The sequence below is a fragment of the Colossoma macropomum genome, unplaced genomic scaffold (assembly GCF_904425465.1).
Source record: "Colossoma macropomum unplaced genomic scaffold, Colossoma_macropomum, whole genome shotgun sequence".
NCBI lineage: Eukaryota > Metazoa > Chordata > Actinopteri > Characiformes > Serrasalmidae > Colossoma > Colossoma macropomum.
Genome location: NW_023494807.1, coordinates 7651340 through 7778073, shown reverse-complemented (window position 1 = coordinate 7778073; position 126734 = coordinate 7651340). Strand labels below are relative to the sequence as shown.

Below are 126734 nucleotides of genomic sequence, written 5' to 3'. Positions count from 1 at the left end.
TTTATTGCACAACAGTTTATTTCAATGATGCAATCTGATTGGTTGAGAAGCATTTTCCACAATATTGGTATTATTCTCCTAAGCACCAGTTGCTATGTAAGGACTTTATGCTGCAGTTAACCAGTACTACTTTTCTACTTTAACACAGATAAAAACAGAAAATGTACCCATTAGATAATTCTGTAAGATGATATTTGACCTGGTCAGATTCTGAAGACGAGCGGGGCAGCAGGACTACATCAAATTCCAAACCTGTCATTGCCCCAAAGTAAGCTTTTCGGTTAGCAGCTGTGTCAGCTACAAAAAGTGGAGTTAGCCAAGTGAATAGAATGCAGTTCAGCAAACAAGATGGGCCATGAAATGCTTTACAGACCGACTGGAACAAAACCACATTGTGCTTTATCTGGCAAACACTGAAAAAGCTGAGCTGAACCTGATATTGCCACTGTTCTATGGCTCTATTTGTGCAGCAAAAAGGTACTACTTTTAGCAGCGGAGCATTCGCCAATATTAACACAAATGTTCAAGACTTCTTTGCTTTCGCAGAACGGTTGTGTAAAAGCAAAAGAACACTCCAGGTTGTATGTTATGTGAATAACTTTACAGCTGTGATGATCTACGAAACCCATCTTCGGCTCCTGCTTGTGACCAAATCACAGCCGGGATGTTATGCACGATATCACACTCTTGTGTTTTGTTGCTTAAATATTAGCTGTGTTCCAAAGCTGAGGCTGCAGCTGAGGTAGTGCAGGTCCTCGGCAGGACTGTCCTATGAAGACCCCTCCTTAGTACCCTATTGGTCACCCAAACGGAACAGTTCTAACGAGGCTCTGTGGTGATGTTGCCAGAGCCGCACGAAATTCGTGAGGGAGCTGGTGAGAGAAAATGGAGCCTGTTTCATTGTGTTTGTTGCTTTTTCTTCAGAGAAATGGAGGAGATGTTCTTATGTAGTATGATAAAGTAAATATAAACAAATACTATATAATTTAATGAAGACAAATTCAAGGATGTGAACAACTTACATTTTAAAACAAGCTCTGCTCCAATGGCTTTGTTTCCCGCCACTGAACGCAGCTATAGAGTAGCAGCGCTCAGGAAACATGAGCTCATTAACTTTATTAATGCTAGCAGAATTTCACAAAAACGTTAAATATCGCACTTTTGTACAGGATGGCACAACACACCCCAAAACTTTCCACACTCAAGATGCAGCCAAAAACCCCAAAAAACACATTGTGTGAATGTCTGGGAAAGGATAGGGAATTGTCCTCCACGGCGGCGGTGAAAGAAAGCGCACCCTGTGAGAACAGCAACCGAGGAATAAAAGAAGCAGATCTATCTTGTCCGACTGGGTCGTTGACATTTACTGCAGTCTGCTGGTGATGAGCAGGCCGCCTCGCTCTCCAGTCAGACAAACACCACCCCCACCACCGCCTCATCCATTCCAGAAATCTGTGGCCTTTTGATCCTTCCTCCAGGACTCATTCCACACTGAGTATATACGCTGACTTGACTGCATATAGAAAGTGGAACATGGAATGTACAGTGGAATCACAAAAACATGACAAATGGAGTTAAATGCTCGGCTGTGAGGACATACAGGCCGAACAAAAGCTACTGAAAACTTTCACGATTCTCAGATTTGCAAATGATAAGCAGGATAAATGAGCATCAGCACCTACCTGGTTTTATTGGCCTAGTAAGATACATACAATTACAGTAACAAGTGGATAAATTACAGTTCATTAGAGGAGGGGAGTAAAAAACATTTACATCAACAAAACCCATATGGAAAAAAAATGTATATATATATATTTTATATTATATATATATATATATATATATATATATGTAATATATGTGATAACAACAACATTCCAAATATATGCACATATATATCAAAATATATATATACAATATATGTAAATATATTTTAGTGTATGTGTATCAGCTTAGCACCAAAATCCCAAACAATTAAAAATACACATATATGTACATATGATTCCTCAGCAGAGACATGAGAGATATATCTTTACATTGATTATATATAATATATATATATATATTATATATATATATATATATATATATATATATATACTTATGTTGCTTCATACATATAGATTAACTGTTGTGGCAAATTTGACAAATTTTAATATGTACATAAATATGCATAGGGCGAATAACAACAATATAATATAATAAATATTACATTCTATATCTTACTACTATACGAGTATTATAATTTATTTCATTGCTATTATTATATAAAGTTTAAATGCAAGTAGTGAAGCTTCAAAATGTAATGACTTCTCATGTTCCTATTATGTTGTTATGTGCATAAAGATTTACTGACATAATTGCTTTCTGACCTTTAAGCGCTTTTATTGTGAATTTAGCTGCGGGTGATTTGAAACCAAAGCCAAAACGCTGCATTCTGTAAAATAGCTGGGGGCCGCGTGTTGCACTAATATAACCCCAGATAAAGTTCAGCACGCTGCCTGACGGAGCAGAGAACAGGTCTGATCCCGTCACTTAGGCCGTGTGCTCTGGCCAACGCAATACACTCCTCACCCAGCCGCAGTGAACTGACCCTCTGACATGTTCACACAGCCTCTGACCTTCAGGGTCACTCCAGGGGTCAAGGTCAAGGTCAGGGGTGAGCAGGGACCAGAGCCCTCACTAATCACGACTTTCTCACCATCTCCAGCTCTTCTCTCCCCCCTCACCAGCTCGCCTTTTTTTCCTCCCATTCTTTAGACCTTGACCAGAATTGAGACGTTTCATGCCCTCCAGAGAGGAGGAGGAGGGAAAAAAGAAAAGCGAAAGGAAAAAATCAATAGGAGAGATGAGTAAAGTGCGGGAGAAGGGGGGAGCATGGGAAGGCCCTGGTGAAAGCTCTGCCTGGGCCTGCTGCTGGACAAATCGTCCCACTTAAGTGGGTTTTAATCCTTGTCTGTAGGACAGACAGTGGTCAGATTGTAAAAAATGCCAGTGGGCCCTTTATAGAGGAGTATATACAGTGTAGTCCATGATGCCTTATGTGATTAAGGCTGCTGTTGCGCGGCACTGTTGTCCTCACACTGTGTGTGGCTGTTTTTGGTGAAAAAAAAGTCCTCTCAACCGTAGTGCTTAACACTATTCCAGCTGGTTTATTTTTTACTGTGTTGAGCGTGACACTCAATAACAATAATAACACAATGTTATTGATTAGCATACAGTACCATGAGGTTGATTTGAACTGGATTACTATTACAGAAGGAGCTCCAGTTTCCCCGAAATACAAAAGAAAAGTGTTACTATTACTACATATTGTAAAATTGTCTGCTCACCTCAACTAGTGGTATCACAATAGTCTTTTAAAAGCTACGAGCTCTTTCGAGTGAATACGAGGGTGGGCTATTTAAAATGTATCTGTTCACCAGCTGGCGAAAGCAGCAGGAATCCAGATAACTAACTTTACTACTGGGAAACGAAATATGGAGTCTGCATTTATTAGACTCTTGAATAAATGCATTTCTTTATCGCCATAGGTGGGGATTCCCAAAGGTTGTACGACATATTCGTGTAGTCCAGGGGTCGGCAACATGTGGATCTTTTACTGCCCAGATTTTAGGTAAAAATAAAATAATCCTCCTTTGCAGTAAAATAAAGCTCTGCTGGTCGTTCAACACAGTTTTAACAATAAATGCTCTTAAAGGCTGGAGTTAATGTAGAACTGCTAATTCACACTTTAAACCTGAAGATCAGTGTGCAGACTGCTGGTCACCGTAGCAACGACAATCTCACCTAGCTAGTAGCTAACGACAAGGCAAAGAGAAAGATTTAACACAAACATCAATAATTTGGAGACGAATGGACTTATTTGCGTTTATAATCACTCCAGCTGGTTTCCTGATACGTTTAGTCTGCAACGAGAAACTGTCAAACACTAAAAAAGTCACGAGGCTGAAGTCAGTTCCTCATTTGCAAAGCTTCTTGTTTTAATTTTCCCGTTCGACCTTCAATAGTGCAATGGTTACATTCTTGCACCTCGGTTAAAATGTAACGTGGAACGGGAAAATTTCAACAAGAAGCTGGAGAATAAGAAGCAACTTCAGCCTCATAAAAAATCAAACGTTGAGAGACATTTTACAAAACACTGTTCAACTTTTGAGGAAAGGTTTCCTGCTGGAGATGCGAGAAAAGCTTAAAGCAGAGCAAAGTAAGTCTGGGTTTTTGTTTATATTATATTTTTTATCCTTTATTAGCACATTAGCACATACAGGCATATTTACAGCCAAAATGGTAAAATAGACATAAAATGTGGCTCTCAAGGTGGTTTGATTTTTGATTTTCTTAACATTTGGGTTGCTGACCCCTGGCGTAGTGCATGCTGGGAAGTGTAGTGAGAAAAAACAGATGGATGAAAGCATAAAAAGAATTCAAACTCATAAATCTAGTCAATCTGATGTGGCTGAGTCGTGCAGAGCACTACAGAACATTACGTAACATAACAAATAACACATTAGATGCTACTTTTAGGCTGGCATGTCCCTTTAAAGCACTTCCCCACTCAAACTAACCCAGCCCGACTGGGGCTGCTGTCGATGCAGATGCCCTCTCACGCTGTGATACTGTGTCATTTAAATGTTGTTTGTGCTTCACCACACCTTAAACCTCTCGATCCGGTTGCCGTTGAAAAAAGGGAACAGGTTCTTAAATGTCATGCCTGGTTGTAGATCAGATGAAGGTGATTTCACAACCAGCTCGAATTATGAAGTAGCACCTCAGTTTGGCCCATGATCTCTCCTCGGGCCACTTAAAGGAGAAAGTTAATGCAACAAAAGTACATATACAATATGACATATTAAAGTGATGACCAGTCAGCAGCAGTTGTGAGCAGACTTGAATGGCCTTTCGTTCAGTAGTAGCAATGTTAGCACTTTTTTGGTGAACTGTCACTTTAAAAGATTACACTTTGAAAGATGCAAGCTGCAAGCTCTTCTATTGTTATGTCTAACAGACAGCTCATCTCTCCCTCCCTCTCTCTCTTTGCTCTCTGCCATGTTTATGGCTGGATGTATTCAGCAGACATAACAACAGTCATAGAGCTAAAGGGGAAGTCCACCAATATTTTAAAATGTCTACAAAGTTCAGCTGTTGCAAGGGAAAGAGTCATTCAGAGTGGTTTGGTGTGAAATGATTGATTGTAGAGACATTGAAAGAGGTTTCTTTACAGTGGTACAGGGGTCGCCATGACAACGACACAAATATAGCTATTTTCCACAGCATCCTGCATGTATCCCTCTGCAATAAATGGATTCTAACAAAGTTTTAGGCCAAAATCTTATCAAAACTTTCATAAACCAATGTCCCAAACATCAGGCAGCATATTGATAACCATTTAATGTATTAACTTTCTGTGAGGGAGCTTTTATAGGTGGACGTCTGGTTCCTATCACCACCACTGTGAACAATTCTGCCTTGGTAAGTTTCTCTAGAACAGAGCATTTCACACCAAACCACTCTGAATCTGACTGAATCTGACTCATCTTAACAACTGAATTATACAGAAATTTAGAAGACTTGATGGAATTCCCCCTTAATTACAATATTAACAAAGTTATTTTTGTTATTAACTTGCACTTTGAAAGATGCAAGCTCTCCTGTCAAATCCTCTCTCTCTCTTTCTCTCTCTCTCTCTCTCTCTCTCTCTCTCTCTCTCTCCGTCATGCCTTTCTGCTCTACATGGATCGTGATGGCAGACTGGGGGCTCAGTGGCGTGAGCTGAGGAGGAAAACAGCTCCATTTGAAGAAGAGGAGGAGTGTAATATTGATCAGTGGAGTCTGCCCAGTACCGGCCGCGCCGCTTCATGGATGAGTGCGCCACTGCACTGAATGAGGAAGTGTCCATTTCCGTGTGTGTGTCTGTGTGTATTGGGGGAGGAGCAGGACAGACATACGGCCCTTTCCAAAGCACTGTACTTGTTAGGTGTTGATTTTTGCAGAACTTGCATGATGTCTAGAGTTACTACATATAGTTGAGTTGCGCTTGACCTCCAAAAGGTGGATCTTCCTTATCAGCCCAGTTCACTTTAGTCAAAGGGACACTCTGGCCAGACGAGGAGATCTCCCTTCTGATGATGTTCAGTGCTGTGTAAAAGTCAAAGACCACCCAGTTATTCATTTTGAGAAAGTATTTCTGAGAAGATTAGATATAAGATTGCATAAAGAAAGAGAAAGTCAAAAGAAAATGAGTGAAGCAAGAGTTTCCAAAACTAGAGTTCAAAAAATGTTTAAAAGCTGCAGAGAAAGGCTCCTAACAACCACCTGGAAGAGCTGGTAGACACCACAACTGGCCCCATCAGATAAACAGCACTTAAAGCTTTCATCTTTGAGAGAGAGGAGAAAATCAAGCTGCTTCAGATCTGAAAACATCCACAGGTGTTTCTGTCCATCCTTCCACTGTGAGAAGACAACATGACACAATATATTAAAATATGTATTTTATGTATTTGATGACGCACAGTCATGCGCAAAAATGTGAATAAATTACATGCTTTGTTGCTTTTCTAACAGCAAATAAATAAATGAGAAAATCCTCTACAGGGGGCTAAATTTAATGTCATAGAAGACACTTCTATTTTTTTTGCTGAGGTTAACACAAAAATATAAATATAACACAAATATATAAAATGTGCTCCCAATATGTTAAATTCAGCAAAAAAAGGTTGGCCTCATTCATCAATCGTCCATAAGAAGAAATTTCTTCTTAAAACCCACTTACGCAGTTTTCACGACAATTCTGACATTCACCACTGTTTTCTTATTTGGGATTTGTTCTTAGGTAAGAACAGAATCTACACACACTCAAGAGCACAAACGTGAGAACAGTTCTGCACTTCAAGAACACGTCATGAATCTGACGTAGGCTTTTTCTTAGGACCTTTCTCAAGAACACACTTAAGAACAAACCGGTGTGCGTTAAAATGTGCAGAAGTGTGCTCTCTGTAGAGGATGTGTTAACTTATTTTCAGTCAGAAAATCAACAAAACATGTCACCTGGGGCGCCCAAACTTTTGCATATGCCTGTATATGCTCATTCATGGGTGACACGGTCACTAACGTTCTACAGCAAAACTTTCCTTCATGCTCATCCTGGTTCTCAGTATCCTGACCCCCTTGTTTAGAGCACTGTGCACCGCAGCTTTCGCTGAAAGACTTTCCAGAAAAGCAAGATGTTATTGATTTTCACAGAATCGGCTGCGTGAGGCCTTGATGCCGAGCTGTGCCCACTCACACTGACACAGCTCCATCAGCGCCTCCATTCACTAGAACACTGACTGAGAAACACAGGGAGATGATTAATTAATGCGGCTTAAGGCTGAAAACCCGTGAGTGACTCTGTAAAACAGTGTGTTATTGTTTTAATCAAAGCCGAATGAAGGAGATCTGACAGAGACAAGCAGCAACACAGCTGCTCACTTTCACTAGCGTCAGGCTTTTAGCTGTCTGGGTGATACTCTCTCTCTCTCTTTCTCTCTCTCTCCCTAACTCTGTCTCTCTCTCTCTCTCTCTCTCTCTCTCTCTCTCTGTCTCTCTCTCTCTCTCTATTTCAGATCAGTTCTGTACGCTTTGTTGACCATATTTAGTTATTATATTGTCAAAGCCCCGTTGAAGGAATAACTGTCTCTCTCCCACTATCTCTCTTTCTTCCCTCCATGTGTCTTCCTTCCTTCTCTCTCTCTCTCTCTCTCTTACTCTTTATATACTTCATTACCAGTGACCTGTCACTCTTGCTTTCTTTCTTTCTCTCCTCCCTCTCTCAATGTCTACCTCTTCTTTCTGTCCCTCTTTCTCTTACTTTCTCTCTTTTCCATCCCTGTCTGCCTCTCTTTTTCTCTATGTTCCCTCTCTCTTTCTTCTACCACTCCATTTTTCCTCCCACTCTCTATTTCTGTCTTCCTCTCTCTCTCTCTCTCTGTCTCTATCTCTCCTTCTCGCTCCTGCTTTCTCCCCCTTCTCTCGCTCTCCTCTCTTTCCCACACTGTCTCTCTTTTTCTCTTTCTCCTACTCTCTTTTCTTTTTTCTCTCACTCTCACTTTCTCTCCTAGTTTCTCCCGCTCTCACTCTTTCTCTCGCTCTCTCTTTTTATCTTACTCTATACCTGTCTCTTCCAATTTCTTTCTCTCTTTTGCTCTCTTTATCCCTCTTTTCTTCCTCTCCAATGTCTACCTCTTCTTTCTGTCCCTCTTCTTGTCTCTCACTTTCTCTCTTTCCTCCCTATCTTCCTTTCTCTCTCTGCTCTCTCTCTCTTTTCTACTGCTCCCTTCTTCCTTTCTCTCTCTTTCTCTCTCTCGCTCTTTCTCTTTCTCTCTCTCTCTCTCGCGTGTGGGCTCTCTGGAGGGCAGGCCTGATTTAAAGAGGTGGATGAAATTTTAATTATGCGGGATTCTGACCCTCTCTTAGCCAATCAGGAGCTGAAGCAGCTCGGGCCACACAGAGTGCACTGAGATCAACATGTCAGCCTGCTTGTGTGTGTGTGTGTGTGTGTGTGGGTGTGTGTGTGTGTGTGTGTGGGTGTGTGTGTGGGTGTGTGTGTGTGTGTGCTGCCACTCAGTGGTGACTGTGTGTTATTACAGCAGATTTATTCTGTGAGTTCAGGACAAAGAAATAACTGCCTGCTTTAATAATAATAAAATTTATGCTGATAATTAAATGCCATATTAATAATTGCAATTGTCTTTTGTTGTTCACTGTATCACCTATATTTATATATACATAAATACATACAGTTACACAGCTTAAGACTTGTGTAACTGAAAAATGGCCAAAAAAGATCTCATAACTGGATCAGTTGGCGTCTTCAGTGCCCAAACATTTATTAAATGCTGTTAAAAGGAGCTGAGAGTGTTTGACAGTGGTAAACATGCTCCTGTCCCAACTTTTTTGGAATGTGTTGCAGGCATCAAATTTAAAATCAGCTTATTTACAAAAAAAAAAGTTCATAAAATAAAGGATCACTCACCGTCGCCCTCTAAAGGCATTATTAACAAACATCAAATAAACAAACGTCACTCACCGCCGCCCTCTAAAGGCGTCATTAACAAACATCAAATAAACTAAAGTCACTCACCGTCGCCCTCTAAAGGCGTCATTAACAAACATCAAATAAACAAACGTCACTCACCGTCGCCCTCTAAAGGCGTCATTAACAAACATCAAATAAACAAACGTCACTCACCGTCACCCTCTAAAGGCGTCATTAACAAACATCAAATAAACAAACGTCACTCACCGCCGCCCTCTAAAGGTGTTATTTACAAACATCAAATAAACAAATGTCACTCACCGTCGCCCTCTAAAGGCGTCATTAACAAACATCAAATAAACAAACGTCACTCACCGCCGACCTCTAAAGGCGTCATTAACAAACATCAAATAAACAAACGTCACTCACCGCCGACCTCTAAAGGCGTCATTAACAAACATCAAATAAACAAACATCACTCACCGTCGCCCTCTAAAGGTAGCGCTGTCACCTCACAGCAAGAAGGGCCTGGGTTCAATTCCCTGGCCGGGCGACCAGGGTCATTTTTGTTCAGGCATGTTCTCCCCGTGTCTGTATGGGTTTCCTCCGGGTTCTCCGGTTTCCTCCCACAGTCCAAAGACATGCAGTCAGGCCAATTGGACATGCTAAATTGCCCCTAGGTGTGTGTGAATGTATATGTCTGTCTGTCTGCCCTGCGATGAATTGGCGACCTGTCCAGGGTGTATCCTGCCTTCCACCCAATGACTGCTGGGATAGGCTCCAGAACCCCACCGCGACCCAGAAGGATAAGTGGCTTAGAAGATGTGTGTGTGTACTCACCGTTGCCCTCTAAAGGCGTTATTAACAAACATCAAATAAACAAACTTTACTCACCGCCGCCCTCTAAAGGTGCTAGAGCACCAGCCAGAAGTTAGAATTTTGTTGTTTTTTTAAATCCCTAACATTCCTTAATATGTTTTCTGCTTTCTTATATTTACATTTATTTGCCTAAAACCTGCAGATGAAAATGCACCCAGTGCACTTCCTGACTGTTGTATGTATATGATTGTGACTAACAACTGTGGAAAGTAATTGTGGTCAGGTTTGAAGTTGAAAACAGTAACTACTTTGTAATAGAAAATAATTCTTATAGGTTTTATTTCTGCCCTTTTTGCACATTTTATATATTTGAGTATTTATTTTTTAGCTGTACTCAAATGCACATTATCACCCTTACATTCAAAAAAGAAGAGCCTGTTAAAAACAGAAGGTATAGAAATGCTGGTGATTTTGTATTCATTTTTTGCAGCACTTGATTGACTCAGTGAACAATGTATTTCTGGAGCCACAAGGGGGCGACTCTGATTCTTCTCGACATTACAGAGCTTTCAGTGGGGTCAGGCCTTTTCATGGTGGTGGACAGAAATGCTTATGCCAGTGATTTAGTCTTGGCATGGACACTGTTAGTGGCAAAACATGTATGTATGTATCAATGTATCTATGTATCTATATATCTATATCTATATCTATATATCTATATCTATATATCTATCTATATATCTATCTATCTATCTATCTATCTATCTATATATATATCTATATATATATATCTATCTATATATCTATCTATATATATATATATATATATATATATATATATATATATGTATATACATACAGGAGCACTCCATAAGCCTTGCCCTGAGATGTGTGAGAAGACAACTCAGCGTTGTGGGTCTGAAGGATGTGTAGCTGTCAAGAAGCCTCACTGAGAAAAGGAGATGGACACATCAAACAAAGAAGCTGAACAATGGACTGACCACCCCGAGTTCATCACTGAATGTGTTTGGAATTACTTGGACTGTGAGATGCAGAAAGTGCATGGACGTGTGGAAAAATCTCCCCGCAGATTTCTTTGAAAAACTGAAAGCAAGGCTCCTGAAAAGAATGGAAGCTGTGATAAAGGCAATAATTTAAATTCTGAAAAAAATGTATTTAACTGCTTTTAGCTTTTTTTTCCTGACTCCATACTGAATGGCTCTCTTGATGGGGAATTAAATCTGTCCTTAAACAGTCGGTTTACAAGGTCAGGGTCATTTTGCTGGACCTGGTATGGTACGCAAGCCCTGTTTTTCTCATGATTTTACTACAAAGTCGGGACTTTTTTGTCCTGAAACTGTACAAAAACACAGCATTAACCTAACTGGGCAGCGGCCACATCCTCTGGGGGAAAGTAAATATGCTATCTAGTGCACACATACATACAGAGTTGCACACAAATACACACCCATATGCACACACATATATGCCCATACGCATAAACTCAAACCTGCCCAACTGCTGCCAACCCTTGCCAACCCTTTCCCAGTAAATAATGCCAACAATGGCCGAGTCTATATTTGCCCCATGACACCAGTGTGTCCAGGTTGTGCTGTTGTCTGAATATATGCTATTGTTTCCTCTGCCAGGTGGCGAGTGGGGCCTGTCTGTCAGTCCCTGCGTGGGAGACAGATTGGCGTCTGAGAATAAATGCAGCAGAGTTCATATTAATCAATCATTTCTCTCCTGGTTTGGATGCAGACTTGGTGATGACATTATAATGATGCTGGTCTGGGCGCTCAAGAATGAAATGACTCACATTAAGTTGGTCTGGAATCAGTTCCTTTGTCTATTTAACCCCATTAACTAGCATCTGACTGCTCCTAGATCAGCTCTGTCAATTCTCAGAAGTTTTATCAGCATCAGCCCTGATCTATTTCAGTCCTCAATACGTGGAAAGAGCTTGACTGGAAGGTCATGAAATATCAATACAAGTGCTGAAATAGAAGAAGAAAGAACAATGACTGGTTAACTATGCGCAACTCTGTACTTTACAGTGTACTTTACTTTTAAGTACATGTAAAATATATAAAATCAATGCGCAAAAACCACTGGACAGACTGTGTCCATGTAAGAAAAACAATCCCATGATAGGGATGGAAGCAACGCTTGGCTTGCAAACTTGGCATGTGTCAGCTAATATGACCTGTCATGACCAGGAAAACATGGTGACCCATGCTACCCCATTTATTATAGTCAGATTATTCATCCAAACTAAGTTAACATGGCTGACAACGTACAAATATTACAACCTCATTTCCAAAATGAGTTGGGACGCTGTGCAGAATGTAAATAAAAACAGAATGCAATGATATGCAAATCATGTAAACCATATTTTTGAAGGAAAATACCACAAAGACAACAGATCAAATGTTGAAAATGAGGACTTTTATTGTTTTTGAAAAATATATGCCCATTTTGAATTTGATGCAAACAACACGTTCCGAAAAAGTTGGGACAGGGGCGTGTTTACCACCGTGTTTCATCACCTCTTCTTTTACCAACACTCTGTAAGTGTTTGGGAACTGAGGAGACACTGCTGTAGTTTTGAAAGTGAAATGTTTCCCATTCTTTTTTGTTATAGGATTTCAGCTGATCATCAGTTCTCCTCTGTCGTATTTTTCATTTCATAATGCGCCAAATGTTATCAGTGGTGACAGGTCTGGACTACATGTAGGTCAGTTTAGTGCTCAGACTCTTTTAATATGGAGCAATGCTGTCATAACATGCAGAATATGGTTTGACACTGTCTTGCTGAAATAAACAAGGCCTTCCCTGAAAAAGACGTTGTCTGGATGGCAGCATATGTTGCCAAAACATGTATATATTGTTCAGCATTAATGTGGCCTTCACAGATGTGCACGTCATCCATAACATGTGCATAACATGTCTCTAATGGACCCTATACCATCATGAATACTGGCTTTTGAACTGTGCACTGATAACAAGCTGAGTGGTCTTTAGCCCAGAGGACACAGTGTCCATGATTTATAAAAAAAAATTCAGATGTTGATTTGTCGAACAACAGGACACTTTTCCACTTCACCTCAGTCCATTTTAAATGAGCTTGGGCCCAGAGAAGGTGGCAGCATTTCTGGATCCTGTTTATGTATGTTTTCTTTTTTGCGTTTAAGAGTTTTAATCAGCATTTGTGGATTCAGCGACGAACTGTTTTTAGAGACAGTGGTTTTCAGAAGTGTTCCTGAACCCCTGCAGTGATTTCCACTAGAGAATCATGTCTGTTTTTAATGCAGTGCCGCCTGAGGGCCCAAAGATCACGGCCAGCAAATACTGTTTTTGGACTTGTCCCTGAACCCTCCATGGTAGCATGGCCTTGCTAGAAAAAACAGCACAGACTGGCATGGCTGGTAACCAGCAAAACCAGCATATGTTGAGTTTTGGATGCTGGTATGCAGGTCAACCAGCAAGACCATGATGGGTGACCAGCTACACCAACACCAAACCAGCCTAAACCAGTATAAACCAATTTAGACAGGCATGGAGTGCATGTTGTCCTGTCCTGTTTTTTCCCAGCAGGGATAGGTGCTCATCAGCAAAACCTTCTTTTGTTTTGGATTCAGGTATACTGGTCAACCAGCATGGTCTTGTTGGTTGGCCAGCCAAACCAGCACCAAACCACCATAAACCAGCACGGAAATGGAACTCATGCTGGTCTCTGCTGTTTTTTTTAATCAAGGGAGGCCATACTAACGACTAGCTTAAGCTTTCATTCACTGTTAGTCACTTTAGCGCTGTTTGGATAAACTATCCCTTTGAAACCACGGACTTGGAAGTGGGTAAAGTGTAAAGCTAAGAGCTTTTCAGAGCTTTGTGTTATGTATTTATAACAGCAGCAACCGTCTCCCATGCTAGCTGGCACTTAACAATAGAAAGCTAATGCTAGCCATGATTTGGCTGGTGTGGAAGGTCATGACAGCAAGCTTTTAAGGTCAGACAACTCCTGACCTGAGCCTAGCAAATCCCCCTGTTATGTCTTTGTCTTTGAGAATTACAGTGTTTGCTGGCTGTCCAACCTAAAGCCAGCACAAATGCCAAAAGCATAGCATCTACAAATCCCAGCAACAATTACCCACGAGTGGACAGTGGCTAGAGGCAAAACTGGGTGCTTTACATCGAGCCTAATGGCTTTTCTAGTCAAGTCTCTGCTGTTCACACTTTTTAGCGAGGAATGCACACGTTATACTAATGTGTTGGCAAGTGAAAAGATTTTAAAGAAGATTTAATGTGATTTTTCAAAATTTCTCTATAATTTAATCATTCAGAAGTAAACTAAGTTATTAGGAGTGGTTTGATGTGAAAGGCTCCATTCTAGAGAAACTTGCCAAGTTGGAATTGTTTCACAGTGGTGCTGATAGGAACCAGATATCCTCTAAAAGTTCTCTAACAAGCCTTATATAATTTCTTATTTTACAGAACAATGCCTGAAGAATTAAAATGATCTGCTAGTACAGTGAGATCATTTCAGATCACTTTTCATATTATTTGTCTGAAAATAGATATTAATCTCACAGCGTTTGCATCTCGTGATGCTTCCACTTGAAAAGATGTAATTTTTTTGTTATGTAGAGACATTTTGGGACATGCCATCCATCCGAAGCCCTGTCCCAACCTCACCCCCAGGGAATAGTGGCCTTTACAGTAGCACCTGTGAAAGGGGCGCGGCGGGCCTGGCATTACGGACATAACTGTGTCCTTTATGAGGGCGATGCGCTCAGCGTGGTCCACATACTTCGCAAGGGCGGTTAGTTACTGCATTTTTCCAAGCCAGGCTCTATTATCTAAACTTAGAGCAGGTATGCTTGGTGGGATTCATATATATAACAGGGGGCAGTGACTCTGTTGTCTGCCCAGGCACTGACTGACCTCCTGCAAGACCTCAGCCACTCTCACAATGGTAGGTTATCAACCAAGTCCGACTGCTTTTGCTGACCTTTTCTGACACAAAGTTTAGCATACTGTTAGCTGCATGCAGGGTTGTCGTGCACTTGGCCAAAAAGGCTGTTGAGGTCAATTACGTGTCCGACAGTAAATCGCAAAATCTCAGGACAATGCTAGTGTGATGCCGACAGGACCTGCTGACAGAAATACTAACACAGAGGAGCTTAACGCTGAAAATAATCACTCATGAACGTAAATGTTTCAGAGAAGGACTTAAATTTTAGGTGAGAATGAAACGCATGACAACATACTGAAATACATGAATGCAGACGTGACTAAGAAAATCTGGGAAGAGTATAAAATTGAACTGGACAATAATGAGTGGAGAATGCATTCCTTAATCTGCATAATTTACTGTAAGGTGCTCTACAGCAAGCATTGCTGACAGCATGCGTTGCTACCTTTTTAAAGGCTGCTGCGTTGACCAGTTCATGATTTAGTTCAATTACAGTTCTTCAGGAAATCATTTAATGCATCAAGATTCGATTTGGTGTGATGCTAGCCAACGCAGGCTGACTTAGCAGAGCTAGCAGTTGCATAGAATTCACACCAGCACATCAACAAGAACTCTTTTTTTCTCCTTTTATTTTGTAATAATCTTTTTTTTCAATTTTAAAACTTGACAGCTCACAAAGCAGAACTGTTGAGTTCCTATCACTGTTAATGACAGATTAAAGTCTCATCATAACAGTGAGTGCATTTTACATGCAGTCAATAGTCCGATCATAATCAGATTTCTGCAGTTATCTGATTATTCAATTGGTCATGTAAACAGTATACTCTGATTTCATAGATCAGAGTAAGATCTAGAAAACCGATTAAGAAATCTGATAAAGAAAGCTGGATTTTATCTCAGTAATCAGATTCCTCAGTGCATGTAAACTCTTACTCTGATTTCTTTCCGATTTCTCAGTCTGAGCATGTGCGAAAACAGACAGCGGTACCGGAAATAAGTCAGCAGCGTTGCTACGAGACGCAGCAAAAAACGCTTTTGAAGTGATCCTGAAACCAAACACAAAATAAAAATGTTATAAATTTTCTTGATGATGTATGTTCATAATTTCAGGTAAAGTGATGCAATGTTTAAAAATGTCTGTCTCATGTAGACCCAGCATTTCCCCATTATCTGATTACTCAAGTGCTTGTAAAAGCGTTGATTAGATTACTGACAAAATCTGATTTTCTGCAGTTATCGATTATTAAGTGTATGTAAACACACTCAGTAGCCTCCACATCATTAGTACAGCACAGGGGCTGCTCGCTAACTACTAGGCCACCATGACCATCACATTTTAGTGAATTATTATCTTGAACGCTATAGAAAGTGAAAGTGTGTGGTTTGACTGGATCACCTCAATCTCAAATTTCATCACAACACGATTTGATTAAATTGTTTTAGATTCAGAATTATTCTTATATATATTATAGTGTGGAGCAACCATCCAAGTGCTGGACCTATTGGTGAGTTTGATCCCCACCAGTGCCACAGTCATCTGTGGCTGGGAATCCAAGAAAGCATAATATATGGACATATATTTTTGGATATTTGAAATACATGTCAAATACATTGCAGTTGATGCTGAAATTCATTCCAAACACTAAAACATATTTAAGAATATATTGCCATATTAACCAAATATATTTTAAAATACGCACACACACATTGTCTAAGCTACTTATCCTTCTGAATCTCGCCTGGGGGTGGGGGTGGGGGGTGCTGGAGAGAAACCCAGCAGTTTTAAAATACATTTATTTTAAAATGTGTGGAGAAATATTACACATAGGAATTTACCATCCAAAAGTATTTATCACATACATTTGAAAATGTATGAAAATGGCCAAAATACTTGTCCAATATACTTTACTGTTTGGACACTTTTTGAAATTAATTTATATTCCAGTATCTTTATTTTATATATTAGCAAATAAACCTTTAATATGGCAAAAGACAGTGTTGTAGGTATTTATATGGTATGTATTATTTGAAATACATCTGGTGTGAGTGTCTTACTGCATACGTACAATGATTAATGCAAGGTACAATGCAAAACACATAAGTCAGTATCACTTAGTTCTATCTGTAACCTTTATTAAAGCTACATACAATTAAAACATCTAATAAATACAAATAAATGCATTTTAAAAATATATTTAACCATTTTCATACATTGTCAAACTATATTTGATAAATACATTTGCAATATATTTTTTCCATATGGGACAATGTGATGCTAGCCAACATAGCCACTGGTTAGCTGAAGTAGCAGATTTAGCAATTAGTGTTCTCCTCCAAGCGTGTTGAGCTGTTCAATATTGGCAGTTGGAAAAGATAAGGTGGTGCTTCATGTGTCTCAAAGGAACCTTGTGCTAGCCTTCATTCTCCCAACTGGGAAGCATCATGTGATAGAGGGAGACTTAGGTAACGGGTGGAATTGGATACAGGTGAATACAGAGTAAATGAGGTAAAAACAAATTATACACCAAGCTTATTCTAAGTCTCAGTGCATGAGTGCAAACCTTATTGAGTATTATTAGAATTGATCATAATCGATTATAACTTATCAAAAGTGGAAATTGCCACCTTCAGATTGATGCACCACAATCACCAGACACTATACACCGATCAGGCATAACATTATGACCACCTCCTTGTTTCTATGCTCATTGTCCATTTTATCAGCTCCACTTACTATATAGGTGCACTTTGTAGTTCTACAGTTACAGACTGTAGTCCATCTGTTCTTCAGTGGTCAGGACCCCCATGGACCCTCACAGAGCAGGTACTATTTGGGCAGTGGATCATTCTCAGCACTGCAGTAACACTGACGTGGTGGTGGTGTGTTAGTGTGTGTTGTGCTGGTACGAGTGGATCAGACACAGCAGTGCTGCTGCAGTTTTAAAACACTGTGTCCACTCACTGTCCACTCTATTAGACACTCCTACCTTGTCAGTCCACCTTGTAGATGTAAAGTCAGAGACGATAGCTCATCTGCTGCTGCACAGTTTGTGTTGGTCATCCTCTAGTCGTTCATCAGTGGTCACAGGACGCTGCCCACAGGACGCTGTTGGCTGGATATTTTTGGTTGGTGGACTATTCTCAGTCCAGCAGTGACACTGAGGTGTTTAAACACTCCAGTAGCACTGCTGTGTCTGATCCACCCAGGCCAGCGCAACACACACTAACACACCACCACCACGTCAGTGTTACTGCAGTGCTGAGAATGATCCACTGCCCAAATAGTACCTGCTCTGTGAGGGTCCATGGGGGTCCTGACCACTGAAGAACAGGGTAAAAGGGGGCTAACAAAGTATGCAGAGAAGTCTGTAACTGTAGAACTACAAAGTGCACCTATATAGTAAGTGGAGCTGATAAAATGGACAATGAGCGTAGAAACAAGGAGGTGGTCATAATGTTATGCCTGATCTGTATATATTTCCCAGTAGCCTCATTGATGACATAATGACCTGATTCTTTCAATAAACCTTCTACCTCAATTTGTACAGCCACCCAAAAAGGCCAAGAAGAAGGAATCGGCCAGCTCCAACGTCTTCACCATGTTCGAGCAGTCCCAGATTCAGGAGTTCAAGGAGGCAAGAACCATTTCCTCTGTTTATCCTCACATATCAGCCACGGCTATTTTGAACCGATACAAACCGTAACTCACAGGAGCTATAACTTTAACAGCCAGCTCCTTGGCTAGACCAGGCGCAGGCCATAATCACTGTGATTTACAGTATACGTGATGGATGAGCTCTTAAGACATTAGTGCACAGCGTTTCTTTGATATATAGAGAGCAGCTGATGTTTCTCGAGTTAACAGGTTATAATCGCCTGCAGGCGTTCACCATCATGGACCAAAACAGAGACGGCTTCATCGACAAGAATGACCTCAGAGACACGTTCGCTGCTGTGGGTAATTGCTCTTCAGTTTTTCTCATAGCACAATGTTCCACTCTCTATACACACTTTCCAGCCCACCTCTCAGTGCTGATGTAAGGGCAGTTTCAGACTTTTACACTGTAATGAATACACAGCAGCTGGCCACTTTATTAGAAACCTCTTGTAGCCCATCTGTTGCTACGGTTTCAGTTAGCCACCCTCTAGCCTTCAACAGTGGTCAATTTCTTATGATGTAGCAGCTCCTGTCTGGAAATGTTTGGGTGGTTCACTCACAACCTAGCAGTGACACTGATGTGTGTTAAAACTAAAAATAAAGTGGCCAGTAAGTTTAAGTAGATGGTAGATGTTCCAAATAAAGTGGACAGTGAGTGGAAGCACACAGTAAGTGTTTCCAATAAAGTGGCCAGTTACTGAAAGTACAAGGAACTTGTTTCTAATAAAGTGACCAGTGAGTGGAAGTACAAGGTAGGTGTTTATGATAAAGTTGCCAGTGAGTGGAAGCATAAGTGAGGTGTTTCTAATAAAGTGGCCAGTGAGTGGACGTAGAAGGTAGGTGTTTCTAATAAAACGGCCAGTGAGTGGAAGCATAAGTTAGGTGTTTCTAATAAAGTGGCCAGTGAGTGGACGTAGAAGGTAGGTGTTTCTAATAAAATGGCCAGTGAGTAGAACCACAAGGTAGGTGTTTCTAATAAAGTGGCCAGTTAGTGGAGGCTGTTTGATGCAGAAGCTCTCTGATGTATCCCTCTGCATTCCCTGTTTCCAGGCCGTCTGAATGTAGGAAGTGACGAGCTGGATGACATGCTGAAAGAGGCCCCCGGCCCCATCAACTTCACAGTGTTCCTTAGTATGTTTGGTGAGAAACTCAAAGGTATGTTTCAGCTATAGTCATTTTATATATACATATATATATATTTGGGGACCATTTTGCTGCACAGCACCCTGCATGTGCCCCTCCACCATGAAGGACATCAGGCAGTGCATTCATAACTCTTATGTGATAACTTTCCATAAGGGAGCTTTTAGAGGTGTTACGTCTGGTTCCTATCACCTCCACTATGAACAGTTCTAAGTTTCTCTACACTCTTAGAAATAAAGGTTCTCTGCAGGTACATTTTTTGTTCATCAAGGTACAAACAATGTAAATGTTCCCTCAAAAGTACAACAGTGGTTTTAAGGTCCAACTGTGAACCTTAAATACGTTTTTCCAGGTGAAAATTATATATTTGTACCTTTTCATAACCGAATGTTTTAAAACAGAACAATAAAATAAAAGCCTGGAGACGAGACGGGGTGTGTGGAGTCAGTACAGCTTAGAAAATATCATTTCAGTGGATTATGGTACAGTTATGTTCCCTGACTAAAGGTACTGAGATGTACCCTTGAGGGTACCACGCCAGTGACGAGAGGGGTACTTCCCAGACAGTTTACTACCTTTTTGCTCTAGAACAGAGCATTTCACACCAAGCCCCTCTGAATGACCTGGCTTACAACTTAACAACTTTTTAAAAATCAGTGGAATTCATCATTAAATGTCTTTATTTTGCATGGCCTTAACCTAGTAATGTAATAAAACTGTACCTAATACTCTGAATGTACCTAGTAATATAACAAGTACTAATATTATTAACCCAAATTCTGGTCATTTGATCCAGAATTCATTACAATTTGCTGACTTTCTGCTCAAACATCTACTAAACATGATAACTGGTGGCTTAATTCAGGGGTGCATAAACAGGGAAATCATCATACAACTGTACTCTTGAACTCAATTGGTCATTCTTGCATAGACTGACCAGAAAGACTTCTCCCTTCTCAGGTACTGACCCTGAGGAGACTATTCTAAACGCCTTCAAGATGTTTGACCCGGAGGGAACAGGCGTTCTGAAAGGAGATGAGTAAGTAGCTCCTTGATTCCATCAAAGGGAGTTGGTATCAGTGTGAGGTAATGAAGAGAATACATTTTCAGTCTAATCTCTAACCCACACATCTGTGCTTAATGGATCAGTTTGGAAGATAATTTCTCTGTACATAGAGAAGAACAGAAAACCTGTTGACTCCTGACACCATTTACAATAGAAGCCAATTGGCAGCTGCTGAATCTGCCAGTAAGTGTTTATGTGAAACACATTTCTGTAGAATACTTTCATGAATTCCTCCAATAATGTGTAAATGAAGCTATAAATCTGTAGAACTCAGACGTCCAGAGATGAATTATTCAGAGGGAAGAATTTAGGCTATAAGCGTAGAAGTGTAGGTGAAATGATTTACAGGCTCTTACCGGGCGCAGGGTTCAATCCCCCAGCCAGGCAAGAATTTTACATCAATAAAATAACAGCATTTTAAAAAATATTGTAAGGAAAAGGGTCTGTTCTGAATGTTGTTTGTCTGCCGCACAAAAATAGCATTTGCTAAATATGTATAGACATAAGCACAAGTCTAAACACTACTACACATATTAAACGTTTTGTTGATTTTCTAAGTGAACACATCCTCAACAGGGAAAAAAACCTGAAAAAATATGACATCTTATTGGAAATTTTAGTGCATCACACCTATTAACTTGCTCAGTTTAACATATATGTAACATAAAATAAAATACAAAATGTGCCATAATTTTGCAAAAGCCAAGTTTTATTTTTTCCAATATGTTAATCAAATAAACAGTAATTGTGCATTAACATGTGCAGAAGTGTGTTCTCTGTAGAGGATGCGTTACTTATTTTCTCTTAGAAAATAAAGAAAACATGCCTCCAACTTTTGCATACGGCTGTAAATGTAAGGACAAAGTATTTTGTGAAATTTGAATTTGTCTACTTCACTGTTCTGTTTTGCTTCAATGAAAAAAGAGATGAACAAAGTATAAACTTCATTAGTTTAGTTGTCTTTTGGAGGGAAAATCTGCAGACACAATTTCAATATGTCAAATCATAATATTTAGCATATCACAAGTGTAAATAGTACTGTAGATTCGTACTGTGGCTCAAGTGTCTAATAATGTTGTATAACAGGGCCTTTAGTGATTCCCACCACTGATAGTAATAGACTGTACACTGGTGATGGGGCAGATAGAGAGGAGGTTAAAAACACTACAATAATCCTTTAGGTAGAACTTGATATAAGACGTATGATTCACAGATACAGTCATGGTGACTTACAGCTTCCTGTTTTTCTGCTTTTAAACAGGATCAGATATTACCTGATGTCTCAAGCAGACAAATTTTCTGAAGCTGAGGTGAGAAACATTTACAGTAAACAGGAAAAGCCTGTGAGCTTCATTAACGCATGAGTCAATATTTCAAAGTATTTAAAGCAAAGTTTGATGATTCATAGGCTGTGGAATTAGACTTTTTCAATTTATGTGTGAAGAAACACCCACGTTCTACTTCCACTCACAGGCCACTTTATTAGAAACACCCACGTTCTACTTCCACTCACTGGCCACTTTATTAGAAACACCCACGTTCTACTTCCACTCACTGGCCACTTTATTAGAAACACCTACGTTCTACTTCCACTCATTGGCCACTTTATTAGAAACACCCACGTTCTACTTCCACTCACTGGCCACTTTATTAGAAACACCCACGTTCTACTTCCACTCATTGGCCACTTTATTAGAAACACCTACGTTCAACTTCCACTCACTGCCCACTTTATTAGAAACGCCTACCTTCTACTTCCACTCACTGGCCACTTTATTAGGAACACCTACCTTAAACTTCCATTCACTGGTCATTTTATTAGGAACACCTACCTTAAACTTCCATTCACTGGTCACTTTATTAGAAACACCTACCTTAAATTTCCATTCACTGGCCATTTTATTAGAAACACCTACCTTCTACTTCTACTCACTGGCCACTTTATTGGAAACACCTATCCTTAGTAATGACATACATCACAGCCTTGAAAATGAATGCCTATGATACACACACACACACATACACACACACACACAGACAGAGTCAGGAAAACAAACAAGCCCTCTGTTCCCATGGCAGCAGTGTGTAGTAATCTGCTGGCTGGCTTCTCATGGCACCATCCTGCCTCACTGATGGCTCCTGTGATTACAATAATCCATCTTGCTGTCAAATACCAAAAACCCCACATAGAATAGTGTGGAGGAGGGGGAAGGAGGAGGAGGAAAAAAACGAGAGAAGAAAAATTGCGTAGGCTCACTCTGGCTCCCATGTGTCCAGCAGATGAGCGGTCACACCGCGTTGGCACGGCAACGCGCTCTCGGGGGGGGGGTCCACAGGGGCCGCTGGGCAGCGCTCTTGATCAGCCATGGGGGTACTCACAGGAGACATGTGCACATGCTGCTGATCAAACAGTGTGGCACACTCGTCGCCCGCAGGGTTTATACCAACATCAGTTTCAGCTGACGGGAGCAAGAAACACAAAGACACATACACTGAGGAAGAAGAGAGAGAGAGAGGGAGAGAAAAAAGAGAGAGAGAGAGACTACATGTCTACTTTATAATTCCACTCACGGGCCACTTTATTAGAAACAACTACCTTCTACTTCCACTCACTGGCCACATTATTAGAAACACCTACCTTGTGCTTCCACTCACTGGCCACTTTATTAGAAACACCTACCTTCTACTTCCACTCACTGACCACTTTATTAGAAACACCTACCTTATACTTACACTCACTGGCCACTTTATTAGAAACACCTGCCTTGTGCTTCCATTCACTGGCCACTTTATTTGAAACACCTACGTTCTACTTCCACTCACTGGCCACTTTATTAGAAACACATGCCTTGTGCTTCCATTCACTGGCCACTTTATTAGAAACACCTGCCTTGTGCTTCCACTCACTGGCCACTTTATTAGAAATACCTAGCTGGAGCTTCTACTCACTGGCCATTTTATTAGAAACACTTTACTTTACAAAACACTACTTTAAAGGTATGTCAAATAGAAACAGCAGATGGGCTACAGCTCCTTGTTCACCTTCTTGTTTACCTACAAATGAAGAGTTTCTAATAAAGTGGCCTGTAAGTGCAATCAGCCTTTGATTAAGTCCAGCTGTGGTGGGAGTTGTGTACTAACCGGCGGGCCTCAAGGACTGTTTTTTTAGCAGTCTTGACCTGAGAAGTAAGAATGCTAATCATAGAATACTGGAAAAAAGTTGTCCAACATCTTTCATGCTCCTCAAACATTCTGACCACCAGGATTTCACGAGCTTTGCTTTGCTCCTCTCACAGATCAACCAGATGTTCACCATGTTCCCTCTGGACGTCTCTGGAAACCTTGACTACAAGAACCTTTGCTATGTTATCACACATGGTGAGGACAAGGAGCAGGATTAAGGAGCCAGGGATAAAGCCTTAACTTGTAAATAGTCACCTTCATCAGTGTCAACACCATCATCAACACATGACAATGTTTGTGTCACTGAACATGAGCTCTTAGCTTGTGAAGCTCAATACTGTGTAACGATAAAATAATAAAATTGTTTTTGGAAAGTAAAGCAGCCTCTGTTACGTTTGTGATCTTCCTAACTGTTCTTATAATGAAAAACAGCATAGCGTCTTTCCGAAGGCCCCCAGATATCTTTGGTAAATATAATCAAATACATTTTTTTCTCTGGAAGAGCATGGAGGGTGACCGTTCCAGTGGCGTTTCCACACGGACATGGTTCATCACGGAACGCTTAAAAACCGAGCTCAGCCTTGTTGCTATAAAACAGTTGCTCTTAACTTAGAGTGTTAGAGTGACGCTAATGCTAATGTAGCTAGTTATCAGGCTACAGGTAAAACCCATAGATATACATACCTTGATGGCGTGTTGGGTCCAGCCAGGCACGTCAACGGCACCGTCATTTTGAAGCGGTCAACATCACTGCTGGACTGCATTCAGTACCATTACAGAGCAGCAGTTTTAGAAAGATACTGTCCAGAATTACACTATTTCAAGAATATCACACTCAGAAAGCGGGAAAGGATTATATAACGGAGGGAACACAGTGATCCACACTCATGTCTGTGTGATGCGTATTGTTTGTGTTACGGTTATGTGTAGATATGGCCGTGTGGTTAATGAGGCACTTGATGTGATTGTTTTGCCTCTGGTTTTATATTAAGCCTATTTCATTTAATAGTCTATTCAGGGGATCTTAACTTTATGTAGTAGTTATTTATTCACGGTGATGTTCAGTGCTTTGTAGCTCGGTAAGTTACATCATTCCTTAATCTGTGTAGATCTTCATAATAGATTAACTGTAGCACCGTCTTAAACGAAGCTGAAGTTAGCTTCTTATTTGCCAACTTCTTGTGTGAATTTTCCCGTTCCACCTTAAATGGTGCAGCTTCAGACAGCAGAAAGTGACTGAATGGAAAAACTTGAACAAGAAGCTGGCGAATAGGAATCCAACTTCAGCTTCATCCCTCTTGATGGGGGGGGGTTATTTTAGTGTTATGTGTTTAAGATTAGAAGTGTTTCACACATTGATGGATTTCCTGATGATATTGTGTTTCTTGCGCTAAACTCGGTTTTTAATGTCAGGTGCAGACTGAATACTCTCCTGCTGGTCAGGATGGCTAATTAGCACGATCAGTTATTAAAGAAATAAAAGCTACCGAGAGCAGTCAGTGCAGGCTAGATTTATCTGTGTCTGAGAATTATAACAAAACAGATTTGGTGAAAATCAGTTGAGTAGTAAGGAAGTTGTGGCTGATTTAATCCTGAGACTTTTGTTGAATTTGTTCACAAGCGAATCTTGACCACTCCAACATGGTGGCTGAGCAGACGTATCACCTCAGATAGAGAACAACAGACAACGTGGCATCTAGGTATGTATATCTATGGTAAAACCCACCGCAGTACAGGCTGTTTGTGTAACAGATGCTCAAATAACACAAGTTTAGAGGATAAAGATGATGAAAGCACGCAGAGAGAGCGGAGTTGGGAGTGACAGACGTAATCAAATGTGTTTTGTGGTGGGTGGTGTGTATATGGCAATTAGCCTGTTAGCAGTTAGCCACTCATTTGTGTAGTTTACTTGGGTATTTTCCAGGTTCTGATTTAATCTGATTTAATTTAATAACTGGTCTCACGAGTCCCGTCCAGCACGAAACAGCCCGTTACGGCCCTGAGAACCATAGTGAAAAAGCGGCCTATGACATTGTGTTGGGCTGCTAGCGAGCAATGAGGGGTGAAAGAGGAGGGGGGATAAACCCCTGCTGTTCACACCTCTCCACAAGGATGGCCGTTCAGAGGTAAAACTAAGAACTGATGCTTTTAAAAACACTTTGATAAATCCTGACTTCCTTGTTCACCTACAAAAAAAAATCAAGTTCACTTCCAGTTTTGCACATTATATATATTCCCATCAAAATATGTTCCATCAACATTATTAAAGGAACAAAATGCAGAGTCATGTTAGCATTTTTTAGATATATTTTTTCATGATGCCACACAAGTTGCCTTCACTGCTTCACCGGCAGGCACATTTTATATTTCTATCACTGTGGATCTTAAATCTGTAATTGAACTTAAAAAGGTAGCTCCAAAAACAAACAAATGCATACACATAGGAGACGTTAACGTTTTTATGGCAACATGTTAACAACCTGAAGTCAGAGTGCAAAAAGTAGTACATACAGTCAATAAATCAATATCAGGCTGAATACAAGGCACAGTACACTGAATACAAGGCACAGTCCAACAGCCATGACACCATACGGTTCCCAATACAGTAAAAAATCAAGACCAATCAGAGCAAATTATATCAACACTGCTACATTTACACCACCGACTCAATGAGCACAAACGGAGTAAATCGTTTACTTCACCATCATTTAGGCACTGTAAACTGTACCACTGCTAATCAACTATGGATGTAAGTAAAATGTCCAGCAAAAGACTTAAAAACCCTTTAATAGATACACAAGTAAAGCAGAAACCAATAACTCAAATACGAAGCACAGAAACACAGTTAAATATGTTAAAAACGGATCAACGTTTGTCTATAAATGATAGTAAAGCACCAAATCAATGTAAATGAAGGCCTGCTGCTAGTCATGGAAGCGACTGCAGGATGAGGAACATAAATGTTACCTGGGAAACCAAACAAGACTTAAACAAGTGATATTTAAAGCAGTGATTCATCATAAAATGGCTATTATTCACTTTCCCCACTGTCCTAAATGTCAATCAGCCAAGACATATCAAGTGTTGCAGTTTGCATCTTGTATTGCACTGGAGCAACAAGGCTAATGGCTAATGTAGCTAACAAGTGATGGAGATTATAGCCTACAAATCAGCACTGTGCTAACTTCAAGCCTAAATCATCACAAACTAACTTTAAAATGTGTAAATCTGTTCACTGTTTTTAGCCATCAGATCCATGTTTTAGCTAACAGGGTGTCATACAGTACCGGAAACCGCATGAAGAGGCCTGTTACCGAGCAACTCAATATGGTTTGAGGGAAGTTTGTGATGATTTAGGCATGCAGTTAACACAATGCTTATGCCTGGATCACCCAAGGGCTTTTATGTGTGTGTGCCCAGGGGCCCAAGCCACTAGGAGCCCCCCCGCGAGCAAAAATCTAAAGAGCTGTTTTGTTTTGCTGTGAGAACTTTATTAGCAGCACAGCAGAAAAAATGAACTCATTCGGCATTGTGTTACGGCTCATCATAATCCTGACGCTCTCCACGTCTTTCCTGAACGTTTTCTCCTCCAATCACTGCCCATTAACTGTCACACTATGTGCCACTTCTTCAGTCAAGCTTGAACTAGTCTGGCCATTCTCCACTGACCTCCCTCACCAACAAGGCATGGATGTTTTTTCATTACTGCACCATCCTGAGTGACTCCAGAGAGTGTTGTGTGTTAAAAACCCCAGGAGATCAGCAGCTATAGGAATAGTCAGACCAGCCCGTCTGGCATCATTTTTTCCCCATTTTGAAGGTTGATGTGAACATTATCTGAAGCTGCAGGCCTGTATCTGCACAACTGTATGCAGTGACTGCTGGCACATGATTGGCTGGTTAGATAATTGCATGATTGAGCAGATGTACTGGTGTTCCTAATAAAGTGCTCGGCAAGTGTACGTCAATATTGCTTTCTAATACTAGCCTGGCAAAAACAGTGCTAAATGTTGTTACAGCCCTACATTACAGTCATTCTCACTTCAGTATCACCTCGTCTCAGGCTTGTTTCACACACAAGGCCCCGAGACCGCAGCATCGTCTGATGCAGATGATCTGGTCAGGCAGCTCCTCAGGCGGTATGAGAGGAAAGAGAATCGTGACAGTCGCTTTGGGATCTGTGTTAGGTTAAGGCCAACCCCAAAAGACCAGCCATTCCTTTATGTCCGCTGCCTCTAAAACAAAATGGACTTCAGATGTGACAGACTAGACAGCGGGGGGTGATCGAGGGTCTGCTGCGTTTTCATTTTTACTTGAAATGTGACTGAAACATCTCTGTCTCAGCCATGCAGCCAAACAGGCTAATGCTAGCACTGTTTGTACGTCACATCATCTGTGCTTATTATACCGGTATAACAGTTATGTTAAGAAGAACTGCAACGAGCATGAGGAACAGCATAACGCGCAAAATCAGCACTTTTTAGGTTGTTAAAGAAGGTCAAGCAGTGTGAGCTTCTGGCCACATTACCACATTTCCTACCCACCTTCTCCCACCAAAATTCAGAGCGACTCGTCAGCGTTTTAAAGAGATCTGGGCCAAAGAGTGTTTTCAGGGCATGTAAGTCACTTTTTTCAACACAGGTTTTTTCGGTTACTGAGCTGTTTGCGTGAATCACAAAATACAACCTTATATTACTTTAATCACCATCTTGCTGCTGACAACATAGTGCCGTTTAGAAGCAGCTGACAAGCTCATAGTAATTGCTAGCTGAGCTTAAGTACAGCCTCTGTACTGGGGGGTTAGTTCTTACACAGCATCACAGCTCAGACACCTTTAGTAAACAAAGACAAATAAATATTAGTGTCTTTCAGATGTGAGTGTTTTGGTTTTAAATAGGTTTATTAATGAAACTGACAGTGACTGACAGTTGGTAAAGCTGTAGTGATTCAGAAACAATGTTCCATGTTTTACTGATGTGTGATGTGTTTTATTTGCTGTCTTTCACTGGACAAACAATAAACCTGTCATTGTTTGACACACAGACTCATGTCAGTGTTCATATATAATTTGATGTGTGTCTATCTATCAGTTGAGCTGTCTGTCTGTCTTATAGATGATAATATACAATGCAGTTCGGTTGTTAAATATATTTGTCTCTTACAGGATAGAATTATATTGAACTACTTTTGTTTGCACTAATTCATCAGACTTTTCTAGCAGGTGTTAAACTGACCCTCTGTCTGTTTCAGTGAACCCACCCATGGGCTAAACTGGAACACTGCACTTCCCGTCATTTTGGGTGGGATTGTACATGAACGGTAGGTCTTAGAAACTAAGTTCAAGTGTTCGTTCGTAGCAGAGATGTATATGTTGCTTGTATATAATCATGATTATTCCAACACTAGAATGTGTTAGATTAAGCCCTGCTCTCCCCTACTTGTTAGCGATATTAGCCTTGTAGCTTTCGAGCAAGACTTATAAAGCAAACTTCAACAAACGTCTTGGCTGACTAGATTTGGGAACGGGGGTGATGGGGGGGGGGTGGACTGCAGGGATCCAGTCTTGAGTGATAACAGTAGGCTATGAAACAGTACAAGCGCTAACAATACAACAGAGATTTGAAGTGTTTATTTGCTGTCAGAACGAGTACCTTATTAATTTCGCTTCTGCAGACAGACTCTCGGTAAAGACACTCAGGGGTAAACCGCTCTGAGTCGGAGTGATATGTCTTTTATTGTGACTCACAAAGTAGAAACGGCATGCAGGGGAACAAAAGGAGGCAACCAAAGGGAAATAAACGCCACAGTTGCAATTTAGCTGATAGAACACCTCCTACTAAAATCTGAACAAGGTGTTTCTGGGCTGGAGAGCAAAAACAATAGCAGGCTGGGCTGCTTTTGTTACGGACCATCCAGATGTTTCTGGTTTGACGGCGCTTTATTTGGAGCTGCCTGGTAGGCGGGGGGGCTCATTTGTTCCGTCCTGTCTCACCGCAGCTTTAACAAGCTGGGGAGCCGAAATCGGGCCGAGAGATGCTGAGCAGCGGGTGAAGCGTGTCTGTGCACAACACCTGCACTCGAAAAAGTCCTGCTGCCTCGTGGATACAGGTAAGGCAAACTGCAGAGCCTGCAAGCTGATCTGGCAGTCGACAAGCCAAAAATCTAGAAGACATAATTTACTGTGTGTTGGTGTGTTTTGTGCTTCGTCCACAACCCTGCACGTCAACTCAACAACAAGCTGGCAGGCCGGTTTGAAAGAACACAAAAAAAAAAAAACATCTTAAAAGGAATACACAACTTGTCAACATTGTACAGCAAAAAAACACATGACTTATAACTGAAAAGTCGGGATGTTTCGATAAGGCCCTTCTATCAGGCCTAATAGGATCATTCAGGACAGTAATGAGTGACAGCTTTCGTGTAAATGTCAAACACTCCTCCTCTTCTGTTGGCCTGAGCGGAGAGCGGCGGATTGGGCCCGTTTGATCTTCACAGCAGGCAGGGGAAGAGGATCCGACAGACCTTCCAGACCAGATCCGCCCTCAGCTGGGCTCTCTGTAAACATGCACACACATACATGCTTCTTAAACGCTTTATTTGGTCCCACACTGAGCCACTTTGTTTTGATGGTCCACTGTATGTGCTTTGTAGACTCTGTTTTTCACTGCTGTTCAGTTAAATGTCCAATAAGTCAATGTAACTTTTCTCTGAGCCTAAATTTGACCTTAACCTTAAAGGAAACATCAGCCAAAATGAAAAATGTAACCAAGACTGCAATACTGTTGTAAACATGCCTACTTGCCTCTTACACCTGTGCTGGAACAGTCTCTAGAACGAGATTTCCTGGTTTCAAGACCAGGCAAAACCCCTTCTGATGATGTATTTGAAGGTCAGTGTGTCACTAATGCTTGCTAGAACCACAGCCTGTAGATCAGTGGCTTGGAGTCAGGATTATATTGAGCACCTTGGTGATTCGTAATGAGTGTATGACACACACCGATCACGCATAACACTATGACCACCTCCTTGTTTCTATGCTCATTGTCCATCTTATCAGCTCCACTTACTATATAGGTGCACTTTGTAGTTCTACAATTACAGACTGTAGTCCATCTGTTTCTCTGCATACTTTGTTAGCCCCCTTTACCCTGTTCTCAGTGCTCAGGACCCCCATGGACCCTCACAGAGCAGGTACTATTTGGGTGGTGGATCATTCTCAGCACTGCAGTAACACTGACATGGTGGTGGTGTGTTAGTGTGTGTTGTGCTGATCTGAGTGGATCAGACACAGCAGTGCTGCTGGAGTTTTTACACACCTCAGTGTCACTGCTGGACTGAAAACAGTCCACCAACCAAAAATATCCAGCCAACAGCGTCCTGTGGGCAGCGTCCTGTGACCGCTGATGAAGGACTAGAGGATGACCAACACAAACTGTGCAGCAGCAGATGAGCTATCGTTTCTGACTTTACATCTACAAGATGGGCTGACAAGGTAGGAGTGTCTAATAGAGTGGACAGTGAGTGGACACAGCGTTTTAAAATTGCTGCAGCACTGTTGTGTCTGATCCACTCGTACCAGCACAACACACATTAACACACCACTACCACATCAGTGTTACTGCAGTGCTGAGAATGATCCACTGCTCTGTGAGGGTCCATGGGGGTCCTGACCACTGAAGAACAGAAACAAGGTCATAATATTATGCCTGATTGGTGTATATTTGTATTCAGAAAGGAATTATCATAGTTTTTCTTTGATTCTTGCACAGGACAGTAAAAAAGATGAAGCCAAATGATGGAGACATTCCATTCAAACACAGAAAACTAATGAACGTTCGTATTACCATGGATGCCAATCATGTGTTCCAGAATGAGCACTCTCTCAGCCAGGATCTTCAGAGCTTCTCTCAGCTGCTGAATCCCGTCACCCTGCAGTCAATTCAGTTCAGTTCGGTTCAGTTCAGGTCAGTTCAGTTCAGTTCAGTTCAGTTCAGTTCAATCATAGGTTGCAGTAAAAACACAGATATACTCCAGGCCTATTTGGCAGTATTTATGTTGGTTATACCACGAAAATCTTTTATTAAAGGGTAATTTGAGCATTTGGGGGTCTCCAACCCTGGTTCTGGAAAGCTGCCTTCCTGCCCCACCCCCTATTTAACTCTAACACATCTGATCCAGCCAATCAGAGACCTAGGAAGAGATTAAACATTGTGCTGTTTCTGGCTGCCAGGAGGCAAATAGGTCATTGCAGCATTCCAAAGGATCCACACACCCAAAAGGAATGGCTGGAGCTTATTTTTCCCCACATTCTTAAGGATTTCAGTACACATTTAACAGCTTCTTCCAGCCTGGACTGCATTTTGGAAAGGCCCAATATAGGGCAGCCAATCAAAACAGAGGTTGTCTACATTCTGTTGAAATGGATAATCTAACCAATAAAAAGAGGTCATAGAAGAGGTAATAAAAGCGAATTGTCCAATGACAATGGACTCTTTAAAGACTTTACTCAAGCAACCATCAGGAAACATGAAGCACTGCTATGGCTAACACTGAAGAAAAGCTAGTGTGGATCAAATGTATATAATACTAAGTGACCCACCAGCTTTGTTCATTGTTAGCAAAAGCAGTATTTCTGAATGAAGTATTCCTTTAGGCTAAAATCAATTTGATCAGCTTACGTCCGGCAGGCTTTCTCCTGGCTCTCCCTTCTGCCCCTTAGTGCCCACTAGACCCTGTGAGAGGACAATTAAAGAAGGACAGAAGGAAACATCAGATTCTCAGACAGCATAGAATTTGTGATACATGTGTATGTAGGAACAAGTTACTTACAGGTTGTCCTTGCTCTCCGATTAATCCCGGAAGTCCCTGTACAGAGAGAAATTCATAAAATTCAGACAGTGTCCATTGCTAGCAGACCAATACAGTTTCCACTTATGTAACTATCTCCTTATATACAAGCATACTTATCATTAAAAAAAGAATAATTGGCAAGTTTTTTCAGTTTAAAGCAGAGGTTATCCTGATATAGCGGCTTTCTACTAACTTCTGTTTGTGTCACTAGGTTCACATTCCACATTAATTACCTTATCGAACTGTTTGCACTGTTAAGACCATCATTAGATATTCAGTAAAGCCTGCTGCTGCTTTGTCCGTTGCATTTTGTTGTCCTAAATTCTTTGGTGAATCACAGTATGCGTAACTAATGAACAGTGGGAGGACATATGTAGTGAGTCAGTTTCTTAATGGCATCTTTCCACAAATCTAGGTCGCTCGCGTTGAGCAAATGCAGCTCCACGGCAGGTTTCATATAATAGGTCTATTCAGGGACGTCTCCCAAAAACAGGGGAAAATGAAAGATGTTTCAACAGTGGGCGCAAAAACAAAGAAATGAATGAACATAAAAACATAATTGAGCACTACTGATATAAATCCATACAAACATACAAGACACTGGTGCAAATAATGATGAATGGGCGGAGTCAAGGCTGATCTGAAATAGCACAGGGTGGAGACCTTAGAAATGGGTGTAGTCAAAGTCCTTACAGGAAAGTCTGTTCACTTGGGGGTCATCTTTGCAAAGGCATCGGGCAGTTGGTATTTCCACTCATAAAAGACCAGGCTCCTATCTCTCTGAATGGGGAGAGACTAAAATACAGGGAGATTTGCTCATTCAGCCCCAAATATTCCGTTGTAACTCCCGTTAGGATGAAGCAGTCTAAACCAAAAAATACGCTACATACCTTGACGTATGTGTAATCAATTGCATTACATGCGATGCTGGAAGTGATCTCCGTTTTCGGTCAGACACATGAAGGGGTACGGGGATATGCACCCGGAAGTTGCAAACAGAGGTTAAACGTTGCAAAGGTTATTCAGCACCTACCTCATCGCTCCGACGCAGGGGCATCCCGGCTTGTTCGAAGCTCCATATACGGAGGAGCACATTGCATGTTGTTTTGTTCAGATTGCTTCGTCCTAGTGAGAGTTATTACAGAATATTCGGGGCCTTTTTCGAGTGAATCTCCCTGGTACTTGAAACTGAAGGTCAAATTAGCATTAAAATACATTTGAAATCAACTGTAAAATCTGAAGAAAATCTTGTAAATAGTTTGTAGCATTTAGCTTGAAAATGCACAAAAAATGTGATTTTACTACTCAGATCTCCAGAATGAGGCGGGGCTTACACTGTTCATTTGCCGCTTGCAGTGCAATCAACAAGCTGATTGGCTCTTTTTCTCGAAGGACGGGACTTTCTCTGCAAACAGATGCCATATTGTGCGTTCCAAGCGTCCCCATTCATATTTTAACCAGTGACCGGTCTCCTCATTTGTGACATCTCTGGTGTAGCGTAACCACAGCAATGTGTAAAGTAACCATAGAAATGGCAGCTGCATGATCATGGCAATGATTGTGGCATAACTACTGAGGTGGCTGTAACATAACTACAGAAATGGGTGCAGTGTAACCATGGAAATAGGCATGATGCAACCACGAAATGTGTGTAGGCCGAAAATGGGAGTGGAAATCCGGATGAAGACGGCTGGGCAGTCCCTCATGACCTCTAGCAAACTTTGAAAGTGAGGAGGACAAAAACTGAATTTTGAAAAGACCCCAGTGGAACCTACAGCTCGGCACACTGACCCTCATTGGTCACCAAGCAATGAGAAAGTCCCCTGCACATAAATCACCTGTCCTCTCTCTCATCCCTCTACAGATCTCATGGGCGGACAGAGGCCGACTCTCATCTCGTCTTCTTTCCAGCTCTTTTAAAATGCAGGACGGCCCACCCCTTCACATTAATGCATGCCGCTGCAGCCCACTGCCACTGGCTGGGACACTACAGACACTGTCTTAGAATCAAAGTACTGTTTGATCCTCCCATTGAACGAGAGGAGAACAGAGAGAGGCTGATACTGATACCACAGTAGTGGACTGCATCATTATCAGAATAAAGACTGTCGGTCAATAGGGGGTCATAGGCAAAGAACAGAAATGATACTCAGCTTTTGAAAGTCACTGCCCCTCGGAAATGTGTTGTATTTCTGGTGGTGTGAGTGAGATGCTAAGTGAGTATTTATTTCTAGCATATGTAAAATATGCAAAATAAACAGTGGCAGTACTGAAATTGGTTCAGAATAAATGCTATGCTGGCTATGTATGGTGAAAATAGTTCCACCTCAGTTAGACAACAGCATAGGCCAGCACAACTGAAAACTAGCAACTGTTGTGTTTTGGATGCTGGTATGCTGGTCAACCAGCATGACCATACGGGGTGACGAGCTCAACCAGCAGCAGACCAGTATAAACCAGCACAGACCAACTTAGACCAGCATGGAACTCGTGCTGTTTTTTCAGCAGGGAAGTTGAGTGTATGAAAACAATTTCCATGTAACTTCTCAGTTAATTGGACCAATTCATAAATAATCAAAGCGTCATGCAAAACATCATATTTCACTACGGAACAAGATAGCTTATATCTTCTGTCTATAATTCTATGCAGATCATGATAACAGCAGGCCAACAAAACACAAAAAACACAGCACAAGCTGCTTTCTGTCATGTTAACACTTGTTAACACCAGTTTTGCTAACTGTTTTCTAATAGGTATTCCTTAAGCATACATTGCATTCCACCCAAGTTCCACCCAGCTTCAAACAACGAGCCTTTTATTATAGAAAATCTTACACACATTACAGAAAAGGCAGAATTAAAGGAAAGAGAGAACGAAATCTGATTAGTCTGCGGTTTATATAGCACATGTGCTAGCTAGCTAACACAGGAGCAAACCCAGTTGAATTGATGAGTAGATGACGAGTAGGATGTAGAGCAGTAGAGCTGTTTCAATGTCTCCAGCTAATATGGCTAATCTAGCGCTCGGGTTATAGTTATTTTCACCCACCCAGTGATTTATCACTCTAAAGAGGTTAGCTGACGTCGCTGTAATCTGATAGCTGTGAAGGATTTTTTCCACAAAGCATTTATGTCCTTTATATGTCCTTTAGTTTATTTATTTAGACTCCCACACTGTTGCGTGTTTGGTTCTCCGAAAGTTCTGGAAACATCTTCAAATTTCAATCTTGGCAACTATGACCAAGATAAAGTGCCACACCTTTCTGTGGCGGCTGAAGTGATGTGAACGGCTGTATTTCTGAGGTTAGTAATTGTCCGTAAGGCAATAAAGGAACTTGTTTTACCCACTTCTGCTTCTTGTGAAAAGGGCCTCTTTAACTTACTAACACTTCAGCCAGACTAGCTGGCAAAAGCTATAATAGCTAGCGCTAGCTAGCGTACCTGCTATTCAAACTCTGCTAGCCAACTGGTTCAAGTTGTTTTTCCTCTTTCTTTTTTTTCATTATACAAAAAAATGTTCATACACATTACAGAAAAGGCAGAATTAAAGGAACGAGACAAAAAACTTTCTGATTAGTCTGAGGTTTATATAGCACATATGCTAGCTAGCTAGCATAAGAGCAAACCCAGTTGAATTGATGAGTAGACGACGAGTAGAATGTAGAGCTCACTCAATGGTTTGAGGTCAAAACAGCCTTATCTCAGTTTCAGTGGTTTGTCAGCTGACGATGAGCCAAGGAAAATGGGTTTTGTGCTATTAATAAAGGAATAAACTTTCATAAGGAGGAAAATAACCCCTGTGAACCATTTCAGTGCTGCTGACTTGCGTTACACTAAATGCAGTCTGTGCTTTAAAGTTGGCGCTGCAGCCACTTTCAGAGGAACAGTTTATATTTGGAAAATGTCTACAGTGGCGTTACGGACCCTGACGACCCGGTACGCCCCCCTGCTGGTATGTGTGTGTGTTTAGCTTTTTGCCATCTAGTTCATTGTTAGCAAGCTGTTTCAACATCTCCAGCTAACATGAAAGACATAAATGCTTTGTGGAAAAAATCCTTTACAGCTATCAGAGTACAATAATAATAATATCAGCGTTTGGGTTATAGTTATCTTCACCCACCCAGTGATTTATCACTCTGAAGACGTTAGCTGACGTTGCTGTACTCTGATAGCAGTAAAGGAATTTTCCACAAAGCATTTAGGTCCTTTATTTAGCTTGGGCTCCCACATTGTTGCGTGTTTGGTTCCCCAAAAGTTCTGGACACATCTTCAAATTTTAATCTTGGCAACTATGACAAAGATAAAGTGCCACACCTTTCTGTGGTGGCTGAAGTGACATGAACAGCTGTATTTCTGTCCATAAGGCAATAGAGGAACTTGTTTTACCCACTTCTGCTTCTTGTGAAAAGGGCCTCTGTAACTTACTAACACTTCAGCCAGATTAGCTGGCAACAGGCTATAATACCTAGCGCTAGCTAGCGTACTTGCTTTCCAAACCCTGCTAGCCAACCAAAGTTGTTTTTGCTCTTTCCTTTTAACACCATATTTACTGCATGTAGGGCTGCCTTCTCTCCATCAGACAGCAGGTTTTTCTATAATAAAAGGCTCTTTATTTAAAGCTGTATCAAACCTGTGTCAAAGGCCAGAGCTACATTAGGTTGGAAACTAAAAGATTTTATTCATTTTCTGCATTAAGGCTGGTGGTCCTAATTTAATCTGTTTTGATGTGTTTTTCCTCAGGCTGAAATTTCACGAGTCCAAACGAGTCACGAGTCATTTCAGGGCTAATCTGACTCAAGACGCAAGACAGTCAATATGCGGAGCATGGAAAAAAGCAGCAACGCTGGCTGTGATGACCATATACAATAATGTGACCTCACCCTTTCTCCTGGGTCTCCTTTAGGTCCTGGAACTCCAGCCTTGCCCGGGAGGCCGCTCATGCCCTGAAAAACAAAAAACATACAAAACTACTATAAATATTTAAAATTTGTAAAAAATTTGCATGTACAGTGTGAACTCATACTTACATCTTGTCCCGATGTGCCAGGGATTCCAGGGGGCCCTTGGGGGCCTAAACAAAGACAGCACAGTCAAAATGGAAAGACATTACACTGGGATGTAATACAGTACTAAAGTCATCACTATCTGATGGTATTAGAAAAGACCAAAGTCTTTTGAATTACAGCCCATGATTTTCATGCCAAGCCAAGAAATTTATTACATTAAGTGGTTACAGATACACTGTCTGGTGTCTGAGACAATGGTTTATGATGTTTTTATGTTGTGAGGCAAAATAATCCCCGAAGAAAACATATTTTTTCTGATTTACCACAATTTTATCAGTATTAACGTTGCATATCGCTGCTATTGGAACAAAACTTTGTATTTCCAAACTGGTAACTTTACAGGAGAAGGAAACACCTTCTTTACTCCAATGTAAGTCAATGGAACCAGAGTTCATTCCAAGTAATTTTGGGACATTTCTTTTGGTCCATTCATCGTGAAACTTACACACCATGTAAAGGACAACAGGCGATTTCACATTATGTCAAAAACTGAAAAACAACAAAAATGGAGATATGAGGTTTTGTTCCGACAACAGTGATTTAAAAGCTTAGGTTTAGGTTCACTGGTGGTTTTGGATAGTTAATAAAATGGCTATATCTGTGTTGTAGACATTGCGACATCTGGTTCCTATCATCACCACTGTAAAGAAATCTGAGTCTGTAAGTTTCTCTAAAATGAACCATTTCATATCAAAACACTCTGAAAGACTGTTTACATCTCAACAAGTAAATTATGCAGAGATTTTTTTAAAATTAAGAGCTCCTCTTTATGTGATTCTCTCATTTTTATGTGACAAACTGTAACTTTCTTTTCAGGTAATCCTTTCCTTATTAACTTGTTTAAACATAATGGTGAAAATATTGCAGCATAAAAACGTGTGTGTGTGTTCTATCATACCTGAAGGACCAGGTGGTCCCGGAGGTCCGGCAGGGGCCGCATCTGTGCAACCACACAGAAATAGAAACGGTCAATAACAGTACTGTCTTCTTCTGTTTCACACAGAGGGTTTCTTTAAATAATAAATCCAATTCAAACATTCTTTTATATTCAAACATTCCACAGTCAACTTTCCACAGTCAACTTTCCACAGTCAACTTTCCACAGTCAACTTTCCACAGTCACCCCTGCTAAAAAGAAGTTTTGTTGGTTTTTTAAGGTGTAAATAGGTCAGTGTCACTGCTGGACTGAGAATAGTCCACCAACCAAAAATATCCAGCCAACAGCGTCCTGTTACCTCTTATGAAGGACTAGAGGACGACCAACATAAACTGCACAGCAAGAGAGAGCTATCGTCTCTGACAATACATCTACAAGGTGGACCAACAAGGTAGGAGTGTCTAATAGAGTGGACAGTGAGTGGACAGTGAGTGTTTAAAAACTCCAGCAGCACTGCTGTGCCTGATCCACTCGCACCAGCGCAACACACACTAACACACCACCACCATGTCAGTGTTACTGCAGTGCTGAGAATGATCCACCACCCAAATAGTACCTGCTCTGTGGGGGTCCTGTGGGTGTCCTGACTATTGAAGAACAGGGTAATAAAGTATGCAGAAAAACAGATGGACTACAGTCTGTAACTGTAGAACTACAAAGTGCTCCTATATGGTCAGTGGAGCTGATAAAATGGACAAAGAGTGTAGAAACAAGGAGGTGGTTTTGGATTCAGATTGGTAGCTTCACCAAACCATTCCATACTATCCACTGGAAACTTTAACACAGCACTTTAACACTCCTCCATGCTGGAAGGATCCGGTCAGTTCAGGGTTACTCTGTCCAGTATATGATGTCACCGCCCCTTTCTCTCCCAGTGCCCATTAACCCGGTCAATGTGAGGCATTAATACAGACAAAGCCATCGATTGAGACCCACTCCAATGACCTGCCAAGGAATCCGTCACACCATACACGAGGGATACAGTCGTACCCTTTCATCCAGAGTGCTGGAACTCCATTTGTCCATTTGGCCACTTGGCCGGTTGTGTTAGGGACTGGGACAGAAACAGCTGTCCTATGCGGGCCTGAGCCGCTCTCTCTCAGGCTTAGCTGGAACAGGGCCCACATGCTCCACATGGCTGTCAATCATTTCCAGTCACATGAATGCGTGAGCTGGAGAGAAGGTATGAGCTGGGATGCGAATGATCACCACACAACAAAGGAGAGGCTATTTTCCAACGAAATGTGTGTCATATTTAGACTGTTTATGTATGTGCTTGAAATTGTTCTTAATTTCGGTAACACTTTGTTTGGAGTGTCCTTATTAGTAGCACATCAACAACTCACCCTGGTCCTAATCCTAGCCCTAACCTTAACCTCAACCCAAAACCTAATCCTAATCCGAACCCTAACCCTAACCTCAATCCAAAACCAAATCCTAATCCTAATCCTAACCCTAACCTTAACCTCAACCCAAAAGCTAACCCTAACCCTCATATGTTTTGAGTACATACAAGTCCGTTCAGAGTTTGTTTGATCTAAAACGGACCACTCAAAACAAAGTGTCACCTCTATTTTATCAAATAACATATTAAATACTGCTTTTAGGCCAGAATGCCCCTTTCAACTATTAGACTTCTATTGGGTTCATAGGTCGCCACGGTCAAACAATAACAAAAGTTCAACCCTATTTTGTGGGCAAAGATGTAGGTCATTTCTAGCCTTTATAACTTCAGAACAGTTTAAGCTACAGACATTATCAGGACATTCAGCAGACCCGGCCCAAACTAGCTAGCAAGATGTCATCGAGCTGTGACCTCAGTGTCAGTAAGTAATTCAGCTTGGAAAATCACCCAAAATCCTGATATTAGTTGTCTGCTTTTTGGCCTTCATATTCCAACAAAGAGTTAAAACAACCCCATGATTCACCAATCAGATCACTCATCAGACTCTGCCCTCACCATCCAGAGTGACTTCATCCACCTGTGACCATCCATCAGCCAGCAATCCAGCTCCAAAATCACCCACAACCCACACGCTACTGTTATACTACATCTCTGCTTTTAGCCTTCATATTATTAACAGAGGGTTGAAAATAGCGACATGATTCACACATCAGGACACTCAGAGGAACCTGCTGTCACCAGCCAGAGTGAGAGAAACCAGCTCTAACATCCAGCAACCCAGACATACAGCACACAGCCAGATCCCTGTAAAACCTCCTATTAGCTCTCTGCTTTAGCCTTCATATGGCAACAAAAAGGTTAATATCACTGCAACAGAAGCAGCGTTCTAGTCTAACTAGCTAAGTATCCCAAAACTATGCTCAAACCGTTCCTCCACTATTCTGGGAAGGCTTTTGGGGTGTGTCTCCATTACTGCCCATTCAGTTTAAAGAGTATTTGTGAGGTCAGGCACTGACGATGGAGAAGAAGGCCTGGCTCACAATTGATGTTCAGATTCATCTTAAATGTATTAAGGTCAGGGCTCTGTGTAGGCCACTAGTGTCCCTCCACATTGAAAGTGCCAAGTTCAAAGCCACTGAGTTCTCCAGTGTGACTAGAGTTTGCGTGGCTATGTGCTTGATTTTATACACGTGTTATCAATGAGAGTGGCTGAAACAGCAAATCAGCACCAAAACAACTATTAAGAGGGAAATTCACACACCTTTGGCCATATAGTGCTTCATACATTTGCATCTGAGGTCAAGTACTTTCACCACCGATACTGGGAACACTGAGATTTGTTTGATGTTTCAAATCTAGCAGGACTGAACCCACTTTTCTCAATTATCAACGAGCAGTGAAACTGTCCATTTTTTTTCTAACTGCATTAAACTGACACGAAGAGAGGGACTATGACCTGAATAAAAATTAGGAAATGATTCATACTTTCTTATCAAAGGAAACCTGGGACAACCTACTGGTTGACCTCCCCTGTTGAAGGCCCAGCTTGGAGCCCAGCGTCTTACCGTCTAGTGTCTGGTATCACAAGCTGTAGAGTCATCATCTCTCTATATATACAACATAACGAGTCCCCAGACCTTCTAAAGCAATGTCTTTGAAAGGGTGCAAGAAAAATCACACGCAGCCACATTCAGGCACACCTCCTGCGCCTCTGGAGACCAGGCACAGCAGGAGGTCTCTGGTATTGTCTGGGGTCTACTCCAAACCTCAGTGCTGTGCATCAGCACTCCTTTCTGCCTGAGGGGAAACGAATCCACACACCTCCTCCTGCTCTGTAAAGCTGCCGGAGGAGCCCGGCAGGCCTGGCAGCGTCCCTCTGGAACCAATTTCTGGATCTGCAGCGCTCCGCCTCTCCAGCCCAGCCCCCCAGGGGGTCCTAGCGTCTCGCCCTCGCCTTTTACACACGGCTGCTCTTTGGCACGGAGGTTCCGAAAGCAGACTGCGGCGCTGACAGCTTACAAATTAGAGCTGATTTACAGCCAGCTGACTGGAGTCTGCGCCCGGGCCAGCGGCGAGCCAGGGGCCTAATCAAAAGCAGCTCTCTGTCAGGCCGGCCCAAGAGTGGGACTCTGCCGCCCCCTGCTGGTTGCTCTGAGAAGTGGAGCACCATGCAGAATAATGCTTCAGCTTTGATTAAGACATTTTTAAGCTTGGTTTCTGCACAGATTGGATTACAGAGGATTAAATGGCATTGAATCGGGATTCTTCAATATAATTTGTGATCTAGGAAAAAAGGTCCTTTGACACACCATAGCAGTCTGGATACCTGCCTTAAGTCCTTAAAGGGAAAATCCAATCATTTTTTTAGATTTCTGCCTAGTTCAGTCGCTGAGATGTACACAAAGTCATTCAGGGTGGTTTGATATGAAATGATTCATTCTTGTTAGAGAAACTTTCTGACTTTTTTTTTACAGTGGTAGTGATAGGAACCATGGAATGTTGATGATGGGAAAATAGTGGAACATTTGAAAAAGTATTATTTAGGGACTATTATGCCTGCATGTACCACAGCATCATGAATGGGCTAAAAAAGCCAAAACGTTCCTAAAACTATTGTAAAACAATGTGTGTGTTTACATGCTCTCAATAATCTGATCATAACTGGATTTCTGCAGTTATATGATTATTCAAATGGTCATGTAAACAGCACACTCCGATTTCTTAGATAGGAGTAAGGTCTAGAAATCTGATTAAGAATTACGATAAAGAGGCTGGATTTTAGCTCAGTAATCAGATTTCTCAGTGCATGTGAACTCTTACTCTGATTTCTTTCTGATTTCTCAGTCTGCACATGTGCAAAACAGACGGTGGTACTGGAAATGAGCAAGCAGTGTTGCCACGAGACGCAGCAAAACACTTTTGGAGTGACGCTGAAACCAATACATACTTGACTAAATAAATTCTTCATCTTCTAGATGATGTATGTTCATATTTTCAGGTAAAGTGGTGCGATGTTTTAAAAAAAAGCTGTGGCATGAAGTTTGAGTTTTACATTATGAGTTTTCCCATTATCTGATTGCAAATGTGCATATAAACACATTGATTGGATTGCTGACAAAATCTGATTTTCTGTAGTTGCACTCAATGTCTCAGGCATCAGGCAGTGTATTCATAACCATTTGATATAATAACTTTCTGGAGGGAGGTGGACGTCTGGTTCCTATCATCACCACTGTGAACAATTCTGACACGCCAAGTTTCTCTAGAATGGAGCATTTCACACCAAACCACTCCGAATGACTTTGTTTACATCTTAATTATTGAATTATGTAGAAATTTTGAAAGATTGATGGAATTGCCCTTTAAGTACTATTCAGATGGGATACATTTTCTGAACATATATGTCACAACAGGATGTCTGCAATGTTTATTTCAGGATGAGCTTACCTAAAGTCCTTTTAAACGTCTTCTGGGTTTTAATGTTTGGTGCACTTCGGGCCAATACAACTTGATTCGGGCCTCAGAGAATGTAAATGCTTTTTCTCGAGAGCCTCCAAACCACAAAAATTCTATTCCCACATGATACGATGGGATGTTTACACATTACTACTAATTGTGTAGTTATAATTATGTAGAATAATTATTTAACTTATTTTAAATTATAAAGAAAACAAATAACACTGTTCAGAGGTCGATATGTCCCATAATTGCTTTTCCTTTTTAAAAGAATAATGTTGTGAAACTTCTTCATAATAAGAGTGCAATGAGGTTGACGTGAGGAAATTACAGTCTAACACAGGAAATAAAGCAGGGGAAAAACAACCCCTGGTCTCATCGGCCTTAAAAAACAAACTACAGAGAACTTCCAAAAAGACGAGACACGCAAAAGGCAAAAACATAGTAACAGGAGTAAAATAAGTTCTCGAGAAATGAATATTTTTCTCCTGTCTTTCCATTTCTGTGCATCTGATTTCACACAATGCGCTATTACTCTCGACAACACTGCACTTTCACTGCTGATTGTGGGAAACGCTTGGCACTGAAGCGCTTTTTCCAAATGATAGGTAAGTCAACAGGCAACACTTAAACTGTTACTACATCTCATTAAATTAACATGAAAGGAGAATTCCACTAATTTTTCAAACTTTCTGCATAACTCAACCGTTAAGACGTAAACAGAGCTATTCAGAGTGGTTTGGTGTGAAATGCTGTTCTAGAGAAACTTACCGAGTCAGAATTGTTCACAGTGGTGGTGATAGGAACCAGACGTCCACCTCTAAAAGCTCCCTTACAGAGAGTTATTACATTAAATGGCTATGACTGTGTAGCCTGATGCCTCGGCTCATCTTACAAACCTCTCTTGGTCATGCAGGTTTGTCCTCTACAATATCTGGGGGATTCCACCCTTTCTTTCTAGGGAGGCCACCCAGGTGCTGTTTAAGTCTCTTGTCATCTCAAGGCCTGACCACTATAATTCGCTCTTGGCTTGTCTTCTAAGGTAGGCCATCAGCCCCTTCGACTGAGAAGCACAGCTTGTCTTCAGTCCTCTTAAGTTTACTCACGTCACCCCGCTGCTGTGTTCCCTTCACTGGTTTCCTGTACTTCCCTGCATCAGATTTAAAACTCTGATGCCTACAAAGCCAAAACTGGACCAGCCCTTCCGTACACAATGGCGATGGCCAAAACGCGATCCGTACCTCAAGCCCTTCAAGCTTAACTTAACCCGTGATCTTTCAAGACACATAGAAGACTCCACTCTGTCCTGGCTCCCAGGTGGTGGAACAGACATCCACTCTCTGTCCGAACAGCCGAGTCCCTAAACATCTCTTTGTGAAACACTTAAATGTATTGCATTATTTTATTGTCATTAAGCTGTATCTTAATTTAACATTGTGTACCTTTCTTTGTAGTTTCTTTCTAGATATCAGTACTGGCTCTTGTTTCTGGCAGCATCTGAGCTCAAGGGTAGTTTGTGCCAGCTTGGTCACATTGTCTGAGCGGACAACAAAGCATGTCAGTAAGTTGCTCTGGATAAGCATGTCTGCTAAATGCAGTGAATGTAAATGTAAATGTAAATTTGAATACATGACCAATTAACCATTTATACCATCATCAACATTCCATATAAACCCTGAAGACAGATGTAGGTTCACTGGTGGTTTTGGATAGTAAATAAAACGGCAATATTTGTGTTGTAGTCATGGTGACCCCTGGTTCCTATCACCACCACTGTAAAGAAATCTGAGCCTCTACAATCAACCATTTCACACCAAAACACTCAGAGTGACTCTGTTTCCATTGTATTTTGCTTATTTTTTGGAAAAATAGCTGGAACTCCCTTGAAGGCAGGGTATGAAGTCACATTGGCAGAAATCAAACCCACTAAATATCAAATGTAAACATGAGTATAATACACCATATGGCCAAAAGTTTGTAGACACCTCCTTATGAAGGATATTAATAGGGAGTTTGTCCCTCTTTGCTGCAGTAACAGCCTCTACTCTTCTGGGAAGGCTTTACACTAGATGTTGGAACATTGTTGTGAGGATTTGATTGAGCATTAGTGAGGTCAGGTACTGATGCTGGATAATCAGTTCTGGATCCTGAGTCATCCCAAAGGTATTAGATGGAGCTCCATCACTCCAGAGAACACAGTTCCACTGCTCCACAGCCCAATGCTACTTGGGCCACATGTGCTTCTGCTCCAGAGCATCCCATTTAATTGGCTTTTCCATGGAGCTTATACAAGCTGCGTACACGCAATTAGAAGAATTAGAAGGGCTGTCTGGATACTTGTGGACTTACAGTGTACATTCTTAAGAAAAGCATGCATTCATCTGTCAGATGGCGAACATTCCATAAAGCAGGCTGTATTGTGTGTGATGAAGAGAAGACTACTCTAAAGTTTTACAATGGCAGGAAAGTATGCTGCTGAATATGGAAATTATAATTGCCGTACCATAGGTCAAAGTCATGGAGCAAATCTAGCTAAAAACAACGCAGTTGTTCTTGGCAATCATATTCAACAGGGTAAATTGTGTGCAACGATCCCCGACAACATCTGTAAGAAATTGGGTTTGCATCTCTGAGAGTGTACATGAAATAAGGAACCTATTGCTGAGTTTCCTATTAAGTGAGTTCCACCAGCATACGTATTCACCCAAAACTGTACCACTATAATTCATATCTGAGGTTTTTTTGTCTGCATAGACTTTTTATGGTTTTACCACCAAGCTTGACTTTAATCGTGAAATGATTATTTTGACTCATTTGAGTTGCTCTTACTTGTAGCTACACAAAAATACATATAACAAATAAACAGTGCTATGAAAAAGTACATTCGATTTCTTCTACTTCTGCTAATTTGTCATATTTCAATGTTTCAGATCGTCCAATTAATTTCTATATAAGATAAAGACAACATTCCATTTATTGAAGATAAAGATTTATTCAAACCTAAATCACCCATGTGAAAAAGTACTTGCCCCCCTAAACCTAATAACTGGTTGTGCCACCCTCGGCAGTAACGACTGCAATCAAACATTTGCAATAACTTGCAATGAGTCTTTTGCATGGCTGTGGTGGAATTCTGAATTCTTTGCAGAATTATTTTAATTCAGCTACATTGGAGGGTTTTCGAGCATGAACTGCCTGGTTAAGGTCTTGCCACAGTATCTCAATGGGATTCAAGTCAGGACTTGAATTTTGGCCACTCCAAAGCCTTAATTTCATTTCTTTTCAGCCGCTGAGGGGTGGACTTGCTTGTGTGCTTCGGGTCATTGTCCTGCTGCATAACCCAACTGTGTTTGAGCTTTAGGTCATGAACTGACAGGTGGACATTCTCCTTCAGGATTTTCTGATAGAGGGCAGAGTTCATGGTTGTATCATTTATGAGAAGTTGTCCAGATCCTGCAAAAGCAAAGCAGCCCCAGACCACCACACTACCATCACCATGTTTCACTGTTGGTATGATGTTCTTATGGTGGAATGTGGTATTAGCTTTACGCTTTACCCGTGTCCTCCAAAAAGTTCTACCTTTGACTCAGTCCACAGAACATTTTCCCAAAACTCTTGGGGGTCATCTACATGTTTTTGGCAAATGTGAGAAGAGCCTTTGTGTTCTTTTTGGTCAGCAGTGGCTTGCGCCTTGCAACTCTCCCATTCCTCTACCTTAACTGAGCCAGTTGCTTTGAGAAGCTTATGGTTGCTGAGTGTTAGCAGTTGACAATTCATAATGATGGCTCTTGACCTGCCTAACCAGTCCTAACGGGTGAATTAAGGCCCGATAAAAATATACCACCATTACTATTTTATCTTCTCAATCAGGTAAGAAGCTGATGTGTATTGAACTGTTATTTTTTTATTAATTCCACATTTTAGTCAAGGTCCAATTCCACCTGCTAGTTTATCTCCCCCATCAAACGATGCCACCTAGAAAGCTTTCTATGACTCATGTGAAGCTCCACCAAATTTTCCTGAGCTCCACGTAATGTAATGTCTGTGAAAAGCTCAACACGCTTGGAGGAGAATGCTAACTGAGTGATGGGGGAGGGAGGGCCATCTTATCCACTCAGACGTCTTACGCTTTCTAGGATTCTCAGCCATGGAAGGCTTTTTAGCATGGTCTTTTTATTAAGCTGGTACCATGTGTGGACACATAGAGCAGACTTTTAGACAAATATTGATCCAAATTGTACGGGCGAGCAACCGAAAGGAGAGTAAAATATATCAGAGTTTTTTAATGTGTGCAACATGTTGCTGCTCTCTTTGTCATATTACAATAGCATTATGATGTGCAAACTCTGAGACATTTCTCCTGAATTCATCCTGAATTCCATCTGATTGTACCACAAAGTAACTTTTTTATCATAAGTGTTTAGATTTGTGAGTTTTTAAAGTCACAGAATTCACACCTGTATTATTTTAATCTCCCCCTTGGCAGCTATAATACAGCACTGTTTTGAGACATATAAACAACACACAGTAAGAGCTAACCAGGCTATAGCACATCCTCTGTAATCTCCACTGTCATTTCTTATCTACAGATGATTTATAACTTAAATTTTATCATGATGTAGACACATAAATCCTTGGTTTATTGTGCTATTTGCTGCAATGTCAGAGTCAATGTTTATATTGGTGAATCCACTCACTTGTTTCGTCCCGATTTATCGCCTGAAATACATCCCCCCTCAGAGGGATGGAGTTGGGCAGGCCAGGTTGCCCTGGAGGCCCTGGAGGTCCTGGAGGCCCTGGAAGACCGATTTCACCTGGGAAGCCTCTCTGCCCCTTTGGGCCTGCGAACAAAGGTGAGTGTTTCCTTATATGAGATCCAATTAACAGAATTAAAACTACAATGCACATGTAACAGTCACAGTTACTATTCCAGCTTCTACCAAGAGGACTGATGCAGAGGGCTGGCAGATTAATATGAAGTGGTAAACAGCTCACAGATGTCGGTACAGCGTATTTCACAAAACAGGATTTCTGAAATCGATATGTAGAATATTATTTGGATCAATGAGCGTTCTTTGCTCCGATCCGTCATCTGAAACTGCAGTATTTGCTTCTTTGACACATAGCAAAGAACTGCCACGAGGGAACGTCCTGTCACACAGAGAAAAAGGCATCAGAAGCACTTTATAGTCTAATGTTAAGATATTGTAACGTCTTTTTGATGTCTATGGATTAACAGATGCAGATTTAAAGCACTAAAACCTTCACATCAAGTCTGATGTGCTTTTCATTATTAAAATTGCAGAAAGAAGCAGAAGAAGAAGAAGGAATTTGTTTGAGGAGTAATGGTGAAAAAATGTTGCCAGGTGATTCAAAGACAAAGAAACTTGGCAACAGCCCATTCTGCTAAAAATGTCAAACAGCACTCCCACCGGTCTCGGTCTCGACGGGGAAAAGCTTTAAGGCTTTGTCGTCCCTCGTCTGGCACACATGAAAACTGGCCTAGACATAAAATTGCCCTAATAAAAATGGACCCTAATATGTCTTGGAGAAAGGGGAAAATTATGCAAATTAGAAGTACTGAGAACTGAGAAGTACAACCGCCCATCCCTCCCAACATATACATCTGCTGAATGTGGGTCAGGGAGCAGAAGAATAGTCTTTGAACACACATGTTATTGTGGTCATTAATATGACAGAAAAACCTGAATGTGATTCTTACCCGTGGGTCCTGGTCGCCCTGGAGCACCCGTCTGTCCTGCAGGTCCAGGAGGGCCTGAGGAGCCAGGAATACCAGGAGGTCCAATAGGCCCTGGAGGACCTCTTGTACCTGTACACAATAAGTGGAGGCACACAGTGTGGAATATACATGAGAAACTACAGTTTCTAATCTTTCTTGTGTGAAACCTAGAAAGCATAAAATATACAAGATAAAAGTTTTGTATATGACTGATCTTATTAAAATGCTTTATGAATATGAAATGTTTATTATATTACTTCGTCATCCATTAGCCACAAATTCAGCATAACTTGGGTCAATGACATCAGTTGTACTATGTATTTGCACTGTTAGAAATAAAGGTTCTGTGCAGGTACATTTTTAGTTCATCAAGGTACAAACAATGTAGATGTTCCCTCAAAGGTACTACAGTGGTTTTAAGGTCCAACTGTGAACCTTAAATAAGTTTTTCCAGGTGAAAAGTTTGTATTTGTATCTTTTCATAACCAAATATTTTAAAACAGAACGATAAAATAAAAGACTGGAGACGAGACGGGGTGTGTGGAGTCAGTACAGCTTAGAAAATATCATTTCAGTGGATTATGGTACAGTTATGTTCCCTGACTAAAGGTACTGAGATGTACCCTTGAGGGTCCCAGCCCCAGTGACAAGAGGGGCACTGCCCCAGTGACAGTTTAGTACCTTTATTTCCGAGAGGGTGTGTATCATGCCACCAAACTTGCTGAATCTAAATGATACACTCTGAGTACTTTTATTACTTATAATATCTTCAAACAATTAATTAAATAGTAATTTTAGGCACTTGCATCATTTATGGTCCGGTGTAAAATGCAATGCAACAATAAAGATTTTCATAAGAAAATTTTAAGAAAATAATTAAGATTATCTTAAGAGAATACTTGAGAAATTTTCCAAGCTTTTTTTCTAAGAACTGCATTTAAGACCATTTTCATGCACTTCTTAGTGTTCGTCTTAAGAACCTTCACAAGTTTTTTCTGGAACAATGGAACAATTCCACCTGTACTCCACATTTCAGTTTGCCTGCATCTGCAGTACCTTTTAAAATTATGCGAAAGAGCTAATATCCAGAACAACTGCGGAGGATGTGCTGCCAGACGCCGACATAAATTCACATGTTGGCCATGCTGGATCCTGTTATTATGGAATATCATAATATTCACATAGAGTGAAACGTAATCCAGCAATCTAATTCATCCTCATAGGCTATGGGCCCTTTGTATTATTGTATAGAACAGCTTTTGTATTGCCTCATTGTGGGAGTTCACCTCAAATCTATTAAGTGGATTCGACATAGTTAAGCCAGGTCCCTGCATGGGCTGCCAGATTAAACACTGGATGGGCTCATAAAGATGTAAATAGGCAATATGATGAAGAAGGGCTTCATAGAATAATCATAATAATAAAAATAATAATAACATTTCATTTGAAGCCTTTTCACATGAAATTCAATCTTTTATTGAAAAAGAAATAAAGTTCTACTGAAAACAACTGTACACTTATTAATTTTCTGTATTTAACCACTGGGCAGAACCGAATGCCTAAAAAATTTGATTTATGAGAATTGAAGGATACATTTATGACAATTTGCTGCCATCAATGCTTGGCATACACCATAATGTGATAATTTGGTGGCTACTATAAAGTAGTGAAAAGTGAAGTGTATTTGTTAACCTTACATTGCCCCCCTTTTTACAGTTATATACAGTAGTAAAAAGGTGAAAATGTGGAAAAAATGTCATGAACAAGCAGTTCTTTTGATTTCTAACACTGCACCTGGATGGCTGGGTCAGCACTCTTTTTAACACGATTAAACACCAGGTGAGAATTTTCAGACACAAGAAACTTTTGGCTGCTTCAGCTCCAAAGAAATATGAATATCCTTTCTTCATGTCTCCAAGCAACAGCCTTTCATAGACTCAACACATCATTCCTCCTCCGCTCCTATGGCAATTACTTTCTTCTCATATGTGGCCACAAATCTCGAGGAGCTCGCTTGCTGGGATGAAACACTACTCTGAGTTAAAATAATGGGGTGGATGCTTTATAAGAAAAGAGAGGAGAAGTTAAATGATGTTCATATTGCCTCACCTGGTTGCCAGAAGGGTAGGGGGTCCAATAGTGGTGGGGTTGGATGTCTCCACCTCGTTGTCTGTTGATCCCTCTGGCAACTTATGAACGGGCGGTGGCCGAGGTCTGGCCACCTCCAACAGCTTGATCTAACAAACACAACCAAACACACCAAAACTCACTAAACACTTGTTAACAATCATCAATAGAATTTTGACTGTAGTCAATAATGTCAGTGATGTTGACGGTATTTAAGGACTGTATTTAAGTGCCGCATTCGTACAATAAACCTAAATGAATCATAGATGCATACAATTAATTACACATTTAACTGAAATACTGAATACTTAGTTTAGTAGTCTATGTCTTAAAATACATGACATTCATTGTGGTGTACCTCAGGGCTCTGTACTGGGGCCCCCTCTATTTGTATATGTTTCCCTATTATATGTATATGTTTCCCTACTTGATTCGCATATTATTAAGTTAAATAAATATAGAAAACCTGACCACATATCTAAAAGACATGACATTCATAATAGGTCCCCTTCTATTTGTATATGATATAAAACATCAATGTCAACGTGAAAAAACTGACCCAATCCATATCCGTTTTGTTGCCTGCCATATATCTAAGTTTCTATGCTCCCAAAAAAGGCTTCAGCTCATTTTTTGTTGTTTAAATGGCATCTGCACTGCATGCACATCAAAAAGTGCCATCATAAAGACTTATACATCAAATCTCTAGGCCTTGCTCTTACCTTAGACTCAATGGTGTTCAGACGACTGCTTAGGTCAGTGTAACCGGTACAGTTCATACACTCTACATGAGAGAAAGAAACAGAGAAAAAAGAGAGATTTTTCCTTTTTCCATTTCTCAAAGCACTTAAATTATCCTCTTGAGGCTTTTCATAAAATAAACCCCACAAAAGCCCAGCTTGTTTGATCAGTGCATGGCTACATCGTGCCTCTACGGAATGGGTGTTTTCATGTCTTGGGTGTCTTGGGAACATTATCCACATGAAGAATGAATGCCAGTTAGCTATTCGGTTAGCCACATCTATTCAGCCACCATATAGTACCCACTGCCTCACATGAACAGGCATACACGGACAAACTCGATAGGCCAGAGTGTTGTTGAGGAATGTTCTCCAGCAGAAGGGAGTGAAAGCGTACCACAGTGCCAGCAGATGAATGACTTATATGAGTCCCCTGAGCTAACATTTCACTAAAACAACAAATTACAGCTCGTTATTGTATTATTCCAGTACTAAATCAGCCCATTCGTCAGGAGTCTTGACACACCTACATCTGTGGACAGGCTCTCTCCCCTCCTTCACTTCCTCCGCCATAGTTCCTTTTATTTACCGCTGCATTGCTCGTTCACTTTCCCTGCGCTTGTTTTCCGTCTGGCTGCCCCATGCCAGCCTTCCTACTGTGAGTCTAGACTCTTGCCATCATGCACTACATGTCCTCTAAATTCGCCATGCCAGTTTCTGTCAAGCTGGCATGTCTAAAAGCCAAAGTGCCAGCCAGAGCTGAGCGGCTAAGATACACAAGCTAGTGCAGTATGAACGAAAATATTATATGATTGATTATATAATTATGATGGTTTTAGACATTACTGTGTATGTTTAATTGTATCTTGAAAACATCACTAACTGAATAGGACAAAACACACTGCAACTGAATAAAGATAAAAAAATACAGAAATTATTTTAGCCACGAGAGGCTCAGACTAGCTGCCTGTCTGGACTCAAAAGCACTAAAATCTTAAGAACTAATGCATAAACTTGGTGTACTAATGGATTTTAGTTTTAGCAGTCGTGTCAAAGCAGTTACTAAATCAGCATTTTATCATCTTAAAAACATCAAGAGGATCAGAGATTTTCTGACTAAAGCAGACCTGGAGAAACTCATCCACGCCTTTATTTCTAGCAGGATTGATCACTGTAATGGTCTCCTAACTGGACTCCCAAAAAAGACAATCAAACACATTCAGCTGATTCAAAACGCAGCTGTCAGAGTCTCACTAGAAGTAAAAGAAGGGACCACATCACCCCCCCCATTCTTAAATCCTTACACTGACTAGCAGTCTGTTACAGAATAGACTTTAAGATACTATTACTGGTCTAAAAATGGCTTAATAGTGCAGGACCAGTCTATTTGTCCTATATGCTGCAGTGATATGAGCCGAGAAGAACTCTCAGATCATTAGGAAACTGGTCAGGTAGTCCTGCAGAAGGTAAAGCATGGAGAAGCAGCATTTAGCTACTAAGCTGCTCTTAAATTGAACCAGTTGACAGAGAGTGTTAGAAGAGCCCCGACATCCGGGCTGAAAACGTTTCTACTTGAGCAGCTTTCAGCTCAGTTTAAAAGCTATCAGCTCTTCTGCACTTCTCTTCTGTAACAGCACTTTATTATTCAAATTTCATTTTTATTTAGATTTTTAATGGTTCTGTTAAAATCTATTTTTATTCATGTTTCAATCATGTTTTTAATTTCTATTCTCCTTTACTTTGTTACTTTTTAAACTATAATACGAATTATCTTTGTATTTCATCATTGAATGAGTGCAGTGGATGAAAGGTGCTATTTAAATAAACTTGCCCTGCCTTGCCTTTAATAATGCATTTTCATTTCACCATAGGTATTATATTTATGCGAATACCACATCTCTACAAATCTATCCAAAAATTCCCACTCCTACGTTCCTTTTTCTTCCTGCCCCAAAGATGTGCTACCGCCCCCTCTCGCCCTTCTAACATTGGTTAAACAACCAGATTTTAGTTTTCTTTCACATTCCATTGATCCTATTAATTCTGTGATATTTTAAGCCTAATTATACCAACTGTCTGCTTCATATTTAGGCACAAAAATAGGGCTCCATGTCTTAAAAACATATGACATTCATTATGGTGTACTCCAGGGCTCTGTACAAAGTCCCTTCTAGTTGTGTATGTTACCCTTGGGTAGACTTATCATTGAGCATGAAAGCAACTCCACCATTATTTACTTCAATGGTGACTTTTTAAGATGATGATCTTAGAAGGTTACCAGACTATTCAAAATGAAAAAGCATCACAGAGTTTTACATCAAAGTATATCTTTAAAAATAAATAAAAACAAAACTGTCCAAGACAGCAAAACAACAGTCCCAAGTGAGCGACAAAATAGGAGGCCACATGACAGTTGAACATCACTTCAAATTATTTTTCAGCTATTCTCAGACAGGCCTGTTTTTGTGGCTAGGCCTGCAACAAAAACAGAAGATTTCAAACAGATCTCTCTACAATAATAATCAAATGAAGGAAGAGGCGAGGCTGAATGACATGTTCTGGGATCTCGCCTGGCCCCGTTTTCTTTTTTTCTAGGGAGCTTACCTTCGGTGTGGATTGGTTTGGTGCATGACTGCATGGCCTGTGAAAATGATTGGTCTGAGATTGGTGAAGAAACCGTAAACAGCCCACAAGAACCAAAACCCTCGGAGGAGACAGGATTTCCGTTTGGGAGGATTTAATTACATGGGCCGAGAGAACACGCTTCCTCAGGCTGTGTATAAAAAGAGGAAAAACTCAATGCAAGCTCCATGTTTACTGACCTAAACCTAAAGACAATGTATCATGTTTATGAGGCTTAGAATCCATAGAGAATATAAATCTGGAAAACATTTTAAGACTGCATGGCTGTTCAAATACTTTTCTGGGCCTCACAAAGAGTAGCAGGTTATAGCTACATTTGTACCACACAGTGTGGCATAAAGCCCTGCAAAATCATGATAAAATCCAGAATCCAGGCAGAACTGGATTCTTTTTAGTGTTGCCATTATGTGAGTGAGGAACTGAACCCTGTACCTTGAAGTTTAAGCCTAACTTTGTGTGATAAGATATTAACTTTAAATGATTTACATGATACCTGTTTGAAGGACTGTTGCAACTGTTTCGACTTTTTAGAAGAGAAATCAAAAAAGCTGATTTCAAACCATAGGACTGCATCATATGATATCACAAAAAAAACAATGACAAACTACAAAGCTTAACAGTTAATATTGTTTAAAGCTGTAAGCTATGGGGATCTGGAGACCTCTCTGGTGGAAATGTGTAATTGCATGCAATGTGAACATTTTGTAATGTGGGCTGTGGTTTAGACCCCTTCCCCGAGCGGATGAATCTGATGATTGTGAGTGCGTTGCAAAAGAATTAATCATATCTTTATCAGTATAATGTCAATTTTGTATTTGAAACCTAAACATCGAGCTGAACCCTCTTTTTGAGCCTGTGCACATGATGTTAATATGTAAAGATGTATGACGTGGCAAGAAAACCACCCGAGCTGATGCCTCTGATTTTTAAATCACTATTTCAGGCTTTACAGGTGACTCGCAGCAGCGCATGGACACCATATTTTACCCTATTTTTTTATTCCTGCTTCTTTCAGATTATCATAAAATCCTATATACTGGTGCTTTAATTGCTGGTAACTAGTTAGCTTAGCTAGCAAGTATGTAAATTTACAACAGTGCATTTGGCAGTAGTTTGGTTCGTTTAGTTCTTTCATTGTTTGAAGAATACCTTAATTTAATTTAAGCTTCAGTTTCATGTAAGTTTCAAGCAACTAAATTGCCATGTATAAACGCAATTTCAAAAAAGTTGGGACAGTATGTAAATAACCAGTAAAAACAAAAAGCAGTGATTAGTAAATTCTGTCTGACCTCTATTAAAAAGTTTAGAAATAAAGGTTCTGTGCAGGTATATTATTTGTTCATCAAGGTACAAACAATGTACATGTTTCCTCAAAGGTACTACAGTGGTTTTAAAGTCCAATTGTGAAACCTTAAATAATTTTATGCAGGTGAAAAGTATGTATTTGTACCTTTTCGTAACCGAATGTTTTAAAACAGAACAATTAAATAAAAAGCCTGGAGACGAGACGGGGTGTGTGGAGTCAATACAACTTAGAAAATATCATTTAAACTATGTTCCCTGACTAAAGGTACTGAGATGTACCCTTGAGGATACCACCCCAGTGACCTGAGAGGTACTGCCCCAGTGACTGTTTAGTACCTTTATTTCTGAGAGTGAATCTGAAAACAGAAACAGTGCCAAAATGCAGTATTTGATGTTTTAGCTTATGAAATTTAATGTCTTCTTGTAAATATATGTTAATTCCAAATATAACGCCTGCAGACAAAAAGTTGAGGCAGGAGTATATTTCCTACTGTATTACATCATTTTTCTTTTTAACAGCACTTTTGGAATATTTTAGGACTGAAGAAACAAACTGATCCAGTTCTGAAAGCAGATTTTGTTTGTCATTAGTTGTTGTTGTAATTTACACTTCATAATGGGCAACATGTTTTACACACAAGCCAGTCTAGCACCTGCGCACTGATTACACAGCCATGCTGTTGTGACACGTTCAGAATGTTCTTGCCATTGTCACGTTGAAATAACTGAGTGTCCCTGAAAAAGACGGCGTCTAGAAGGCAGTATATGTTGCTCCAATATGTGTATATATCTTTCAGCATTAATGAAGCTTTCACAGATGTCTGAGTTACAAACTAATACCTCCATCCATACCATGACAGACCTTGGCATTTGAATGTTACCCCAGCAACAATCTGAATGGCTCTTTTCTTCTTTGGCCTGGAGAAGACGACGTTCATTATTTCACCAGACCACAACACACGTTTCTACTGAGCATCAGTTCATTTCAGATGAGCTTGAGCCCTGAGAATTCGGTGGCGTTTCTGGATGTTGTTGACATTTAACTTAAGAGTCTTAACATGAATTTGTAGATACAGCAATGGACAATGTTTACAGACAAAGGTTTGTGAAAGTATTCCTGAGCCCATGTGGTGATGTCCATCACAGAAGCATGTTTTTATTGCAGTGCTGTCTGAGGCTTTAAAGGTTATGGGCATTTAGTTGTGGTACTTGGCCTTGCTGAGATTTTTCCAGATTCCCTGCATTTTTAAAATAATATTATGCACCACAGAGAGTACAGATGCATTTGTGGCAAAGTGGCTAGCTTTGAACCATCCTTGCTTATAAAGGTCTAGGCCTTTCCTTATCCGGGACGTTCTTTTAATACCCAACCATTTAGCGATGTTTCTAGTTTAAAATTGTTCCTGCCCCAGCTTTCTTGGAATGTATTGCAAGCATCAATTTCAGAATTAGCGTATATTTACCAACATTAAAGGTGAGAAGATAAAATTTAAATCTGCATTTCATTTACTTTCCCAACTTTTTTGGAATTGAGTTTGTACGTTCCATCATACAAAACCAACCAAAGGAGCTTACATTTTGGAAGAGGGCAAAAATTGACTCTTTCTGATGTGCCTATAGCCAAAAATGGCACTTGCCTTCTTAAACCATATGCTTGCTGTTATGTACACTTCAGCCTATTACTGCACTATTAGAACTCACACAGAAACACACACACCACCCATCAGTCTTTCTCTCACATAGTTGTGGACAGACTTCCACAAGCACTTTCTCCCTGTGGACTGCTGAAAACATTCCTGCTCAGCATCATCGCTGGAACCATTTTAAGTACATTGCTATTACATTGGATAATTGCACCTCCAAGAACCTCTCCAAGGAGAAACAGACTTAAAATACATTTTAATTTACTCCGCTTCCCTGGGGTTTGAAAGTTTATGCTTTCTACATGTTTTCACAAAGGCCGTGATTATACTTGGCATTAAAGTGTGTCCTGTTCCTGGACATTGTCAGTTTACACGTTTTAAAGACAAGTGTCAGCATTTGTGATCGATCGTGATCCCAAAGTAATCAAACATGCGCTGCGATCAGATAATGTAAATGCAAAGCGGACAGCTTGGTTACATTCCTGGCCTAGCATCATGCGGGCTCCACCCACAGCTTTCAATATTATTCCTGCCTCTTGCTGAACGAGTTATTTTTAGACGCATGCATGCATATTTAAATATATATATATATCACGAATCAGGCATAACATTATGACCATTGATCCTTGTTTCTACGCTCATTGTCCATTTTATCAGCTCCACTTACTATATAGGTGCACTTTGTAGTTCTACAATTACAGACTGTAGTCCATCTGTTTCTCTGCATACTTTGTTAGCCCCCTTTTACCCTGTTCTTCAGTGGTCAGGACCCCCATGGACCCTCACAGAGCAGGTACTATTTGGGTGGTGGATCATTCTCAGCACTGCAGTGACACTGATGTGGTGATGTTGTGTTAGTGTGTGTTGCGCTGGTGTGAGTGGATCAGACACAGCAGTGCTGCTGGAGTTTTTAAACATTGTGTCCACTCACTGTCCACTCTATTAGACACTCCTACCTTGTCAGTCCACCTTGTAGATGTAAAGTCAGAGACGATAGCTCATCTGCTGCTGCACAGTTTGTGTTGGTCATCCTCTAGTCCTTCATCAGTGGTCACAGGACGCTGCCCACAGGACGCTGCTGGCTGGATATTTTTGGTTGGTGGACTATTCTTAGTCCAGCAGTGACACTGAGGTGTTTAAAAACTCCAGCAGCACTGCTGTGTCTGATCCACTCAGACCGGCACAACACACACTCACACCTCACCACCACGTCAGTGTTACTGCAGTGCTAAGAATGATCCACCACCCAAATAGTACCTGCTCTGTGAGGGTCCATGGGGGTCCTGACCACTGAAGAACAGGGTAAAAGGGGGCTAACAAAGTATGCAGAGAAACAGATGGACTACAGTCTGTAACTGTAGAACTACAAAGTGCACCTATATAGTAAGTGGAGCTGATAAAATGGACAATGAGCGTAGAAACAAGGAGGTGGTCATAATGTTTTGCCTGATTGGTGTATGTAGGCTTACAAACGCAAACATTGCAAATGAATTTGCTGTCTGTGTACAAAATGCTCCTTCAATATGAATGGGCGGGGCTAAGCTGCTGTAGGCTGAATATGTGGATATATGTAAATGAGTTGCTTCAGGCTAGTTTTGCTGCTTGGTTTCCATATCTGGACTGGCAGAAGCTTTTTAAGAGTGCCAGTTCAGATGTGCAGTGTTTTGATTGGATGACGAGCTGATCACCACGATCGAATCACTGTCATCAGATGTTAAGTAAAGAAATCTAATTTATACAATATTTCATTTAGTCCAAATGTAGTCAGTTAGCTGAGGCATCTTTGCTCTCCAAATTTTGCTTCTATTGTTTTAACTGAAGCTACCACGCTAATGTTGCTAACACCAGAAGCAAATAGTCAGCCAAATCTTCTCCACAGATACATCCCAAAATGTCTCTTAACCTTCTTAAATGTATTTACGGAAAAGATGGCTGTTGATGTCTAAGTGTTTGCTAGCAAAGTTAGCGGTTAGCTAAAGAAGCCAAATTTGTCTCGGCTGATCGACTACATATGAATTAAAGTGGAAAACTCTGGAAATTTGATCTTCTGCTAAACTATTCATAATAATAATCGAGACCACACCGAAAAAAAGAAAAGCCCACTATGTTACCATATAGTGACATATACAAAACGGCTCAATGCACAACTGTCAGAGGGCTAATATATCCCCCCCATAAGTCAGACCCTGGCACCATTAGACACTGCAGCTGTCTTCTGGCATGCCAACGTTTTCAACGAACAGTTGTTCAAGACAACATAAGGCTCACGTCTGGAGGGTCAGAGGTCACTCAGGTTTAGCCTTCCCTTGAGTCACTGGGATTTAATTTACTATCAGCCTGGATATAGGGTGACACAAAGGAGGGACATGAACGTGGGAGCCGGGCCGCGTACGCTAATTCTTCACTAAACACATCTGCACAGAGCCGATACATTAGCGCTACATTTAATGCGAGATGGTTGCTTAAAGGCACGCACTTACAGCGGGTCGGCTTATTCATAAATATTACCGTAATAACAGTGCGCAATGATTCTACCCATTTATCCCCAGACGGCCAAGTTATTTATATCTCCCAGTCGAGAGGTCAACATATGTTTTGGAAATGAAAACAGAGAAGAAAAGGATGGAGGGTGGGAGGACAAGAGCGAGAAAGAGAGGAAAAGTGGGGGTAGACAGAGAGATCCTCTGGTTTGGGCGTGCGGCCCATTGGACACTTAAAAGAAGAGGAGTTCTGAATTTCCCCCAAGATACACACAGAGTGAAAGGGAGGGGGGGCGGTGACATGTGGCCAGCCGTGACCCTCGGAATGCCTCCTGCTGCCAGGCCACTCCCAGACGTCTGTTCTGTGCGTCTGGGGCAGTGTGCGGCCGGACATGACTGGTTGATAGGCAGACATGCCAGCATAACTCTGTCCAGTCCAGCATAACCAAGCAGCTGTTTCTCTGAGCTGAACAGGACATTCTTACTGTGCATTCACCGTGCATTAACTATTAGATGTGCACAGCTTTTTAAAAAAATAGTTGGGAGAAAAATCAATTACTCATTTTCCACCTTACCCCAAACAGTCAGTCAGTCATGTGCCTTTTTTATTTTTAACCAGTTGTCTCCTCAATGTAGTCATGGCTAATTCCCACATGCTAGCCAGGTCTCCTCTTATGACAAGCGATACTGCATCTTTTTAAAACTCTGCTAATGTAATGTTATTGGACAGCTCAACATGCTTGGAGGAGAATGCTAACTGCTAACCATTACATCAGTTAATAGACAGTGGCATTGGCTAGCATCGATCTGACTAATGAGGGAGAGGGTGGACCATCCTACCCACTCCGAGAGAGCGAGGACACGTGTCATATCTTTGACTCCTGCTGGTCAACTACCGGGTAAATGCTAGGCATGCGGGCCAGAATAGGGCCAGATCCTGGACAGCTTCATATGGTTTGTCTCGTGTCTACAATCATGGGACAATTCTGGCATGAATGTTGTGGACCAACAATGTAGTTGGGCCAGACTGGGGCCAAATTTGGGCCATATCCATAAGTTCTACTCACTTTACAGCGTAAAGGCCAGATTTGGTCCAAGGACCCAGCCGTATATTGGGCTAAAACAAACCAAGGATGTGGCCCACAAGTGGGCCAGACAAATTTTGCTAACTGTGTAGGGCATCACCTTGGATCAGACTCGCAATCTCCCAATGATAGGGCAAATGCTTAAACTGTTGTGCCACTTGGAAGCCCAGACACAACATGTTTCACGCCTGAAGTTTGTTTCTTTAGTTTTGCACTGGAGCCAATGTAGCCTTATAGCTCCAGTGGCCTCTGAGACCTCAAGTAATGTAAGCTTATGCACATCAATTAGCATCATGCTAACTGCCTGCCGAACACACTTGCCTCAAATTGTCTATTGTTGAACTTGGAACTGAGGGCACCTTCCCAACAGTAGGAACTCCCAGTTTAGAGGGCATTTTCTTTAGTTTTTCCTGGTCAGAAGTCGGACATTCAGAGTTACAAGCTTTAGTTGAATGCAACATAAGCTAACATTACTTGTTAGCTACATTAGCATTGCAGTACATTTGGGGTAAGAGGAAAACTGAAAAACTGGATCACCAAACTAGTATTTTAATACAAGACAGCTTCTCACAAACTCAATGTAGCTCTATGAAAAGGAAAAGTTGACCTACAGTGCAAACAATGAATGCGAAGTAGCTACAAATGAGATGCTAATTGGTCTCTTTTAGCTTTAATCCATCACTACCTTTATTAATCACCCTTTTTCAAATTTTTAGACTGCTCTTCTCATAGATGACATCTTTGTCCTCCCCCTTCCAGATGTCCAGGAATAAATTAGCTTCAGCTTTTGCTGGTTTCTTTGTCAAGCAGACAAAAGCTCACAGGAGCCACTTTGCTGAAGGAGGCCTGTTCTTAAATCAGTGACTCAGAGGTAAGTGCCCCCTGCATTTCCTCCACAGACCTGCCATCGTGACCAACGTCTCGCCATGTCTGAGCAGCGAGGGAGCAGTTTCTCTGCCAGCCAAAGAACCACAGCACAGTAAATCTGTGCAAATAATCATCTGCAGAAACATGATATGGTGCGACATACCTCCAACACCAAATACAGTACAGCATGTCAGACTAAAGTATGTCGCTTATGAGATGTGAGTCTGGTTAACCGGTGAAAAGAGTCGATGTAAGAACGTGAGAAACTCACACAAATGGAAAAAATAACATTATAAAAATGTTTCATAGCTTTTTTAGTGATTTTAATGCAACAAAATGACAGACATCATTTCAGACTATGAGAAAAGCACAGTTGCTGAATGATTAAAGATGAAGAAGCTATGCTTCCCTTCCAATCAGAAAATGACGCATCGTTGGTGACCCTCAAATCCTGGAGGACACAAAGGGCAATTCCACCAATTTTTTCAAATTTCTGCAGAATTCAGTCACTGAGACAGAAAAAAGCAATCCAGAGTGGTTTGACCTAAAATGAGCCATTCTAGAGAAACTTATGGATTTCTTTACAGTGGTGCTGATAGGAACCAGGGGTAGCAATGACTACAACACAAATATAGCCATTTTATTTACTATCCAAAACCACCAGTGAACCTACACATTTCTTCAGAGCTGCCACGTTATGTTGGTCATGATAAAATAGTGATAAATCTGAAAAAAATGTTTTCTTTGGAGGCAACTTTGCCTCAGAACACCCTGCATGTACCTCTCCGCCATGAATGAAGTATAAAAATACATTTTTAGGCCAAAGGTTTACCTCAAAACTATCATAAAGCAATTTCTCAAGCATCAGACACCATATTCAAAACCATTTTATGTAATGAGGGAGCTTTTAGAGGCAGATGTCTGGTTCCTATCACCATCACTGTGAGCAATTTTGAGCATTTCACATCAAATTACTCTGAATGGCTTTCTTAACTATCTAACTATGCAGAAATTTTGAGAAATAAGTGGAATTCCCCCTCAGTGAGAAGCATAACTGTACTGCTAAGCAGGTTTATAATGGACATATCTTTGACCTGTATCAACTAAATTTCGCAAAGGCAGTCATTACATACACTGAATTTGATCGTAGCTGTCAGAATGTTTCTGTTTTAGAACTCCTGTCATTGTCTCATTCCTTTGGAATGCAACAATTCATCACGTAGCACATAAGCAAAAGCCAAGATAACCTCTGAGCTTGGCTTTCCTAAGTGTTTGATGAGACGACTAGCATCACTGACACAGACATGAAGTCATAGCTAAGCTGTGGTCACAGAGCAGCACTTTTGACACATTAGCATGGTGTGCAGCGCTGGGCAGTGCCACTCAGGTCCTCAAGAATATTCACAAAAGACTGTAGAAACATTTTTTTCCCAAATGTGAGTGTAAAGAAATGCCATATCCTAAAGGCCTATTCACACCAATTATGATTTTTCTGAACGATATAATTTTTAACGCAGTGGATCCTTCACATCTAGTCCAATGTGTTTGTTTTTAAACACTCCGAGAAGATGGGAAGTGTACGGCAGAGGAAAGAAACTAAGTCTATGAGTAGAAGTGACTGAAATTATCATTTTGCTTTCAAGCACAGTAACTAAAGATTGAAGGAGAAAGATAAAAACATTACACTCTAAATGACATTAACAGTACAATCATAAACAGGAAAAAATTCTAGACAAATACGAGCCTAAATAAGCATGTTTGTAATCTAGTATTCAAACACATATCCAGCTTACATTCCTAACATTCTCTGGAATTCTGATCCAGAGTTTATAAGCTATATAAGAAAATGATCTTCCACCAACTGAGCTGTTAGAGATCCAAAGAGTTTGCAGTAAGCCTGACTCAGCTGAGTGAAGTGGTCTGGATGAGCTACAACACTTCAACAGGTCAGCAAGATCAGCTGGAGCTTATGTCTGCATTTTGTAGTCAATATTTTGCTTGATGTTTTGTGCTCTGGCAGATCTTGACACAAATTGATTAAGGTGTGGAAAAGCAGGGACATCTTTACTTGGTGGACAGGAACCTTGCGGTTCTGAGCTCCTTGGCTTCATGCTCCGACACTTTTAAAGCTACATATTCATTCTGAACATCTGCTTATGGTACCGAATAAAGTGACTATTGTAAATAATAAAAAAAACACATTTTTCTCATAAATGATTAATTAAACTTCAAACAGGGAACACATTTAAAAAAGACAGTTCCTCAATGGTTCCTTAGTAAAGAAAACAGTTCTATATAGAGCCATGAACACTCAAAGAACCCTTGCATGATTAAAACCTTCATAAACCACTGGGATCCCCAATATAAATAAACCATTGGGTGGGTTCCCCTTCTGGAACCCCAGACTCTATAAATGACTCTGTTCCTCATCTGGAAACCCAACCTATATAAACCACTGGGTTCCCCTTTTGGAATTCCAGAATATATAAACCACTGGGTTCCCCATTTGGAACCCCAGACTATATAAACCACTAGGTTCCCCTTCTGGATCCCCAGACTATATAAATCACTGGGCTCCCCTTCTGGAAACCCAGACTATATAAACCACTGGGTTCCCCTTTTGGAACCCCAGACTATATAAATCACTGGGTTCCCCTTTGGACCCCAGACTATATAAACCACTGGGTTCACCTTTCTGGAACCCCAGACTATATGAACCCATGGGTTCCCCCTATAGAACTCCAGACTATATAAACCACTGGGTTCCTCTTGTGAAACCCCAGACTATGTAAACCACTGGTTTCCCCTTCTGGAACCCCAATCTATATAAACCACTGAGTCCTTATCTGAAAGCCCTGACTACATAAACCCATGGGTTCCCCTTCTGGACCCCCAGACTATATAAACCCATGGGTTCCCCTTCTGGAATCCCAAACTACATAAACCACTGAGTTCCCCTTCTAAAACCCCAACCTATAAAAACCACTGGGTTCCTTATTTGGAACCCCAGACTATATAAACCACTGGGTTCCCCTTCTGGAACCCCAGACTATATAAATCACTGGCTTCCTCTTCTGGAACACCAGCCTATATAAACCACTGGGTTCCCCTTCTGGAACCCCAGATTATATAAACCACTGAGTTCCCCTTCTGGAATCCCAGATTATATAAACCACTGGGTTCCCCTTCTGGAACCCCAGACTATATAAACCACTGGGTTCCCCTTCTGGAAACTCAGACTATATAAACCACTGGGTTCCTTATTTGGAACCCCTGACTATATAAACCACTAGGTTCCCCTTCTGTAGCTCGTGACTATATAAACCACTAGGTTCCCCTTCTGTAGCTCATGACTATATAAACCACTGGGTTCCCCTTCTGGAACTTCTGACTATATAAACCATTGGGTTCCCCTTCTGGAATCCCAGACTATATAAACCACTGGGTTCCCCTTCTGGAACTTCTGACTATATAAACCATTGGGTTCCCCTTCTGGAACCCCAGATTATATAAACCACTGAGTTCCCCTTCTGGAGTCCCAGATTATATAAACCACTGGGTTCCCCTTCTGGAACCCCAGACTATATAAACCACTGGGTTCCCCTTCTGGAAACTCAGACTATATAAACCACTGGGTTCCTTATTTGGAACCCCTGACTATATAAACCACTAGGTTCCCCTTCTGTAGCTCGTGACTATATAAACCACTAGGTTCCCCTTCTGTAGCTCATGACTATATAAACCACTGGGTTCCCCTTCTGGAACTTCTGACTATATAAACCATTGGGTTCCCCTTCTGGAATCCCAGACTATATAAACCACTGGGTTCCCCTTCTGGAACTTCTGACTATATAAACCATTGGGTTCCCCTTCTGGAATCCCAGACTATGTAAACCACTGGGTTCCCCTCCTGGAACTCCTGGCTATATAAACCACTTGGTTCCCCTTCTGGAACCTCAGACTATATAAACCACTGGGTTCCCCTTCTGGAACCCCAGCCTTTGACATTTTTCCATGTTCAATGTCTGAGACTCCACAGCAAACTGGACACAGACGTTATTCTGGATGTTCCAGAGACCCTACGCCCAGGATCTATCAAAGCCATCCCGGCGTTCTTGTTTACATGTCCTGCTTCCATCAACACCGAGGCTGAGGAGAAAGTTTCTGCTGTTGTTAAACAGTGAGCTTCCTGCTCATCAACTCTAGGCATTGAACCGCACGCTAAGGGTGGTGCCTACAGAGCCAGAAGTTGACCCTTTTACAACTTCCTGCTGTGATTGCCTTACACACACAGCTTAGCAGCTCTTGGAGCCAAGGGCGGATTGGGCACACTGTTTCCTATCACACATCAAGTTGGCAAATGACCATGATAGATTTGGCAGATGTCTTCTGTGCAGTTCAGTGTTCAACTCAGAATCTAGACTGGGGCTCTCAATGCAATTACCCAGGATCCACTAGCCAGTGGGGCTTCTCCAAGGTGGGCCAGTTGAAAAAATTTAAGGACAACTAGTTTTCCATGTATGAATTTTGACTCATTCAAGTGCATCTTAGTCACTGCTTATTAATATTTCTTCTGTCACCACAAACTGCTACTACTTGTACTACTACTAATAGTCTAATAATAAACTACTATTACTACTTTTATTATTATTATTATACATTATTATTAATATTGTAGTGTAAACACAGAGTGTGTACTAAACATTTTGTTCTTCAATTAAATCAAGAAAACTTGTATTTAACAGTAGAATTATAAGGGACTCTTATTATGATAATACTGGCGTTTCTGCTGTATATGAGTTAAGTGTTTGCGAGTGAAGTGCTGGCAATGGAGAGCAGTTACTCCCTTCTCAGTGGGTTTGATTCACTTCTCTTGCCTGATTACATTCTAATCATCAGTGTAAGCTGATTTTATATAGCTTAACATTGCGAGAAGCAAATTTGCATGATAAACATTTTATTGCTCAATTAAATCAAGTAAACTTACACTTAACAGTAGACTTATAAGGGATTCTTATTATGATAGTATTGCCATTTCTGTAAGCTGATTTTATATAGCTAATATTGCGAGAAGCAATTTTAGCCATCAAATGCATATTTAGCTGCAGAACAATGAAAAATAAATAAATAAATAAAAGATTTGCGGGCCGCGTTTAGGGATAAATTGTCAATGTGTGATGGGCTGTGTGAAGCTGTCTGGCCTACTGAGCACTGAGACCCCTTTCCAACCTTGCATGTGGCTTTGCCTGCCAGTTCTGACGCGGTCATGCGCAGGTCACTTGCGGCTCACAGCGTCAGGTTCAGCACGGCTTCAAAAGCGCAATGCAGTAAATTAGTTTTTTAAAGAAAAGGGGAAAAATAACTTGGAACAGTGGGCTTGTAGTTTGGACAGCAAGTATGCTAACTAGCACAATGGCTAATTTAGCTGAAATTGCCTTCTAATCTAGCTGAGGTTCAGTTACAGATCACATTCATTAAAACTTACAAACGTTTCTGCTGTTTTAGCACCAGCACACAGACTACATGCTGGCCAGCTGTTTGTTCTGCCTTTTTCCTTTAAGGACCACATTTGATGTGCTTAGTGCTTCATTTCTGTCCTTCAGACTGAAGGTTTTCTGTAATGAAAGACTCATTATTTGAAGCCACTTTGAACCTGACAGGGTTTTAGTTTACTTTTGTGCAACTCCAGCTAATAATAAGACTAAATAAACATTTTCTACTAATCCCATATGAAAAAAAAATGTATCTCCAAAATACCAAAAACGTATCTCCAAAATATGCCCCAAACTTTACAGGAGAAGGAAAAAACATAATGTTCTTTTAATGTAAATCAATGGAACCAGACTTTTTTTTTAAGTCATTTTGGGCAGTTTCATCATGAAATTTACATATAATGTAAAGGGTAGCAGGTATTTTCAAATTATGTCATGAACTGAAAAACAACAAAAATGTAGTGGTGAGGTTTTGTTCCAACAGCAGCGATATATTTGCCATTTATAAAAATGAAGCAAAATGCATTCATATGTATTTTTCAATTGTATGTAGCTTTAATAAAGGTTACAGATATAACTAAATGGTACTCACTTCTGTGTTTTGCATTGTAACTTGCATTAACTATGTACACATGCAGTAAGACACTCACACGAAATGTATTTCAAATAATCAAGACATCAAATCGTAACTGCATTTTTGCAGTGTATCAATACCTAAAACACTTGCTGTGTGTATTTCTGCAATGATTGCAATGCATTTCAGATGTATTTTGAATATATAGAAATACAAGTCCATGTACTTTAAAGAATGAAGATTCAACTCACACTTTGGCCTAATCCTATTTCTTATTTTTAGCCCTACCCCTTGTTTTCGAGTGTCACCTTGCCTTTGAAACTGAGTTACAAGGGGCAGTGGTTGAAATCTCCCCCTACGAAATGGGACCCTCAAATAAAAAGAACATTACTTCATTAACAGCTACTAGTGCTGCTCTGTAGGCGACGTGACAGCAGAGGAGGGTAAAGTTCAGCTCCTCACTGCTGGGCTTTATTTACATTTAGACATCATATGCCTTCAAAGTGGGGGGGGGGGCAATTATCTATTATCGCCCACCCCTAATTCTTCAGTGATATGAAGCTATTCGCCAGGTTCTTGTTCGAATTTTCCTGCTCCACCTTAAATAGAGCAGCAGTTCTGATGCCTGAGGTGCCAGAATGTAACTGCAGCACCATTTAAGGTGGAATGGGAAATTTAGCTAGCTAGCTACTGAGACATCAGCATACTATTAGTGATTTTTTTATGCTTGTTATGAAGCAAAGGACCATAATACATTGAAACGACATGAACATGCAAAAAGGAGAGGTAAGGGCTAAGGGGATGAAATGGAATTGGGCCTTGGCCTCTAGGGACTCCAGACTCAACTCAGACCTGCATGAAGCCACTTATGAACATGTCTTGAAAGGCTAAGATAGTAGCAGATGGTATTACTCCAAGCCAGTGCTTCCCAAGCGAGTCCTAGAGGGTCTCAGGGTGGGCCACATTTTCGTTCTATCCCACACTTGAACCAAGCAATCCAGACCTAGAATACCTGTGACTGGTACGCTGGCAGCTGTGATAGAGAGAGAAAATGTGGACTGAGGACTCATCAACATCTTCCAATGGACCCGATCTTCTGTCCTGGAGCCCTGAACCTCAATAATTTCTCACTCTACTCTAATTCCAGTTCATTACAGCAGGCAGAGTAGAGGTTGCTGAACTCTTAGCCCTGTCAATATCCTGACACTGCTGAAGCAAAAGGTTGAGTTATTTGTCCATTACCTACCGGCCCTGGGACTACATGCTGAGATATCCATCAGCAGGCCAGTGTGAAGGGTGAGGGGGGAAGGAGCAATGGCAGGGAAATTGCTACCAGATTTTCTACTGACGTGTTCCATGCCGTCATAAGTACACAAACTCTTGATCCGCTTCAGCACAACTTGAGGTGAGATTCCATGAAATGTGAGCCGTCTCCCTGAGATCTATTCCACGGCTGAAATGTAGTTCGTGTTTAAACAACTAGTCACAGACTATGACATTGCAAAGAGCCCTGAATCATGTGAAAAGGACATCAAAAACCTCCTTAATATGGAAAAGCCACCCTCATTCTATCTCCACTCTGCATTCTATTGCATTCATTAAGTAACATAAGCTGCCGATTAATGTGCTCAGATGTTAGTTTAAGATGCTCTCACTAGATTCTTAGAGGCTTTAAAGGAGTCGTTTCATTGCTCGACTGTTGATCCTGCCCAAAGTTGGAGTGCTGAGGAAAAAGAGAGGTGAGTCACGTTGCTTTGTGGTGAAAACTTGAGTGGCCCCCTTTAGAGATGGGTGGGAGAAGAAGCGGTGGAGGATGGGGTGCGTCGACTCAGAGAGGAATCCTATGGCTTGTGTGCGCGTCCAGAACAGAGCACTGTATCTTTTAGTTTGCTTTGGCTTGGTTTCTTTTCAACATCCTTGCTGTCCAGAAATGGAAGTAAGTGGTCACGGTGACATGGGGAAGGGATGCATGAGCTAGGGTAGGGAGGACGGAAGGAGACGAAAGGAGTAGAATGAGACGTTTCTTTAGTGCTGAACTAAAGATGACCCACTTCTTAGAGAATGATGGTCCGAGACGTTACATGATCAGAAGAGCAGGGTGCTTTTTTTGATAACGTTGTTAATACGTAGTTAAGAAGCAGGACTCTGCTAATACTAACATTAGCTAGTTTACTGAATGTTAGTGCTCCAGACTAACAAAACTGGACAAGTAAAATGTGGATTTACTTGTCCCCAAAAAGCTGAATGTCAAGTCTGTTATGCAGGGAGATTCACTCGAAAGAGGCCCCAAATATTCTACTGTAACTCCCATTAGGATGAAGCACTCTGAACCAAAAAAAAAAATGCTACATACCTTGACGTATGTGTAATTGATTATATTACATGCAATGCTGGAAGTGATCTCCGTTTTCTGCCAGACACATTTCGACACGACACTCCTCATCGCTCAGACGCAGGGGCATACTAGCTTGTTCGAAGCTCCATACACTGACGAGCGCATTGCACATTGTTTTGTTCAGATTGCTTTGTTCTAGCGAGAGTTATTACAGAATATTCGGGGCCTCTTTCGAGTGAATCCCCTTGTATTATATTACACTTTACTATTCCAAAACACAAGAACCTTAACGTGAGGACGCACTGTTGAAGACTGAGAACTCTGCTAGGAAAACTAGCATAGACTAGCATAGCAGGTCACCAGCTACACCAGCATATGTTGTGGTTTGGATGCTGGTATGCTAAACTAACACCGGACCAGCACCAGACTAGTTTAAGACCAGCTTAGACCAACCTGGAATTTATGCTGCTGAGATGTGTATTTTAGCAGGGAAGGCAGTGATAGGAGCTGAGACTTTTTTGCTAACTAAGCTGACTACTTTAGCTGACATTCAATAAGTCTAGAAACAGTGAAAATACGTTTCTCTTACAAAGTAATACGATGAGTCCGCATTAGCAAACAGTATTGTACTAGTATGCGGTAATGTTAGCATTAGCTCTTTAGCTCAACTGAAGACGCAGCAGTAATTATCCAACACAGAAACTTGGCAAAACTAATTTTAGCCTCTAAACACTAATGCTGGTAACTAAAAAGTAAGCCTACATCCCTGCGCTAATCTTGGCCATTGTGTTGTTGCTTTTCCATTTACTGTGGTTATCTGGATATCCTGATATTAACTCTCACAGAAGCTTTACATGATCAGAAAAGCAGGGACGATGAACCGTGCCGGTTTATGATGTTTAACCAGAGAACTTGTAGAGAGGAGAATTTCCACTTTGCAATGTCTTCCGGGTTTCTCAAACGCTAGAGGGCGCTCCCGAGCGAGTCCAAAACGAATGGGTTGATATGGAGCATTTGAGCAAAATCATAGTTTATAAATGTTTAAACATTTTTATGTAAAAGAATACATACATCATTTCCTGAACACAGAACAGCATAAAACATTTTAACACTGCTGTTATATTTTTAAGAGCTTTTAAACTCGAGTTATAGGAGTTTAAAACGGCGCCTCACATATGTTCGTGATGTCAGTGAGCGCGAACAGCCAATGAGCTGCTCTGCTCGCCAATCAATCATCACGCTCTAGCACTAATGCCCGCCTTCTGCTGCCCAAAACCCGTTTTCTGTAGAAAAAAGGAAATATAAAGGTAAGATTTCTTTGTTTTTTAGTGAAAAACAACCTTTTACTTTCTAAAATTAAAGGAAAGTTCTGGGCGAGTGATTAGAAACTATTATAACTTTTCGTTTTTGGCCGTTGAGCGCCATTTACACCCATTCATTGAGGACTCACTCGCGGGCGCCCTCTGCTGTTTAGCAGTCCTGTTTTTGATATAACGCGGGGAATAGGAAGTGGCCAGGCTCCCCATAAACCAGATCTGGCTTAACTGAGGCCCACCATTTGAAATGCTAATGTTCTGACTTTAAATGTCCCTGATTGTTAACTCAGATTAACAGAAAGAAGTCTCAACTAGAGATTTTCAGACTTAAAATGAGGTGGTAAAAATGAAAGGAATCCATTATTCAAACAGGACACCAGATTATCACTGGTGAAAACAGGGCCACTCTCAGCATTCACCGAAACACAGCAAGAAAGAAGGGGTGTGTATTCGTACTCAAGTAGTCGGTTAACTGTTCTGGGCGCCATGAATACTGAAATCACTGTTCAGGTATTAGCTGCATTTCATTATAGGAATGTGACAAACAAAAAAGCCCAACAAAGTAGTGAAGAGTAGTAAATTTAAAGTAAAGCTATTTTCAGTGTGTACCTCAAAGGGGAATTCTACCAATGTTTAAAAATGTCTCTATGATTAAATGGTTAAGATGTAAACAAAGCAAAGCTAATCAGAGAAACTTACTGAGTTAGAATTGTTGTCAGAATTTCAAAACCATTCTAACTGATTAGCTTAACCATAGAATTTCTGCCTAATTAAATCTGTGAGATGTAAACAAAGTCATTCAGTGTGGTTTAATGATAAATGCTTCATAACAGAGAAACTTACAGAGTCAGAATTGCTCACAGTGGTGGTGATGGGAACCAGACGTCTGAAGAGTTTAATGTTCCCTCATAGAAAGTTAGTATAAGTACAATAAGCGGTTACCTGCACACTGCCTGATTTCTGAAACACTGCTTCATGATGGTTTTGAGTTAAAACACAATTTCTGTAAAATAGTTGTAAAATAGCTGTAAATCTGAAAAAAATATTATTTTACTTTACACCACCCTGCATGTACTTCTTCACACTGAATACCAAATATATATAAAATATATAAAAATATATAAAGGCCAATCTTATAACAAAACTATCATTAAAAATGTCTCAGGCACTAGGCAGCAAACTAATAACAATTTCATCTAATAACTTTCTGTGAGGGAGCTTTAAGAGGCATTAAACTCTTCAGACGTCTGGTTCCCATCACCACCACTGTGAACAATTCTGACTCGGTAAGTTTCTCTGTTATGGAGCATTTATCAGTAAACCACACTGAATGACTCTGTTTACATCTCAAAGATTTAATTAGGCAGAAACTCTCTGGCTACGCTAATCAGTTAGAAAGGTTTTGAAACCACTACAACCTGACCAAGTGCCAGATAAAGATCCAAAACAAGCCTAAGAAAGCTAATTTGACTGGCTGAGCCACGACAAAGAGTAAGGGATGTTTACTTGCTATGCGCAACTCAATTTAAATGGAAGCTGCCAAAGCAACCATCAAACCACACAATTTGCTCACAGGTCATTCTACAGAAACCTCCATTTTTGTGTCCCTAGTGTTTACAGATATATTACACTTGAAAAACATGTTAGGTTTACAATTCTTTTACATTTTCAACGAAAACAATAAGTTATGTTAACAATTACACCTTCTTGATCCATCAATTTCCCACAGAAGTGCTCGTCCTCACAGTCATGTGTAAAGGGTGAGGCCATATTTTAAAGAAAAAAACACATTTTTCTGCAATTTTAACTGCAATAATCTATACATGACTATGCAATATATAAATTAAATGACAAAAAGAAAACAAACGCCAAATAAATATTATAAAATATATTATGAAAGCTGTGGTCCCCAGGAGTCGTGTCACTGGTGTTACTGCGTAACAAAAAAATCTCTTATTTTGAAATAAAAGTCACACTGATGACATCACTTGACCTGTTTTCTGAGGATCTATGAAGAAAAGCACATGGTGAGTCCACTGTGTCTTTCAGTTATCAGAGATTTTCTCATTCAGCTCATGATTTCATATGAAGCTTTTAGCTGAAGTCACTGGTGTGACCGACTTTATTCTGAGGTAACTGTGAAAAAATAGAATACAAATGGATTAAATGACATATTTTAGTGGACATTCCATGACTGACGACATGTGGTTTGATGCTCTGTAGCAGCCATTTTGTAAAATGCATTGTTCATTAAAAATGTCTCTGGTGTTACCTTTCTTATGTGTAACACCAATGAGGATCAGTGACCAGTGACACCTATGGAGAGATAGAAAAGTGGACGTTTCTGTAGAATGACCCTCACATGACATGTTATAGTTGTGCTTTTTTTAGATAACATTTAGTTAATGTAGAGTTAAGAAGCAGGACTAACGCTAGCTAGTTCGCTGAATGTTAGCGCTCCAGATGGTAACTTAAACGGACAAGTTAAATGTGGATTTACGTGTCCAAAGGACAAGTTCCCAAAAAAGCTTAATGTCAAGTCTGAAGAGAACCTTAATGTGAGTGCATTCCCAAGGATGCACTGTTGAAGATGTGACTGAGAACTCTGCAAGTAAAACTAGCATAGACTAGCATAGCAGGTCACCTGCAAAACAACCATATGTTGTGTTTTGGAAGCTGGTATGCTAAACTAACACCACACCAGCACTGGACCAGTTTAGGACCAGCTTAGACCAGCATAGAGTTTATGCTGGTCTATGTTTTTAGCAGGGAAGGCAGAGGTAGCGCAGCTGGAACTTTTTTGCTAACTAAGCTAACTGCTCTAGCTGACCTTCGATAGCTCTAGAAACAGTAAAAATATGTTTCGCTTACAAAGTAACTCTTTTGCATATTGTCCACTGAGGAAAAGACCTCCTGTAGAGGACGAGGAGTCCTCATTAGCAAACAGCACTGTACCAGTATGCGGTAATGTTAGCGTTAGCTCTTTAGCTCATCTGAAGCCTCCAGTAATTATCCAACACAGAAACTTAGCAAAACTAATTTTAGCCCCCAAACACTAATGCTATTAGCTAAAAGGTTAGCCTACATGCCTATGGTCATTTTGTTGTTGCTTTTTCATTCACTGTGGCTAACTGGACGTCCCATTCTTAACTCTCACAGATACTCGAATATCAAAAACAGATCATCCCTAGAAGAAAGACATCCAATCATTCCTCAAAGCAGGGTTCAATCAGGTCACTCCAAAGCTCTCCTCTGCTCTGAGTTAAGGCTATCTCTCTTGGAGTGCTTCCAAATGTGGCTCCGTAAACTCGGTCACTTCTTTCGAGCTGTAGATTTACAGCTTAAAACAACGTCTCCTCTGCATGCCATCCACTAAGCTGGAACAAACGACGCTGGGTCTCATCAAGCTCAAGATTCTGCCCTCTGGAAATGCTGTACCCCGATGGAAAACTGCCTCTGTGGGGGGGTAAACGCAGCCGGCCTGGCCCTCATCAGCGTCAAACGCCCGAAAACCTCCTGAAACTGAGGCGCCTCTGGATCGATCCAGGGGGACCTTCAGCTCGCATGCTCCAGTTGCTGCACCAGCAGGGGTGTAAGATGTGGGGGCCAGGGACAATTGGATCGGTTCAAGCGCGACAGCGGCGGTTTTTGGTTTGATGGTGTGTAGCGGACCGGAGCAAGCCGACGCGTAAAGTTGTTCAAGCTGCTGCAATGACATCATTCCTCAGGCCCAGGGAAGTTCTCTCTTCGCAGAACTAGGGAGTCAGTTTCAGCCCTGCACATCTGCTTGAGGACCCAGTCATGAATAGGTGCTTAGAATCTCACTTTTGGCCTGAGATATGAGTAGAACATTGTGTTCCGCGTCTGTACTCCTGAACAACGGTGACTGTATCGACGTCTGAGGGTGCAGCAGCGCAAAGTAAAAACGTGGCATTGGACCCCATTAACCCACTTTCTCTGCCTCATTAAATTTTGCCCCGTGATCCTCCATCTTCTCTTATCTTTTGGCTCCTTTCTTTTTCCCGCTATTAGAGAGATGGTAAAAGAGCACTTTGAGAGGTGCTTGTTTGGTGGGTTTACTTCTCGCTCTGGAGCGCTCGGACTGTTCCTTCCATATGGATGTGATTTTCTCAGTACTTATGCCATTAGTGTGCACACATACGTTTTGCCAAAGGTAAAGCAAACAATGAAACCCTGCCTTTCCTTTCTCACAACTTCTTCCGTCTAACGTAAACAAGAACAACAAAACAGTGTGTCAGTCGTAAACTTGATGTGGGTTCAGTTTCGACTGTTAATGAATATGCTTATATATAACATAAGTCCTTTGAATGAATATTTACCCACTGTGCTCGTGGCACACATTTGCAAGCAGACTAACAGTAAATACCAATAAAAAAAAAGCTAATTTGGCATTGGAAGTGATTATGCTGGCCAAACATCTCAGCTTGAGGAATCTATGCCACCAGGGATGCTGGAAGGTGTTTTAAAGGGTATATTTTTTTCTCTACGATTCAAAGAATGAGATGTAAACAACTTCACAAAGTCATCTAGAGTGGTTTAATCTGAAGTAGTTCATTGTAGAGAAGCTTACAGACCCAGTTTTCTTTACAGCGGTGGTGATAGGAACCAGGGGGAACAATGTTCACAATGCAAATATAGTCAGTGAACCTAAATGCATGTTCTGAGTTTGCATATGTGATGTTGATGTTAGGAAATTAGTGGTAAATCTGAAAGAATACTTTTTCTTTGGGGGCTACATGTACGTTCCCACCAAACATAAGCTTTAGTCCAAAACCACGAAACATAAGACAATGTCTCAGACATCATGCAGAGTATTTGTTACATTTAATATAATAACTTTGTGTGAAGGAGCTTCTAGAGGCATTACACTGTCGAGACGTCTGGTTCCTATCACCACCACTCTGACTATGTAAGTTTCTCTAGAATGGGGAATTTCACATCAAACCATTCTAAATGACTTTGTTTACATCTTAATGATTTATTTATGCAGAAATGTTGAAATATTGGTTAAATTTAAGTTGTAGATGCTGAAATTTGAAGTCGTTTATATGCAGTATATGCAGTAATGTCATAGTCATGCAAACTGATATCCCAATTTTTTTTTTATTTGAAATTTTTGTATCATTTACATCATGCTAGTAGCAAGAGACAAGAACATACACATATAATTGACATCAAACCACTGATGCACAATCTGATATTACTCATTCTGGACAAACTTTATGCAAATTAACCAAGCAGCGTCCAATTGGATTGCTCATTTGTGATAAGGTAAGTGATTTTGTCGTGATAGTCAAGCTACACAATGAGATTCAATACCAAAACACACTCCGAGTGGGAAATATAATGGTTGGAAAAACAACTAAAGTATTCAAAACATGAGATTATCACACTAATTGGATTTTTGAGCTTAAACAACAATACAGGTCCACTTTGTTGCTCAGAAACAGCCAAAAACTTTGTATACACTTTCTTAACTTCAAGCTTGCTTGTGTTTTAGTGTCATGCCCCCAGAGCAGCGAACAGCTGGTGACGGAAGGTGTTAATGTAACAGTTCATGTTTTAAAAATGTAGAAATAAAACATAATACAAACCCCACCCTAAAGAAAGCCCACTAGGGTCTTTTATATGCTAAGACTGTTTGTAAGTTCAGTTCTTTTGTTTTTCTTTCTTTTTTTCACTTTAGCAGTCACAGTTAAACAACCCTGAAACCAGGGAGTGCCGTGGCCCCACAGCACCCCCCTCGTTCTGTGCCGACGGCTGCGCCAACTCCCTGGGAAACTCCTGCTTCCCCATGTGCTGCCCCTTGGGGGGAGGAAATGAAGTGATATGAGAGAAAACAGAGTGCGGTGGTGAATGTACACAGATACATCCAGCACCTCTGTGGTCTTTCCCAAAATAAAAGAGGACAGAAAGGAGAGACGAGAGAGGAGCAGGGAGGGAGTGCGTGGTTTTGGGGAGTACCACTTAGAAACAAGGCCATGGCGAATCCCAAAGGGGATCAGCCTGTATAAATACGAGAACAAACATGGGGCGACCTGCAAAACATCTCAGTGTTCCTCCTTCTCACCAAGAAAACTCTCTGCTGATTCCACACATGTTCCCACGCGGGAACACATGTACACACAATATGAAGATATGGTATGGCTGGCATATTAATAAGTAACCCATAATCCTCGTCTTATTGCCCAAGTCACACACAGTAATTCCATAAGGAACCCTTCAGGCTGTGGCTGCGAGCTTGTGGAAACAATCACTAATATGTTTGAGTGTTTGTGTGTTGTTCCCTTGAAAAGAGCTTCTCATGCTCCACCAGCAAGTAGAACAAAGGCTGAACAGCAATAAAAGGCCAATCTGTTAACCACAAGTGCATTCCGATAATGTAGACGCCTCAAGCCATTGTGTATTTCACTCTGAAGGCCTCCAAAAAGGAGAGGAGAACACTGCAGCCCCTCCATGCAAAGTTCATCTGGTGGCATTTGATTCCTACTGTGCAAGAGGTCAGAAATAAGCCGTGAGAAACATAAGTTCAGTAACATACAGTCAACTGTGCGAGCCAATCAGGTTACAGGAATAGTTTGGCAAAAAAAAAAAATCTGGTTTTATGCCAATTTGATGCCTGAAGTTTACTACTTTAGCAAACTGAAGCTACGACTCTAATGTAGGTAGCCTCTTATGCTCCAAACCGCATTTCGTCATATTCTTCATAACTTTCATATTTCATAAGATACATTCAAAAGGTGGGTGTGATATGAGAGCTGTAACTGTCTTCTTTCCAGTCAAATAGATGGGTGACGTAATTTCAAACCCTTATAATAAAAGAAGCTGAACTCACAATTGTTTTTTCTACTGAAAGTCGACCCATTTTTCCACAAATCTGGGCTATAAATTATAAACAGATGGCGTCTCTTCAGTGATCTGCTCTGTAAAAATTATTTTTATAAAATAATACAAAGAGCGTCTAAGATTTTTGGCTTTCAGCAGTAAATTGTAAGCATATAGCAATATGTGTGATCATAAAACACATGTTCTGTTAATATGAGGGGACCTTTAACCAAAAAATAAATAAATAAATAGAATAAAAATGTGCATTTATTTCATGCAGTTACTGAATAATTTGCCTTAAGATTTGGGCATGTAAATTCAGATGGAAAAACCAAAATATACCCTGGAGCATAAGAGGTTAACAAGTAATCAAAACTTATCCCAATTAGCATGGTGCTAACTACATGCCTAAATCATCACGCACACACATCTCAAACCTTGAGGAGTTGTTAAGCATCTCAGATAGTCTTCCTTATGTGGTTTCCGACACTGTTTGACATGCAAACTGTATGTCATCAATAAAAATGTACAAACTTGTCAAATTAGTGTAACAACACAACATTGTATTGTTCAATATGAGCCTCTCAATTCAGTCATACAGACTTTGAACAATACACTCAACAGTCTGGAGCAAATAAAGGCAGTTTTAATACTGCATGAAGCTTAATAAGAATTAAATAAACATTCCCAAAATAAAGGCAGGCCATCTATCCAGCTCAGGGTTAACATATTAGCTTGTGGCAAACACATTATTATGAATTACTGTACTTTTTAAAGTTGAATGCTGTAATAAACTCCCACTGGTGACATCTCTTCTTTAAACAAATAATGTGTGGCCACAACTTAGTTAAGTTGTGGGCACAACATAGGAAAGGTGATTGAAAAAGATACATAAGTTGTTCCCACATCTTACTAAGTCATGGCCACAACTTGACTAGCTAAACTGAATTATCTTGTTCTCATGTCTTAACTGTCTCATTCCAACACCTTACTGAGTCATTTTTACAACTCAACTTTCTTGTTCCCACACCTTACTGAGTTGTGGCTACAACTTACCTATCTGATTCGCCAAGCTTACTGACTCGTAACACGACTTAATTTTTTTGGTCCAACACATTGCTGAGTTGTGGCCATCTAGTTCCCACACCTTACTGACTCATGGCCACAGCTTAACTATCTTGTTCCCATGCCTTACTGACTCAAACACATGACTTATTATCTTGTTCCAACACAGTACTAAGTCATGGCCATGACTTCACTACCTTGTTCCCACACCTTACCAAAATATGGCCACTACTTAACTATCTCATTCTTATGCATTACTAAGCAGCACTGCTGTGTCTGATCCACTCACACCAGTGCAACACACACTAACACACCACCACCACATCAGTGTTACTGCAGTGCTGAGAATGATCCACCACCCAAATTGTACCTGCTCTGAGGGTCCATGGGGGTCCTGACCACTGAAGAACAGGGTAAAAGGGGGCTAACAAAGTATGCAGAGAAACAGATGGACTACAGTCTGTAATTGTAGAACTACAAAGTGCACCTATATAGTAAGTGGAGCTGATAAAATGGACGATGAGCTTAGAAACCAGGAGGTGGTCTTAATGTTACGCATGATCAATGTATATTTTAGTATATTTGCTCATACTAAAATATATGTGCAATAAATGTGATGTTTTAAAATATATGTGTTAAATATTTTTAACCGGACCATTTTGTAAAGTATTTAAATACATATGTAGATGAAATATATGTATAAATGTTCATTTTAATATTAACATATGTCAAACGTATATGGGACTAAACTACAAACTTGTCACACATCTGAAAACATTTATGGAAATATATTTCCTTTACATTTGGATTTTTTACTTTAAACAAAAATAAACAAAACATTTAATTTGACCAGGGGAACCCAAACGTTGCATACAGCTCTAGGGAGAAAGAGCAAATTGTGAACTTTTACTTTCTGTTAAACGTTAATTAGACCTCACCCTTCTAACATCACTGATTTAGCCTCTCTCTGAGCTCTTCTTTGTCTGATGTTCAGTAGTTTGTGGGGACAGTGTGCAGCCACTGCGGCTGCTTTCCCACCAGCTTCAGTCCTTTTAACAAGTGAGTAAGGAAGGGTTTTATGTGCTCCACAGTGCCCTTGTTATCATTCTCATGCTCTTTAATATACTCCCCTGCACTAGCTGTTCCCAGGATGAAACGGAGAGAGAGAGCGCGTGTGTGTGTGAGCGGCGCGCTCTCCCTAGCTGGCTCGCTCGGTCGTGCACCGAAAAGGCCCACAGCGCTTCCAGATGTTCTGCAGCGCAGCCAGACGTGGCCGCAGACGGCTGGCCCGGGCTCAAGCATGACAGCCTCTGGGCCGAGCGCTGGGGGACGCAATATGAAACACTCAACATTTTTGTCTCTTTTCTGGGGGGGGTAGAAGGGCGTGACAGGAGAGCAACCCCAAAGACACAGCCAGGAACTGGAGATGAAACTGGGCGAACGAGGAGAGATAGAAGGGGAGAGAGAAGGCTTGGGACAGGGTTAAGGAGGTTGAGATGTATGGAGTGTGGATTGGGTGATGGAAGAGCTATGCAGTGTGTTTTGGTGGGGGGGATATTCCATGCCTGTGGTGGATGATCTCACTCTTTACAGAAAAAAGAGAGACACTAAAGAATCCTGATTAAAGAGTGTGAAACCGCAGAGCACTTATTACTGGCATGTGGTATGTCAGTGGGGGTGGAGGGGGGAGAGGTACAGGACAGAGTTATCTAAGGTAAGATGTTTGGCCAAGAAAGGATGAGAGATTTAAAGAATTTCCCACCTACACCTAACGTGGTTCATCAGCTAAGATATGTTTGGTGTCTGAAGTTTGCATCTTTTGTCTTACACTGGAGCTAATGAACACCAGTTAGTCTGCATTCCTGAATGGGAATTACACCAATTAAAAAAAATCTGCATAATTCAATTATTAAGATGTAAACAGCCATTTAAAGTGGTTTGATGTAGAATGTTTCATCATAAAGAAACTTATTCAGTCTTTACAGTGGTGGTGATAGGAAGCCAGTGATCACTATCTCAACAATGCAAATATAAGCATTTTATTTACTATACAAAACCACTGGTGAACCAACATGTGTCTGAGTTTTTATATGTAATGCTGATGGTAAAATAGTGGTTTTCTTTGGGGGCCATTTTGCCTTACAATGGCCTGCATGTACACCATGAATGCATTTAACCTTTTTTTTTAGTCCAAACTGTTATGGTAAAAACAATGTCTCAGCATATTCATAGCCTTTCATGTAAAAACTTTCCATGAGGGAGCTTTTAGAGGTGGATGTCCGGTTTCTATCACCACAACTGTGAATTCTGACTTGCATGGAGCATTTCTCACCAAACCACTCTGAAAACCTTTTAAAGGATTAAATAATGCTAAAGTTTTAAACAATTGGTGGACTTCCCCTTTAAGTAATCTCAAAAAGACTTGCTTATGTGATATCTGACAGTGGCTGTGCAAAGATTACATGCAAAGATTTTTGCCAATCCTATTGAATACATTCCAATTATAGATTCAGACTGAGGTGTTTATTCTCACTCTACTCAACAATCTGATGAAAATCTCAGTTTACATGAACGCTACAAGCAATCATATCCAAAATTACGTGCGTGCGTAGAGAACCGCTTAGTGTAGAAGTTACCATGACAACCATCACGTGAGTCCAATCAGAGTGAGACGAGCAGCAGTGAGCAGCGCTTGTGTTTTTATTTGCTTTAAAATGATGTCAGACTCAGGAAAACGTCCTTCACATGTCCTTATTAAAGAAGGACGAGAGGAAGACGTCGTGTTCTGAGACACATAAGCTGGACGTTCGTCCCACCACCGTCTTTTAAAGATCAGAGCATAAACTTCATCGTCAACGTCTCCTCTGCAGACCAGTTTCTGCTCCGCCATGTTAAACGTTATAAACTTTCACTATGACGTGACGCACATGATCAGAACGTACTTAAACTTTCCGATTGGGAACGTAATCAGATACAGGCGTTTACACGGATATTATTCTTCTATTTAACGGGTTATTTACAGGATTACACACCTCGTTCAGTCGGATAGAAACTGTATTCTGAATGGCCTCAATCAGACTAGCCTATTCCGATTGAGGTGTATACATGGACGTATTCTATTAAGATCGGATTATTAAGGTATTATCAGGCTGCACGCACACGTGGCTACTGTGTGACACACTGTTATTTATAAAAATGGACAAAAGTATGTTACCTAAAAGTCCATATCCAAAATATAAACAAGAGAAGGCCAAATCATTCTTAACTTTTAGTTACTGTAAAAAGATTTTAGCATTTCTACTGGTACATTCATCATGAATGTTTTACAGTGTACTGGATAGCTGCAGTGTTTAAGTGATACACAAAAAAAAAATCTGAAATGTATTTATTTATGTTTTTGAACCAGCGATGACACTAAAGAAGCAAACTTCAGGCACCTAATGTGTCTTGAATGCATTTGGGGCAAGGCGGAAAAAAAATTCCATATGGTTTTATGCCAAACTGTTCCTTTAAGGGTTGTGTAAGCAGGCCCTCACAATTGCTAAGTCATTCTGCTGAGCCTACATGACTCAGTTCATTTTTCTCATGGCAGACTGTGCTATGAAAAAATACGCTGAGAGCCAGTTCCACCAACACTTCTACAAACAATAAAACCATGGCAGCAACTGATCTCCAATTAAGTCCATTTCCCATGTCCCCTATAAGATGTCCAGTAACTGATCCACATTTCTGTGGGTTTGGCAATTATTGGCCAGAATATAACACTATGTTCACACTGGGAGCCACAACAAGCCTTAGATATTCAAATATTAAATCAGATTTTCAATGGTTTTGGTACTTTCAGTGCAGCACATGATCTTTCATATACAATCATAGGTGATATTGTATTGCTATCTGTGGAGCAGGATCACATTCACCCACCTTCACTGCAGTCACTGCCCAGGAAGCCAGGACAGCACCTCCACTCCAGTGCGGTCACCTGCCGGTAGGCCACCTTATAAGCAGGTCTGACCAGTGCCCTGTAACTAAGACGAGAAAAATCACGTAGGCATGGTAACCTGTCTAGAGCGTTTACTTGTATTGGCTTCAAAAACAAGACATGGAGGCTTCTGTGGTGAGCTGGTTTGTTAGTTTTGAAACTGGAAGGTGAATATTAGTTTTCAAACCTGATCTAATTTAAATAATTTAGATAATCTAATAAATGGCAAATAGATCATTCCTCGCAGGCCGATATCTCGTCCATCTCGCTGAAACTGTCCAAAGTTCTGTCGTTGCTTTCTGATAGCAAATATGCGGCGAGTTTATTGGCCTCAAATTCATTGTTGTAGTGTGAAAAAATGAACGAGGTGCAGTTCACTTCTCAAACAAAATAAATAGCTGGGAAAAAGATATTATTTACAATTGTAATTCTTTTATGGATCTAAATTTAACTTGTGTTACTTGGCGATCAATGTCTGAAAGTGAAAAGGACACACTGAAGGTCAGTAATGGCCCTGCAGAAGTTACCTGATGAGTTTTGCGCAGGGTCCCGGCCACCGACAGCCTTGAAACACCCTCTGCACCGTCGTCTCTGTGCCGTTGTGCACCTGGCACGTGACCGTCTTCGATACCGTGTACTGACACCAGTTTCTGAAGGAGAACACAAGAAATCATTAGAGGGCGCTATTATACGTTTGAGGCCAAATGACCCCACACATTTCATGTTGCCATACATTTCGTCTATCAGTCAATTAGTGCATCTGCTTTGTTCACATCAGTAACTTTAGATCAACTGATTAGACAATAAATTACTTCAACTTCAATTCATCACGTCAGATTTCCAGTGGGTCAAGCATTTATATACAAAGGTGATCTTCTTAAACATTCGGGAAGATTCCAGAAATGCACGTATCGACTTTTAAAAGCTTCTGATTAGCCATCTCTCATAATTAGGAATTCATCTGGAGTGCATCTTTGGCCATATGTAAGGGCTTACCTTTAGAACCAGGGCCTTCTTGCCCTTGAAACCACAGTAAAATCCAACTCAGCCAAAACCTCAAGAAAAAAAAAAATCGCAGACCTCCACAAGTCCTGTTCCTACTTAGGAGCAATTTCGAAACAACTGAAGGTACCGCAAGCATCTGTACAAACAACTGGTCCCAAGGCTAAACAAAAGGTTCCACTGAACCCCCAGACAACAACAAAGGAACTGGTGAAGAAGTTGGAGGTGTCAGGTACCAAACTATTTACATCCACCATTAATAGAGTTGGTAACACTTTATTTGGATGGTCCACTGATGCTTTGCAGATGTTCAGTATATCTTTAGGTAACATTCAACTAAATATCTACTAAATGCAACTGAACTTAAAGTTGAGTGTGGAAGATTCTATCAAATCTATCCCTAACACTAAACCTAACTCTAACCCTAACCTACACCTACTCCTAAACCTAACCCACAATGTTGTAGATAATCAAATTGGTGTCACCAGAATTTAGTTAATGATCTAAGTATCTACAGATCATCTATAAGGGACCATCCAAATAAAGTGTGACCATAGAGTTTTACTTTGGCATAAAAAGGCCAGATTGAAGTTTGCAGATGATCACCAGGACACAGATCTAGTCTTTTGGAGGAGTTCTCTGGTCAGATGAAACAAAAATTGAGCTGTTTGGCCATAACGATCAGTGCTATGTACGGAGGAACAATAGTGAGGCTTTTAATCCAAAGAACACCATTCTAACTGTAAAGCATGGTGGTGGCAGCATCACTTCAGAATACAAATGGCCTTAATAAGAATTATCTAGAATTAATGAAGAACCACCACAAGATATCAACCAGAAAGTTACAACATGGTGACAGCTGGGTCTTCCAGCAGGACAATGGGCCTCATTCACCAAGTGTTTTCTCGAAGACATTTCTTCTTAAAACCCACTCACGCAGTTTTCACAAAGATTCTGACATCCACCAGTGTTTTCTTATCTGGGATTTGTTCCCAGAACAGAATCTACACACACTCAAGAGCACAAAGGTGAGAACAGTTCTGCAGTTTAAGAACGTCAGGAATCTGACATAGACTTTTTCTTAGGACCTTTCTCAAGAACAAATTTCAGAAAAAACTTTGGAATATATTGGTGAATGTGGCCCAATGATCCTAAGCATTCCTCCAAAGATGTGACTGTGGCATGCGCCCATCCACTGGGCCCCGATGATGGTCTCGAGAGCCTGCAGGAAGGCGGGGCCCAAACACCGTGTGGTGTCGAACCCCAACGAGGACAGTGGGGAGAGAGGCGCCAGTGAGTGAGGGACGGCACACAAATCCTGACTGCTGCCGAGGGACGGCGGTAGGAGAACATCAGCCGTGAGAGAAGGGACGACGACGATGACGCCAATGAGAGGCACGAAAGCAGGAAGCGAGTCCCGAACTACGCCACCCAGACCCGCCCCCTGTTCTGCAGCGAGGCCTCTCTCCACCTCATGTTCGATCCAGGCGGATGAGCTGCAGTGTGGGGGGGCGGTGACGAGGAGGTGGAAAAACGAGCTCTTGTTCACTCTCTGTTCTTTTAAGAGGGAATGGCGGTGGACATGATTTGCGCATGACTCACTCGCGGTTCTCTCCCCGCCACACTCATCGGGGCTCGTCACCATTCGTTTTTCGGGCCCTGCCTTCCTACAGGCTCCCTCAGCCGTCATCGGGGCCCAGGGGACAGGTGCATGCCACAGTGACAAAATGGCCTGATAGGCCATCACAAACCCTGACCTGAATCCCTTAGAAAATCTGTGGACTAAACTGAAAAAGTGTGTCCGAGCACGGAGGCCTACAAACCTGAGTTATACCAGATGTGTCAGGAAGAACAGGTAAACATTCCGCCAAATTATTGTGAAAACCTTGTGGAAGGCAACTCCAAGCATTTGATTCAAGTTAAGTAATTAAAAGGCAATGCCCCCACATAAAAATTTGATATTGTATATAAAACCTGAAATAAATCTGTCTGTTAGGTGTTATTTTGAGATGACCTCTTATGGAAATAAAGTATATACTGTAACTGACTTAACACAGGACACACAAAATGTGTGGAGCGGTAAGAATTTGAGTTTGAAAGTCTTTATCCTGGGTGGATGTAAACGTTTGGCCTCAACTTTATGGACAGCAGCAAACAAACAGGTTGACCATGTGGACAAGTTCTGTGTAGAGAAAGGAAGTTCATAATTCATGAACATCTGATTCACTGATTCATAATTGATGAACATTATTCTGCTCCATATAAATGACTGATTCATCACGATGTCTTCTACTTCTGCTCACTACAGGAGTCAGAAGTTTTTTCTACTTCAGTCTCAGCATATAATGTATGCAAACAGTAGTTAGGTACTTTAAAAAGTTTGATTCATTCGTTCTTGTGAATCAGGTTGATAGGTTATTGAAAAGGACCAGGCTATAGGTTGGGAGGGGGCAGGTAGCATGCATTAAAGATTGCATAAAAAATTAAATCTGTATAATTTAGTGGTTGAGATGTAAACAAAGTAATTCAGAGTGGTTTGGTGTGAAATGGTTGATTGTAGGGGCTCAGATTTCTTTACAGTGATGGTGATGGGAACCAGGGGTCACCATGATTACAGCACAACTATAGCCATTTTATTTACTGTCCAAAACCACCAGTGAACCTACATGAGTCTTCTGAATTTATATGGAATGTTGATGATGGTAGAACAGTGATAAATCTGAAACAATACGTTTTTTTTGGGGACAATTTTGCCTTAGAACACCTTCACGTATCCCTCCACCATGAATGGATAAAAAATATGTTTTAGAACAAAATCGGCTCAAAACTATTGTAAATCTATGTCTCAGACACAAGGCAGCATATTCATAGCTATTACATTTTATTATTTTCTATGAGGGAGCTTTTAGAAGCAATAAACTCTTCAAACGCCTGGTTACTATCACCACCACAATACTTTATTCACCTCATATTGATTGAATTATGCAGACATTTCAGTACATTTGGTGGAATCCCGTTTTTAAAACCACACCATCACTCTGAAAATATGTTATTATTACTATCATGGTCATAGAAACACTGTGAAAACAGTAGAACGCTAAAATATCTAACAAAAAAGCCACAGCAGAAGTGGAGTTACGGAACAAAGGTGAACATTCTTGAATAGTAGTCAGACATGAGAACCTGCAGAAAGCCTGGAGAACTACAGCACATCCTGAATGTTAAAATCACAAACAGAAAGACAGACACACATCTCGAATGTTAAAAACCTCCAGTTAAAGCAGAATTCCACTGATTTCTCAAAACATCTGCATAACTCAATCATTCAGAGTGGTTTGGTGTGAAATGCCTCGTTCTAGAGACACTTACAGACTCAGGACTGCTCACAGTGGTGGTGATAGGAACCAGACGTCCACCTCTAAAAGCTCCCTCACAGAAAGTTATTATAAGAAATGGTTGCAGATGTGCTGCTGGATCCCTGAGACATTGTTTAACGAAAGTTTTTTATGAAAAGCTTTGGGCCTGATATGTATTTTTAAGTTCCATTCATGGTGGAGGGATAAACGCAGGGCGCAGTGAGGCAAAATAGTCCCCAAAGAACACTTTTTCAGATTTATCACTGTTTTACCATCATCAACATTCCATATAAACTCAGAAGACTCGTGTAGGTTCACTGGTGGTTTTGGATGGTAAATAAAATGGCTATATTAGTGTTGTAGTCATGGTGACCCCTGGTTCCTATCACCAGCACTGTAAAGAAATCTGAGTCTCTACAATCAACCATTTCACACCAAACCACTCTGAATTACTTTATATATACATCAATCAATGAATTATGCCAGCCCCCCACCCCCCGCCCCGCCTCTACTCTTTGGGGAAGGCTTAACTGGCCACTTTATTAGAAACATCTACCTTTACCTCCCTTACCTGGTCACTTTATTAGAAACACCTACCTTTACCTCCCTTACCTGGTCACTTTATTAGATACACCTACCTTGAGCCTCCTATAACTGGCCACTATATTAGAAACACATACTTTATACCTTCATTAACTGGCCACTTTACTAGAAACACCTACCTTTACCTCCCTCACCTGGCCACTTTATTAGAAACACCTACCTTGAGCCTCCTTAAACTGGCCACTTTATTAGAAACATCTACTTCATACCTCCATTAACTGCCCACTTTATTAGAAACACCTACTTTATATCTCCATTAACTGGCCACTTTACTAGAAACACCTACCTTTACCTCCCTCACCTGGCCACTTTATTAGAAACACCTACCCTGAGCCTCCTTAAACTGGCCACTTTATTAGAAACATCTACTTCATACCTCCATTAACTGGCTACTTTATTAGAAACACCTACCTTTACCTCCCTTACCTGGTCACTTTATTAGAAACACCTACCTTGAGCCTCCTATAACTGGCCACTATATTAGAAACACATACTTTATACCTTCATTAACTGGCTACTTTATTAGAAACACCTACCTTTACCTCCTTTACCTGGCCACTTTATTAGAAACACCTACCTTGAGCCTCCTTTAACTGGCCACTTTATTAGAAACATCTGCCCTGTGCTTCCATTCGCTGGCCTCTGGCAACACTAGATGTTGGAACACTGCTGTGAGGATTTGATTGAGCATTAGTGAGGTCAAGTACTGATGTTGGATGGTCAGTTCTGGATCACTCCAACTCATCCCAAAGGTACTCTATGGAGCTCCATCGCTCCAGAGGACGCGGTGCTCTGCTGGGGGGCTTTACACCCCTCTAGCCCACGCTTGGCATTGGGCACGGTGACCTTAGCCTAATGTGTGGCTACTCCAGAGCGTCCTATTCTATTGGTCTTTCTATGGAGATCATACAAGCTGTTTGAACGACTCTGTCAGCATAGAGTGCGTCTTAAAGTAGCTGAATTCAGTAATTAGAAGGACCGTCTAGGTACTTTTGGGCATGTAGCGCAATGCAGAGCCAATACGAATGGTACTCAGGAAAGAACAAACAGTTGAAAGTCAACCTAAACCAGAAAACTTTGGTAAGAAGAACGATGTGAAGAAGAGTCCATACCTGCGCTGAGAGTTGATGTTAACGCCAGCAGCTGGGGGTCCAGCACTCTGTTCTGAGCTCACATGTTGCACTGTTAGTCCTGGAAACTGGTAAATAAAGCCGGTTCCGAGCGAAAGTCCACTCGAACGCATTAGGACGCACAAGCAGAGCCAGAAGGCGCACTGCAACATCGCTGCTGAGGCGATCGGGCTCACCGCCGTCTGCAGAGGCGCTGGAGGGGCCGAGCAGAGCGCGCTGTGTGCTCCTCACTGCGGCGCTCGGCGGTGTGAAAGTCCGCAGACGGAGCGGAAGAAGCGGCGAGGCTATCAGAGCACACGACCACACGGTACAAGAGAAGCGTCCACAGCGAAAGAGCTCGCGGGTCCCCACATATACCACGTGCGCGCGCGCGCACACACACACAACGCTGGTATTCCTGTCTTTGTGAGGAAGGGCTGGACGATACTGATACAATTCAGTATCACGATATTTTCCGAAAATATCACGGTATCACGGTATATGATATTTAGGTTAGACTAAATAAATCAACGAATTAATGAATTAATAAATGAATGAACAGATGAATTAATCAATTGATTTAAAGCTGCACTGTACACTCTTTAAAAGATGGTTCTTCAAGAGTTCTTTAGTAAAAGGACCATGAGTTCTACACAGAACCATTTCATGCTTAAATGGTTGGTTGCATGGTGAAATGTTTCTTCAGACTGATGGAAAATGTGTTGTGTTTGGTTCTATGTAACATCAAAAAGGGTTCTCCTATTGTTACAATGTCAAGCTTGTGTACAACAGCAAAAACCTTTTGGTGCTACAAAGAACGATATTCAGAAAGTTTCTGTATAGAACGATCTGCAACACATTCTCCATCAATCTGAAGAACCATTTCACCATGAACTTGCATTTAAACATTAACTGGTTCTATACAGAACCCATGGTTCTAAATCAAAACATTCCTGTTACTGAAGAACCCTTGAAGAACCATCTTTTCTAGAGTGTAGAAGGTTTTTTTTTCGCTAACTCTCTGAGGGAATTTTATTCACATCTTCTTAAAATTCTCATTTAAAGGCTCTTCATATAATGTGATCCTCATTTGTTTCATATCAAAGTGCTCCGTTATCTTCATCACTACTTTCCAAAACCGCTGCAGCAGCTTCAGCGGCTGTAAACTCTCTGCTCGCCATTTCACATGTGTCTCCGAAGTGGACTAGATGAAGAACGAAAGGTTTCCGGCGTGATGGTCAGTTCTTAGTGATTTCCTGAGTATCCATTGGTCAGTTTCACACAGAATGTAGATGAAAACACAAATCCACCAGTTCCACACGGTGAGAGTCAGATGACATGTATCTCAGCCCCTCTTCACAGGCTCATAACTCTGGATGTGAGCCACATATGATCTCCTGATGAGATGGAATGGAAAGGGCGACTCTACAGACTCAGGAAATGTTTGAACTGGATTTCTGTGCTGGATCATCACAAAGATACAGAAACAGATATAGAAACATTAAATTTGACGTGTGGGTGCATTTGTGGACCTTAGAGGGTTGAACTTAAAGAAATAGCAGTACTGAGTGAGGTTGAAAAAAAAAAACCTCTGTCAATCCTGAGATAATAATTTAAAAGTCTGAGGCATTGGGTGGCCAGTTTTTCAGACCACATCATACGTCTTTATCATCTCACACACAGGCTCAAAAAGAACCAAGTAGGTTCTGGGTTCAAATGCAATGTCAATGCAGTATGTTTAGGGTTCAAATGCAATGTCAATATTATACTGATGAAGACATTATGACCACACAGTCCACATTACAACATGTTCTTCTGCACATTGTGTGCAATTACATATTCCCACCAGAGAGGTCTCCAAATCTCCAAAACTTACAGAGTGCATCTTTAATAAGGCCATTCTTCCTGTTTTTTGAATAACGTCATATGTCTTCACCATTGGACACACAGGCTCAAAAAAAAGGTCCAGCTCGATGTTTAGGTCTCAAATGCAATGTCAACATTATACTGATGAAGATATGATGACTGTAGTAGATAAACCACTCGAATCCTCAGAAGACACATCCTTCATGTTCTATTTTGACTGAATTCTCTTTGAATTTTCTTTCAGAGCACTTGCAAACATCGGATTCATCTGCTTGGGGAAGGGGTCCGAAGCACAGTCCACGTTACAAAATGTTCTTCCGCACATTGTGTGCAATTACACATTTCCACCAGAGAGGTCTCCAAATCTCCATAATTTCCATAGTGCAGCTTTAATAAACCCATTCTTCCTGAATGCTGCTACTCTAATAAAGAACTTCTCCTGACGTAGCATGTTATGATTTCTTCTGTTTTCTTCTCTTAAAATTACACCTAAGGGATCCTAAGGTTTAATTTTAAAAGAAAACATAGTTTTAAATACTACTATTTATTTCACTTTAATACACACTCATTGTCAAAAATAGTCTGACCCAGAAGGAAGTGTCAGATTGCAAAGCTATTCGGAAGGAAGATAAAGGTTACCAGAAAATTAAATGATTAAAAATTTAGACTGATGTGGGCAGCATTTACTGAGCTATACATAAAGAAGTAGTGACTCTCAGTATGGCGTTGGGCTGCAGAACTCTCTGCACGCCATTTCACACGTGTCTCCGATGTGGACTATATAAAGAATGAAGGGTTTCCAGCATGATGGTCAGTCCTTAGTGATTTCCTCAGTGTCCATTTGTCAGTTTCCCACAGAATGTAGATGAAAACACAAATCCAGCAGTTTCACATGGTGAGAGTCAGATGACATGTATCTCAGCCCCTCTTCACAGGCTCATAACTCCAGATGTAAGTCACGTATGATCTTGTGATAAGATGGAATGGAAAGAGTGACTCAGGAAACGTTTGAACTGTATTTCTGCACTGGATTGTCAGAAAAAGAGAGAGAAACATACATAGAAACATTGAATTTGACATGCAGGTGCATTCTTGGAGGGTTAAACTTAAAGAAACAGCATTACTGAGTGAGGAGAAAAAAACACGCTCTCTCTCAGTATGGCATTGGGCTGCCTTGTTTGCTAACCAACATGCCAGATGTCTCAGCATGGCGTTGTAGAGTTTTCTAATGGTGTCCTGTGATAATCCATCCCATGTAGCTTTTCCTTCCCCTGCAGATTTTGTGGTAGGGGTGGAGTGTTAATAGCGTGTCCAATAGCATCCCACACATTTTCAATCAGGGATAGGTCTGATGATGTCTTCAAGCCGAGCTCTTGAGACGGCAGCAGTATGTGGACGAGCGTTGTCCTGTTGGAGTAGCTCACTGGAGTGTGTGTTCAGGAAAGGCGGGGCCACTGGCTGCAGGACCTCATTATCATAACGTTGTGCTGTCAAAGTGAATGTATTGAAGACCAAAGGTGATCTGGCATCGTACGAAATTGCACCCCACACCATGACACCAGGCCTTCTGGACGTGTGACACATGACAACAAACCGCTCATCCTGGCGCTCGCTGAATGTCCGCAATCATGGCTGTTGGGCCACTCTGCTCATGTCGAACAATCTGTCGGTTCTCCTCTCCGTGGTTTGTGCAGGTCTCCCAGATTCTTCATGTCGTTGGTGCATGCCTTCTTCTATCCACTGCCACCAACAGCATGCTATAGTACTATCTGAACGACCAATATGGTGCACAATACGTCGATAAGACCATCCCGCTTCCCAGAGCCCTACGATGTGACCCCTCTCAAACTCTTCCAACTTGCTTTCGAACTCTTCTCCAAGGCAGACTTTGCTTGCAAAGGAACAATGGTTCGACCTTATATAGTCAGTCAGGTACGTCTGAGTATGTGCTGATGTGCTAGTATGGGCTAAAAATATAACACAAATGAAAATTCGGACTTACTTTGCTCTGCTTTAAGCTTTAGCTGAGCTATAGCCGCTTTTTTTGCATCTCCTGCAGGAAACTTTTCTTAAATAGGCGAATAGTGTCTTGTAAAATGTCTATCAATGTTCGACTTTTTACGAGTCTGAAATCAGCTTCTCATTCTCCAGCTTCTTGTTCAAAACCTTAAGTGGTGTAGCAGTTACATTCTGGCGTCTCAGGCACCATTTAAGGTGACTTCAGCTTTGTGACTTTTTGGTATTTGATAGACACTCATTGAAGATTAAACGTATCAGGAAACCAGCTGGAGTGATTATAAATGCAAATAAGTCCATTCATCTCCAAATTATCGATATTCATCTCAAATCATTCTCTTTTTGTTAGCTACTAGCTAAGTAAGATTTCTATGGTGACCTGCAGTCTGTGCGCTGATCTTCAGGGTTAAAGGGTCAATTAGCAGTTCTACATTAACTCCAATGTGCAAGGCCGCTTCATTTTCTTGCAAAGGAGGATTTATTATTATTTTTTACCTAAAATCTAGTTCTGCTGTGGAGCCGCAACAGGGCAGTAAAAGAGCTCCACATTGCGCACCCCAGGGTCAGACAGAGCCCAGGTCCACTACTTCTTGTTGCCAAAACAAATAGCATAACATTAACACCACAACAAACATGCCATCATCTTTAGGCTTTTTCTCCTCATCTTCTCTTTTTTCTTCTGTTATTTTTTTTCATGTCTTTTTGAGACATGATTAACAGCGCTTTTTCCCCTCACTCAAGAAGTTGTGACTAACAGAAGTTGTTAGGGGGCCCCCTGGTGGCTGCGGGCCATAAACAGCTGCTTATGTCGCTTGTGGTCAACATTAAGAGCTGGCAACTTTCATTCATAGTTTAGCGATGATCCAGCACAACGTTGTCCTTGAAACGGCAGTGTCGATCACAATTATGATTCTGATGAAAAATCAATAATGTCAACATTATTATGCTCTGTGGGTACACACGCTTCAGCTAACTGTTCTGATTACCAAGAGTAAAGTGCACAAAATAGAATTATAAAGTGCAAAAATAGAATTAAAAAGCTAAAAATTAACTGCTTGGCAAAATGAACATCACTATTTTATGGCCATTAAATATTACATTTTAAATATCATATATATGTGCAACGTACCGGTATAGATGATTTATGGCCCAGCAGTAGGTAATTCCAGCGCCTTCTGTACATGCTTAGCAAATAGCGTTCTATATAGTACTAGAAGGTTCTTTGACTTTTAACAACAGTGGAGCCCTTTTTGGTGTTGCGTAGAACCATTTCTTAAAAGGTTCTCTAAAGAGCCAAATGCAAAAGGTTCTCTGTCATAGCATTTAACCAGAGAAGAACCACTTAACCCTTGTGTGGCGTTGGGGTCTGTAGGACCCATTTTTAATGTTTACCAAAAGAAAAAATCATGCGATTTATTACTATATCAACCTCAGATTCTTGTCCTTTGCTCATTTTCTGTGAAGAACATATAAAATAACCCATTTTCAGTGTCTTCACTCTGTTCATTCCCTACACATTTATATTACACATGAGGTGTTGGGGGAACCCGCGGGGAATAAAAGTGTGGAGGTGCTGTGTCCTTCGCTCTGTTCTCCTCCTACATGGCTGTTAGTGTGTGTGCATCTGTGTGTGCATGTGTTTGTATATGTGTGTGTGTGTGTGAGTGTGAGGGTGGACAACATGGACAGGCTGCTAACAGGCTACAGCTGCTAAAGGAGAACGCTATGCTGGCCACTTGTGATATTTTAAACGTCTGATATTTTTACATAAGTTGTTACGGCTGTATTGATTTAAAAAACAATGATGCGGTGGATCCACCAGACCACTGAGTAACAAACACATCAACACCACACAAGCGTTAAGCATTCAAATGGTAGGTTGAGTTGTCATTGTTCTATGTATGGACATGTGCAAAAGTATGGGCACCCCTAAGCACAATCGCCATTCAAGTGCTGAATTTAACATAAACCATAAGAATGTATCCTTTATGTTTCTCACACTAACAGAAATGATAAATATGTATGATACATTTAATCAATTCATAATAATAATAGAAATTGTGCACTAACATTTGCGGAAAAATAAAATCCAATTTTTTTTTGTTTGTTTTCCTGCGTCATTTGAGGACAGCAACTGCCCTTTACGCTGTGTGAAAATGTCCTGATGGGTTGACCAGTGGCCAACAGAAATGCTTTAAAATCTCTTGGAATTAAATCTCTTGACATTAGCTTACATTAAAAGTGACCGTTATGGAGATAGTTGGGTTTATTAGGACAGAGATAAAAGGTAGAGGGTGTGTTAACTTATTTTCACTTACATCAAATGTGATTTGACTAGGGGAGTTCCAGCTTTTGGATATGACTCTATCATTATAGCCTTTACTAAAGAACCCATTTTTAAGGGTGTATCTAAACGTGGCTGTGCTGCGTCTGATTCAGCCCTGATGAAAACGTTTGGCCTTTTAGTTCTAATAAAGAGCACTTTTTCCTTGTGGGGACAAGAGAAATGTTTCCTCATCTGTAAAATGAATACGTTTTCCATCAGTGACATTTACTTCCTACGAAGAGCTTAATGCATCTCATTATGTTATTCTGTTTGTAGAATGCCATTCGTCAAATGTTGATAAATACTGAAGGAATAAGGAAAACCTATCGACTTCTGCCGGCAACATGGCGCTCGGAGGAAAGCTGATCATCACATTTCTCAAACAGAAAGTAGAGTGACTGAGCAAAGGTGAACATTCATGAAAAGCCTAGTCAGATATATAGAGAACCTGGAATACTGTAATACATCTTAAACACTGAGAGAGAGAGAAAGAGAGAGAGAGAGAGAGAGAGAGAGAGAGAGAGAGAGGGAGGGAGGGAGAGAGTGACAGAGAAAGAAAGGGAAAAAAGAGAGAGGGAGAGAGAGAGAGAGGGAGAGTGACAGAGAGAAAGAGAGGGAAAAAGAAAGGGAGAGAGGGAGAGAAAGAGAGGGAGAGAGGGGGAGAGGGAAAAAGAAAGAGAAAGCAAAAGAGAGAGGTACAGAAGTCCAGAAAGGCCATGAGGTAGTTTTTTTGATATATCAAGTTAATTATCTTGTTATCTCAAGATAACAAAATTGTAAACAAAATAACAAAATTGTTATCTTAAAATAAGTTACTTATCTTGTTATCTCAACATAACAAAAGTTGTTATCTTGAGATAACGAGTTATTTATCTTGTTATCTCAACATAACAAAAGAGGAGGAGAAGAGTGAGTGAGAGGAAGAGAAGGAGAGAGAGAGAGAGAAAGAAAGAAAAAGAGAGAGGGGAAGAGTGAGCGAGAGAAAGAAAGAGAAGGAGAGAGAGAGGGTGAGAGAAAGAAAGAGAAAGAAAGAGGGGAAGAGTGAATGAGAGAAAGAGAAAGAGTGAGGGAGAGAGAGAAAGAAAGAAATACTGTAATACATAAAGACAGAGAGAGGGAGAAGGAGAGGGAGGGAGAGATGGAGAGAGAGAAAGAGAGAGAGAGAGAGAGAGAGAGAGAGAGAGAGAACTAGAACAGCACAAAAACTTGATTTACACATCTACAATAGACACAATGCGTCTCATGATTAAATCTGATGTCAAGTCATTCAGAGTGGTTTGATGTGAAATGGTTCAGATGTCTTTACAGTGGTGCTGATAGGAACCAGGGGTCGCCATGACTACAACACTAATATAGCCATTTTAATTACTATCCAAAACCACCAGTGAACCTACACTGAGTTTATATGGAATATTAATGATGGTGAAACGGTGATAAAACTGATAAAAAATGTTTTCTTTGGGGACTATTTTGCCTCACGACACCCTTCATGTACTTCTCTGCTACAAATGGATTTTAAAAATATGTTTCAGGCCAAAACCGTCCCAAAACTAGTGTGAAATAATAACCTGGGCGTCAGGCAGCTTATTTGTAAAAATGTATTGTTTTAACTTTCTGTGAAGGAGCTTTTAGAGGCATTAAACTCCTCAGACGTCTGGTTCCTATCACCACCACTGTGAACAGTGAGTTTCTCTAAAATGGAGCATTTCAGATTAACTACTCTAAATGACTTTGCTTACATCTCAATGATTTAATCATACCGACATTTGAAAAATGGGAAAAAATCCACTTTAATATGTAGCTTTACTTTACATAGAATACAAATAGACACAGCTCATCCATTCAATCAAACAGAGCAGTTTCTGGACAGTTGGGATCCATAAGTCGCAGCTCTACACACGAGAAACAACCTACAACATCGTATTCATTATTGAGTAGAATAAATAATAAGATCAAATCAATAAATCCCAAACACTTGTCAGCGCCACCTGGTGGCCTGACCCATATATGATTTACAGCCATATAGGCACGTGTATCAGAAAAGGTCAGGCATATATTTCAAAATATCTCTAAATACTGTATATGCTGTGTATATATTTATGTATCAAATGTTGAACATATATGCATGATATATTTATCATATACATATGTCTGATACATGGTTAAGTACACTATATATGTCACCATGTCATCCATTTAATTATATATATTAACATGTAAGGCAACAATATATTCATTTATTTCATGTTTTACTGATTTTATTGTTCATGGTTTTAGTTAAATATCTGTGTTACAGATGTATGTTTTTTGTATGTTCATATGTGGCTGAAATATAAGCACTATATTAGAAAATAGCCAATTTCAAATAAGTTGGTATGTGTCCATATGTGGCAAATATAAGTTGGATATAAGAGAAATCCGTTTATGCTAATGTATGTATGTCATATATTGGCATTAATCAGAAATTCAAATGAGGAACAAACGTCGCCCTCTACTGTTCAAAAGGTGTTATCAATGGATACAAGCTAAACAACATAATTATAGCTGTGTTACCTCCAAATATTCAGCTATACTTTCCATTATATATGATCAAAACGTTAACTGTCGGTTAAAGACGGAAATGCAGCTTTTACGTTTGCTTTCCCATAACGGACTACAAAGTCTGACGCGCTGATGACGTAACTATCATACATCCGGCGTAGCGGCGACTGCTCCCAGCCATGGGATTTGTAGTTCAATTGTAGTTAATGTAGTTCATGGCTCAGCAAAATACTCGTGTGATATTGGATTCATTGTCGCTGTGCTTATGCGGTCGCAAACCGACTGTTTTACTAAAGGTCCAGCTTTAAGCCATTTTAATTCTCAGAACTTTCCAAAATGAAGTCAAAATGTTCTGAACGCGACCAGCAGATGGCGCCGCTCTGCCTCCCTGCAGTAAGAAGCGGTCCTGTTAATAAAATAATAATTTATCAAATATTTATTATAATTGTTAGTCTAAGACTTTAACCAAATATTATTATTATTTTGGTAATAATAATGCTTGCTATTGATTATTGTAATATGTTATGTATATTATGTATGTATAAATAAACAGTTTATATATACACACCGATCAGACATAACATTATGACCACCTCCTTGTTTCTACGCTCATTGTCCACTTTATCAGCTCCACTTACTATATAGGTGCACTTTGTAGTTCTACAGTTACAGACTGTAGTCCATCTGTTTCTCTGCATACTTTGTTAGCCTCCTTTTACCCTGTTCTTCAGTGGTCAGGACCCCCATGGACCCTCACAGAGCAGGTACTATTTGGGTGGTGGGTCATTCTCAGCACTGCAGTAACACTGATGTGGTGGTGGTGTGTTAGTGTGTGTTGCGCTGGTCTGAGTGGATCAGACACAGCAGAGCTGCTGGAGTTTTTAACACTGTGTCCACTCACTGTCCACTCTATTAGACACTCATACCTTGTCAGTCCACCTTGTAGATGTAAAGTCAGAGACGATAGCTCATCTGCTGCTGCACAGTTTGTGTTGGTCATCCTCTAGTCCTTCATCAGTGGTCACAGGACGCTGCCCACAGGACGCTGTTGGCTGGATATTTTTTGGTGGTGGACTATTCTCAGTCCAGCAGTGACACTGAGGTGTTTAAAAACTCCAGCAGCACTGCTGTGTCTGATCCACTCAGACCAGCACAACACACACTAACACACCACCGCCACATCAGTGTTACTGCAGTGTTGAGAATGATCCACCACCCAAATAGTACCTGCTCTGTGAGGGTCCATGGGGGTCCTGACCACTGAAGAACAGGGTAAAAGGGGGCTAACAAAGTATGCAGAGAAACAGATGGACTACAGTCTGTAACTGTAGAACTACAAAGTGCACCTATATAGTAAGTGGAGCTGATAAAATGGACAATGAGCGTAGAAACAAGGAGGTGGTCATAATGTTATGCCTGATTGGTGTATATACACATAGTTAACCATGGAAACATTTCCATGTACAGGAGAAGGAAAACTACATAAATTATTTTTAAAGATATACATAACCAAACTGAGTAATTAGTGAAACAAAATAAGTACAAAAATCTACTATAACAAGTTAAAAAATAATAATAATAACAGAAGAAAAGCCTTGCAGGGTGCTGTGGTGTGTGTACTGCGCATGCGCGCTGGTGCTGTAAGGACACGTGTGTGTTTCGTCTCCCGCTGACAGTCCGGTCCGCAGACATGGAGGAGAAGGTTGATTTGGACCTGGAGGATTTTTCCTCCGAGCCACTTTTTGACTCCTTGGTCAAAGAAATAATAGAGCAAGACCCGACATTCCTAATCGGGATTTTCGTCGCCATAGCAGCTGTTATAATAACAATAGGTAAGCATGCTAAGCTAAAGCTAACGTTAACGTGTATACGTGTTAGTCTGGTTAGCTTAGCAGGCTAACAGGTTCTCTGACAGGAGAGGAGCGCTTAGCCAGTTCACTTATTCTGCTGTTTTCTTTATTCGAGTCTAAAGTTGGCTTTTTTATTCGCCAACCTCTTTCGGTTCCACCTTAAATTGTGCATTAGCAGCAAGTAACTGCTGCACCATTTAAGGCGGAACGCAAAATTCGGAGGAAGCCAACTTCATCCTCTGAAGGTCTGACCTGTTAACCTACTATCAGGAAGCCCCTAAGGTTTCATGGTGATTATTCTTTAAATAAGGTGTGGCGACGAATTAATGTATTGAGACAATGACTTAATATATCAAGGCCACGAGTTATGAAAAACTTAACTTGTCGGAACAATATAATAAGTCGTGGCCTCAATATAGTAATTTGTTATCCCAGTATATTAATTTGTGGCCTCAATATATTCATTTGGGGCCACGCCTTTTAAAAAATATAATCATCGTGTCGCCTTAGAGGCTCTGTAGTTTCATCTCCTTGAGAAGCCAGTTTCATCCTTGTCACCTTTTTGCCAAGTCACACCTGTTTTATTATGGAGTCCCTAAAGTGACGGTGATTATTCTTTAATATAATGAATATATTGAGGCAACAAATTACGAAACTGGGGCCACAGATTACTGGAGGGCCGGTGTCCAGCACAGTTTGGAGGTTTTCCTACTCAAACACACCCACTAAACCTGCCAATTAGCAGAGAAGTGTAATCAGGTGTGTTTGAGCAGGTAAATCACCAAACTGTGCTGGACACCCTCCAGGACTGGAGTTGTGCACCCCTGCCATAAGTTATGAGAAACTTAACTTGTGGACCTTGTATTTTAACTTGTGGCCTGAGTATAGTAACTTGTGGCCCCTGTATTTTAACTTGTGGCCTCAGTATAGTAACTTGTGGCCCCTGCATTTTAATTTGTGGCCTCAGTATAGTAACTTGTGGCCCCTGCATTTTAATTTGTGGCCTCAGTATAGTAATTTGTGGCCTGAGTATAGTAACTTGTGGCCCCTGTATTTTAACTTGTGGCCCCTGCATTTTAATTTGTGGCCTCAGTATAGTAACTTGTGGCCCCTGCATTTTAACTTGTGGCCTGAGTATAGTAACTTGTGGCCCCTGTATTTTAACTTGTGGCCTCAGTATAGTAACTTGTGGCCCCTGCATTTTAATTTGTGGCCTCAGTATAGTAACTTGTGGCCCCTGCATTTTAATTTGTGGCCTCAGTATAGTAACTTGTGGCCCCTGTATTTTAATTTGTGGCCTGAGTATAGTAACTTGTGGCCCCTGTATTTTAACTTGTGGCCCCTGCATTTTAATTTGTGGCCTCAGTATAGTAACTTGTGGCCCCTGCATTTTAACTTGTGGCCTGAGTATAGTAACTTGTGGCCCCTGTATTGTAACCTATGGCCTGAGTATAGTAACCTGTGGCCCCTGTATTTTCATTTGTGGCCTCAGTATAGTAACTTGTGGCCTTAGTATTTTAACTTGTGGCCTCAGTATAGTAACTTGTGGCCCCTGCACTTTAATTTGTGGCCTCAGTATAGTAACTTGTGGCCCCAGTATTTTAATTTGTGGCCTCAATATAGTAATCTGTGGCCAGGCCTTATTAAAACATAATTGCCATTTCACCTTAGAGGCTCTGTAGTTTTACGTCCTTGATAGTTGAATAACGTGGCAAATAAAAATAACCTTTTAAAGCAGCCAGTGTTTGTCGAATAATCAGCTGCTGTGTCTCTACATTTTAGTGTTTTTTAAGTTTTTCATCGGCACCCAAACAAAAAGAAGTAGCATTCTACTGGTGGGTTTGTGTGATGCAGGCAAAACTCTTCTCTTCAGTCGGGTAAGTTGTTTCTCCACTAGTTTTTATATAAAAAAAAATAAAAAAATAAAAATAATAAAACAGGTTTACAGAAGGGCTGAACTGTGTTGGTTTCTCTCTCTCAGCTGCTGACAGGAAGATTCACAAGGACCCAGACGTCCATCAGTGAGAGCAGTGCATCCTACAGGGCAAAAAGTGAGAGGGTAAGAAAATAAGAGTGGAATTACGCTGATTACTGAAGTTCAGGCTAAACACATCTGTTTCTTCATTAGTATCTTGAGTACAAGTTACAAGGAAGTACCACTGATTTTTACATATATATATATATGGTTTTATATATATATATATATATATATATATATATATATATATATATATATATATGGTTAAGATGTAAAAAGAGTCATTCAGAGTGGTTTGGTGTGAAATGCTCTGTTCTAGAGAAATTTACTGAGTCAGAATTGTTTAGAGTGGGGGTGATAGGAACCAGATGTCTGAAGAGTTTAATGCCACCATAAGCTCCCTCACAGAAAATTATTACACTAAATGGATTTGATTATGCGGCTAGATGACTGAGACATTGTTGTACAGTAGTTTTAAGAAGCTTTTGGCCTAAAATATATTTAACAGTTATTTTTTACATTTAAACCATCAGTGGCAGAGGGATGCATGATGGTGTTGTAAGGCAAAACAGTACCCAAACAAGACGTCTTTTACCTTTGACAACATTACATATAAGAACCTGTTTCTATCACCACCAATGTAAAGAAGTCTTTGTCTGTAACTTTCTTTGCAATAAGCCATTTTCACATCAAAGTTCATTTACATCTCAAAGATTGAATTGTACAAAGATTTTGAAAAATTTGTAGAATTCTCCATTTTCATCCATCAGTGTTTTCTCACTACAGTATGCACTTGTATCATACAATCCTTGGGAAACTCTTCAATTCAGAAAAACTACTTGGTACATCCAGCATCTTTCAGCATAGGAAATTAAAAAGCTAAAGCCATGAAGCAAGAAAACTTACACCAAAATAGAATAAAAATAGATGATTTAAAAATAATTAATATATTAAAGAAACACAGTAAGAGAGCAGATCACAATCACAAGCCCCACATCGTGCAAAACCGGATTTTCCTCACTTTTTTTAAATAAGAGTTTATTGTAGTACGTAAACATTGTTAAAGTTTCAAAACATACTATACCGTGCATATATTTATTTATAGAAACAGTCTGTTTTGATTTCACCACGTCTGTGATGTCACAAAAACCATCACGTTCACATATATCCACCTATTCAGCCTACAGCAGTTTAGCCCCGCCCATTCACACTGAAGTTATAAAGCATGTTTTAGCCCAGACTGCTTTTTTAATGAGGTACAGTACAAGGCAGCCAATCAGAACCAAGGTCATTTACATATCAGTCTTAAAAGTAACTAAAAAAACCTGTTTGATTGAAGGGAGTAAAGAGAGGCTGGAAAATTAAATAAGAGGCTTGAGTATCAACAAAGCAGTTGTGGAGCTGAACCAACACAGCAGATTGAAGTTAAACCCTAAAAAGGAATTAGGAGCTAAATGTTAATGAATACAATGAAACTGAAAAAGTATTTACAGAAAATAAGAGATCTGTTGGTTTTTTATTAAATTAATGGAACTGAGTAAGTTTAACTAACCTCTGCCTCTCCTGATGTGCAGGGAACCACCTGGACTCTTGTTGACCTTCCTGGTCATGAAAGTCTGAGACCTCAGTTTGTGGAGAAGTTCAAGGCGTCTGCCAGGTGAGACGGTTACCCTGAAGGTTTGAAGTCCGAGCACGCTGGAGTGTAATCAGTGGTAGCTTCAAATATCCCTAGCTTCAGTGTAGTTTCACTGTGGAATTGAATAGTGATTACAATTGGTCACTACATCTCAATCAGAAATGTAGCTGACCCTGAGTGGCCAGTTAGTAGTTAAGTCAGATACACTTGTCGTATAGGTGCCACTGTTAACGAGTAGCTCATCTGCTGTTGTGCAGTGAATCAGTCCTCCTCTACCCTCCTCTGACCTGAGTAGCCTGCCGCTTTATTACGTGTCTATACATATTTGCAGTTTGAAGGAGTGGGAGCCACAGAGTGCTGCTGGCTTCAAATGTGACTCTGTTTGCAGGGCATGATGAGAAAATTAGCCTGAAGGTTTTTTGCGCATGTCACAAGAAGCCTGTTTAAACCTGCTTAATAACCAACCGGCATAGCTGTCCAGTCTCACAGATAGACTAGGTTAGATAAGAACTGCTGGTTTCCTGTAAGAATGTTTTCACACTCGGACCCAGGACTGCTTGTTCTGAAAGGAAAGGCGCTGTGCACCCAAAAAGTGCTGTTCTTCATCGCTTGAGTGTTTGTTTCCAAGGAAAATAATAAAAAGCACCAACAGATGAAGCTAGTGCCGACCATCTCGCAAACCTGCATGTGGAAAAGTGACTTATGGAATTGCGTGATCGATCCACGCTTTAGATGGAATTCTTGTGTTTGAAGGCAAACCAGCAATAATGAGCCCCTCCCCGAAACGAGCCCAGAATAGACCACTGTAGTCGTGTCGTCATTTTGTAGATGGCGCCATGCTCTTATGCCCATATTAGGAACTCCAGGTCTAAGCCCAATTTCTCTATGGCCAGAATGAATAGGGTTTTTTTGAAAAATTGTCTTTATCACACCCTGTGTTAAATAAAAATGTTCAGAACCCGATACGTTTGACCTGTGAATATTCTTCTCTCGAATATCTCTGGATCCTCTGACTACAGAATGACGCATGACCACAGTGGTCTATTTCTTCTGGGTGCAGATTCACGTATTCCAGACCATCTTTTGTCTTTGTTTATGGTCTCATTTCGCTCTCCAGTGGCATCCCAGAAACTGTCAATACTGAGTTTGGATGCGTGTTTGCAGTGCACTGCCTAGTGTTACTAGCAAATTAGAGGCAAGTGTGCTGATTTTGCGTGTTGGCATTTACTGTTTAAACAGCCGCTCTTCATTGAGTAGCACTGACAGCAAATGAGCGGGCCAGACTAATAAGATCTGCTAGTACTGCTCATACATCAGACATACTTTGTGTGAGGGCTTGGACTATGAAGAAACAGTCTGATTGCTGAATTAAACATCCTGGCTGACTGATGCGAGGAGTAAACAATGTTCGTTTTTTAGTTTATTTCGAATCAGTTGGTTACTGTAGGACCAGGCAGTGGACCATTTACATTATAGCAGTGATGCCAGTTGTGTTGTATTGTGTTAGTACAGTGGTCTCTTTTACATGCTTGAACAGGTTCTTTCCATTTTGATGATGTATGTATAACTCACGGTTGTTATCCTCACGTGTCTAGAGCGCTCATTTTTGTAGTGGACAGTGCAGTCTTCCAGAAAGAGGTGAAGGATGTAGCTGAGTTTCTCTACTCTCTGCTGACGGACGGTGTGGTGATCAAGAATGCCCCGTCACTGCTGATTGCATGCAACAAACAAGGTATGACCCCACTGTTGCACTCACAGAAAGCACAACACTTATATATAACACTTATCATTGTCCATTTTATCAGCTCCACTTACTATATAGGTGCACTTTGTAGTTCTACAATTACAGACTGTAGTCCATCTGTCTCTCTGCATACTTTGTTAGCCCCCTTTTACCCTGTTCTTCAGTGGTCAGGACCCCCATGGACCCTCACAGAGCAGGTACTATTTGTGTGGTGGATCATTCTCAGCACTGCAGTAACACTGATGTAGTGGTGGTGTGTTAGTGTGTGTTGCGCTGGTACGAGTGGATCAGACACCAGAGCTGCTGGAGTTTTTAAACACTGTGTCCACTCTCTGTCCACTCTATTAGACACTCCTACCTTGTAGATTTAAAGTCAGAGACGATAGCTCATCTGCTGCTGCACAGTTTGTGTTGGTCATCCTCTAGTCCTTCATCAGTGGTCACAGGACGCTGCCCACAGGACGCTGTTGGCTGGATATTTTTGGTTGGTGGACTGTTCTTAGTCCAGCAGTGACACTGAGGTGTTTAAAAACTCCAGCAGCACTGCTGTGTCTGATCCTACAAAGTGCACCTATATAGTAAGTGGAGCTGATAAAATGGACAATGAGCGTAGAAACAAGGAGGTGGTCATAATGTTATGCCTGATCGGTGTGTATATATGTATGAAGTGTTGTGCTTTCACTGTGTTTTCATATATATGCTTCATTTGTGCAGCATTGATGGTACAAGTTTGGAGATTATTTTGTGAATGGAAGGCCATTACTGTGGGTCAGATGTTTAGGAATTCAGGGGGCTCAATGAACCTTATAAACTACAGATTGTCCTCTCAAAGTTGCATAAACAAGTTTACATTATACTGATTTGAAAATGATGGTTTCTCTCTATTGTAGATATTACCATGGCAAAGTCGGCCAAACTGATTCAGCAGCAGCTGGAAAAGGAGCTGTGAGTGTCCACTTTTCAAAACACTTCCACTTGCATTACTAATAAACATAATGACCGTAGCATCCAACTGATTGACTGCAGCCAAATTTGAAGAAATTTGAAGAAATTGTTTTATTTTAGTGGTGTGCATTAATTAAAAAAAACAAATTAATCACAATAATAGGTTGTGATTAATCATGATTAATCGTGAAGTTTAAATAATATTTACTTGTATTTTTAGGGGGAGATAAAACAAATAAAAGGATTCATGAATTGTGTGGCAGTGAAAAGGCGTGGCTAAATTGTGCTTCTGATGTGCCAGCATTGCCTTCAGTGTATCTTTGTTACGTTGGACCCGGTTTATCCTTTCAAGAGTTGAATTCCAGCGCGTGGGTACATCCTGGACGGGTGTCTCCTCTTCCTGACCATGAGAGGCTGAACTTTCAGCTTGTCCGACGGTCCGAAGTGCTTTTACGGCACTTGGTTAAAGCATCGACAAACCCGCTGTCATGGAGAGTCACTGTGATGACCCTCTGTATAATGGGGGGTATATATGCTTGAACGGTAGCTTTGTTGCTGCTGCGATCATATTGCGAGTGCTATCTGTTCCCATAGTGGTGACCTGTAGTCGTCCCGTTCCAGAGTGAACTTTAGTTTTATCTAAACTAAATCTGGAAGCTTTTTAAAACGAAACTCATTCGTCATTCAGCACACCAGGGGACGTTTCCTTAGTCATCGTGTTTGTTTGTTTGCACCTTTCAGTAAATTCACGCGGGAATTATGGGAGGAAGTTGGGGTCAAACTTGGTAATATAATTCATTTGCTTAAAGGTTTTAAGATGAATCACGAGCGTTAATGCGTTAACGTTGACAGCCCTATTTTATTTATATATTATGTTTTATGATGGATAATATACTGTAGTCATATTTTGGGTAATTTTCTTGATAAATTATCTGCCTTAAGATTTGATCCCAGATATAAGCCATTCAAAATGCAAGGTTACTAGAACGTCATTCTTAATGTTGTACAGCTTTGTCAGTCATTTTGAAATCATGTACATGTTTTTGGGCTCCTGACATCTCTTAATTTTTTATAGCTTTCCTACAAATTAGTTGAAGATTAGTAGTTGAAGACTAGTAGCTTCAAAAGAGCCATTTTATATATATAAAATGGGGTTTAAACTATGTTTACTTTATTCTTGTTTGAAAAAAATGGCACAGAATGCTGCAGTGGGAACACAATGTATAGTTTCTGTTTAGAAAGAATCAAAATGAAAAATGTTTCTAATATCTGATTCTGTAAAAATGATCCAGAATCATATATTGACCACTTTTCAAATGAGCTGGTTTTGATGTTTATCACATTTGGTTCCAGTCCAAGTCCCTGTTAACTTTCGTACATTCTCCAGCTCAGCATATTTGTAGAGAACTGTTCTTTTAAGGTGCTGATCCTCATTTGTCTTCACAGGAACACTCTGAGGGTGACTCGCTCTGCGGCCCTCAGCTCTCAGGACGGCTCCATCGGGGCTGCGGTGCACCTGGGGAAAAAGGGGAAGGACTTTGAGTTCTCCCAGCTGCCCATGAAGGTGAAGTTTGTGGAGTGCAGCGCCCGCGGCAGCAAGGGGGAAGAGGGGGACGCTGATGTCGAGGCTTTGGAGATGAGTCTGGCCAAGCTGTGAGGGACTGTTTGTTCCTGTTTCATCCCATTCAACAACTCCCTCTTAATGCCTCCGTTTGCATTAAAATTCTTTCCTTGCTTTCTAGTCAGTATTGCTTTTTCATTTTAAAACTTTAGGAGTATGAATGCTTTCTTCCGTTCACACAGGGACAAAGAAACTGACAGTCCATTTGCTCCAAGTTTACTGCAAGATTGATATCCAGGGTATTGGCAAGAGTCCAAGTCTTTGGACTGCTTTTGAGCTCCCCTGTCAGATTATGAACTGTTATTTATTTTTGTGTGCAGATGATGATGCTGGTTGAGGTACAAGACGTTTGTTACATTCATTTGTTTTATCCTGGTCTGCTTTGTGCCTTAGGTCTGAGAGCCAGATGACTGTAGTCTTGGTTGTGTATCAGCTTTAAACAGCCTGTAAATAAATGACTGTTTTGAGATTGCTGCCTCATTAAATTTGTTCAGGGTTTTGCACTGATTTTTCTGGGTTTAATTACATCATAGCCAGCTCTGTCTCTGTCTTCAAAATAGCAAGTTTCTTTTTTCTTGCTGACATTAAAGGGGAACTCCACCGATTTTTCAAAATTTCTGCTTAATTAACTGGTTAATGTGTCAGCAAAATCATTGAGTAGTTTGGTGTAAAATGCTATATTCCAGAGAAACTTACCGAGTCAAAATTGTTCACAGTGGTGGTGATAGGAAACCAGATGACCACCTCTAAAAGCTCCCTCACTGAAAGTTATTACATAGAACGGTTATGAGTGCACTGCCCGATGCCTGAGACATTTCTTTGCAGTAGTTTTGTGACAAAATGTTTGGTCTTCAAAAGGTATTTTACTAATTTATTTTAATCAATTTATGGTGGGGATGATACAAGAAGGGTGTAAGGCAACACAGTCCCCTAAAGAAAAGTTATTAAGCTCATTTTTTTCAGATTGACCACTGTTTTACCATCAACAGTTCGTAAATATATAAAAACCCAAAAATCAACATGGTGATTCTGGATAGTAAATAAACTGGCTTTATTTGCAGTGTAGACATCAGGACGTCTGGTTCCTAACCCCCCACTGTAAAGAAATGTAAGTCAGTATGTTTGTCTACAAATGAACCATTTCACATCAAACAAATCTTAAAGACTGAAAGAAAAATCAGTGGAATTCACCTTTTTAAACATGAAGCAGTGTTTGGGTCACTGTTGGTCTGTCAGTTGTTTACACTGTTTGTCAGAAAGACCAGATTACACACCTTTACTCCAGCATTACTGTAAAACACTTCTGTTAGTAAATAAAGGGGAAATAACTGCACAGCGAACATCCAAGTATGACTACTAGTATGACTATAAAATAATTCAGTGATTTACTGTGCAGTCACACAAATTAGTTTGTCCATTTACTGTCTATAAATTCAGTAATTTTGAAGCGCTAAAGCATTAAAGGCAAACTCTTCCTTTCAGTGTGTGTTCATTAGAGCACAGAAATGACCGCAGTTTAGATGAAACACAGCCTTGGTGACCTCAAGTTTTAATTATATCAGAAGACCGTCTAGACATGCACAGCAGACGCACGCAAACAACTAAAAAAGAAACAAATCAATAGATGGAAACAGCTCTGTTAGGTAAGGGTGGGTGATATGGCAAGATAACATCGGGATACTTGCCATTTTACAATACATGATATGTATCCAAGGTTTGTTATTGCCATATATGCCAATATTTTTTTTTAACTATTTAAGAAATCAAATGATGAGTATGAGTAAATGTAATAGCATAATGCACTGAGATCCTGAAACCACTTGTTACTATGCAACAGGTGTTTACAGGCTCTCTATCACTGGACTAGTTTTTTTTAAATTGCATTTGTTCAGTGGTCTGGAACAGCAGTTCTCAAACTGGAGGCCATGGAAAAATACCAGAAGTTGAATCTCTGCTTAGTAAGTTTTAATTTGGTCAAAATGGTTGTAGAAAGTGGTACTTATGTAATAATGGTAGCAATTATTAAAGGGGATCATTCAGGGCACTGAAATGAAGAATGTTGAACAGAAAACATTTCAGATTTACCCTCATTAACGTTACATATCAAACTCAGATCTGCAGGTTCACTGTTCATCAATAGATAAAATGGCTGTACCCCTGGTTCCTCTCACCACCACTGCAGAGAACTCAGTCAGTAAGTATCTCTACGAGTCGTTTCGCATCAAACCACGCTGAAGGACACTGTTTACACCGCAACCACCGAAATATGCAGTTCTTTGAAAAGTCAGTGGACAGTGGGGATGGGGTGGGGGTTGTAGTGGCACCAACTACCCACAAAAGGGGACTTACATTAACAAAGTGTCTGAGAGCTGCTATTCTGTCTAGATGATGCCTCTGAAATATCCAGAATGTGTACTGTAATTAATTTCAGCTGATTTCTGTTTTCTGCATTTTTTTTTAACCAGAAACTCATATTGTGAGGAATAAACACTTCAAACACACTAGCATATTTATAGTTTCCATGAGCCAAAATCACGATATAAATAACATTATTTGCACATTAATAGCCATAATATAGAGAGGAATTCATGCCAAACAGTGGAGAAACATGAAATGCAGTTCACACACGACGTTACTTTCCCAGTGTCATGCAGAATACATGCCAAATTAAAAACAAACCTCTATTACACTGTTTTCAAGTCGCTTGACCTGTTTACTGGAAAAACTATACACGAGGATTTGCATTTTAAAAATAAAATGCTGAATTCATGTCAGAATTGAATACAATCCACCTTGAAATGTAATAAATGCACAGCTTCATTGTTTTCCACTGTGCAGAACTTCAAACAATGTTTAATTGATGGAATTGATCTTTTACTTCTTTTTTGGTTTTCTCCATGTTATTGTTGCATGCATGTCATGTGTGCATTGCATTTCACTGTTTTGGTTGCATTTCAATGAGGCAAATACATCTGAAGTACCAAAAAAAATATGACGTGAAAACAGCGTAAATAAGTTTGGCTTCATTTTGACACGACAAGTCACATGGGCTGCATTTCACTGTTATGACTGCATTACAAAAAATCTCTTACGTTTTCTTGTGCGAAATAATCAGTCTGATCCTCCATTTGTCAAAAACTTCTCACAACACAGAATGTTTAGCCAGCACTGGCAGCAACCACTGAAAACTCCAGCAGCACTGCTGTGTCTGATCCACTCAGACCAGCGCAACACACACTACCACCCACCACCACATCAGTGTTACTGCAGTGCTGAGAATGATCCACCACTCAAATAGTACCTGCTCTGTGAGGGTCCATGGGGGGTCCTGACCACTGAAGAACAGGGTAAAAGGGGTCTAACAAAGTATGCAGAGAAACAGATGGACTACAGTCTGTAACTGTAGAACTACAAAGTGCACCTATATAGTAAGTGGAGCTGATAAAATGGACAATGAGCGTAGAAACAAGGAGGTGGTCATCATGTTGTGCCTGATTGGTGTATATACTGCATACTGCGGTAATATTTGGAGACTGTTTGAAGTGGATAGCTCCCAAACCCTCATGCATCCCTAATACTAATATTATTTGACATATTGCCCACCCCTACAGTCAGGCCACTTCAGTCCAATGCAGTCACATATTTTTCCCCAGACACACTCAGCACCCTCAGCTTATTCATAACAGAAATAAATTAAGCTAAACAGTTCTGTAGGTTCTCAAACTGACAGCTGAGTGGTGCTATAGTCCAGCCAGAGAGTAGACAGATAAACTGGAGCTCTGGTCTGCCACTAGCAGACTAGGCTGACCCTTTAGCATAGCCGGACACACCCAGTTCACCTTCTCCTCATGAATGAACTTCAGTTTGGGTCCAGTCTTTGTGCTTTTCTCCTGATTTGGATCTGCACTGCTGGCCTCCTCTGAAAGGTCCTCCTCCTCCTTCCTGTCAGTCTTTTCTCCGTCTACCTTGGCATCTCCGTGGCTCTGAGACTTAGCCTTGGCTTTGCCTTTGGGCTTCCTGCGGTGAGCAGTTGCTTTGACCTTTGACCCCTGACCCTTCCCGTCCCCGGCCACCAGGGGGTTCTCGCTCAGATCCCACAGCGACACCACTCCGTCATTACCCCCGGTGGCCAGCCAATACGGGTGGGGCATAAAGTTGAGGAAGTGGGCCTGGGACACCCCCTGGCTGTGAGCCTTTATCGCCCCCTGCTGTTCATGCCTGGACCCCGAGCCCACACGCGTGAGGTGCACGCGGCCATCCTCAGCAGCACACGCAAGCACATTCCCGCAGGATGCCACGGTGATGCAGTGGGCCAGCGGGGGGTTAAAGAGCTGACCTGCCTTCTGCTGGTGCCCGTCCTCCTCCTCGGCCGTCTCCTGCAGACTGTAGGTCCACACCGGCCGAGCTTTCTGCAGGTTCCACAGCATCACCTGAAGGAAAAGAGGGACACAGCGTGAGCAAATGAAGGCTGATTTATACTTATGCACTGAGTCGCAGAGAAAATGCTGATTGGCTGTCTGGTAGCATTGGGGGGTGGTGCAAGACTCAATAATACTAGACCCACACCAAAACTAGTGCAAAATCAAATGAAGCAGTTCTGCTTTGACTGGTAAAAGAGGTCCTACGAACATTTTTCAGACTCATCTTCCCAATATTACAAAAACAGTGAATTGATTATTAGAGAGAGAAGAAAACGTCCCTTTTCGCTTTCTGTACATTCTGGTTCAGACGCTGCCCTCTAGTGCCCACGTTCATGTTGCGTGCAAGTATGTTGGCAGACACCTCTGTGAACATCTGCGCACCAAGTTCACAGATACACAGATGAAGAAATATAATTCAACCCTAAAACTCAGCACAAATACAAAAGCAATTGTAATATTTTAGGATTTTACAATTAAATAAATTGCCAGATGCAACTAATTTTCACTGTAGTTTACACTGTCGCACGTTAGTGAACAAAAGCCTAAAGACTGGCCTGCATTGTTTTGACCAAAACTGTTCATGTCTGTTCTCTAGTTTGAATGCCTTGATTTATCAAAATTCCTCCCAAGATCATCTGTGATTCTAAATGGATGCTAAAAACACAAATAAACCATTCAGTAACTGGTCAGAGGTCTCATTTTCATACCACACTTCAGTGAAGATCGCAGTAAGGAACAATTTGAGCATCACCCAAAGAACATGGCTGTCCTTTTTATCATATGCCTTGGAAAAATAGGACAGCGCAGTATAACATGTTGTACAAACTCTGCTTATCATTATCTTTCGTACAAAGACACTAAATATGAGCAAGCCTTTACTACTTTATGGCCACTAGAGGTCAGCATTGTTTTTCTTTATTTCCACAGCCAAACCTCCATTGTATCTCTGCTTATGTCACTGAAGTTCAAATAACAGTCTATGATTTCCAGATAATTTTAATATATTTAACATGTACATGCAGAACTTGAAGCACAGCCAGTCCATAAATAAGTGCACTAGACAATGTTGCTGTTTTGGCTCTGTACTTTAGCACAGATATGAAAGCATCTGATGGAAACCTGCAGGAATAAATAGGCAAACAGAACCAGAAGTGGCTAAAGAAACATCTGCACTGACGTTATTTGGACAGATTGATTTGGGTTTATTCACAGCTTCTTCACTGGAAAGTGGAAGAGCTCTCCGCATATAAACAGCCTCAAGTATTAGTTGTGTGTGTGTGTAGCGCTTCAGAATAGAAGTACCAGAGTCCTCTTGTTCTTACTGTCCACAGATGTGGGTGCAGTAAGATGGGAAATGAAAAACCTGATCCAAGCACTGTGACAGCTATGGGCTTCTCTGTGTCTCACTGAGCCTGAGAGATAAAATAGGGTCATTCAATACCAACTCACTTCATGTCATGGATTTTAAGAAAATTTTAATAATAATTAAAAATAAAAAAACTTGTTAAATTCAGAGGACCCTGCAAAATCCTATAGCTCTACTCCAAGTACTTTTGTAGTTATAAAATTTTGAAGTTTAGCCCTTTTTCATAATGTTCCCGACTCTTTGTTTGTTTGTGCACTCCAAGCCTCACCAACTGCTTACTTTACGATGGATCGGGCTGAAATTTGTACTGAACATATAAGAAACCCTAAGGATAATTTTCACCATGTGTTCAAAGTAATCAAATTATATAAATACACTTTTTTTCCACCCGAATGATGAATATTTTCATTTTCAAAACTGAATATCTTTCAACCAGCTTCTGATTCAGTGTAGTATTAATATACTGCCATCACATCTTAGAGTTATTATTTCAGTGCTGAAAACCCACTTTAAGATATTCGGACTGTATATTTTCCCAAGAAGGATTATTTAAACTTTTGTACAGGAAGCTGTTAATATTCATTGTAGATATATAAAAATGTTAAGATGTTATATTACTCCATCATTTAATAATTATTATGTCATTTTCACCAGCATTTCTTAGTGACTTTAGTCCTGTCTGAACGCACCATGTCAGTCATTTTTAGTCATCCTCACCCCTCCCACCCTCTTAAAATGAGCTGTAGAAATAAGCTCAGACTGTTTTAATCCCAAGCAAATAGACATATCTGTAAAAACGCTGTGATATACTGTGAAAACGGAGAATAAAAGCACTTGAAGAAGCGTTTCCTTGTGTTCTCTGTGGCTAAAACCAAGCTGACATGTAACGTTACTATCCTATCTCATGTGTACGACTCGAAAAATGGCTCAAAAATGTTTGATTTTATGTGGTGATGTTGACTGCTGGCTGTTGATTCCCAAGCTAATGGTGATGCTAATGATGCACAGCATTCACTGACTCTTATATGCTCTTATATCGTTCCTGTAGCACAAGCCGTAAAATAATAACGAAGATGTGTTCGACTTTGGCTGGTGTATCGTGAAGCATATTTCTGGCCCAGCATCAGCAACCTGAGTGGTTACACTCAAACTGATAACCAATGACAAAGAAGCAGATCAAAGTGAGGTTTATTATTATTGTTGACTGTGATGACGCTAATCAAAAGCCCACTGAGTGGACTGAGGTTAGGCTATTTCAGATGAGGCACTAAACTAAAGCGAAATCTTGAGACCAAACATGTACTCTTGTGGAGTAGAGTAGAGTAATAGAGGCCGCGAGAGCCCGGGGGATGGGAGGCTGGCACAAGCATTTATAAACATTTATGTAGGGTTACGTATGTGGTCATGACAAGCTTATGTAGGCTTCATGTAGCCCTATGAACACTACCCTACAAAAAAGTGTTACCATGTTTCTGTGACTGAACTGGATCCTTTTCAGGCTCTGATTCTCAGGTTTTTTAGTGTCAGCACTTACAAAAAGAAAAGAAAGGAAGATTTTATTTTTCCGGTGGACCGCTATGTAGGTATAAACAGATGTGATTTGAGGTGGAACAGGTTGAAAACCCCTGGGTTAAATAAAATAAGGGTTAAATTAAATCTTTTAACATGTTTTCTACATTTTTTCAGTCAAGGCAGTGCATGAATCCCATCTCTGTCATTTATACTGAGATTTATCATCCCGTGCGAATCGGTCATAAACAATACAGCTTCCTGTGGTAAACTGGCATTACCCCACCTCCTCACAGAAAAAAACCCCAAACCACCTCCTCATGTCCTGCGGTGAACTGGCATTACCCCACCTCCTCACGTGAAACTCCCGCCCGAAATGGGCTTCATTGTTAAGATCATCTTTGTTTGTGTTTACTGTGATGCTCACCATTTAAAAATCCTCTTTATGGATTTGTGAGGCCTTTCGGAAAACCCAGCCTAGAGCATTAGCAAATGCACACTGTTGCTGTAGGACGGGGGGATGGTGGGTGTGGTGGGGTGAGGGACAAAAAAACCTTCTATCTTAATTTTGTTATTTTGTTCCCCACCTTTAATTTTTACGTAATTTGAAAATACCAGCTGCCCATGACATTATGTAAACCTTTCACGAAGAATGGAGTGACAGAAATGGTCCAAAATTACTGGGAAAAAAGTTTAATATTAACTTCTATTACAAGTTGAGAAAGTTTTGTCTTCCTCCTGTAAAGTTACCGTTTTGGAGATACGAGGTTTCGTCTTAGCAGCGATGCTGAAAGATACAGGAAAATATATTCATTTGTCATCTACTCTCACCTGCATGTCCAGCCCCGCAGACACGAGGCTCTGTGGTCTCTGTGGCCGAAAGGCTACTGACGAGCAGATATTGGTGTGCTTCCGCAGCGTCCGGCAGACCTTGCTCGTCTGCAGGTCCACCACCCTCACAGCCCCGGAGTCGTCAGCCAGGGCCAGCGAGGTGCCCGTCTCATTTACTGACAATGAATTAATCTCATCCTCTCCAACATTCTGCAGCTCTTCTATCGGCCCTGTGAGTTTGCGAGGGTCCAGCACACTGACCGTCTCCCCATGAGAAGCATACAGCAGCCCCGGGGCCGTCGGGGAGAAAGCTGTGCATGTGATGTCCTCCTGACCGCTAAGGTGCAGCTGGGCCAGAGGCACCCCTTCCTGGGTCCACACAGTCACTTCACCACCTTCAGCCCCGGAAGCAAGCAAACCTTCCGCTCCCCCTGCAGCCCCAACACAGAGCACAGAGGCGCAGTGGCCCCCAGCCCACCTCTGGGCCATGCTGATTACCAGGGCTCACTCGCCGATGCCGGGACGAAGATGTGAGCCGCACCTATGAGGAGGAAAATGATTTGAGCAAAAGGGTGAGATGGTACCACTATCTTAGACCACGTTCTAGATCTGAGAAAGGTCACTGATTTCATAATACGATTTACAGTATTACAGTACAATAATACTGTACTGTACAGTATTACAGTACAGTAATACTGTAAATCGTATTATTACAGTACAGTATTACAGTAGTTACAAATAAAATCCGTCCCCAAAATTTTCTTCATAGTTCAACTGTTGAGATGTAAAGAAAGTCATTCAATGTGTGAAATGGTTAATTCGTAGAGAAATTAAGGTCAGATTTCTTTACAGTGGTGGTGAGAGGAACCAGGGGTCCCGGTGTAATACCAATACAGCCATTTTATTTACTGTCTAACACCACCAGTGAACCTACATGTGTCTTCTGAGTTTTTATATGTAATGTTGATGACAAAGTAATGGTAAATAAAAAATAGATGTTTTCTTTAGAAAGTATTTGGACCTGCAATGTCACTCTGCCAGGAACATTATAAAAAAAAAGCTTTAAGCCAAAATCGTTTGGTGAAATCTCAAGCAATGTCTCAGACATCAGAATGCATCATTAAAATCGCTTAATTTGACTTTCGGTGAAGGAGCTTTTAGAGGCAGTAAAACTCTTCAGATATCTGGTTCCTATCACCACCACTGTAAACAATTCTCAGTAACGTTCTATAAACATAGAGCATTTCGCATGAAACCACTCGGAAGTACTTTTTAACAGTTACTTATGGAGAAATTCCCCTTTAAACATTACATCAAGACTTTAAAAGGAAAGAAAGGCTGTATCTTTATAAAGCACTGTTCAGAACAGTGGCTTTAACGTTGTGTATTAATTAAGCTTTTACTCTTTTTTCCTATAACGTCCTAATATATTAACTTTACGTTGTTTTTGTGTCTTTTCTGTTCCTTTTTATTATCATATTGATGTCATTATTTTACCCTCCTTACCTACGTGTAGGAAGGCTGGTAAATGGCTGAAATCAAAAGTATTAATTGCTGTGAGGATTTGATTGCATTCAGTTCATTGAGTTCCATCACTTCAGAGAACACAGTTCCACTGCTCCACAGCCCAATGCTGGACGACTATTTGAAGGTTAAATAGATCAGAATATCATTTAAAAAATCCAGCAAAAATTATGTCACCTTACTTTTATATGGAAGCCCATTTCCACCACTGGAGAAAAATATATAGCTATAGTATAAATACTTAGCATTTCATAATTATGACTTGCTATCTCATAATAATGAGATCCTATTTCATAATTATGAATTAACATACTATAATTGACTTAGTATCTCATAATAATGACTGAATTACAAACGTATCAAACGTATATTGTTATGAGATAGCAGATAATTATCATGGAATATTAAGTCATAACTATGAGAAACTAACATTATTATGATAAATTTATAATGAGATACAATCTCATTACTATAAGACAGCATGTCATAATTATGAGATGCTGAGTCATGATTGAGATGCTGAATCAAAATTAACGAGATGCTAAGTCATATTATGAGATGCTAAGTCATGATTATGAGACGCTGAGTCATAATTGAGATGCTGAGTCAAAATTAATGAGATGCCAAGTCATGATTATGAGATGTTGAGACATGATTATAGATGCTGAGTCATGACTCTGAGATGCTGAGTCATGACTCTGAGATGCTGAGTCATGACTGAGATGCTGAGTCATGACTCTCAGATGTTAAGTCGTAATTATGGAAAACTTTCTCATTATTATGACTTCATAACTGGAGATGAAACGGTTACCGGTTTCACGGTAAACCGCGGTAGAATTAATGACGGTTAGTAGTACCGTCTGAACTTTAAGGTATCGTTAAAACCGCGGTCGATTACCGCGGTGTGAAAAACTCGCTGTACAGAGTCAAACAAAGGCAGAATCATTCTCTCAGATGCAGCTCTGCGTGTGTGTAGAGGGGAAGGGGGAGGGAGAGGGGGGGAGAGAGAGAGAGAGAGGGAGAGGGAGAGGGAGAGAAGAGAGAACATGTCGGAATGTAGTGACAGAGATTCGGAGATATTTCAGCCTTCTAAGAAGACCAAGTCTGACGTTTGGTCATGTTCTGGGTTTTATTTATAGGATGCAGACGGAAAGTTAACTGCAGATGACCACCCTGTCTGCAGATGACCACCCTGTCTGCAGAACAGGCCAAAAGAAAATAGCGGCGAAAGGGGGCAACACATCCAACCTGACGAGTCATCTTCGCAACCACCACCTGCTACTTTAGAGAATGCAAGGTTAACTTTAACAGAGAAGTCTGTGGGGACTTCGAAACAGAAGAAATGTCATGGTTTGTGTGGTTTAACTTGTGCTTATGGTTCGTTAATAATATAAAATGAAGCTTTTAGCGTCAAAATCAGTGAATCAACTATGAATCAAAACTAAAGCTTATTTAGTTTCTGTGGTGCAGCGTCTCCAAAATGAGCTCCGAGTTAACAGTCAGACAAGCTCCGGAACGAGACGCTGCATAAGTTCAATCTGCACAGCTCCCCTTTCTCGCTTGCAGTGTTTACTTTCTGAGAAGAGAATAACACTCAAATCACTCAGTGTCCCCTACATAGTGCGCTACTGTTCAAACACGATCATCATTAACAAGCAGCTGAGTTTTAAATAGGGAATTTGTAACCTGTTGTTAATATATTGTTATTGTGAACATTTCCTGCACTCTTTGGGTGAAGGATTTGCTATTTCATGATCCACGAAGTGCACTACATAGGGAAGATAGTGTGCTTTGAGACGGGACCTCGCGCGAGTAAACGCTGTGCTGTTTTTAGAAAAAGCAGTTTCAGAGATTAAACTTCAGGAGTGTTTCTGCCGCAGCTCAGATGCGCGTTAATTTTAAGTTGTGTTTTAGTTTTTAATGCTTTTAGAGAAGCAGCTCCACAGGTGAAGACACACTGTGTGCGTTCTACACTGTCTGCAGCTCAGCGCGGTCACGCAGTTCCTCTGTGAGTTTGGCTGTTTTTCCTGGTGCGCTGTATTGATTAGGGGTTCAGCGCCACAACGGCACAATAATGCTGCAGTTGCAGTTCGGACAGAAACCCCCCGAGTGCAGCACTTCTTAGAAGTAGCAATTTTCTATTAATACCCACCTCAGAGTTGGTCCAGATTTAATTCTGTATGCAGGGAAATCCCTAGTTATTGTAATTAATAATAATAATTATAATAAAAAAATAATTACAACAGTAATAATAATAATAATAATAATAATAGTAATAACAGTAATAATAATACATTTGCTATTCTTTTGTTTACAGAGTATTACATGTATTGTAAGTAATACAAAAGTAATACTACAAATGTATTGACTATTTTTTTTATGTTTATGCAGACAAAAAGTGCATATTGCTGCCAATTCTTTTTGTGTTAATATAAAATTTGGTGAAACGAGTTTCAGTTTGTGGATCAGTATTTATTTATTTATTTATTTAACTTTTCAACACATTTGAACAATATCGCGATAATACCGATAATCGCGATAATTTTGGTCATGATAATCGTGATATGAAATTTTAATATCGTTTCATCTCTATTCATAACTAAACGGCTTAATAATGACTAAATGACTATAAAAATCATTCCTTCAGCGGCTGAAACGGGCTTCCATACTTTTAGCACCTCACTTATCGAAACGCTGCTAACGGGCTAACTTAGACGATTTAAACACCTTATTAGCACTAATAACTCTAATAACGTCTAAGAAAACAAAACCCAAAGCTAATAAAAAACAGCAGAGTGAATATTTCAGCACAGAGTCAGTAAGACAGTAAGAGTCTCTGCTATCTTCTCGAGTTCTGCTCTTCGCTTTAGCTACTGTAGCTATTAGCTACTGAACAGCTACACGAGGCTAATCTAAACAAGCGTCCACATCTAAACACGCGTTTAAACTCTCCACCCCGCATTCAGCGCTAAGTTAGCTCTCCCGCAGGATCAGTTACTCGGTCAATACGGACGGAGTGATTTAGACCTCAGTGATTTGGAGTCTCGGTCCTCCAGCAGATTCACCTCAGTGTTGTCTCTGAGTTGACAGATCAGATTAAACCGATCAGGCAGACAAAGATTCATTTACCTGATATGAGTGTTGAAAGAGCAGGTATTTCTATTAAAACCTGCAACTAAACTTCTCCTCAGGCTGAACTCCTGCAGTCGCACCGCAGCCTACACACGTGTGTACGTCCGACCGGGCCCGTCGCGCGCTGATGACGTCAACTGCGCTGGAAGAAAGCAACACAGACGATCAATAAATTTTAAAAAGAAGAAGAAGAAAGAAATAATCAGCGAGTTTACACTGTGAATGTGTTCTTACAAACGTTTAAAAATGTATATATAAAACACATATAAAATCTGTAATGATCATCCTGAAACCCTGTTCCATTTATTTTGGTTCTGTTCATATATGATGAAGTTCTGGCAAGATTTCTCAAGATAGTCTAGATAATTAGCAATATTTTAGTTGATTTATCTTTACTTTTTAACAATTTATTCTTTGGATTCATTGATATTTGCTGTCAAAACAAGAATCAGTTCTATCTTATTAATGATTTTTCTTGCTAAATTCTTCATTAATGAATGCGAACAAGATGCCTTTTCTTCTAATGGTTGTGCCTTCCAATGGAAACTGGCTTAATGCTGATTTTTCTGTAAAGCTGCTTTGTGACAACACCTGTTGTAAAAAAAAGTGCTATATAAACAAACTTTGCTTTCTTGCTAATGATTTCCTATAGAGACTAGTTTCCTGTAGTACACCTTTAGATGACATGCCCATCCTGTGCGTCTGATGCTGCTCGCCAGCCTTCTGGACCGGCTTGACCACCATTGAGCTTCATGCTGTACAACGCTGCACAAACCTCACCCTCATGAGCTGACCCTCCCAATGATGCTGCTGCTGTATAAACTAAAACTATTCAAATTAACCATTGCTCCACCTGTTTTCCCTGTTTTGTATTCTAATACTTTAAACTAACACTGTCTGCTCTCCGGTGTTGACCAGAGGAGGATAGGTTCTCCACTGTCGCCACTGGCAACACTCATGGGGGATCAGACCCGGATTTTTTTTCTGTAAAGCTGCTTTGTGACAACACCTGTTGCAAAAAGCACCATGTAAATAAACTTTGCTGGCTTGCTACATCTCTTCTTTTTAAGATTTTTTAAAAAGAAAATTATAAAACATTACAGTAAGTAACTTAGTTCATATCCGGGTATGTCTTATATGTGAGCGTTATGTATGTGTACTTGTGTATTGAACTTATTTATTCAGTTAGTTACTCTGCGATGGATTGGCAATCTGTCCAGGGTGTATCCTACCTTCTACCCATTGACCACTGGCGTAGGTTTCCCCACCAGACAGATAAGTGGTTTAAAAAATGTGTGTGTCTGTGTAGTTACTTGTGTGTGTGTGTGTGTGTGTGTGTGTGCATGTGTGTGTGTGTGTGTGTGTGTGTGTGTGGATGCAGGTCATGTCTTTTCATTTGGATAGGTGTAATATTAATTTGTTTGCTTATTCTTGCAAGCTGCATTTAAAGTTGTACCCTTAACCCTGTACATGTTTATAAAAAAAAAAAGAGAGAAAAACCTTTACATTGTGAAACCCATTAAAAAAGCCAAAACACATTACAAAATCATCAGGAACCAACAGAAACACTTCATGGTTTCTATGGGTTTTTTCAGCAGGGTCTACATCTTTGAATCCAAACACTATTTGTGGCAACTGAAAATTCAAATAACAATAAAAAGGCTGTAAAGACTCTCTATGCGCAATAAATACAGCGCGTTCACTTAATGCATGTATGTCCCCCCCAGCAAGTAGTGTCTGTTATTTCTTTCTTGTCCTCATCTCTGTATTGTTGAGACTTTTGCTCATTAATATTTAACATAATGCTTTGCTAGAGACTTTGTCCTGAATATAATAGGAAAAAGACAGAAAGCCTAATGAAAATAATGGGGAGATTCATGAACTTGGTTATTGTTATTGTTATTGTTTATTTGTATCCCACTGATATTAAAATTACAAACATGTATGTAAAGGTAAAAGTATATTTTAAACAGAGGTAAAGTGTCTTCACAACATTCTACAGCGCCTATGAAACACTGTTTTTGGCAGTCACTGTTACTTATCGAAATGTAATTATTAAAATACCATGAAAATCATATTATTTTTGCATTAATGTGTAAATAAATTTAACACCTCAGGCTTGAAACGCTGTTTTTCATGACTCATCCATTGTAGGTTAAGAAAATGTATCTATTTTTAGACATTCACTCAGTCCAGTCGGCTAAAAGCTACCACCCCTCTGCAATATCTCGAATATTCCACAATAGTCACATGCTCAACAGGAAGTTGCTTTATCGGGATTTCCTGAAGATCATGAGAAAAAGAGAAGTCTGTTTTTTCCAGTGATATTGTGATATTGATGGGCCTGGTCACTTCGAATGGTCCAGCCTGTTAAAGTAAATTAGTCATTAAAAATAACACATTTTAAGTCAATCGATAGAATGTCTTAATGTCCTCAGGTCATCCGTTTGGACGCTAGTTAAATATGGATTTCACAGATTTGCTACTTTTCTGCTCAACGCTATCACTCATTTAAGCCGCTGTCAGCAAACAAACCATGTAAGAAATGAGATATTGTTCCCGAGTTGGATCAACAAACATTTCAAAGAGTTAAATGCACGTTTTTTACTCAATGTTGAAAAATGATAAAAAATAAAGTTTATTTTGTAAGAGTTACAGAGTTACAGAGCGCTGAATGGCATCCCAGTCGTGGAATCACCCAGTTGCACACACTTTAGTTTACATATACATACACACACACACACACACACACACACATATATATATATATATATATATATATATGTGTGTGTGTGTACATAGGTGTGTATATTTATACACCATATATAATCCATGAAACTTTGCTGTGATGAAAATGCATCACTGTTGTCAGAAGATCTCTTTACAGGAGAAGGAAAAAACCTACTTTACTTTTAATGTAAGTCAATGGAACCAGACTTTTTTTCCAAGTAATTCTGGGTCATTTCTGTTGATCTATTCTTCATGAAGTTTACAGTGTCATTGTCTCTCTATAGCCACCATACAATGTATGTCCAAACATTTGTAGACATCTGCCTGTCGAGTCTTCCTTCTGAAATCAAAGTTATTAATAGGGAGTTTGTCTTCTGGGAAGGCTTTACACTAGATCTTGAACATTGCTCTGAGGATTTGATTGAGCATTAGTGAGGTCAGGTACTGATGTTGGATGATCAGTTCTGGATCACTCAAACTCATCCCAAAGGTATTGGATGGAGCTCCATCACTCCAGAGAACACTGCTCCACTGCTCCACAGCCCAGTGCTGGGGGTCTTTATACCATAATGTTAAATAGATCAAGAAATCATAAAAAAGCCTGAAAACTAATAAAATAGTGTTGATTAGCAAGCGTGTGCAAACTATATGCTCATATGGCTTGTTTGTGAGCAGAAAGTTCTCTCTCTCTCTCTCTCTCTCTCTCTCTCTCTCTCTCCCATGTTTGTGAAGAGATAATTGGTGTACACACAATGGCTGCTGATAGCTGATTCACTGGATGCAGTAGTTCTGATGAGTCGAGCTCATTTCTGGGTCAGCGCACAAACTGCGAGCATGACACTGAATAGGCCACTACCTAATAGACAAGGTCATCCAAACCATGCCTTTATTGTGTATGTGCACCCCCCCCTCCCCCATCACACTCGCACAATTTGACACGCTCTCAATATCTCACCCTCAAACATTCACCAAACTGACAAGGAGTGTGTTAAGAAGCACATCCGGCCAGCGCACAGTAAGTATCTCCTTCTTCTGCTGCATTCTTGTAAATGCAAGGTTAGCGTACAAATTATGTATAATGAAGCATATTTCTTATCGTTTTATATTGATAAATGGTAAATGATATGCAATCTGCAAGGCCTTGTATGTGGACCCACACAATTAACTCATAGTAGTTATAGCATAGTGTATATAGTTATTTAGATACTGAATAATTTACAGTAGTTATTAAATCATTTTCAGTAGTTGCTGGACCATTTATAGCAATTTCTGAATAATTCATAGTTATTGAATAATTTAGAGTAGCTGTTGAATAATTCCTAATAGTTCAGGAATATTTAACAGCATTTACTAAGCACTTCATTACATATAGCTACCTTGTTTCTACACTTATTGTCCATTTTATCAGCTCCACTGACCATATAGGAGCACTGTGTAGATCTACAGTTACAGACTGTAGTCCATGTGTTTCTGCATACTTTGTTACCCTGTTCTTCAGTGGTCAGGACCCCCACAGGACCCCCACATAGCAGGTATTATTTGGGTGGTGGATTATTCTCAGCACTGCAGTAACACTGACGTGGTGGTGGCGTGTTAGTGTGTGTCGCGCTGGTGTGAGTGGATCAGATGCAGCAGTGCTTTTGGAGTTTAAACACTGTGTCCACTCACTGTCCACTCTATTAGACTATTAGACTACCATGTAAAGTCAGAGACGATGGCTCATTTGCTGCACAGTTTGTGTTGGCCATCCTCTAGTCTTTCATCAGTGTTTACCAGACGCTGCCCACAGGACACTGTTGGCTGGATATTTTTAGGTTCTCAGTCCAGCAGCGACACTGAGGTGTTTAAAAACTCCAGGAGCACTGCTGTGTCTGATCCACTCAGACCAGCGCAACACACACTAACACACCACCACCACGTCAGTGTTACTGCAGTGCTGAGAATCATCCACTACCCAGGGGGGTCCTGAAGAACTGAAGAACAGGGTAACAAAGTATGCGGAGAAACAGATGGACTACAGTCTGTAATTGTAGACCGATGAGTACAGAAACAAGGAGGTGGGCTTTATGAAGTGCTCAGTGAGTGTAGCAGTTATAGAAGTTACTGAATAATTTGTTTGTAGCTGCTGGGTAATTTAGATTGTGCTGAATAATTTATAGTACTTGTGTAATAATGTATAGTAGCTACTGAATCATTTATAGTGGTTACTGAATGATAGTAGTTGCTGAATAAGATAAACACTGAATAAAAGAGGCATAGGTTAAAAAATGCATTAGTGCTAGCTTCACTCTTCCTGCTGTCAGATGAAAGTACGGTGGGTGTGGGGTTTCTAGTCAATTTGAGTTATAGAAAGAGTGCAGGTGTATATATGCTGAACTAAACAGACTTGGTAAATTGTGCTATACTGACTGGACAGTTCCCTTTACTGCTAGTGCTTTTTTAAGAGAATGCTGACTGTGTTGGGGTCAGCTCTCTCTCTCTCTGCTGGGTCATGCCCTTTCTGACTGTTCTAGACACATGACACACTGGTCCCCCCCCTCACACTGAGGACAAAGGAAAAGTCATGCAGGGATGTGATGAAACTGTGCACATGCATACACACGAAATATCACAGAGTTAGGAGTTAACAGAGCACTGTAACAAATGGAAGTAGGTGGAGGTTAATTGGTGTTTGAAAGATTTGAAATGATTAAATATGTATTTATTTATTTATTTACTTACCTACTTTTCAGGGACAGTGCATATTAATCAATGCAAATTGCACCTGTCTTCAAAATAGAGAAGATGCGGCCATCGGTTGGGAAGATTTCACGCAACAAG

At 40.6% G+C, this 126734-nt stretch overlaps 4 protein-coding genes across 4 annotated transcripts; 2 read left to right on the top strand and 2 right to left on the bottom strand.

The window, feature by feature from the left end:
• The first annotated feature begins 14700 nt into the window (after positions 1-14700).
• On the top strand, positions 14701-24236 carry LOC118796963 (myosin regulatory light chain 2B, cardiac muscle isoform-like). Its single transcript, XM_036556131.1, has 7 exons — positions 14701-14807; positions 18356-18442; positions 18690-18765; positions 19516-19620; positions 20569-20647; positions 21936-21984; positions 23971-24236. The coding sequence occupies exons 1-7, from the start codon at positions 14805-14807 to the stop codon at positions 24073-24075; spliced, it is 504 nt and encodes a 167-aa protein (XP_036412024.1). The 5' UTR covers positions 14701-14804; the 3' UTR covers positions 24076-24236.
• Positions 24237-29497: 5261 nt separating this feature from the next.
• LOC118797284 (collagen alpha-1(XXVI) chain-like) lies at positions 29498-90242 on the bottom strand. The gene is given in 15 exon segments (XM_036556593.1): positions 29498-30412; positions 31702-31786; positions 32536-32589; positions 32687-32722; positions 37588-37650; positions 37735-37778; positions 38672-38713; positions 48269-48412; positions 49294-49401; positions 51421-51436; positions 51438-51548; positions 52161-52222; positions 83751-83854; positions 84336-84458; positions 89882-90242. Coding segments are annotated over 15 exon segments (1290 nt in total). The 5' UTR covers positions 90052-90242; the 3' UTR covers positions 29498-30284.
• A 10019-nt stretch (positions 90243-100261) lies between these two features.
• srprb (SRP receptor subunit beta) lies at positions 100262-108870 on the top strand. The gene is made up of 7 exons (XM_036556649.1): positions 100262-100459; positions 102260-102354; positions 102459-102536; positions 104030-104112; positions 105687-105823; positions 106726-106780; positions 108227-108870. The coding sequence occupies exons 1-7, from the start codon at positions 100318-100320 to the stop codon at positions 108435-108437; spliced, it is 801 nt and encodes a 266-aa protein (XP_036412542.1). The 5' UTR covers positions 100262-100317; the 3' UTR covers positions 108438-108870.
• Positions 108871-111825: 2955 nt separating this feature from the next.
• wdr53 (WD repeat domain 53) lies at positions 111826-121293 on the bottom strand. The gene is made up of 3 exons (XM_036556254.1): positions 121182-121293; positions 116529-117069; positions 111826-112831 (listed from the first exon to the last, which is right to left on the bottom strand). Exons 2-3 carry the CDS (start codon positions 117015-117017, stop codon positions 112142-112144), a joined length of 1179 nt encoding a protein of 392 aa, XP_036412147.1. The 5' UTR covers positions 117018-117069; positions 121182-121293; the 3' UTR covers positions 111826-112141.
• Positions 121294-126734: the final 5441 nt, after the last annotated feature.

What these genes read in the sequence shown, in the direction of transcription:
- LOC118796963 (XM_036556131.1), top strand. An exon ending in GTTTGGTGAGAAACTCAAAG is followed by an intron (nt 19,621 to 20,568) that starts GTATGTTTCAGC and finishes CTCCCTTCTCAG; the next exon opens with GTACTGACCCTGAGGAGACT. An exon ending in GGCGTTCTGAAAGGAGATGA is followed by an intron (nt 20,648 to 21,935) that starts GTAAGTAGCTCC and finishes GCTTTTAAACAG; the next exon opens with GATCAGATATTACCTGATGT.
- wdr53 (XM_036556254.1), bottom strand. Translation starts at nt 117,017, where the DNA reads ATGGCCCAGAGGTGGGCTGGGGGCCACTGCGCCTCTGTGCTCTGTGTT. An exon ending in CTGCGGGGCTGGACATGCAG is followed by an intron (nt 112,832 to 116,528) that starts GTGAGAGTAGAT and finishes CTTTTCCTTCAG; the next exon opens with GTGATGCTGTGGAACCTGCA.
- srprb (XM_036556649.1), top strand. Translation starts at nt 100,318, where the DNA reads ATGGAGGAGAAGGTTGATTTGGACCTGGAGGATTTTTCCTCCGAGCCA. An exon ending in GATTGCATGCAACAAACAAG is followed by an intron (nt 105,824 to 106,725) that starts GTATGACCCCAC and finishes TCTCTATTGTAG; the next exon opens with ATATTACCATGGCAAAGTCG. An exon ending in CAGCAGCTGGAAAAGGAGCT is followed by an intron (nt 106,781 to 108,226) that starts GTGAGTGTCCAC and finishes TTGTCTTCACAG; the next exon opens with GAACACTCTGAGGGTGACTC.